The 121896-nt window shown below is 45.3% G+C and overlaps 17 protein-coding genes across 23 annotated transcripts; 9 read left to right on the top strand and 8 right to left on the bottom strand.

Annotated features, from left to right (window-relative positions):
- Positions 1-1841: 1841 nt before the first annotated feature.
- Positions 1842-8188, bottom strand: LOC6597451. Of its 2 annotated transcripts, none has more exons than XM_026990718.1 (5): positions 7939-8188; positions 4473-4939; positions 4266-4392; positions 2328-3686; positions 1842-2259 (listed from the first exon to the last, which is right to left on the bottom strand). In XM_026990718.1, exons 2-5 carry the CDS (start codon positions 4794-4796, stop codon positions 2111-2113), a joined length of 1959 nt encoding a protein of 652 aa, XP_026846519.1. In that variant the 5' UTR covers positions 4797-4939; positions 7939-8188; the 3' UTR covers positions 1842-2110. The 2 variants fall into 2 exon arrangements, with proteins under 2 accessions (XP_026846519.1, XP_026846517.1); XM_026990716.1 differs by lacking the exon at positions 7939-8188 and adding an exon at positions 5759-6147 and having other exon boundaries at positions 2111-2259.
- Positions 8189-18610: 10422 nt separating this feature from the next.
- LOC6597450 lies at positions 18611-39219 on the top strand. Of its 2 annotated transcripts, XM_026990602.1 has the most exons (5): positions 18611-18806; positions 19496-19864; positions 36797-38267; positions 38343-38534; positions 38596-39219. In XM_026990602.1, the coding sequence occupies exons 2-5, from the start codon at positions 19784-19786 to the stop codon at positions 38802-38804; spliced, it is 1953 nt and encodes a 650-aa protein (XP_026846403.1). In that variant the 5' UTR covers positions 18611-18806; positions 19496-19783; the 3' UTR covers positions 38805-39219. The 2 variants fall into 2 exon arrangements, with proteins under 2 accessions (XP_026846403.1, XP_026846402.1); XM_026990601.1 differs by lacking the exon at positions 18611-18806 and having other exon boundaries at positions 19448-19864.
- Positions 39220-41369: 2150 nt separating this feature from the next.
- LOC6597449 (monocarboxylate transporter 7) lies at positions 41370-47084 on the top strand. The gene is made up of 5 exons (XM_026990651.1): positions 41370-41510; positions 41581-42597; positions 46277-46421; positions 46506-46626; positions 46688-47084. Exons 1-5 carry the CDS (start codon positions 41427-41429, stop codon positions 46947-46949), a joined length of 1629 nt encoding a protein of 542 aa, XP_026846452.1. The 5' UTR covers positions 41370-41426; the 3' UTR covers positions 46950-47084.
- A 1522-nt stretch (positions 47085-48606) lies between these two features.
- On the top strand, positions 48607-49601 carry LOC6597448 (receptor-binding cancer antigen expressed on SiSo cells). The gene is made up of 3 exons (XM_002022354.2): positions 48607-48959; positions 49032-49160; positions 49227-49601. The coding sequence occupies exons 1-3, from the start codon at positions 48615-48617 to the stop codon at positions 49407-49409; spliced, it is 657 nt and encodes a 218-aa protein (XP_002022390.2). The 5' UTR covers positions 48607-48614; the 3' UTR covers positions 49410-49601.
- Positions 49602-49665: 64 nt separating this feature from the next.
- LOC6597447 lies at positions 49666-50934 on the top strand. Its single transcript, XM_026990689.1, has one exon. The coding sequence runs from the start codon at positions 49762-49764 to the stop codon at positions 50818-50820; it is 1059 nt and encodes a 352-aa protein (XP_026846490.1). The 5' UTR covers positions 49666-49761; the 3' UTR covers positions 50821-50934.
- A 1976-nt stretch (positions 50935-52910) lies between these two features.
- Positions 52911-61594, bottom strand: LOC6597445 (protein vav). 2 transcript variants are annotated; one of them, XM_026990642.1, is made up of 10 exons: positions 60917-61594; positions 60664-60845; positions 60412-60486; positions 59322-59994; positions 54817-54984; positions 53930-54753; positions 53489-53866; positions 53281-53433; positions 53042-53213; positions 52911-52967 (listed from the first exon to the last, which is right to left on the bottom strand). In XM_026990642.1, exons 1-10 carry the CDS (start codon positions 61184-61186, stop codon positions 52911-52913), a joined length of 2952 nt encoding a protein of 983 aa, XP_026846443.1. In that variant the 5' UTR covers positions 61187-61594. The 2 variants fall into 2 exon arrangements, with proteins under 2 accessions (XP_026846443.1, XP_026846444.1); XM_026990643.1 differs by lacking the exon at positions 59322-59994 and adding an exon at positions 55091-55199 and having other exon boundaries at positions 60917-61587.
- Positions 55650-58489, top strand: LOC6597446. The gene is made up of 4 exons (XM_026990641.1): positions 55650-55767; positions 55866-55959; positions 56137-56883; positions 56968-58489. Exons 1-3 carry the CDS (start codon positions 55728-55730, stop codon positions 56522-56524), a joined length of 522 nt encoding a protein of 173 aa, XP_026846442.1. The 5' UTR covers positions 55650-55727; the 3' UTR covers positions 56525-56883; positions 56968-58489.
- Positions 61595-62673: 1079 nt separating the features above from the next.
- Positions 62674-72018, top strand: LOC6597444 (rapamycin-insensitive companion of mTOR). Its single transcript, XM_002022350.2, has 11 exons — positions 62674-63044; positions 64464-64674; positions 64732-65277; positions 65339-65492; positions 65560-66426; positions 66498-66674; positions 66757-66965; positions 67264-68055; positions 68284-68408; positions 68480-70119; positions 70187-72018. Exons 1-11 carry the CDS (start codon positions 62981-62983, stop codon positions 71285-71287), a joined length of 5886 nt encoding a protein of 1961 aa, XP_002022386.2. The 5' UTR covers positions 62674-62980; the 3' UTR covers positions 71288-72018.
- Positions 72019-72761: 743 nt separating this feature from the next.
- LOC6597442 (heparan sulfate glucosamine 3-O-sulfotransferase 6) lies at positions 72762-75050 on the bottom strand. Its single transcript, XM_002022348.2, has 3 exons — positions 74519-75050; positions 73970-74460; positions 72762-73906 (listed from the first exon to the last, which is right to left on the bottom strand). Exons 1-3 carry the CDS (start codon positions 74663-74665, stop codon positions 73399-73401), a joined length of 1146 nt encoding a protein of 381 aa, XP_002022384.1. The 5' UTR covers positions 74666-75050; the 3' UTR covers positions 72762-73398.
- Positions 75051-76378: 1328 nt separating this feature from the next.
- LOC6597441 lies at positions 76379-78498 on the top strand. Of its 2 annotated transcripts, XM_026990713.1 has the most exons (4): positions 76380-76566; positions 76645-76902; positions 76961-78119; positions 78197-78498. In XM_026990713.1, exons 1-3 carry the CDS (start codon positions 76506-76508, stop codon positions 78082-78084), a joined length of 1443 nt encoding a protein of 480 aa, XP_026846514.1. In that variant the 5' UTR covers positions 76380-76505; the 3' UTR covers positions 78085-78119; positions 78197-78498. The 2 variants fall into 2 exon arrangements, with proteins under 2 accessions (XP_002022383.1, XP_026846514.1); XM_002022347.2 differs by having other exon boundaries at positions 76379-76566; positions 76961-78498.
- Positions 78499-78544: 46 nt separating this feature from the next.
- LOC6597440 (protein-lysine N-methyltransferase EFM3) lies at positions 78545-79767 on the bottom strand. Its single transcript, XM_002022346.2, has 3 exons — positions 79643-79767; positions 78785-79556; positions 78545-78728 (listed from the first exon to the last, which is right to left on the bottom strand). The coding sequence occupies exons 1-3, from the start codon at positions 79712-79714 to the stop codon at positions 78622-78624; spliced, it is 951 nt and encodes a 316-aa protein (XP_002022382.1). The 5' UTR covers positions 79715-79767; the 3' UTR covers positions 78545-78621.
- A 2226-nt stretch (positions 79768-81993) lies between these two features.
- On the top strand, positions 81994-101429 carry LOC6597308 (pre-mRNA-splicing factor ATP-dependent RNA helicase PRP16). Its single transcript, XM_002022344.2, has 5 exons — positions 81994-83858; positions 83935-84128; positions 99615-100527; positions 100597-100738; positions 100812-101429. The coding sequence occupies exons 1-5, from the start codon at positions 82049-82051 to the stop codon at positions 101407-101409; spliced, it is 3657 nt and encodes a 1218-aa protein (XP_002022380.1). The 5' UTR covers positions 81994-82048; the 3' UTR covers positions 101410-101429.
- Positions 85280-90191, bottom strand: LOC6597309. The gene is made up of 4 exons (XM_026990787.1): positions 89213-90191; positions 86531-86709; positions 86198-86302; positions 85280-85431 (listed from the first exon to the last, which is right to left on the bottom strand). The coding sequence occupies exons 1-4, from the start codon at positions 89763-89765 to the stop codon at positions 85336-85338; spliced, it is 933 nt and encodes a 310-aa protein (XP_026846588.1). The 5' UTR covers positions 89766-90191; the 3' UTR covers positions 85280-85335.
- Positions 101430-101447: 18 nt separating the features above from the next.
- Positions 101448-102585, bottom strand: LOC6597307 (tenascin). The gene is made up of 2 exons (XM_002022343.2): positions 102115-102585; positions 101448-102048 (listed from the first exon to the last, which is right to left on the bottom strand). Exons 1-2 carry the CDS (start codon positions 102581-102583, stop codon positions 101498-101500), a joined length of 1020 nt encoding a protein of 339 aa, XP_002022379.2. The 5' UTR covers positions 102584-102585; the 3' UTR covers positions 101448-101497.
- A 7133-nt stretch (positions 102586-109718) lies between these two features.
- Positions 109719-111323, top strand: LOC6597306 (39S ribosomal protein L38, mitochondrial). Its single transcript, XM_002022342.2, has 5 exons — positions 109719-109869; positions 109933-110088; positions 110162-110522; positions 110585-110883; positions 110946-111323. Exons 1-5 carry the CDS (start codon positions 109719-109721, stop codon positions 111230-111232), a joined length of 1254 nt encoding a protein of 417 aa, XP_002022378.1. The 3' UTR covers positions 111233-111323.
- LOC6597251 (type I inositol 3,4-bisphosphate 4-phosphatase) lies at positions 111263-117008 on the bottom strand. 3 transcript variants are annotated; one of them, XM_026990798.1, is made up of 9 exons: positions 116827-117005; positions 116422-116546; positions 116027-116185; positions 115688-115963; positions 114586-115107; positions 113969-114518; positions 112584-113901; positions 111782-112515; positions 111263-111721 (listed from the first exon to the last, which is right to left on the bottom strand). In XM_026990798.1, the coding sequence occupies exons 2-9, from the start codon at positions 116537-116539 to the stop codon at positions 111589-111591; spliced, it is 3810 nt and encodes a 1269-aa protein (XP_026846599.1). In that variant the 5' UTR covers positions 116540-116546; positions 116827-117005; the 3' UTR covers positions 111263-111588. The 3 variants fall into 3 exon arrangements, with proteins under 3 accessions (XP_026846599.1, XP_026846600.1, XP_002022377.2); XM_026990799.1 differs by lacking the exon at positions 116827-117005 and adding an exon at positions 116697-116762; XM_002022341.2 differs by lacking the exons at positions 115688-115963; positions 116027-116185 and having other exon boundaries at positions 116827-117008.
- Positions 117009-117599: 591 nt separating this feature from the next.
- Positions 117600-120843, bottom strand: LOC6597249 (F-box/LRR-repeat protein 4). Its single transcript, XM_002022339.2, has 9 exons — positions 120047-120843; positions 119876-119969; positions 119593-119800; positions 118875-119510; positions 118705-118814; positions 118313-118643; positions 118062-118253; positions 117929-117998; positions 117600-117858 (listed from the first exon to the last, which is right to left on the bottom strand). Exons 1-9 carry the CDS (start codon positions 120368-120370, stop codon positions 117784-117786), a joined length of 2040 nt encoding a protein of 679 aa, XP_002022375.1. The 5' UTR covers positions 120371-120843; the 3' UTR covers positions 117600-117783.
- Positions 120844-121896: the final 1053 nt, after the last annotated feature.

Here is a 121896-nt window from a genome sequence, read left to right as displayed (position 1 = left end):
ATAGTCGCCACTCATCGTGATAGTGGATCGTACTGATACTCGGGAAACACACTCACAATTTGAATGGCAAAAATTCTTATAAATTATAACACACCCATGCTGGCAATGCAAATCGATTGAGATCTCAATGGAATTATTATGCACAACACAACAAATTCGACAACAAGTGCCCAAGAAAAATGATCCAGCAAGAACGACAAGTGGAACCGGCTCTGAAGATTTCTTCTTGAAGAAAGGGGTACAATCCTTAACAGATTCTCCACAAGCATTGATCCTTCTTCATTTGAATTGAGTTGAATTGAATTGAATGACTTATCCAGTGCTGAACAGTGTAGTGTTTCGATGTGTTTTGATTATCCTTGCCAAGGGATTGGATATCACCCCAAAACCTCATCGGTGGAATTCTGCACAACAATTATGTGTCCGAGCACCGCCTGCCCCTCGAAAGAATGCCCGCTTAATGAAATTCCCTTTCAGCATGGTATCGACGACCACATCCACATCCACTCTGGTCGGGTCGAGTCGAGTCGAGTCGGGCATATCTCAATGTACAGAACCGAGAACAGAACGGGGCAAGACAATCCAATTTGGCCAAGCATTTATGCAAATATCTTGAACTGCAACAACATGTTTGTGGTGTCCAAACATCGCCAGGGCCTGTTGCTGTCTTTAGCTTATGGCATGGACATATTTGCGGTTAGTTTATTGACCGACTTCAGGCCCAGCACAGCCGGCACATAGCCAGGGAGGGAGGGCATTTACTGGTTAACTGGTAACCGGTTCCCACCCAGCACCACTCTGTCTCTCTCTCACTCTCAGAGATATTTCTTCAGCCCATTCGATCTGGGGACTGACTGCGGCCGACGCTGACACTAGAGGTGGAGGTGGAGGGTGGAGGGTGGAGGTGGAGGGTGGAGGGTGGAGGTGGAGTGTGGCCAGGCCACAGGGCGCTGGAGCTGGAGCTGGAGCTGTGCCTCTCTCAAGCTAATTTCGCCACATTGTCACATACTTTGCTCAACCGCCAACTGAAGAAGGGGTCTCCAGCTGCACGCCCCACGACCGGCCCCATGCTATCCAATTACCAGCGATGGCATGACACATCATCGCCTTGGAGCCAACGGGGGACAGTCCATATCAAAGCGATTATCAATCGCAAAATATATGTACACCAAAATTTGGATCTCTTCAAAGCTCACTCCACAAAATGGCACACCACTGATTCATTAGAGATTGCTTGGAGCACCCCAACTGGTGAAATTCGAAGAAAATTGTATCTCGCTTTTAGCAGCAGATAAGTCTCAATCAATGAACTTCTTGTTCATTCAGAGAACACTACCAGAGGGCGCTACGCTACCATTTCTAGAAGAATTTTGTTCAGCATTTCATGCCTCAAGTTTGCCTGTACAATTTCTTATACGATAGTTAGGAAATTATTTGATTGATGGTGGAAAAATAATTACGATGATGATATACGTGAAGAAACATGTGCAAATACCCTGGTATAAGGTGTCTTTGTTCCTTGAATCTGGACGAAGATGTGCATCTGAAATATAAGTAGGAATGTTGAAATTTAAGGATGTTGTTCATCTTTCGAGGCAGTACTCACCCAAGCGGAGTCCGATGAGCATAGGAGATGGTCTTTTGGTGATGCAGAATAAAATGTAATACCTGAAAGGCTGTACAATATGTAGATGTTGATTGCATATTCCCATTATTTGGGTTATAAGAATGACGAGCAATCGGATCTTAGATCTTTTCCAGTATACCCCTTGAGTGAAGAGCTTTCCCACCAACATTCTTCTGTTTCAAATTTGCAGAAGCAGTTAAAAGGCGCTTGGATTATTTGTTGGCTTTTTGCTGGCTTTTTGCTGGCAGCTTATGCATATTTATAACAATTATCAATAGTTAATACAAATAATTAGCTACACTCAATTATTATATACACAATGTACACGCTGACTATAATTTACATTAAAACATATAATAATAAGCATAATAAAAAAAAAAAAACATCTTTTTGGGGGGGAGGGTGGAAACATTTCGCTAGCTAGACTTATGGCTGAATGGATTTGGGGATGGGGGGGAGTCCCCTCGATGCTGTTGTTGACCGTCAGTTGACCGATTTGATGGGCGGCGATTTGCGGGAGCTGGCGCGGGCGCGGATGAAGTCCTCCAGATACCAGCCCGCGATGGCCATCACACAGAGGGCATTCAGGCAGTTGAGGGTAAAGGCATAGCTGGTGTGGTCCCTCACCAGACCTGGAACGAAGGAGAAAACACTCAGATTGTTGGGTATGGCACTTGTGGCAAAGACCTATCTGTCTCACCTATGAGTGGGCCAAAGGCCATGGAGAAGGTGCCGGACATCAGCAGCTGGAGTCCTGCGGCGGCTGGCAGACGCTTCAGTGGCACATATCCCGGTATGATCAGCGACCAGAAGACCGTGCGGAAGGCCTTGTTGAGGCCCAGAAACAGAAAGATCCCGACCATCGCATAGAAGTTGGAGGTCATCGACAGGAACACCCGGCCCAGGCACATGCCCAGGATGCCCACCACAAAGAAGGTGCGATTGCTCAGATTGATCTTGGCGGTGATCAGTGGAATGAGGAAGCGGACGACCAGATCGAAGAAGCCCAGCGTGGACATGGCCAGGGCTATCTGGTCGCCCTGGAAGCCCAGATCGTTCAGAATGAATGGCGTGAGGATGGCAAAGTTGATCTCCACAAAGTTGATCAGCGTGATGCCCACGGCTAGGTTCACGTAGGTGAAGTCCCGCAGCAGATCCAGGTCGAAGAATATGACCACCTTCATGTAGAAGGGCAGCTTCTTGCGCCGCTCACGCTCTATCTCGTCCTCCAGCTCCTGCTTGTCCCTGTCTGTCAGTTTGAGGGAGACCACTTCCGCCTCGGATTCCGAGTCGTAGCCTGGCCTCTTTCCCGCCCCCGCCCCCGCCCCCGCCAGCGCCACCGCCACCGCCTCCTCCTCCTCCTCCTTGATGCTGTGGCTCACGGAGATGCTGCGCTGCTGGCGGGACGGCAGGTCCTTCCCTTCGCCCCGGCTATTCAGACGCTTCAGCTCCACGTGACCGCTGTGCTCGGACTTCTCCCAGGTGTTGAGGCGGTTCCGGGTGCCGCTGCTGTTCAGCGAGGCCCTGGACCCATACCAGCCATCGTTGGCCCGCGGCAGGACAGGTGTCTCCGGCTCCACCACATGCTTGATGATGTCCTCATCCTGGTCCTCGCGCTCGGCCAGCCCCTGCGGCTGCTGCAGCGCCTCGGCATCCGTGTCCCGCTTCACCACATGCCACTTCACCGGCTGATAGATCAGCGAACAGGCGATCGTGTGCAGCGAGGCGCCGGCGAACAGCAGCGTCGTGCCCTGCACCCCGAACACCTGCAGCATGTAGGTGGCAAAGTAGGGGCACACGATGGGCCCCAGGCCTGCCACCCCGAACTGGTACGCGGTGGCCGTGCGGCGCTTCACCTTGAAGTACGTGTTCACCGCCAGCGAGGAGGCGGACACCGTCAGGCCACGCCCGAACCCATAGATGATCGAGAAGCTCAGCAGGTAGACGGTGAAGGTGTCGGCGAACACCATCCAGAAGAGCCCCAAGAAGGTCAGCACTGACCCGACCAGGGCCACCACGCGGTATGTGTAGCGCCGGAACAGCGGCCCATTCAAGAGGCCTGCAAGAGAAGGATTACATGATTATAATAGTGGTTCCATTGGATATTCGGACTTATAAGGCAATCAGGAAGTCATTTGAATCTAATGAAGATAATCCAAAGATTTATCTTTAATTTCAATCAAATTGTTTTCAACGTTCGGGAACGTTGTGGGTCGCGGCAAGAGCCGCGGCTGCACTTTTACAACCACTACTCAGCCAGTATCTACATTTGTATGTAATCGTATAATTTACAATACAATATATGATTTGTATATATATAAAATCAGTAAATCAGTTCGTCCCGAAAGACATAGAGAGTGAGAGACGGAGAATACGGCAGTCATCGGCTCTGATACCAATTTGTGGGCATATATATTTCACATATGTAGAAGTTCTAGAAGATAGCTACGTCAAACGACCAACGAAGTTTGAACGTCTCTCTGCGTGAGAGTATTAATCGTTGGATGGTTTACAAAGGGGTCAGAGCTTTTTGTGTCCTCTTCAGACTTTTTCAGTAGGCATAATCATTCCAATTCGATATGTGATTCAAATTGTTCAGAAAATATCCATCAAGCATCAAAGCACGCCCCCCACTCACCCGTAAATGCAGACACAGCAATCTGTGTATTGATGATGGTGGTTAGCTCCGAGTTGCTGATCCCCAGATTGCTCATACGAGTGCGGAACAGGATGCCGAACTGCTGGGCCAGGGCGAATGTCACCAGCTAGAGGATCGAACAGGAAATGGATCAGTATCAGTATGGGTGCAAGGACCAAGGAGCATGGAAGAACGGCGAGCACTCACGATATTGAGGCCACTGGCGATGGCCACCAGCCAGCCCCAGCCGCCATCGGGCGCCACAAAATCATCGCCCAGATCGCTCTTGTCGCGACGCTTCTTTTTTGTTTTTGCTGGCACTATCTTGGCCTGGCCGGAACCATTCTGTTGCCGCTTCTGCTGCTGCTGCTGCTGCTGCTGCTGCTGCTGCTGCTGCTGCTGCTGCTGCGGGTGGAGCAGCTGTTGCTCTGCTGTCGGCTGGTCCTCGGGCAATCGTAGTCTGGATGCCTCATTGTTGTTATTGTTGTTGCTGTTGTTGTTGTTGTGCTGATGATTCCCATTATCAGTCATCTTGAAAATGCTGTCTGTTGTGGGATCGGGTTAGGACTGGGACTGGCACTGGGACTGTGACTGGCACTGGGACTGGGAGTGGCACTGGCTGTAGTCTGATTGTTGCATCACTGGATGGGTACTACTGCTACAATACGCCTCGCCTATCGGGTAGAAAACCAAATCGAAATGAGTCATTGGATATTCAAGAAGAGTCTTTCGAGAGCTATTCGTCCACACATTCAGCCCTCCAGCAAATTCAACATACAATCAAATCAAAGCAAAGACCTTCTTAATTGAACAGTTTCATTTTGAGATAAGCACGAAATCAATGTTATAAAAATTTATACACTTTTCCATTACTATATATGTATATAAAATTGATAAGACAGTTCAAAGAAATAATTATATAAGCACCGATTAGAGCGGAAACAAAGATCAATGAGAACTGTTTTTGTTTTTATACGAATTCTATGGAGGGATCATAGAATTGAAAAGAACTTTGGATGGTGGGTATGTTACTTGAACTTCTCGTTCTATTTTTCATTCACTTTAACTTCGGGAACCCACATACTACTTTAAAGCTTCACTTGAAACGATTTCGAACTCTTTATCAGTACTATCATTGAAGTCCCATAGATCCCCCCTTTGGATATGCACAAGCTCACTCTTCGATCGACAATGCAAAACTATATGAAAGGCCCTTTACTCAATCGAATCGAAAGCCACTATATCTAACTAAGCTCTGGAAATATTCGTTATGATCCGATAACCGTTTATGGATCAGACTGAGCGTTTTTGTTGGTTTATCACAGCCACTCGCGATCTACCGCCCTTCCGTACCCAAAAGGTGACTCTCACTCTTTTTGCTCCGATTAAGGTAGATATTTTTGACCTGGAAACGTGACGGCCACCAAAAAGTCAAAAACTAAATAAATAATACATATTTAACACCCATTATATAAAGAAAGAAAATAACTAACGTCAATGGATTTCTATTGTGAGCGCGCCACGGTCTGTCGCGCGTTTTTTGAGTGATAAACGGCGTTGGGCGATACGAGCTCCGCTCCGAGAGTTACGAGAGTTACGAGAGTTACGATTATTAGTATTCTTTTCTTTTCGGAATGAATCCCGTAACCGAGAGTTTTGCTGACCAGCAACCCAGCAAGCAAGATCTGAACTGAAATTAACTCAAATGAGCTCTCGGCTGAAAATGCCGATCGAAAGGCGGCGGCAGGGCAAAGAAAGATATCAGCCTTGAGTTTTATGAGATCATTGGAGTGATTTGGAGGGAAGTGTGTGTCGGAGGGGGGGGGGTAGTCTACACTTGATAAGGATAGCGTTTTATATCCAACACGAGGTGAGAGTGAAGCGGATGTCGATTGCTTCCTTACTTGCTTCCATTATCGGAGCGGAGCGGACTGACCATATGAGGCGTCTACATACATGTCTGTATGTCGGTATGTATGTGGCAGAAAATGATAAGATTCGCGGTGCGGAACGGCAAAGTTCGCTTCTATTTGCACTCCGAGAGGGGGTACAGGGGGCTGGCTAATTGTGTGTGTACTAAAGGTCGGTCTGGGGAGGACTGGGACTGGGGACTGGGGACTGGGGACTGCCATTAAACTGCTGCTCAAATATCAATTTTACAGCCTCTTAATTGTCCGGCAATCAATAAACGACTGAAAAGCCATCCAATACTATATATGCATATGTATGCTAAATACTCGTGGGTACAGTGGGTGCGGGAAGACTTCTCACTCGCTTATCAGTTCTGGTGGGCTTGGGTTTCGTTCTGGGCTCCAGCTCGATAGGAAAAGTGCCATATAATTGGGGCTAATTAACCTTAAGCCTCTTGTTTTGTTATCACAATGTGACAAGCGAAAATGTGAATGTGAACATATGTACATACGCATGGATATGGCTATGGAATATTTCAGTGCCATTCACCGATCCATCGATCCATCGATCGATCAGTGAAGCACATGTCTCCTTACAACACATGTGATGATTTTGACCAACTTTTGATGGTTAATATTGTTATTGGAAGCATATAAAAAATATCTTTTACATAGAAATTGAGTTGAAACTTTGATGAACAGCCGTTTCCTGATCTTTCAGTTCGCTCACAAGGAAGTTTGATAAGCAGGGACATATATTAAATATAAAGAATCATTCAAGATAAGATTTGACTTCTTTTAGAAATACCTCCACAGCAAAGGATCGACAGCAAAACTTTTATGTGACGGCTTGAAGTGCTTGATTAACGGCCATCGTCAGGCGCTATTAAATCTTTGTTGAAGACGTCTAAAGCTAAAAACAAACATTTTTATAATTAGAGCTATCCGCAGTATATGACGTCTGCCCCTCTCTGCCGGCTACCATCTTTCGCACTCCATAAAGAGGTATTTGCACCGCAAACAACAAAAAGCGAACGATACGATACGAGGCGAGGCGAGGCGAGGCGAGAGCTGATGATCATGAGGAGGTGGTTGTGGTTGTGGATGTGGATATTGTGGGCAAACAACTTGTGGCAGCCACTGTGCCACGGCACCTCTGACTGGGGAGTTCTGTAAACTGTAATCTCTATGTCTCGGTCTCTGCCCTCCTGTGGAGGAGACTTTGATTGATTGAATGCCAGTCGAACGGTTGAAGGTGAGCATAACGTATGCACTGACACTGCTATTACTATTACTATTACTATTACTCCTAGACACATTTAGATATTGAGTTGTTGACTACAGTGGTAGTCCTCGTAGCAGTTCTTTGCAATACATATATTCCCTACACTTATCTTCGTTAAATAGGTTTAATATCTTAAAGACCGTGAGAGAGGACCCATAGAACTTCTTTCTCAACAAAACACTTCCCTCGGTGCACCCCTAAGTGTTGTTCGCTCGAGCGAGCTTTCACTGTAGTATGTGCATCTGTATTAAGTGAAGATTATCTATAGATCTCATTCGAATGTTTCGAATGTTTCGCTTGTTTCAGCACGTGTCGCCCGAGGAAAGCGCGCGCTTATTTAGTTGTTTTTGTGTTAATTGCTACTAAATTAAAATACAAATTTTAACACACACACACACGCAGGCACACATTTAAATTAAATATATATATATATATATATATATATATGCTATATGTATATGTATAGCTAAGGCCGTACGATTTTAGTTTTGTAAAACGATTCTTTCTGTTTTGTCTCTTGACTTTTCCACTGCTGCTGTTTTTTATTTGTTACTCGCTCTCTCTGACGTTTAGAATATTGTAAAATGTTGAAGAAACAAAAACAAGAGCAAAAACAATAACAAAAACAAAAACAAACAAGAAGAGAGTGTGTTAAGAGAGAAGTAAATAGAATTTTAGCATTCAACAGGCGACGACGACTTCGACTTGACTCGACTTTTCCGTTACGTTCACCAGCGCCAACTGAACTGAATGATTTTGTGAATTATAGTATTAAACACCAGAATACAAACGAAACTCTCTCAAACACACACTAACACACACACACACACACACACACACACACACACACATGGACGGGACGGCCCCTTTGGGTGACAGTGTGGTACACAAAAATACACTTACATGCGCCTGCCGCCTGCCGCCGGGTGCCGGGTGCCGGGTGCGATATTTATTTTTCATACACGGAGACTGAAGCTCCCTCTCGTTGTCCAAGTGTGCGTGTTATTTTGGGCCTTTTGGATTCTTCGCCTCAGTCGCCTCAGTCGTTCTTTTGGATACGCCTGGATACCCTTTTTGCTGCCGAGTGTATGGCGACTATGGGAGCATCCACAGCCACAGCGAGGGTAGCTCCATATGTGTATGTGTTTTGCTATATAGTCCGTATGTGTGGATGTAGCTGTCAAAAGAACAATCTGTCAAAATCGCTACTACTCAGAAGCCAATCAAAACATTGGATCGATGCAATACAGCGTTCGGAAAACTACAAAAATCGAATCATTATACAGAACGTATGTATCTGAAAACTGTAGCTGTATCTTTTATACAAAAGATATTCCAAATTCAAGCACAAGAAATTAGGGTTTAAAGTTTAACAACTGAACAAAATATGGCATAGGGTATCAATTGTTCTGCCCTCCTCTCTGGTAACTCTTCTACTCTTGTGTGTGTGTTTTGGCCTGGCTGGCTCCCGTCCTTTTGATAAGGAAATATATGTATGTGAAATATATTGTTCCATTGTATTTGCCTTGGTGTTGTTGTAATTAGTTTTGCCGTCGCAGGTGCGATTATCAGAGCAAACATTCATGAATACGAATACGAATACGAATACATATGATACACATAACCGCATTCGTACATACTCGTACATATATGTACATGCCTTTGTCTGTGCACACACACACACAGACACTCATAAATACCTTATGATAGCAACGATGATTAGAATTTGATTTTGTCATCGACTAGCACAGTGGTACGCGACTCATTTGCATTCCCTCCCCTCCCGAGTGTAGATCTAAGAAGAGGCAGAGAGATACAGATACATTTGTACAGACATAACATAAAATCGAACTTGTATGTTCTGTTCTGTCTTATAGATGATTGGATCTGCCTGTAAATATACTTGTGGCGCGTCATGCGGCAGCGCCCCTCAGTCGGTTTACCCGCCCTTGTAGCACGGTGCGTCTCAGAGCTCCCTCCCATTGGGTGTCTGGCATACAGGAAAACTAGTGGGTTACGGTGGCCGGCCAGCCCCTGGTTAGGCCGTTCGCCTAGTGGAACGATGACAGGCCAGACCCAAGTACAGGTGTCAAAACTGTATCGAAAGTTTGCACTGCATTACATTTCAAGGCTGTCTGTTGTCCGCCAGGCCATGACGCAGCTTACGTCATGGGGATTACGCGGTATCTGTGGTCTGCCAACTGGTTGGCGGCGGCGCTGGGGAACTTCCATTTGAATGTCATGGATGGGAAGTGAAAGGCACCAGAAAGGCACCACATCGCACCACACCAGACCACTGTGGATTATGCTCCTCTTTCCCTTAGCTTTATCTCAACTCCGACGATGACTCGCAGCAGCATTATCAGTGCTAAAAATAAGTTTGTATTAATTAATTTATATTTTGAGAACACTTCTTTACCGGATTCTTCCGACCAAAAACAAATAATATGCACGTATGTAATATCCAATTGGAGAGACCTTTAGTCATGTGCCCCGTTCTCCAAGGAACAAGAATTCTCGTTGCTTTTGCGTTTTACAATCTGCTGATAAGTTTGCATTTTATTTGCCATTTGGCGGTTTTCGGTTCGGGCTTTACGACTCGGCCCCAGGTCCAAAGCCCAAGGAGGGTGTGTCCGACATGCCCCGCCCGGGGCCCCACAATAAAAATTCTGCGGGGCCACAGAACTACATCCACGAATACATAGTATACGCGGAAAAGAGACTCAATGACGGGGGTTCTTATAAGCATATAGTAGGTATACTACACTATACTAAGCCCGTGGACACAAAGAGACCGGCCTCCACGGCTATCGCATCGATAAGAAGTGGCTGGCAGACTTCGATCATCGAGTGGACTTGTCAGACCTCAAAAACAGCCGATACGCCTTTATGATGATCATAGTAGCTCTGTTCAGAGCAGAATCCGTTGCTCTGCTGGTTCCGTTCCTCTGACGCGTTGCACGGCACAGTCTCACCTACACGGCGATGCTCAGAAACGCACACTGTAAAACGTTATTCAACGCATTGGAGTTTAAACACACATCAGTGCGAAGAAAAACGTATTGCACTGCCAGTTCTTCTCTAGAAAACATAACCGATCGTCGACGGTTCGTGCTCGATCGTTGCCAAGTGGATCGCAGCAGCTAAAGGACAAGCGACTATTTTGGATTTTCAGAACAATATAGAAGGTTGTCCGTTAGCTACATAAATCGTTTATGATTCTGGAATGCGATGCTTTTTTTGATTGCAGAACTAATCGAAAGGGCGTTGCTATTGGAAGTCGAATTCTCCAGTAGCGAGCGTCTCGATCAGTACTACGATCCGTACCCAACAGTATGGGCACTCGCGGGATATTGGGATGATATGTGGATTGCGGTATCGAATGCTAGGCCAAATTATTGGACTTCGAATCTATCAATGAAATTTGGCCTAATCACCTCCTACCGTCAATCCTATAAAAAAAGAGCCTCACGATCGTACACGATAGATTGGGGTGAAACGGCACTCACAGGATATTAGTGTCTAATGAATGTTTCAATAACATATTCTTGAATCTGATCGATTCATTCCTTCAGTGTCGAGCAGTCGCGATCTTATTTTACAAGCCCTCACTCACAGAATATTGCGATACCATACTGGTTGATCGGAGTAATGAAAGAGGGGGCTTGCTGTTGGTTTTCGAATACACCAATCGAGAAGCATCCTCTATCAGTACTTCAATCGTATGAAACAGTGATCCTCGATAGATAGTGCACAGAACATAGGTCGATATGGAGGGTACCAATATTTTACGTTTCGAATATGACAATATATTAAACAGTGCTGATGATCCCCAAGGATCTCCCGAGAGTGCATAAACAGGGGTCGATGCGAATCGAAGTTGTAGGCAGAAAATCTAATTTATTCAATTGAAAATATACAAATATTTTAGTTCTTCCACCCACTACTTCAACCGCATAAAACAGTGTTCTCTTCACAGGATACTATGATAGTATTTAGACATTTAAGACATTCCGATATGAGATGCTCGTTGATGGCGGTAGTGACAGAGAATGCCTTGCTCTGGAATTTCGAATACACCAACAACAGGGCATTCCCGGAAATTACTTCGATCGTAGAAAACATAAGAGTCCCGAAACTCTCTGGGCACTCACCGCATGTCGACGAGGCATAAATCCAAAATCCATAAATCGATATGAACATCACTTATAATATTTTTCGGATACTTTTCGATAAATTTTGGAATACAATGTGGATCACAATAGCTTTTGCACCAGCTCCTTATTGGATTTGGAATATAACAATAATAAAACAGGACCAAAAGCTAATAGAATCATGCTCAAACAGAAACTTCCTTAAAATGGATCTTATTAATGGTTCTTATTACGATTTTTATGTTTTTGGTTTTTGTTTCACGCAGAAGACTGTTTAAGCAAAAAAATTGTATATGAACAAATAATTGAATCCGATAATACAATTAATTCTCTAAGGCATTGATTACTTTTTACAGGACTAGATGTATTAGTTTGAAAAATATTAGGAAACAAGGAAGGACACATCGTGTTAGATTCATTACTTGATGGAATTTTTGTGGCATACTTTTGGGCGCGTGCGTAAAATTGTTCTTTGCTTTTTGCTGCACACTTTTGGGCGGATCTCTGCTGCTATTATAATTATTTTTCACTTACCGAATTTTGATCTTTCCCTGGAAGTCTCGAAAGGTCTTCAGATGACCAGAAAAAAAGCTGCGAAGCCCAGAAACAACCCTGGGATTGAAGCCATCCGATGTCCAGCCTGCAGAAGTATTTGGTGTCCAGGCCGACATCCAGCCATCGCAGCCGTGCTACCACATGCAATTAGAACGTACGTTCACACTCTCAAAACTACGACTCCTTTGACCGTCAAAGGACGACCCTACCACAGAAACCAGAATCCTTAATCGTAGATGTTCGTACGTATGAGATATGCAGATGTGCATATTCATACGCCCACGAACAGGCTCACGCATTAGGGATTGAGGATGTTGGTCGTGGTCGTAGGTCGTAGGTCGTAGGTCGTGGGAGCTTCGTGTGGCGCCACCAAACGCGCAACAAGTTCCAGCAGAAAGCCGACAAGAGCCGAGCACAATCCCAGATATCGCAGGAGAAAAACATACAAATTAAATACAAAGGAAAACAAACGAAAGTAATCGAAAGTGAGGAGCAACCTCCGGCCAGGAGGAGGAATTAAAAAAAGTGCAACATGAAAACAAGGGGGAGAGCCCCTGCCACCCACACTGAAGCACCACTTGTAGCACTAGTACGGCAATCACTGTACTCGAATGAATACAGTCGAAATATGCGAAGGTTTGTTGATGAGCATTTGGTTTGCGGTCGCCCCTCTCCATGCGGAAACATTTATCGATTCATTGTCAGGTTCTTAGAGCTGGCAAAAACGAGAATTAGGGAGGGAGGTATTTCCAATTCCTTGCCTTCCTGCCTCTCCTGCATTCGTTGGCAGTCCATTGTGTCTCTGGCAATTAGTTGGGCCAGCCCCGTCAATCAGCTGGCCCGACCATATACCAGCTGAAAGCCCCAAAACACTTAACATCTCAGTGGGATGCTGGTTCCGCCAGATGGAGGGCTAACGAGCTGTAAGCTTTAATATAGCACCTCTTAGTCCTTTAATCGATAAGTTCTAATATAAGATAAGAATAAATACAATGAATGCACTTGCTTGAGTACTTACCGATACAGAAGTGAATGACTGACGCCGGAATGTTGCCCGCTTGTACACAAATACGTATGTTTATGATCTCATCTATTCCGATCCGAGGAGCAATAAAGTCCAATCAATATCGTTTGCCCAAACAACAACCGCCTCCAGAGTTCAAACTCCAACAAGAAGCGTGTGACAAAAGACAAATGCGGCAAGCAGCACGTGCTGCACATCACGAGCGGCATCATCATCAATTCAACGCGACGCTACGATCAATAACACTTTCAATAGAGGCGAAAAATAAGAATAAAGCAAAATTGTTGTCTTCCGTTGGCTTCAGATTAATTTCCTGGTATAAAAACCGATGAGGGCATACCCATGCCATGCAAATTTCTGTTTTTTTTTCTCGCTCACTCTCCATTTGATTTTCTGGTAGAGAGAATAATGGAAAGAAATAAACTAGATGTGAATCTATGTGGATTCTGTGGATTCATGCAGTGCTCTAGTACATATGTACATATGTTCCCGTAAAACCCATCCCAGAGTTCTTAATGTTGAATATACAAAATATATAAATTATATGTAGAAATGAGAAGCAGTCTTGACTTCGATTCTCTCTCTTCTGGATCTCCCTTACTGGAATGCCCATCCCTATACCATCACTCACCATCACACCCTGGATTATCATGTATGTATGTATCATCAACTCACAGGATATTGGGATAGAATACGATTAAAGTTCTGAACAGCCGCGTTACGGTATTGGATATGGGATAAACCAACGCAGAAACATGGCCATTCAATACCGTCAATCGGCTCAAAACAGAGTACACATTTCACTGCAGAAAACAGCCCGGAACACTCACTAAATATTGATTGTGGTACTGCCGAATAACATCGCTGCTTTTGGATTTCCAAAGACACCAATAGCAACGCGTTCTCCGCTAGTACTTCAATCGTATAAGATGGAGTAGTCCCGAAACTCTTTAGGCACTAACGGGATACTGGCATGCGAGGATATGGTGTTGCTGAATTTGTAACTGATATTATAGTAATTATTATAGTCTCCCTCCAGCGTTCGTCACAGAATATTGGGATACCAGACTGGTTGATCGGAGTATTGAAAGAGGTGGCTTGCTGTTGGTTTTCGAATACACCAATAGAGAAGCATCCTCTATCAGTACTTCAATCGTATGAAACAGGGATCCTCCATAGATCGTCGGTCGATCTGAAAAAAGTGCACAGAACAGTCTCGATTTGATGGACACTCGGAAACAATTTGAGGATGATACGTGGATCAACAGACCAGACATTTCGAATATGCTCACCCACCCTCATCAAACGTATGAAACAGATTAATGATCCTCAGGAAGGGGTCAGAAACGATCGCTCCCGAGAGTGCACAAACAGGGGTCGATGCGAATCGCAGAAGTTGGCAGAAAATCTAATTTATTCAATTGAAAATATAAAAATATTTTAGCCTTTCCACCCACTACTTCAACCGCATAAAACAGTGTTCTCTTCACAGTACAATATGATGATATTTGGATCATTTAGTATGCAAATATATAATTTTTCTGCTTCTACACTACGTTGATCATAGAAAACATTGATCAGGATCATATTGGTTGGACACTCACTCACTCACTTTAATATGTTGATCAAAGTTGTGAATAATCATGCGGCTGTATTGGATATCGAATACACCAATACAGAAACATGACCATTCACTACCGTCAATCAGTGGAAAACAGTGCACACTTTACCCAAAAAACATCACCGACACTCACTGGACACCCACAAGATATTGATTGTGGTACTGGCTAAGATACACCAAAGGCCAGTTCTTCAATCGTATAAAACAGAGCAGTGCAATCCCTAGGACTGCTTCCTAGGACGCTCTTTGCAGGACATTGGATTGAAACGTCTGCGTATCCTCAAATTTGTTCAATTTTGACTACAAGAACTCATTTTGTGCATAGGCAGCTACTTAAATCGTCTACAAAAATGTTCCTATTGGATTATTGATCCAATCTTTGATCAGAGCACGACACCGCACTCGAATGTGGAGTCGTTCACTGTGGCCAAGAAACAGAGGCACTCTGGATCATATGTCGTTACTTCAGATACAAAAAACTGAAGGTAAAAACATATAACCTAAAGTATCTCATTTCATTCTCATTTGAAGACCCCTGTAAAGGAAAGGATTTTGTTGTTATCTGTGGTAAATAATTCTTCAGATGACCGGTATAACATGGTTTTTAAATATAACATATAATACCTGGCGATCTAAGGAACTAAAAACATTTGAAATATACATGTATTTGGCCACTAATTGATTGGTTGAATTGACATATCTTTTGTAGCGAATTGTCTCGATTTACTGATGATCTTAGCAATACACATTTGTTTTAATCCAAATCTAAATCATGTAAAACTGCAAGATTATTAGCAAAAAGAGATAGTATTTAAAAAAAAAAAAATGTTCTCACATAATTTTTTTGATTTATATCACAGATTGTCGTCATGTGCACAAAACGTTTTATTCAGGGGCTTTTGGAGGAACATATTCTTACCAAATGTCCGAGCTTCAAGCAATGATAGCACTAAAAGTCTGGAACATTCGATAAAAGTACCTGCCCCAGCGATCCTCGTGACGTCTGAATAATTATCCAAGCCAACCGTACCTTATCGATTTAATAAAATATATTTAGTCACTAATGCGTAATTTGTGGCTAAGAATCAGATGAAAAATTAGCGAATAGGTGTACCAAGTGGTGGAGTACCCGATAGAAGCACCAGCTCCCACGATCCTCGTCGTAACTTTCGCGAATGGGTTTTGTGATAAATAAATTATTATTATCCGAGTCAGCAGTAGTACACCTGATGACCAGAAGAGAGATATGTACACGCTATAAACACAATATTTAATTTAATTTTTGTTCACTGTAGTCTCGTGGTTGGTCCTGAAACTGCAATTAGTGGGAATATGAGTTGGGATTTGGCCTGGCATCACATTTTGCTAGCACATTGTTAACTTTCTGACGAAACTTGGAGGTCTGCCACATTGGAGCGGAGACTTGGGTATGCAAGAGAGATACCTGGTGCAGGAGTACATTGCATGTATGTGTCTTACGGAGAACTGTTCAGTGTGGCAGTCATTTGATAGAGTCGCAAACTCATGCAGATTCCGACCTGCAGTCTGAGCGCATTTACATATTCGTACACCCCCCCCCCCCCAAACTGCGACTCATATGTTTGTGCGACAGGTACTTGTGCGTCAAAGTACGGACCCGACCCCGCCCCGCCCCGCCCACAACCCAGCCACAGAAACCACAATCCCTAATGGGAGATGCTCGTACGCAGATAGCAGATGTACTCGTACGCATACGCACAACGCAGTGCTATAGGGGGTGGGGGATGGGGATGGGGATTCGGATGCTAGTGGGAGTGGCAGTGGGGTTTGCCGAGTCGTAGGAGCCTTGTGTGGCGTCACCAAATGCGCAACAAGTACCAGAAGGAGTCCGACAAAAACAGAACGCCGGAGAGAACATGTCAAAAGAAAACAAAAACAAAAAAAACTCCACTCCACACCACGGAGCAGGAGCAGGAGCCACAACAGAAACAGGAGAGCATGAAAACAGGGAGAGCACCCTGCCACCCACTCCGAAGCCGTACGGGCGCCATGGGAGGGCACAAGTACATACGTCAAGTACGGCGCTCAGTGTACTCGAATGCATGCAAAATATGCGCGTGTGCCTCGTGCCTCCCCCCAGTCCCACGCGGAATCAGTCATTTATCGATTCCATTGTCACAGGGTCTCAAGAGTGGGGAGCAGAAGCAGAAGCAGAAGCAGAAGAAGAAGCCGAAGCCGAAGCCCCGCTCCAGTCAGCAAAAGAAAGTGAGTGAGAGAGAGGCCGAGACAATGTCACTTCCATTTTCAGCTACTCAATGTAAGCCACCGCCTCGTAAACACTCCATTGATTCCGTGCCAATTAGCTGGGCTTTCCCCGCCAATCATTTGTTTGGGTGCGGCGAGGGGGGAACAAGGGAAGCAAGAACTAACGTAGAAACTCCCCTCCATGCGCCCCAGACGTGTATGAAATCGAAGACACGAGAAATACGCTGGCAGCCAAGCGAAATGGATTGAAATCCATACACAGTCTATTATTTGCAGTCAGTAGGGTATTCCTGGGAGGTTGGTCCTGAATTCCGTCAAGTATCGCTTGGATCGGTCCCCATATGTGCATGTTTTCGCCATAATAAATAAATTCCACTCAATTAACAGCTTGGATCTGTTAAAATCGTCAGTATTGAGAGCAATCCACATCTGGCAACGCCAAGTGATTTACTACTTTTCCTCTCTCACTCTCTCTCACTCAATGTTTGGCTTCCGCACACCCATACACTGGCCAGTGAGTGAGCAGGGCAGCGCAACAAGTTAACAGACAAGGCTACGCAGCAGTGAGCGGAAAAGAGAATGGGAGAGAGTCGAGTGCATTTGCGCAACTGCAACGGACCAAGTGAACAATGTAGTGGTCGGCGAGGGGGGAGGTGAAGTATGGTGGCTAAATATAAAGAGTACTTTGGAGTATACTCATATAGAGAGTATAAAGAGTACTTTGGAGTATACTCATATAGAGAGAGTTGTGAACTAAATAGGCAACTGATGCCTTACCTTGTTTAAATACGCCTTGCTAGATTTTGGCAACTACGCTCCTCTCCTCCGCCGAGAAGTGCAAGCGAGAGAAGGAGCAGCAGCAGCTCACCCTCCCACTCTCTCACTCTCTTTGCTTATGCGATCTTGAAACAAAACAAACACAGACGAACACTTGTTTAACCAGACGTACTCTCTCTCTCTCTCTCTCTTTCTCACACACACACACACTCACACTTGCTACTTCCCACTCACTCGCTCTCTATTCGTTGCCTTTGGTGGGAGGTAAGCAGCGCAGTCAACGGGTTCGGCGCAGACGGCAGGGCAGTCTCACTCATGTTAAAAAAAAAACCCCCCCCCCGTAAGGAAACCAATTTCGTCGTGCCGAGGCTTTTATACCCTAGAATTTGGAGGAGCCATTTACCAATGTAAATGGTAAATGTGGACCCTACATGATATATGCAATTCCACCATATCCGGACAATTTCGACAAAGATTATCCATTAACAATGTCATTGATTCCGACCGACAGACAGAAGGACGGACATGACTATACCGAGTCGCCTTAACATACTTCATTCTGATCAAAAGTCCATTAACAGCGTTACAAACTTTTGCTAAATAGGAGAGTACCCTCTTCAAGGGTATACAAAATAATTAACATGAGTGAGTTGCTTGCTCGGAGATTGGCTACAAGCGAAGCAGCTCACTCATGTTAGCAAAAAGATACAGTGAATATTAGTGGTTTGTACATGGAGAGAGAGAGACATTCAATCGAACAGCGCGAGCGCGTAGCTCATCGAAATCGAAATCGAAGAAGGCAAAGACGAGTGTAAAGAGAGATAGAGAGAGAGAGAGAGAGTGCCACCCCCCTTTGGGCCCCACCGCTTCTTTTTGTTTTTTGTTTTGTAATAAATAGCGCTGTATAAAGCGACCACGCTACCAAACGGCAAGAACCCGCGCTGTGAGCTGTGAGCAGAGCAACAACGCAGGTCGGTACCCCCTGCACCCCCCTTCAATATACAACCGCCGCCAACGAAAGGGAGAATCGAATCGAATCGACTCAAACCGAACCCCCGAACCGTCGTCCGCAGGCTAGAACTAAAAGAAGAATCGGTTGAAACAGCTGGAATAAAACCAAACCAGCAGAGCAAAGCAAAACAAAAACAGAATTAGCGACAGGCCAAAAAAAAAAAAAAAAAACGAAAAAAAGAGAGAAAACATACGTTTCCCTCTCCACCGTAACGCCGCGATTTTCCCCCTGGAAAAATATGACACAGATATACTATATAAATTATAACAAGTATATTTAAATTTCATTGTGATAAGAAAAAAACTCTGAAAAATCAGCATTAAGCGCAGACTGATCGAAAATTTAACAACAAAATAAAGTATACATAAAAACCTCCTACAAAAAGGAGAGAATATCATGATATTGGATTAAAAAAAAATATATATATATAAAAAGAAAAGAGTTGCAAAAAATTATTTTCAAAATTTTTTTCAAGTGTGTTACAAATCAAAGACCGAACAAAAATGTCAAAAAAAAAAAGTAAAATAACAACAAATGGAAAAATATAATTAAAGCAGATGCCAACAAAAAGCGAAACAAGAACATTTAACAGCGTAAAAAGAAAATATCCATAAATCTATATATACCATAAATTATACATATATGTAGATAGACGGAGAGGAGAGCCCGGAGAACGGAACGGAACACGGACAGAACAACGCAGAACAGAACAGAACACCTTAAAGCCAAAAACCAAAGCAACAAAAGCGAACGAAGGAAGGAACAACAAAAGAACGAGCCAGAAGATACCAGCGGGAGAAAGACAGAGACAGAAGGCGAGAACACAACAAAGAACACAAGACAGAAACAGAAACCGAAACCGAAACGGCATAAAATAGAGCTGAAAAAGTTAGAGGAGGAGAAGGAGAAGGAGAAGGAGAAGAAGAAGGTGGAAAAATGACAACGAAACAACCAAGAAAAGTGGCCCCCGATGGCGGCTGGGGTTGGGTTGCCTGCTTTGGCGTTAGTTTGGTCAACGTAAGTCCCACCTTAATATATATGTACATACAAATATATATACATACTATGTATAACCACACATTCCACACATTCCAATTAATTAGCTGACAAGAGAAAGGAAAGAAAGCCAATCACTCTGCGGGCTTAAAACCCTTTCATCCTGCAGACTACTTTCTTCTCTCGTGTCCCCCCTTTTTCCTGGTGTATTAATGGTTTTGTACTTAGGATAGGTTAGTTACCAAGTTGCCCCTGCTCCCCGTCCCCCGTTCCCCGTCCCCCGTTCCCCGTCTCCTGTTCCCTGTCCTGTGTATGTGGTAGTTCTCATTTGATAAGCTTCAATTGAAATATGACCAAATTTAATATGTTTATATCTCAAATGCTTACATGGCGATTTATGGGCCATCTCTAATAAATATTATTATGGCCAATAAATACAGCAGATATGTACATATGTAGACATTTAATCAAATCATAAATACAAAAGCTAATCTATTGCATTAGAGGGATTCTACTGGGTTAATTGTTGACAATCCATCTGTTAAAAAGTGCAAAAAGGAAAACCAAGTTCTCAGTTCCATGCCATGTCTGACCGACCAGTCATCCATCTATGTATGTACCTGGTCTCTGTCCTATAGTGCAACTTGTCTTTCCTTTCCTTTGTGCTCCTGTGTGTGTGTACACCAAGGTGGATCTGTGTAGCTGTGTATCTGCACCCCCTGCTGCAGACAGCAGCCAAGAAACAGCTGCTTTTCCCAAAGAAGGAGAGAGAATGAGGAACAAAGAGCAGAGGCGGGAGGCAAAACGAACAAAATAAAAGGAGTCTACTCCGATCCGATCATGGCCATTGCGTCGTTCGTTTTGGGCTCGGCTCGGCACTGCTCTCCTCCGGGGAGATCGGCTCTACAATGCTCATGTACTGTTTCGGGGCACTGCTTTCGGTCGTCACGCACCAGACGCGTGATATCGAAAATGTGTCTCGAGTGTTGTATACCCTTTTTGCAGCGGGTATCTTCGTTTTTTATCACAAGAAATCACACCAAATTCAGCCTCTCATTTCAAATTATGTTACCATCAGAGGAAAGCCAAACGAAAGGGTACAAGAAATTCGGCTAGTTTTCGCTGATTCTCTATTTTGTGTTCGTTGTTGGAGCGCATAGGCCTACATACGTGTACATCTACATCTGAACAGAGCAAAGGCGAAGACATTTCAATGGGTGGTGGGGCGTGGCCACAAATATCGAATTGGTACAACATTTAAGACCACATTTCGAATATTAAGATACCAATAAAACTAATGGTTTATGCGATTATAAAGGCTACAGTATATTTGGAGCTATTTCCTATTCATCCCTGGGAGGTTCGACCTATGGAGACTATGGAGTTAAAATAGTAGGACTCAAAAGATATCGAAAATAGTAATCATTATTGATCACCCAGTAGACACACACCAAATGGAACAGTATTGATCCTTGACCGATGATGGAGAATGATCGTGTAGGTCTACCGAGTGTACTCGCTATAAGAAATGAAATCACTTAAGAGCTGGTACACTGGATAAAACTACCGGACTTCCAATGATTGTCCTCCGGGGTCTTTTCGCCCACGGCTGGTCTTGAGCTAATAATTGACCCGAGTCGCAGTACAATATGATATTTAATTCAACATACAGGTGCTGGGAACCGGGCCAACTATAAACTATATAACTCTCGATTGATTCCCTGTTCGGATTGGACTTAATGTCACGTATGAGGAGACTGAGCGCATAGGTGTATCTACTTGCCAAGCAGAAAGAAATCAAAAAACTTGCCTGCTCAGGAAGCGGATAAAAGTACCAGCTCCGGGGATACCCACGAGGATTACAGATCATTTTAGCGCACTTTCACCCGCGGAACGGAGAGCTCATGGTTGGTTTTGTGGCTAATAATTCTATTTATGCTGCAAACATTTATGACGTTCAAATTGTACATAAATGTCTGAGTACAAATAAAAATATAAGCCCATGAAATATATTCTCCCCTAACGAATCGGAATCACTCGATCCTAAAATTTCGGTTTTTTTTCTCGCTTACTCTTTGTCTGATTTTCTGGTAGGGAGAACAACGAAAAATATTCGTTAAGATAGAGAATCAAGTGGTTCTAGCTTTAAGATATAAACAAAACCTAAGAACTGGGACACTCTTTAAGGTCCAAAGTCGTCCTGAGGTGCATTAATCCGAAAAGAATATCCACGCTCGGAACGGATGTCTTATAGATGGTTTGGTGGTAAATAATTTACCTGTTTCTCAGTTCTAAATGGTATAAATAAACAAAGCATATAGGAGCCGAGAGCCAGGAAAGCTATAGACCAATTGATTGTTGATGGAGGAGTCAGTGAATGTCATATTTATCAATGCATAGATCTTAAATCTGTGCAGGGGAATCTGTAAAAACGATTGATATTATGAGAGTGGAATGAGAGTTCGTCAAATTAAGTCGATTCTCCCATTATCAGCATCATCATTAATTCCTGGGAAGGGTAGGTGCGAAATTGAAAACAAAACAAAGCTTGTAATCATAATCGGAAATGCTCCTCCACTCCACCTGCAGCTCCTTCGCGTTTGGTGAGGAATCGGATCGGGGTTAGATCGCTGCCTGATATCGCCTGATAGGCGGCCGATCAGTCGATTATGTGAGCACACGGTTAACGATGAACGGTGAACGGTTGACGGTTAACAGTTAGCAGCTCGAACTAATCGCAGCTCGGAACTTTTGTTTGTTTTCGCAGCGCGTTGACAACACATCCAGCAGCAATCCACTATCTTTGGGTCCGCCGGCCGCACGTTTAATCGCCTTTTAAATCATTTACGAGGCAAATTAGCACTTGAACCTTATACAACACGAAATCCGTCCAAAAGCGAACCCATTAAACATCAAGAACCAATCACCAAACAGTAAATCATCCTCCTCTGAGGCTGGAATGCTGCGAAAAACAACATGACTCTCAGGAACAAGAACCTTGTTGTCAGGGGGCGCGACGGCGACATACATGTGATGCGGTGGAACAGCCCCAGACCATGATCGAAGCGCCACCATGTTCAACGGTCTTCTTTGTGTATTTTGGATTTAATTGTTTGTTGAAAGGACGTCGTATATATAGTTTACCATCACTTTTAAGAACATTAAACTTGAATTTTTCGATCTAAACAATCATATTTCAAAAATTGTCACCTTTGTGCAACATTGTTCAACATTCATGATGGACAGCAATGGGCTTAGGTCCCCTGGTGTAGATTCAAGGCATTATGAACGCCGAAATGTAGAGACATTCTGTGTAACAATTTATCTGGAGAATATGCCGATAATTTGCCACTTGCCTGGATATTTCAACTGGACAACGTCCCGGTACGATAGTCAAGTCGTGGCTTAACCAAGAGGGAATCAATGTTTTGCAATGGCCACCGCAGAGTCCCGACCTAAACCGTATAGAGAACTTGTGGCAATTAAAAGGATTTGTGCCGAATTTTACAGGAAGAATAGAAGAAAAAAAAACCCACCTTAGCAGTGCGCACGTCTTGTAGATTAAATACCAAAGCGTTGCTCCACTGTTCTTAAGCAGAAAGGTAATCCCACTCAATATTAAAGTAAATTTATTAAAAATACGAGGAATACTGGTCAGCTTTTAACTTTTTTAAGTGGCTTAAGTATATGAGCGTGACATTTTAGAGATGGTTTCAGATTTTTTAAATATTTCGCTGAATATATATTTTCATAACTTGGTTATTGTTGAATTAGAACACTGTATTAGAACACACACTAGCTTAAGTCTATGAAGTGTCACATATTCTATTCTGGACACAAGTGCGCACTTATTTGTTCTCTGAAGCACTTGAAAATATATAACAACAACATATCGTAGGACACCTATGTAGATATACTCGTATGTATATTATTTTTGGATGAAAATGGCAGAATGGTACACACTCCTTTGTCTCATGTTGTACATAAAAAACACGCCAAGAAATTAAACAACTTTAAAGCATTACGCTCTGCAATAAAGCAACAATCACGCCCGAAATGGATATATTTCTCTTGTGCCAAAGAAATCTCCAGTTACGCAATAACCAATGATATGAAAAATTATACACTTGTTACCAGTGGCACTCGAAAACTATAAGCCATTTGCACAAACGATGGAGATGGCGATGAAGAAGGAGCATATACGTCCACCAGGCATCCCAGTTTTAAGACTTTAAGACTTGGAATACCCGACGAACGTACGAGCTTCAATGAACACGCATATATGGCTTGGGGTTGGGATGTATGTATATGTGGTGAAAAGTTTTCAAATCAATCAAATCCATATGAAATTCAAATAATACATATGGTATTTGAGGATCTGAAAGCTCTAGACCATTTGACCCGGCTATTCGTAATCGTTTATTCGCCCAACGAACTAGATATCCCACGGATAGTTGGCTTTGTGGCTAACGATTGCTACTATCCGCAGTAATGTATGACTTTCAGAAACCCGATTAAACCATTTTTGGGAGGGGAATAAATATCCTTCGATTAGATATCTATTGGAATAAAATGATGCCCAAAATTCAAATTAAATGCGAAGTATTTTTATACGATCTACAGACCTCCTCCGATGACGGAGAAATGAAATCACTTAAGAGTTTTAAGATGCTTTAAGATATAAACAAAACTTAAGAACTGGGACACTTTATAAGGTCCAAAGGTTTCCTGAGGTCCATTAATCCGAAAAGAATATCCACGGATATCTCATGGATGGTTGGTGGTAAATAATTTTCTTGTTTCTCAGTTCTATATGGTATAAATAAACAAAGCATATAGGAAACGGGAACCAAGAAAGCTATAGACCATTTGTATAGACCAATTGATTGTTGTTGAAGGAGTCAGGGTATTTCCCCAGTGGAATCTGTAAAAACGATTGGTATTATGAGAGTGGAATGACGCGACGACGACATATATGTATCTCTGAAGTGTCCGATTGGGGTTGGGATGTATATGTGGTGAAAAGTTTTCAAATCCATCAAATCAATATGAAATTCGAATAATACATATGGTATTTGAGGATTTGAAAACTCTAGACCATTTGACCCGGTTATTCGACCTCGTTTATTCGCCCAACGAACTAGATATCCCACGGATAGTTGGCTTTGTGGCTAATGATTGCTCCTATCCGCCGTTGCATATGACTTCCGAATTGTACATAAACCACAGCGCATAGGATAAACCAAAAGCCCTCTCTGGCAGGTTTGCAGACTCCCTAAAATCAGAAAGGGATATGGGATATATACGTATATATCCCATGGAAGAATGAAAAAAGGTTTCAGTTATCGCAAGAAATATTCATATTTTAGGAGTGGAAACGTAGATATGCCATATACTCGAGATATGGACAAAATGTCGGGTGTGGTGGGTTCGGGCGCGTTATCTATGGGAAACTATAAGACAAAGAAAGCCGCCCTTCGTCTGTCTGTCTGCAAGGCTCGTGGGGCAGAGATAAAGATACAGATACAGAGCAAACTGGCAACAAAATGCAGAACCTGAAACCTGGGACCCCCTCCCCCATTCACAAAAAAGCCCCGAAGCCATTAGCAGGCACGTGACCACATATCTAATAGCAAATATCGGATGGGAGAGACAATACTACCACACCTATAGATATGTAAATAAATACAATAGATATAGATACAGATACAATGTCGTTTAATTTGGTATTCGATTCGCTTAGAGGTCGTCGACACAGCAGAAAGCAGAGAGCATAGAGGAAACCCGATTAAACCATGATCAAACCATTGTCGGGAGGGAAATAAATATCCTTCGATTAGATATCTATTGGAATAAAATGATGGCCAAAATTCAAATTAAATGCGAATGTTATACGATCTACAGACCTCCTCCGATGACGGAGAAATGAAGTCACTTAAGAGTTTTAAGATGATTTAAGATATAAACAAAACTTAAGAACTGGGACACTTTATAAGGTCCAAAGGTTTCCTGAGGTCCATTAATCCGAAAAGAATATCCACGGATATCTTATGGATGGTTGGTGGTAAGTAATTTTCTTGTTTCTCAGTTCTATATGGTATAAATAAACAAAGCATATAGGAAACGGGAACCAAGAAAGCTATAGACCATTTGTATAGACCAATTGATTGTTGTTGAAGGAGTCAGGGTATTTCCCCAGTGGAATCTGTAAAAACGATTGGTATTATGAGAGTGGAATGACGCGACGACGACATATATGTATCTCTGAAGTGTCCGATTGGGGTTGGGATGTATATGTGGTGAAAAGTTTTCAAATCCATCAAATCAATATGAAATTCGAATAATACATATGGTATTTGAGGATTTGAAAACTCTAGACCATTTGACCCGGTTATTCGACCTCGTTTATTCGAAACTCGATTAAACCATTGTTGGGAGGGGAATAAATATCCTTCGATTAGATATCTTATCTATTGGAATAAAATGATGGCTAAAATTCAAATTAAATGCGAAATATTGTTATATGATCTACAGACCTCCTCCACAATCTGTCAGAGCTGTCGGATCTGTCAACAAAATCAATTTCCATTTGCAATACAAATTTCTTTTAATTGAATTCTTCGCTCCAGCGACTCGAACAGACTCTTTCCTGTCTGTCTCAGCCTGTCAGTCGTTGGATCAAAGCCAGAGACAGAGACAGAGGCAGAGGCAGAGACAGAGGCAGAGGCAAAAACAAAGCCAAAGACAACGAAAGAGTTGCATAAGAAATCATCAGAGAGCCCATTGGCAATGGGGCGTTATCGGTCGATGGCGAAACCAAAGAAGGTGCAAGTCCAAAAGTGACTCCTCGCTTTTTCTAAAAAAAAAAATTCTTTTCTTATTTACTGAATTTCCCGCTTTCATTTTCGGCAGCAGCTGCACAAATATACCCTCGTACCCTCGAAGAATCGCGCAAATATTGTTGAAAGTATGACTCAAAAAAGATTTGATACAAATTTCCGAAAACGCCAAATGAAATCCAAAGATTTCTTGCGTGGACTTTGCACGGAACGAGACTCTTGCCAGTATTTCAGTCTGTCAGTCTGTCTGTCTTGTCTGCTTTCGATATCTTTCTTTTTTTTTTGTGTAAAGCAAATTGAATGATATATAGTATATATACACGTATGTATGTATTCATGTAGGTATCTTGATTTTGCATTCAGTGTCAACGCAATAATGAAACTCAAGTAAATGGATCGGTTCGGTTCTCTGGTCATGCCACCGCTACTCTTTGGATATCTGGCCAGAAACGAATCGATATCAGAAATGTGCACACATGTTGATTACATTCGGAGTGTGCTTCGAGCCTATTCTCTCACACAGTGGCTTAGCAGTAGGAGCATTGAAGATTTCATGATTCCCAGAGTAAACCAGAGTACCAGGGTATTATATTCGGAATGTGTACATATGTGGCTGCTTTGATCACTCTCCCAGAGTGGCTTAGCATCTCTCTCCCCCTCTCTATCTCGCTCTCTAATTATCAGGGTAGGGTATCCCATTGTCCCGTTGTCTCGTGGTTTTCGTTTTTCTATTTGAAGATTTTCTGCCACCAATTCCACCTTCTCTTCTGCTTTTGACGCTGTGCCAATTTACTAAAAACACAAACAGAAGTAAATTATACAACGTACACACACACACACACACACACACACACAGCGTGTGTTTGAGCTAGTTTTGTTAGGTTTTTGTTATCATTATCAGCTCCACGATTAGCACTCTTTATTTTTCTGATTCGGGTCTAGACAATCGAAGCGATTGATACCCACTCACCGCCCGAATACCCTCCGACGACGACACGACAATGAACCAAAGACAAAAGCAGAGCAATTAAGCCTTAACATTTAGCACATTGTCTTATTTGATAATTAGAATACATGGATTTTGTGATTAGGAGAGCACTCAGAGACAGCCACAGAGAGCACTGGCCATGTAAGGCAGGCACCCAAGCGACAGAGTGAATGATCGAGTGAATGACTGGATCAATTGGCTGGAAAGCAGACGATTGAGTGACTGAACGAACGAACGACTGAATCACCGTCTGACTGACTGATCGACAGTCATTTAGCATTCATCAAACGCATGCTCGGACGACTGGACTTGGCTCGACTTGAATACGTCATACAGAATATCCGGCATGCTTTTGCAGCAATCGAGCAATCTATATATGGATGGATGGGGTGTGCACATACACATACACATACACACATATGTATACATACATATATTTGAAGTGGCATCGAAAGCCAATTAGAACATTTCCCAAAATGTCTGTATCTGTGCTGCTGGAAAATTGCCATTTAGTTTTGAGAGGTCAAGAAGTATGCCCCAAAAGGCATATTATGTATTCAAAAATGTTTCAATGAAGAAATTCCAATCGGCCAAATTTGGGAGTGCTGTGGCACATTTGTTCCTTGATTCAATTATGTGGCGAACTCCTCAAAATTCGCCCCCAAAAATCCGGTTTTCATTCCATTTCTTTCACGCAATAAATTTGTAAGAATTTCTTCATATTTTGTTTTCGTTAATTTTGTGACGTTTTGTTTCTTTCAACAATTGTCGTCGTCTGTTTTGCTCTGTATGTGGGTTGTGGCCTCTGTTTTGTTTGTGGTTTCTTTTTTTTTTTTTTTTTTTTTTGTTTTTTTTTTGCAAATGAGAGCTAATTTCTTTGACAAATTCCGAGTGCCAGGCGCGAGAAAAACAATAAATAGAATGAACTAGACCATGAAATAGTAACAGAAAGAGAAACAGGAACGTATAGAGAATTCAAAATACGAGCACCCGTTGGACGAGTGATGTGTGTGTGTGATAGCCAGATCGATCACACCGGATCGATCGATCGATCTCATGAAAGACTCATGCAAACAAGATCTTAAGCATGGAAGCAAACACACGCACACAATTCCCCCCACCCCCACCCCCCAAACGGCATTCGCAGGTGAATGCTAAAACCAAACGATCGGATCGATCGCGATCGCGATACCGATCCGATCTGATATGATCGGGCGAGGAAGTGTGCTGCGCGCTCTACGGATGCTAATGAAATTTTAACAACTGCTAAAATGGGATCAAAGTGCCAGCAAGATGGAAATGCTAATGCATATGCTGAGAGATCTATCCCAAAAGGAATGTTAAGTCCCGCACACGAGTATGTGCATATTTTGAATGCTAATTATTGGCAGAAATACGAAAATGGAGATGTGGCTACTTATTGTAGGGGCCTGGGAGCCATGGCGGGCTTCCTTTCATTCCCGCATCACGTGATCGAGGCCCACAAGCCAGATACAAGATGTAAAATACCAGATAAAAGATACGAAAAGGAAGGGGAAATTAATGGCAGCGTTGCAACAACGAGTTCCAATCAATGTCAATAGTCAAATGCACATGTGACGGCTCTTCCCTCTAGCTACATACATATGTATGTATGTCTTTCTCTATCTATTTGTATCTGGTATCTGGTATCTTGTATCTCGCTCTCTCTTTCTCTCCGAGTGCAGATCTGGTTTGTCAAGCAGCTGATGCAGCTTCGATCGCTGGCAATCACGTGACTCTGTGGCAAGTGGCAGGCAGACAGACAGACAGACAGACACAGTGGAGGGAGGGCAATGCTCAGGGGAAACCCGTTTGCAGCAAAATCGAAACAAAAAGAAAAACAGCTGTTTTTTGCTGCTGCATCTTTGATGGGGGGACATCTGTGGATGTATCTGTTGGCCTGAGCATCACTTTGCTGATGCATCTTTTTGGGATCTGTGTATCTTTTGCTGAATGCATCTCTGAGATCGTTGTCGTTGTTGTGTCTGCTGGATAAATCACATGATTGCTAACCCCAATCGTACCGCCACCATCCGCCCCTCGATATCCGCCGTATACAATATATACATATACCATTCGTATCGGTTCGGTTCGGTTCGGTTTGGTTTTCAGCTGAATTGAATTTCGAGTTCAGCTTTACAGCTTTTGTTTTTTGTAATTGTTTCTGTATATATAATTTATTTTTAATTGAAATTGAAATGTTTGGTGCGTTTCCCCCCTTCATTGCGTTTCAGTTGAGTCGCTTTTCGATACATTTACAGATACAGATACAGATACATTTACAGATACAGTTGCAGATTCGAGTATCGAGTCTTGAGTTGAGTTCACAGCGAGAGTACAGCAAATGTTGTGGCGGTAGTGAAAATGTACTTGACAGTTTAATTGCTTCAATTGCCGCGAGACCCAGAGAGAGGGAGCGAGGGAGCGAGACAGAGAGACAGAGAAGGCAACAATTTAATTTCAATTTCGAACGAATTTATATATTGTATGTTTTTGCTCTTTAATGAACGCAAATTAATATTCAACAATTTAAGAACAATAACAACAATAGCAATAACCCCTTGACTCGACTTGAAGTTGAAGTTGAAGGCACTCCTGGGGCTCTTGCGGCTGTCGGGGACCCTCGTTAAATGTTTAACCAGCAGCTAAATTGTGTGCGCATGCAAATACTATTGGAAATTGTACATCTTAAATAATATTGAAGGTAGCTCTGCTGCTGGGTAATCCGATCCAAACAGACTACTGACCGGACCAGAGCCAGAGCCAGAGCCGGAGCCGGAGCTGGACCCAGAACAGCAGGTGAAATGCATTGAGATGACAATGAGGGGGGGAGTCTGCAAGTGGCACGGCGGCGCCTGGGAGCAGCCCCAGGGGGTTCAGCCCCCCCCCCCCCCCCCCCTCCATACACGCACAAAGAGAAGCCAACCACAGGCACCCATCTGTGTCTGTGGCTGTACGGATGTCCTTCCTCTCTCTCCCTCCCTTCCCCTTTGTCACTCGGTTTCAGCAGTAGTAAATATTCGAGTTTAGAGCCCCTTTTGGGGCAAGAATGCATTTCATGGAAGGCGTAATTGAACGTTATTTTTGGCCCAAAGCTGATTGAAACATGCACCGACACGGAGTTGCAGCAGCAGCAGCATTGGAAGGCCTTCAAAGACTGCCTTTTTGCCGTTACAGCCAGCATTAGGCAAAATGGCTTTCGGGGTTTTCAGTTTCAAATGAAATGCGCAAATATTGAATTTCTATTTGATGCTGATAAATTGTATTTCATAAGCAACAAAGAAATGACTTTCAAAAGCGGCAGAGAAACAGAGAGTAAAAACTACCTCAAATTTAAGAGGATTTCATGTATTTTTGGACGTGGGCTGCACCATCCAGTGGCATATGAAACACCCATCAATCCTTCCCTCCGTCCATACCCTTGAATTTAAAACCAGTCTCCAAACTATATTTAGCAGAAACTTCTTCCCAAATTACTGCAAATTTAATTGCTAAAAAGTATGTATTTAATTCTTAAATATGAGCAAATTTATTTTTAGAAAAGTGGATATTTTTGTTGTAAAATTTTTAAATATAACTCCTAGAAATAAGGTATATTATTGATAAAATTTGGGAATTAAATTCCTAAAAATGGGAACTAAATTAAAAAAAAAAAAACAATATAACTCTAGAACTAAAAAAAAAAACAAAATAACTCTAGAAACTAAAAAAAATGAGAATTTAATTCTTAAAATATTTAAAAAAAAAAAATAAATTCTATTACAAATTTGAATTTTATTGAAAACAAATTAGGAATTTTATTTTATTAAATTGCAAATTTTATTTTATTAAATTGCAAATTTAATTGTATTCCTCCAAATTTTATAGAATTTTATAGTTAAAAATTAAAAAGGAAAAATGAATCTTAAAAATTAAGAAATTTAATTCTTATCAATTCACAAATTTCCTACGAATAATTTCTCTTTCTATTTCTTTACATATTAAAAATTGTAAAAAAAAAAAACAAAAAAAAAGAATTGCTAGAAATATTCAATGTCCTTTATATTGTTGCTTGAAAAAAAAAAATCCAGAATTACTAAAATGTTTGCATGGACTTGGAATCCATTTCGTTTCATGGCAATATCTATTGCAGGCCAATTACCATTTAATATTCAATTACAAATCCGAGAGATTCACTTCTCTTGAAGATTGATTGCATTCACAATTTTACAAAACTTCTCGATTTGCGCGGGGGAGGTGGTTGGGTATGGGCCGGGATGATTACCCCCCACCAATTACTGAAGTTAATTCCGGACTTATAAATGAGCAGCAGGGCCAGGCAGGGCGGGGCAATAACAATCCGGAAACAAATGACTACCCACACTGCTAGTGGGGGGGGGGGGGAGGTGGGGGAGGTCTGGGCTTTTGCTCAATTATATATTTCTTGGAGAACACAACACACGAAAACGCAATGAAAATTAGAGCACCCGCCCCATGCACCCATCCATCCGTCCATCCGACCATTCAAATGTTAAGTTCAAGTTTTTGAAGGACAAAAGATGGCCAGATACCGGAAAGGACAGGACAGGACACACACGGACACATGGACACTGGAAAATGATGAAATATCAGGTTGAAGGCATAATAAATGCCACGCAAAACGTAATGGGAAATCGATAGGACAGATGGACTTGATTTACGACGAACGATGGTCAGTCAGCCCCGAAAGCAAAAAATACCCAACGACGGACAGTTGTCGTGGCAGCCGCCACCCACGAGGTGGAGGCAGGGGGCAGCAGCAACAGCAGGGGTAGTTGTGACGTCCATTGACATCGTCACGATGGTCAGTAGTCATCATCACAGCCGTTTTGACCACACCGGCCCCGCACTGCGTGCCACTTTGCCACTGGCCCCCAACGACTGGCTGCCCGGCTTTGCCACATTTGCCACATTTGCCACATTTGCCACACAGAAATGGGGAAAGGAAAGAACGTCATAAGCTTTTGAAACTCATAAATGATAACACGCTAAAAGCACATTTCAAAAAAAAAAAAAAGAAACATCAACAGGCTTCAGTTTTAATATACATATGCAAAGAGATACACAGATACGCAGATACAGATACACAAAGCTGTGGAAACTTTTGCGGAATCATGCTCATTAAGGTCCCAAGGGCTATGCAAACTTTAACCTTTCACTGCGAGAAGTGGAGAGACAAATCGCAAACAGGGCCAAAATCGCATTTAAGCCAATATTCTGTATAGAAATTTCCTGCTAGAAAGTGCAACTGCTAGATAGATTCCATACAATTTTTGGCTAGAAATATCATCCATAGACTGATGGATGGATCAAATAATAATAAACGACGCAATTGCTCAAAATAAACAAAAATCGAATTGCAATTCAGTCCAAAAGAAAGTCCATTTTACGTACACGAATCGCACCGCAGCTGCAGGGCTTCTCAGGGGTGCCAGAAATAGGTCGGCAAGAACTCCTCTAATTAGAAACGATTTTGCAATTTTAATATTCGCAAAGGCCCCACGGGGTGACAAGGGTTTTTTGAAATGATTGAAATGTCAACAAGGTGCCACAAGGGGCAAAAAGTGCGGCCTCCAATTGCCAGGCTTCGATTAAATATTTAATTACAGACTAAGAATACATGCAATGGCGGAGGTAAACTATACAATTGCGTTTATTGGGGGGGGTGTACAATTGTACTAATTACGTAATTAAATGTGGTTCCAGTCCCTGTATAGAAAGCGAAAAGCTTTGATAGGATTTCCCAGATCTGTATCTAAAGATCTATATACAATCCTGTATCTTTTCGGCATCCAAATATATTTGATACAAAGACCTGTTTACGGCACGTTCCCTTTCTTGAAAAAAATAACCCAATACAGGCGTGATTTTAGCAAAGATTCTATAACCAGATCGGTGATGTCTTGGCCCGGAAATCGTTTAGCCACAGCCATAGCCATAAATCATCAAAGAGGCCGATCGTTGGCTTATTAATAGATTTGCGAAATAACGAATAACGAAAGTTGCTGGAAACCTACCTTTTTGTCACAAAACGGCGACAACGTGTGCTCGTGTTAAGTAATATTTTCCATATATATACATACGGGTACATATGTATCTGAAAATGTATCTGTATCTATGGCTATTACGTGGCGGGGAGCGTACATTCAAGTGTCACGTTAGTTTCACAGCAAACAACAGCCACCTGTAAATTGGATTCAAAAATATTGCACGAAAAATGTTTAAAAATAATTTAGCATCTAATTGTGCAAAGATCAGCCCTACCCCTGCCCCTGCCCCCCCCTATATATAACCGATTTGGAGCAATGGAGCATTAAAAAGGTGTTCTCCTACCAAAAAGCGAGTCACACGAGCTCTTTTGAGTCGGTCTCTGGTTGGGTATTTGTTTGCCTTTTGCTGTTTTTCGCTAAAACCCAACAAAAGGCTAGTGAAATAATACAAGTACGATATATACTATATACTATATACTATGGGGTGTGCGACTGAAAAGCTAATAAACAATTTCCACAAGCACACAAAATAGCAATAAGAAACCAAAAATATATGTACTAAAAGCAGACCCATATATAGTATATGTCTAATATATTTACAGATTACAGAAAGCCAGCAGCAAATTGAAATTTAAAATGAAAATGAAAACAAACGTGGCGGCATGAGTTTCAGTAAAATGGAAATACAATACACAGATTGATATTTCCTTTGTTCCAAAATAAATTCCTTCGCAAAATGCCCTTAATGGAAGATTCGTTGAAGAGATTAATGGACTGATATTTGCGTTAAGAGAGGATGACAGAAGGTTATGTGGATCATATGAAGGATTCAAGTAGATCTCATAATCTTTATAAATTCGACCACAGATGGTACAATATTCAATTGCTTAAGATAATACAAGAACTAGCGAGAAATACAGAAAAGAAGGAAAGAAAACAATTTACAAAATTTTCTAAATTCAGGTGATGGTAAATATTAAGTTCTATAATCTTAAGAGACAGTTCTGGGGATAAGGCATGGCAAAGGGATACATATATTTATAATTATGGAATACAACCCTAAAAGGTTCAGGCTGAGGGTAAGGGTAAGCCAAGACCCAAAAGAGATCCGAGATGGGACCCCATTACCTATACTGCAATGAAGGTAGGTCTATAAGATTTCGATACTACCAGAGTCGCAGTGTAAATTCAAAATTCGATAGCTAGGGGCTCCAATATCGGACGTTTAATGATCCTAAAATATTGAAAGTTATGCTTGTATGCGAAATGCTTCAAGAACAGATCCAAAAATCAAAGTCTAAAGATCCCTTAAACGAAATGATTGATAAATAAAGCATATACTCGTGATTGTGCCACAAAAACTAAAACCAAATATGGTATCGCAAACAATTTACCAATCTCGAAATCATAAAAATCATATAAACTCAATTAAAGAAAGCCTAGAGCCTCCCAGTCCCGGTCCCAGTCCCGGTCCCAGATACACAACCGATTGGATGGGGAACACTGAAAGGTATTCGAAGCACTTGTCGAGCGCGTGCTGGTGCCTGTTGTTTTCTGATAACTAAATTATCATGCAATTACCGAATGACAGAGCGACAGAGCTCCACATCTGTATGTATAGAGGAGGTAGCCCCGGATACGCTCTATAAAAAGTAGAGGACCCCCAGAACGAGCGCACAGCATAACATACTACAGCCCACACAATCAATATCAATATAATCTCAAAAGCAAATACAAAACACTCTCAAGAACACCCCCATCAAACCCAAAGAATAAAGAGCGACAACAATCTATGCATATCTCGGGGAGTCTCTTACTAGGAGTGGAGGAGGAGTGTAGGGGAGGGGAGGCCGCGTATTCGTTGTAATTTTCAATGTAAATTGTTCAAGGAAAAGCCGAAGACTGTCGGAGATAGTCCGCATTTACTTGGCAACCAATCATCATTATAATAATTTGAGCTAAAGGCTAAAGCGTACTTCTACTGGGAAGGGAGGAGGCCTAGAACGGGGCAAAATGCTTGGATAAATGGGCAGTAAATAATACAAAATAAATGAATAATTAATTAGGGTATAATATTGATGGTACAGTGTCCCAAGGGATGGCTTCAATTTAAATGGGAATTCATAAATGGAATAACCCTTCAAAGGCTTTACATTAGCAGGTATTTCTTTGTAGGTTCTGTAGTTTCTTTGAAAATGTTCTTAAAATAACTGTGGTATATAATGAGAAGGGAAGCTATCCGTTACCCTTGGGAAGCCCCCCATTATAATCGTGTACAAGGCAGTACGTACATAAAGTGACTAAAGCACACATTTTCTTATCAGTGATTATTCAAAAAAATTTATATAAATTTCAAAGGCAACCATTTCCAACAATTAGAGACTAGAAAAGTTGTTGGAAACGTTTCGAGCTTGATGTGAGAATTAGTAATAAGGAAATGGGTTTGCCAATCCGAGCCAAATGGCATTAATATTTTATGGCAAATACAACAATGTTTGCAAAGCGTTTGGCAATCGCAATCGGACATTGAAATGTAAGGAACGATCCATCAATCAATGCTGCTGATTGCTGGATCCATCAATAGAGATAGAGATAGAGACAGAGACAGATAGAGAAAGAGAGAGGGCCCTGTGTGCCCGTGCCCTGATAATGAGTGACTGCCCCATTCAGCTGATGGCCAAATGTCGCATTGCACAATCGATAAGGGTATACTCGAATAAGAGGGTATTCGGCATGGAGTGCATTCATGATAGGAAACGGGCCACTCACAGGGTCCCTCTGTCCCGCTCACTCTCTCTCTCTCTCTCTCTGGGGCTCACCCGCAGGGCGCTCAGGCCTTCCATTGATAAGGTTTTGCGATTATCCATTTAATGACGTTGGTCCTCTCTCTGTCCATGTATTTGTATTCTCTCTCTCGCTCGATTGGCTGATAAATCACGCGGTGCTGGCAGATTAGCCGACGAACGACAAATTGGCCTAAAAAAATATAAATAAAATTAAAAATTAAATTAGTAACAAAGTCTATTTGGCTGCCAAATGAGAAAAATAAAATAAAAGACCTGATTCTAATCCGCTTCTGATCCGCTTTTGCTTGCAGCTGGCCACACGCTCCATTGAGCCATCGTTCGGTCTACTCTTTGGCGACACCCTGAAGGATCTCAATGTGGGCACCACTGGGGCGGCGGTGATCATCAGTGCGCTGGACGTCTGCATGAATTTCTCGGGGCTGTTTGTCGGGCCACTGCTGAAGGAGTTCTCCTACAGAAAGGTGGCCATTGCCGGCTCCCTGCTCTGCGGCCTGGGCCTGGCCCTCACATCGCCGGCCACCAGCATGGCGCACATTCTGAGCACCTATTCGGTGATCAATGGCATCGGTGTGGGCCTGTCCACGTCGGCGGCATTTGTGGCATTGAATCACTACTTCAAGCACAAGCGCGGACAGGCGGTGGGCCTCTCGATGGCTGGCACGGCCATTGGCATGTTGATCATGCCGCAGCTGGTGAGGATCCTGCTGGAGGCATATGACTTTCAGGGCGCTGTCCTGCTGCTGGCGGGAGTCGCGCTGAACGCCACTGTCGGTTCGGTGCTGCTGCAGCCGGTGAAGTGGCACATGAAGGAGGAGTTCGATGATGAGGAGCTGATGTGTATATCGGCATTGCCGACACCCCAGCCCCAACTGCAGCTGGGTGGCGGCGGTGTGGCTGCGTCGGCGGCCTCGCCGCCCGACTTCAAAGTGATCAAAGAGGATGGCAACGAGGAGGATGCTCTGCCCGAGATGAACACCCTGCTGTTCCACAAGCATCACGCCCACCAGCACTCGATGCGCAAGAACTACTCGGAGATGGCCATGAACACCATGAATGGCTCTCGCCTGGGCATACCCAAGCGACCCACATTTCCGCGGATCATGTCCCTGGCGGGCGTACAGTCGGCGGCCCATGGGGCCGGTGCCGATGGCGCATATACCTCGCAGGCGGAGATCAATGCCACGCAGCTGCGCTGTCGCAAGGCCTCGGTTACCTCGAACCTCTCCTACATGGACTTCACCGGCTCCATTCTGCAAGTGCACCTCAACACCGGCGACGATGAGTTCGAGCAGAACGACCGCGAGCTGCGACGCGTTGGCACCGCCACCGGCAGTATTGTCCTTGGCGGACATCGCGACAGTTTCATCAAAATGAAGCCCACGGAGCTGGACAAGCAGACGGAGGCCGCTCTCGCCGCCGCTGCCGATGAGGAGGCCAAAAAGAATAAACCCAAAAAGCCGGGCTTTTGGCGCCGGTTTGCCGATCTCCTGGACATTGACATGCTCAAGGACAAGATGTTCCTCAATCTCCTGTTCGGTCTGTCCATCTTCTATGTGGCCGAGATGAACTTCAAGATGGTGACGCCGTTCTTTTTCGCCAATCTGGGATACCAAAAGACCGATGTGGCCTTTTGCCTGTCCATCACGGCCATCACGGATATCGCAGCACGGATTGTCTTGCCGCCGATCTTCGATAGGACCACAATCAGGAAGCGTACCATTTTTCTGGTTTCCATCATTTTTGTGGCTCTAACACGTTCAAGTAAGTGCCCAGCCCAGTGATCCGAGGTGGATCCTTTGACCTTTGGCATTAACATTGATTGTTTCGCTTCCGCAGTCATGGCAGAGCAGACCGATTGGACACAGCTGATGATTTGGCTATCGATTTGCGGATTCTTCCGTGGCTCGGCATTGAGCAACTTCACGCTCACCGTCTCCGAGTATTGTTCGCTGGAGAAGCTGCCATCGGCCTTTGGCTGGCATTTGGTGGGCAAGGCATTGTTTGTGATATCCTTTGGGCCACTGATTGGTAAGACCGACCACACACTACCCATCCTAGTCCTAATCCTAATCGTAACTGCTTGTTTTAGGCCTCATCCGTGATCTGACTGACAGCTATCCCATTTGCATACACACCCAGAGCTTCTGCATTATGCTGTGCGCCTTCGCCTGGGGCATTGAGTATTTGGTGGAGTTCCTAAATGCGCGCCGCCGCACTGCAGATGCCGCACAGGTTCCCACGCAGGATTCGGCCGCAGCAGGAGCGCCCACGCGGACCACGCACGATGTCAAGTTGTAAAATGGAAGCTGGGGAACAAAACGAAACAAAATGCAGAAGGATTAGATATGAGCTACTATATTTATAAGGAAGACAAGGCTCGCTCCCGCTGTAGTGAGGGGATTCGCACCCACACCCCCATCCCACACCCCTTCCACACACAAAATGTATTAAAAACTTAGTTAATTGTGTGCTTTGTTCTTTTTGTTTTCTAAATGATTTAATGATTAAGAAATTACCATTTATTTTGTATTGTATTTTCGCCCCGTTGAATGATTTTTTTTTTTTTCTTATTTGGTTTCGCTTTGATTTCTGAGTTCTCTCGCTCTTTTTGTCGTTTATTTAGTGAACTTGTATGTGATAGTTCAAAGATAGTTTCTAATTTAGATGATAAACTAATACATACACCATAAATACACACACACACACACACATATACGAGACTAGATACATCTATCGTATATATCGTAAGAAAATGAGAGTTGAAGTTGATAGAAATTAATGGGCTTTAAAATGTACCTTAAGGAATGAAAGAAGGCGGTATACAAGAAATAACCTACTTATACAAGGACCAATTTTTCTCCGTGTGTGTGTGGCTTTTTTTTCGCCAATTTGATATAAATATATAAATATATATATATATACTATACTATATATATATATATACTAAGGAATAAACATTAAAACAGATCAATATCGTTTCAATTCTGATGCCAATCCAAATGCCAGAATATTGTGTACGCCCCCCTCTAAGCATATAAAACAAAAATTACAAAACGATGGTTCCTTATGCTTGTAAGATCAATGAGAATATGAGAGAGCCTTATAAATGTGCCCAAAACCTAAATATTATATTATTTTATATTATATATTTGCATGCCCATTTAGATCTAAGCTAGTTTTATGTTGTTTGCTTCGATTTCAGAAGAACTAACTTTTTCGAGCCGACTTCTCACAATTTTACGAAAGACGTTTATTTCGTATCGACAAATTGGTCAAGCCACCCCCAGAACATATAGAATATATACAAATATAGTGCAGAAATGAATAATGATACTTTTTACAACCCCCCGCCACCCCGCCACACACACAAAAATATATACAAAATCCCAACGACACAACTGAAGAAGCCAGTGTGGCGACACCTGGCGACTCATGGGCCAACTAAATGTGGCCGTTGAGCAAGTGGCTCCGTCTGGTGGCTGGCTGTAAGAAACTTTTTTACATGAGCTTTTTTTTGCTGGGTGCATCTCGTATATCCCAGCAAAAATCAAATCAAATTTTCACCCACCTGGCCGGGAAAAAAAAGACGAAATTTGTACGGAAAGTGCCTAATTACCTGTAGGACATTTGTTGCATGCCCCCCACCTAACTGTAAGATATTTAAAATTATCCAAAACGATAAGCAATAAAAACAAAACTACTACCACAAGAACAACATTCAAAAATACTACTTAAAATAAATAGAATTTTAAGCATATTTTGTGTACTTAAAGGTTCTTTCGTTTTTCGGGACAGAGAGTGAAAAGAGAGAGAGAGAGGTCGAGGGAGAGAGAGGTTTTGATACGATGCAAACTTTTTGTGGTATTGATTTGGTGCCCAAGATATTGAATGATATACAAGCATATGCATATATGTATACAATTAGAACTATATGATTATTTAATGAAGAGAATAAAGTGATGAACAAGACGAGACGAAAAAAGTGTGTTCTTCGGTTCGGGTGGTTTCAATCGAAAAGGTTGAAGTTTCGAAAGATAATGAAAGAGTGGAGGGGGGGAAGGCGAATTCTGTAAAATTCCTAATCAAAGAACATTCCCTACTACTGTTTTATGAAGTGTGAAAAGAGTCATTACCACCAGCAGCTCCACTGAGTGGATGATCATCAACAGCAATGATAATGTTTTATCATCCAAAGGCAAACAAAGTTGGAAGATAGAATGTCATAGGATATCATGTCAAAGGCACACACATGCGTTCTGTAATGCGTGAAGAATAAATTTAAGTTTTTATAAATTATGAATGAGAATGAATTCTGAGAAGATGAAGTCTGGCAGGCCACGAGGACGACCACTGGGGACCCACTGTTGTATATCTGAAAGCATTAGTTCTGCGCTCTCTCTTATCATCGAGTGCGGGAGGCGGGGGTGAGGCATTTTAATTTTTTTTTAAGATATGAAGTGATGTTAGATAAATAGCGTAAAAACGATTCGCAATTGTAATAATAATAGAGAAGGTTCTCAGAGGAGAGAGGCCGCCACTTGGCAAATATCATTTGAAAGTGTATATTGCATCATTTGGCATCTCTTCTAATCTTATCGGGAAAAGCCAAATTACATTATGAGTGGGTGGAAGATGCGCTAACAAAACCCCCTAAGCTTTGGCCATAAAACCCATATACCGCGACACCGATAAGACAGCAGAAGCATCAGGTACTGGAAGAGGAAGCCACTGCCACTGCCACTGACTTATATGATGGATGGAGAATTGATTTATGTGTAACACAGAAGCACATAGCAGACGGAGCAGACGGAGCAGACAGAGGCACGATACGCACCCAAGGTGCCACTCGAAAAGTCATTTGGAAGATCACTCAACGTTCAGCGGTTCAGGAGCAGCAGTCGCCAGGCCTCTCAGTCATCAATGAAGAAGTCCAAGTCCTACAAACTGGAGGCCCCCGATGGTGGTTGGGGCATCCTTGTGTGCATTGGCATGGCCCTGCCGTTTGTAAGTGCTACTCACCTGCAACAAAAGATATCCATACTGGATTTTCCTGGCTTTTATTCTTCCTTTCCAGACTAGTGCTTTGGCCGCTCTGCCATCGTTCGGTCTTGTTTTCGGGGACTTCCTGAAGAGTATTGGCGCAGAGACCAGTGCCATGGCTATCATCACCAGCGCCTTCTTTTCGGCCATGAGTTTTGCTGGTCTATTTTCGGGCTCGCTGTTCCAGCGTTTCGGCATGCGAGCGGTTGGCGTCACGGGTGGAGTCCTGTATTTCCTGGGAACGGGAATGCAACTGTTTGCCACCTCGACGATGCATCTAATGCTGGCGTTCAGTTTGGTGCAGGGTTTGGCCTTTGGCCTGATGGTGCCCACCTGCTATACGACCTTCAATCATTATTTTGTGAAGAATCGTGTGATGTGGATGAGCTTTGCCCAGACGCTGATCGGCCTGGGATCGATGCTCTATCCGATTGTGATGCAGAAACTGATGCAATGGTACGGCTTCCGCGGGTGCCTGCTTATCCTCACTGGCCTCAATGCCCACGCCGTCCTGGGTATGCTCGTAATGCATCCCGTCGAGTGGCATATGCGTCGTGTGCCCCTCAGCGAGGAGGAGCTGCAGCTTCAGGAGAGAGAGAAAACCACCACAGTGGTGGTGCGCATCCAGCCAGAGACTCCGCTGAAAGCTACAGAAGAAGAGCCCAAGTTTCAGCGGCGACTCTCGCATGCCGACGAGCACATGCTGAAGGTCATCTCCAGTCGGGCCTCGAGCATCACCAGCCTAGGCAACTGGTCCGGCCCAGTGGTCGTCAGCGATGCCTCGCCACAAATGCTCCACAGCCTGCAGGCATCCAGGCGCCCCTCGACAGTCAGTGGATCACCGACACCGCATACAACGGCGGCTCCCGATGCCTCCACCTCCGTCCCCAAAAAAGGATGGACCCGCACAGTTGTGGACTTTCTAGATCTGACGCTCCTGAAGAAGCCCATCTACGTCAACATTGTGCTGGGCATCACCTTTGCCCTATACTCGGACATCACGTTCTTCACCATGCAGCCGGTCTATCTGTTTGAATTGGGATACAGCAGGGTGAGTATTACTGCACACATATATCAATTTACTAGCTTACCCGGAGAACCATTTGTCGCAGTATTGTGAACTATTGCTGTTCCGAACGATCCGTGCCGTGAGAAAGCCTGAGTTGCACTTTTCCTGAGGCGCAACACATTCCATCCCACTCATGTTTGAATTTTTCGAGATGAAGAACCAAAATGGATGAAAATTCATTTTCTTGATCCCGTCCCTCTTGTGATTGTATTTCACGCAATTGCGATAATCTCACATGCAAATTTTCGTTATTTTATTGGATACGTTGGTCTGTTCTGTATGCTCTAAAATTTGGCATGGTTTCTTTTTTGTTCCTACCAATCACGACAAGGAAAGTTAAAAAATAGTTAATACCTTTTAAAGATACAAAAAAATGCATCGGTCCACCGTTTGTGAGGAGTTCAAACACAAACACTGCGACACGAAATTTGTATATAAGGATATTATCTAACTTCGGTAAACCAAAGTTCAGAATTTTATTGGCTGGATTTAAAAAAAATTAACTAAAAATTAAATTATAAATTTAACATTTCTTTTAATCTTACCTTTTATCGAAAAATTCACACAAACACGCCTCGGCATATAAAAATGTCATTTCTATATCGCTAAAATGAAAAGAAATTAAATATTAAATTATAATTTTCTTCAAAAAATTTCATTAGCATTTCATTAGTTGTTTTTGGAGAAAAAAATATACGAGCGCTCGCAGGATTTTTGATTCATGTCTATAGAGTGGATATTCTTGAAGATATCGCTACCCAAATCATAAATTTATTTTTGTTTTTGTATTGCTATGTGTTATCTTCGAATCTAAAATTTGCACCAAAGTTCGGGAATGTTCGATAGAGAAAAAAACACTTAGAATAGAAACATGCGGAACGGATCTTTTTTCTCGCTCGCGCAACTTCCAAAATGCGCGAGAAGCGACGAGCAAAAGAGACTCGGTACAAAATCGGACTAATCGGCGAATGAAATGGGAGAGACGGAAAAAAGACGCGAAACCGACGTCGCCATTTTGACTTTATGCTCGCTATACACACAAGCACAAAACGCGAGTTAAAATTGCAAAATTTCATTCCGAATTGCATGAAATAAACACATAACCTTAAAAAAGACCTTAGCGAACCGAAGAAAACACTCAATATTAAACGAAAATTCGGTGTTCCGAATATATAACGTAAAAATATAACATATTATATTAAATATATCACATATATCATAATTAAAATTGAATAATATTTTAATTTTTCGAAGCTTTACCTCTTTATTTGCTCTTAAATACTTCTGGTTTATTTCTTTACATTTTTTTGCACTAAAATTCACTTATTTGTTCTGCGCGTACGTCCGTCTCGGTACAGTTCGGTTTGACTTCTACGCATGCGCTCGAACCGCTGCCTGGCATCCAGCCGCCGGGGAACATACAAAAAGCTACAACCGACGCTGCCGCCATTTTATTTTTCATCTCCGCTTCACACGCTCACACACATATGTATATAGAACACAAAAGAGCAAAAGAGACTCGGTACAAAATCAGACAAATCGGCGAATGAAATGGGAGAGACGGAAAAGAGACGCGAAACCGACGTCGCCATTTTGACTTTATGCTCGCTATACACACAAGCACAAAACGCGAGTTAAAATTGCAAAATTTCATTCCGAATTGCATGAAATAAACACATAACCTTAAAAAATACCTTAGCGAACCGAAGAAAACCCTTAATATTAAACGAAAATTCGGTTTTCCGAAAATATAACGTAAAAATATAACATATTATATTAAATATATCACATATATCATAATTAAAATTGAATAATATTTTAATTTTTCGAAGCTTTACCTCTTTAATTGCTCTTAAATACTGCTGGTTTATTTCTTTAAATTTTTTTGCACTAAAATTCACTTATTTGTTCTGCGCGTACGTCCGTCTTGGTACAGTTCGGTTTAACTTCTACGCATGCGCTCGAACCGCTGCCTGGCATCCAGCCGCCGGGGAACATACAAAAAGCTACATCCGACGCTGCCGCCAGTTTATTTTTCATCTCCGCTTCACACGCTCACACACATATGTATATAGAACACAAGAGAGCAAAAAGAGTCTCGGTACAAAATCAGACAAATCGGCGAATGAAATGGGAGAGACGGAAAAAAGACGCGAAACCGACGTCGCCATTTTGACTTTATGCTCGCTATACACACAAGCACAAAACGCGAGTTAAAATTGCAAAATTTCATTCCGAATTGCATGAAATAAACACATAACCTTAAAAAATACCTTAGCGAACCGAAGAAAACCCTTAATATTAAACGAAAATTCGGTTTTCCGAAAATATAACGTAAAAATATAACATATTATATGAAATATATCACATATATCATAATTAAAATTGAATAATATTTTAATTTTTCGAAGCTTTACCTCTTTAATTGCTCTTAAATACTGCTGGTTTATTTCTTTACATTTTTTTGCACTAAAATTCACTTATTTTTTCTGCGCGTACGTCCGTCTCGGTACAGTTCGGTTTAACTTCTACGCATGCGCTCGAACCGCTGCCTGGCATCCAGCCGCCGGGGAACATACAAAAAGCTACAACCGACGCTGCCGCCATTTTATTTTTCATCTCCGCTTCACACGCTCACACACATATGTATATAGAACACAAGAGCGCAGAAGAGACTCGGTACAAAATCAGACAAATCGGCGAATGAAATGGGAGAGACGGAAAAAAGACGCGAAACCGACGTCGCCATTTTGACTTTATGCTCGCTATACACACAAGCACAAAACGCGAGTTAAAATTGCAAAATTTCATTCCGAATTGCATGAAATAAACACATGACCTTAAAAAAGACCTTAGCGAACCGAAGAAAACACTCAATATTAAACGAAAATTCGGTGTTCCGAATATATAACGTAAAAATACAACATATTATATTAAATATATCACATATGTATATCATAATTAAAATTGAATAATATTTTAATTTTTCGAAGCTTTACCTCTTTAATTGCTCTTAAATACTGCTGGTTTATTTCTTTACATTTTTTTGCACTAAAATTCACTTATTTGTTCTGCGCGTACGTCCGTCTCGGTACAGTTCGGTTTAACTTCTACGCATGCGCCCGAACCGCTGCCTGGCATCCAGCCGCCGGGGAACATACAAAAAGCTACAACCGACGCTGCCGCCATTTTATTTTTCATCTCCGCTTCACACGCTCACACACATATGTATATAGAACACAAGAGAGCAAAAGAGACTCGGTACAAAATCGGACAAATCGGCGAATGAAATGGGAGAGACGGAAAAAAGGCGCCTTTGCACATGCGCGTAGCTACACGAATTCTTTGAGTTCTTTTTCTGCTCGGCTTTTACTAAGACCCAGCTACTGCGCTGTCGCCGCTGCCCGGCATCGAGTCGCCTGGAAACAGCGTTCAAACCGACAAAGCACACACACACACATAACTCAATGGTAGAGAGGGAAAAAGTTTCCTGCTCGGACGTGGTTCGGCTTTTACTGAATGAGAGGGGGGGGTGGTGGGGGGGGGGGGGGGGGAATTGCGCATTTGCTCTTGGAAATAGCTATGCATGTACATACATATTTGGCTATATATAAACTATATTTTAATAATATATTGGTTGTTGTTCCATCCGTACCCACAGCCCGACACTGCTACTATTATAGCAATTGGAGCAGCCGCCGATTTAATATCGCGAATTTTTCTGGCCGTCACCGCTGTTTGCATACAAGTGCCCTCTCGATATATTTACTTGGCCGGAGCTGTCTTCACGGTCTTTGCTAGATTTGGTACGCAACCTCCATTGGAGGAAGAGAAGCAGGGGGCCTAATAGAAACTTTTTTTTCATTCACTTTTTTTCATTCACTCACCAGTTTTTAATGGAATCACAGAGTTCGTGGGAATGGCCTGCATCACCGGAGTTATAGGATTTTTGCGCACGTGGCTGCATGTGCCGCTGCCTCTTGTTTTTGCCGACTATTTGCCCAAAGAGAGGTCAGTTCGCGATCTATTGAGCGTTGGATTAATAATCATTAATACTCTTGTTCCCGCACAGATTTGCCACCGGCTACGGACTGTTTATGTTCACGCAAGGAAACGCCATGTTTCTCATCGGACCGATCGTCGGCATTATCCGCGACAAGACACGCGACTACATATTAGTTTTTCACATTTTGAACGGGTTTATGATTCTTTGCGCCGTACCCTGGGTCATCGAGGTGCTCATTGTTAAATTTCGGAGACGCAACAAAATCGAACGCAATAACGTCGATCACGAGGATGTGCCCGACACGGGGCGCAGTACAGTTGTCCACTGAAAACCACTCACACTTGCTTGTATTCTCTGTCTGAAATAAAGATAAAAACTATAAAAAAATGTTTCAACTTATGGCGGCCAACGGAATTGGCAGTGCTGCAGTTCGACTACGTACGTACGAGCATCAATAGTAAAGTTGGCAATCAATCGATAGTACGAAAGGCAATTACGATTCTTCCTAAGTATTTTGAAAATAAATACAACTATTTTCAAAAAGATTCCTAATTAAAAAAATTAAACCATTAATTAAAACATTGGGATGTTTTGCCAATTCTTTGCTTGTTATAAACCATTCATTTTTTTATCGAACTATCAAAATTGAAATATATCGTACAAAATCGAACACTAGCTATTGCAAGTGATTATATGTTTACTATATAGTAAATATCAATAAATGATCAATTTTGAGCAATTTATTGTTATTATATCGAGAAAAATTACTTTTAAATATTGTATGCGCAATAATATAATAATATCAATATAATTATCCAAATTTTCTAAACGTTAGTTGCCATCGATATATAAATTTTGGTAATTACATAAAAATGTATTTAATATGTAGCAAATGTGTAGTTAACGTGTAGTTACCATGTAAGGAAATTAATTTAGTGGAAATTAAACCTTATTTTATAAGCAATACAATAAAGATGAAGATTTAAATTGAAGCAGTATTGTAGGAAATTAATTTAATAACAAGATAAGATTACAAGTTCAGCCCTGAGGGTCCTAGCTAACTAGTATTTTTCAACCGAACATAAAAGTCGAGGAATAAGATGGAACTTGAATAAAAATAATTTGTCAAAAATTGAACCGACGGTATATTTTGTCAATTTCATCAATCTATTAAATTTCATTTTCAACTTTATATAAAAAACCAATAAAAGCAAGTATTAAGAATTGGCCAGTCAAGTAGAATATTGAATCAGTAATTGGATAAAATTATGTGGGCATGGCTAAATGTTCTATATAGCTGGTAATATTCGATGGAAGATCAAAATGTTGCTAGTTCACGCAAAATGTTTCTGGTCATACCCTGGGGAAAAGGATACTATAGAGTTGAGTCCCAGGCTCCAAAAAAGGCAAAAACAACTTTGTCTCTGTTTTAAATATCACAACGATATTTTGCAGTTTATTGTGTTCTTACAGAGACCAAGAATGGGTATCAGGATCGAGAGATGCAAGATACCAATCATATTCATGAAAATGTCTAAAACATATCAATTTGAGAAAAGATCTTTATTAATTACGTTTTATCTTCATATCTTCATATTAAATCAACGAAATAGGGTATACAAAGGCCTATACATCATATCTTCAAATACCAGCAACATTGCGACTTTTTTTTGTTGAACTATTTTGTTTAAGCCTTATTTTAATAAAAATAAAATAAAAACAAGGACTAAAAACTAGCCAATCTTGAAGAAAATTTATTCATCAAAGGCCTACAATTATGTGGGCATTGCTGACGGTTCTATCCAGCTAGTAATATTCAACCGAAGATAAAACTGAGGAATATGTAAAATATATCTTCAATTCGTCAGTATATTTTAGGTATATTTTTAAAATGAGACGGTATATTTTGGTATATTTCTACATATAATGGTCAATCGCGAACAAAACAACAACACAGGGTCGAATTTTTTAAAATAGCTCGTTTTCGGCAATTATGTTGCAACAAATAAGGATGCTGCTGCTCAGCATCGTTACGCTTTGCCGGCGTGCCTTATGCTGCTTCTCGCGGCGCCGGAAATTGAGCCACAGCGGCGGTGGTATCACATCCAACGGGGACCAGCTCCAAGCCGTCAACGTAATTGTGGAGCGGGGGGACTTTGCGGCGGCTGCTGGATCAGCAGGTGGTGGTGGTGGCAGTCGGTCAATCGGAAGGGAGCGGGACTGGAACTCGTGGGACGACAGCCCCCGAACCGTGGAGGAGCACATAGAGCAATACCGTCAGCGCATGGCCCAGCCCCCAACGCCGCCCAAAGAAGAGCCCGAGCCGGATTTCTTTAGTGTGAGTGGTATTGGTATTTGGCACAGACGGTGATATGTCCCGAATAATCTATAATTGTGTTCGATTTTGCAGGAGCTGACGCCCACCATCAAGCCCCAGGTGAAATACTTTCTGGACGATCCCACAGCCACGGCTGCGTCGAACCAACAAACCGACTTTTCAAGACTGCAGGCCCAGGATGTGGTACCCATCAGCGATACTGTAAGATCATAGCCATTGTTCCCTCGAACAATTTATCTGACTTTCGCCTTATTTTACTGTCTGCAGGCCGATCTCGAGGACTGGGTGGATGACAATCCTGGCGGCTGGGAGGAGCTGGACACCTCAGGGACCAAGCAAATCATACGCGAGAAGCGGCGCGAGGCGCGGCAACAGCGTCAGCCGTTGACCAAAGCCGTCCAACCGACCATTGGAGCCCAGCGCCTGAGCGACATCCATCGCGTTGCGTAGCTGTCAATGTGCCACCTCCTCCCCCCCCACTACCCCACTCCCATCATTTAGCATTCCATGTCCATTTTCCCCGTACTGTTTTTCCCATTTGGCTGTTTCTTTATCGGCTGCCTTCCAGTACAGTTTCTAGTACAAGAGTGGCTTGGATTTAGTTGATTGGGCACACAAAATAAATCTTGCCTTTCATTTGCACTTCCCTACCGGTCCCAGGCCCAATCGTTGAGCCACCACTTCCTGATGGCTCTGCGGTTGCTTTGCCAATTGCCGCACGACACGCTTCATTGGCCCCAAAAGAGCTAGAGGAAGGCCTTAAAAGGGCCGTCCGTTGCTGAGACATTATGCTTTCATTACCATGCTGTTGCCGGAGCTGCTGCTGCTGCTTGGCCTAGCCGTGTCCATGTCGGAGTCGTACGACGGCAGTGTCAACTATTGGGAGGCGTTTTCACCAGGCAAGCTGCTGCAACGATTGGATGCACTCACCCTGACAGATGTGGACCAGAGCAAAATGGGAAAGCTTCCCGAAATGATCCAGGTCCTGGCAGGAACTCAGTCTCAAGCCAAGGCTCAGGCCGAACCCAAGGCGGATGACGATGTGGATGTGGCGGATGATGACGTGGAGAGCCTGAGTGGCGAGACCAGCCATGAAGCGCCGCATTCTGGTGAGGATTACGAGCGCAACTACGAAAAGTTTGTGAAGGAATACTTCGATCGGGCTTCCTCGGACGATGGGGATGCAGATGGGGATGAGGGCAGCAGCAGCCTGGAGCAGACACAAGCGGAGGCCAGCAACCGCAAAGATCAGCGCTGTCGTCGCGTGCAGCGTCAGGGCCAGCTCTGCGAGATTTGCCGCCAGGCCAAAAACAATGAAGTCTCGGAGACCTGCAGCTACTCGAATGCGGAACAGCCGCAGAAGTATGCCTATGACAGTGGCAGCCAGTACAAGCGCTATCGCGACAATCCGCAGGAGGATGACGACGGCAGTGAGCAGGAATCCGTTACCGTAGAGGCAAAGGAGGAGTCATCCGCCCCCAGCAGCCTTTGTGTGCGTCGGCAGAAGGGTAAACGCGTCTGCTATCAGTGCAAGGACAGCAAGGGCAAGCGACTGGAGCGCTGCTACGATGTCCAGGAAAAGCGAAGAAAGGAGAAGGCCATATCCGCAGTCGCATCCAAGACCAAGTCCAAGGCCTCCTCCTCCAAACGGAAGCCACGTGCCCAACAATCACAGCAATCGGAGCAAGAGCAGCGCATCTACAAGCGTACCATCAGCTACAGCTATGCCCAGGGCACCAATCCGGATGAGGAGCAGCCGCCGCCGGCGGAGATCACGACTGAAGCAGTAGCACTGCCAGCTAACCAACATCGTCGCCGTCGCTTGGTCAAAATACTGCGGCGACGGGGCCCCGTTCCGTGATCGCACATTTCATTCCCGTTCCCGCACCGCTCCCCCTGCTCCCAGTAGCTAAGATCTAATATTAAAAATTTTTTTGTTTGCAATAAAAGTTTTCATACAAAGAAGGGAGGACTACCCTATGAATTTAAGTTATATTATGTCTCGTGAAATATATATATCAGTTCTTTAGATATCCCATTAAACGATGGCTAAAATATTTTCTATCCTCGACATGAAGATACCCCACGGCATGGCATGGGAAGTTCCTCCCGATGAAACACACAGAATATACATATATATATTTTAAATTGAACAACAATACATTCACAAAAATTTCCTTTATTAGGCCGTCTCCAATAGAGGGTTTCGGGGGAATCAGAGTCTCCTCGACTGTTTTGAATTCTTAGACAAACAAAGCACAGACACAATTTGGTTACGTTTTACACATTGGCATAAGTAGAGAGAACATGGAAGCAATTACGATTTGCGAACAATATTTATGTTTTATCTTAACTCTAGTTTTTGTAGCTGCCAAAAGAGATATAGATATAGATCGATAGATGCGTTCGTTTCGAAAGGAAAGGGATAGAGGCTGGGGTTAAGTATTGGCACAGCAGTAGTGCAAGTCGTGCGCACAAGTCGGTTATTAAATGCATTATATGGAATTGTTAACATTTTGTGAAACCATACAAAATACATTATAATCATGGGACTTCAAGGCATCCAATACAAAGATAGATGTTTAGATATATAGCTATAGAGAGTCTTATCAACTATACGCTGTTTTCTTTATATTTTGGGGTGCCTTTGTGTGCCATTTGAACGGATAAAAACGCTAGTTGCTTGTGGTTTGACAATTACAATATATGGTGTATGTATGTTTGTGGTGGGTGGCGGAGGGGGGTCCTGCAATCAATTTTTATCAGACAGTAGACAACAGAATAGTATTTAAAAGAGACACCAAGATGCTCTCTACTGACTGTCTTATAGCCTAATGTTCGTATGTTCGTTCGTTATAATGCTCACAAAAATTTCGTTGAATTCGTTGAGTGGACCGCTTAGCCGTAGTATTTTGTGCAAAAATTGTTTACCATCGGCTAATATATGTATATGTATATGTATATAGGTGTAGTAGGTACATAATGAGTAAAATATAAATTGTATATAAGACATCTATATAAATTGGCTGGCCTAAACTTTTCTCTTTCTCTCTGTGTGTGTGTGTGTGTGTGTAGGGGGGATCAATCACAATGATCATAAATATATGACGTATATATTGTTATTGCTAAAGCTTTTACTTCCATCATCATTCAGCATTGTTCTGTTTGTAGCTCTTTTGGCGTACGTTTTGTGTGTGTGTGTTTAAAATCATTATATATCTATTATATATATATATATGATAGATAATGGATAGATTTATAAGGTGATGCACTTTTTTGTATATAGTATGAAATTATACCATATTTTTTAAAGCTTCTTTTTTGTTTTCCTTTTGTATTGTGCATAAATAAAACTTAGGCAATTAATTAGTTTTTTTAAGCTTAAAAATATACACACATGCACAAATACATATATACTTATATATATGTGCAATATACACACACATTTAAGAACATTTAATAAACATTATCTTTCTTTTTGGATGCTTTTCGTTTCATTTTGTTTCGCTTCGTTTCGTAATTTGTTCTGTGGTTTGGCACAAATGTTTCGTTTCGTACGTTATACAGAGAAAAAACAAAAGAACACAAAAAAAAAAAAAAATAAAATAAAATAAAATATTACAACTTTAAACATAAACATAAAAACAATTTGTATAATTAGAATATATATATATATATTTAACTAGGATGCAGTGGCTGCCGTATCTATCTGACGAACTGGTTGAGGCTGGTCCTGCTGTTGCTGTTGTTGCTGTTGCTGTTGCTGGTTGTTGTGCCGGTAGCGGCTGCGGTTGTGGTGGTCGTGAGGCTGGTGAGGCAGGGTATACCCTCCAGGAGTATGGCTGCCGGCACAACAACAGCAGCTGGCGCTACAATTTCGACTACATTAATGGCTGCCTCTTGGGGCGACATGGCCTTGGGTGTACCAAAGTAGATAAGCGAATTATAATATCAAAGCTCGTCGTTAGGCGAATGCTCCTGCACGTACTCCTTGGGAAAGTAGCCAACCTGTTGTCAAACAAAGCATTTATATATACATATATTTAAGGAAAACATAGCCACAAGGGCTTTGCTGCACGTACTGTATCACCAATCTTTCCACGCCACCAGCCCTTGCTGTCCCCATCTTTGCCAATAACCAATATCTGGCAATCAGTGCGCAGCTGCAATTGATTGCTCCCTGGCTTCGGTTCGTAATCGTACAGGGCAGTGGCTATTACTTCACGATATGGCCACTGCAATAATGTATTTAATCTGCGAAAATTTTAAATAATTCTGTAAATAATCTAGATCTTGTTACATTCATGTGGAGACCTCTTACCCGGCGAAATTCTCGCCTAGATCGTTTCTTTCATAGTAGGAAACCAGCTCGACAATGGTCTTGAAATGTCTACGTGCCGACAGGCAATAGAGCATGCCCTCTGTGCCAATCTCCTGATTGATTTTCATATGTTTAATCACATGATCATCGGTTCTGAAGAGAGGAATAAAAGATACATTAACAGAAAGACTTGGATCACCGTACTCACTTTAGGCTCAGGGCATACATCGTCTCATGGGCCGTCGATGGCCCCTGAGGGCGTACCCGCAGCAAATACGTGCCAATGCGTCGATTCTCCAGACGATTGGCCGCCGTCTCGCGGTCCATGTTGCCCACAAACCAATTGAACTCCGTTAGCTGGCGATCGCAGACGGGCGGCGGTTGGGTTATGGGATTCTGCTTGCAACGACCCGTCGACGAGATGCAGCCCTTGTGGACGGCTATGAGGCACACCTTGCAGCGGTAGCCCTGATGGATGCGACCCTTCAAGAACTTGGAGCAGTGCCGGCATGATGTTGGTGTATCGAACGTGAAGATTTCCATTTTGTGATCCGTATTGCGGCAGCCAGGAGGGTCAAGACTCTCCCTAAAAACGCAAAAAACATGATTGATATAGATCATAGATGCGGCGGGGGCATATACTACTCACATTGCCTCGGTAAGAGCCTTGCGCCACTTGTCCCGCTCATGCTCCGACTTGAGATACAGCGTAAAGGCCGTCTTGCCCGATTTGCGGGCCAACAAAAGCTGGTATTTGAAGCGCGTATCCCGGCCGAGGGTGCGTCGCGAGTGACTTTGCTCCACGCGGTAGTCGGCCAGGTTGTGCGAGTCGCGATATGTGTACTGCATGTCCCCCGTTTTGATGTGCAACGACTTGACCATGATGAGAATCTTGTCAAAGACAAAGGCATACCGGAGCTTGGTCTTTTGATCCTCGTGGGCCTTGATGTGCAGCTCCCCATCGAGGAGGAGGCGTCCGTACTGGAGAAGATCGTTGCCATTCTGGAGCAGGTGCAGATCGAATATGCTGTCCTTCACCTTCTGTATGATAACCAGATGGTCCGAGTCGCGCTTCACCTCATTAATGTACTGCGACACATCGATCATGGCCTCCTTGGCCCGCTCCAGCGAGCGGTAGTCCTCATGCTGTGGCGCCGTCTCCTTCACGAGCTTGTCCAGCAACAGATGGTACTTTAGGATGCGTTGCATGGGCACCGACAGTATGTCGCGCAACTGCAGCTTTCCCACATTGTACTCGCGCTCGCATTTCTGCACCAGCTGGTCGATGATCTGATTCTTCTTGCACACATCCGCCAGATAGTCGATGGCACCCAACAGGCAGCTGCAGTACTCGCCGTAGATGAGGAATGGCTCACGGAAATCCATGAATACCTGGGCCATCCTCAGCTTGTTGCTGGGCGATAGGGCTTCTCTCAGTCTATCCAGGAATCTCGTGTGAATGTCGGCCAGCTCCTGGACATGAACACAAATTAAAAAGGGATTCGAAAATGATAACGATCCCTGGGGGATACTCACCCTAATTCGGGGAAATATTAGCCGTAGCTCGTCCTGGTTGAGATGCCGTTCCAGCGGACCCATAAACTTCAACTTAAGGGCATTGAGAACATCCAGATAGTTGGACTCTGTGTCGATTAGCTCCCGTATCACGTAGTCGCGCTGCTCGAAGCTGGTCGATGAGGCTGTCTAAATGGGCGCAGAAAAGCAGATAAATTAGTTCGGCAAGGAGCTGGATGGAAACAGAACGGCGTCTCATGCACATGGAGTTGCTACAACAGCAACAGCGTTCTACCTGGCTTCTACTCGTCCTGTGCAGGGCGCACAAGTCTTGGTAGACCTCCTCTTCTTTTGTGTTGGTGTGATCGTAACCGGTTCCATTGCATGCAATATTGTCGGTGGTACTAAACGAAAATGACAAAATCAAACAATACCAAATTATAATATCATAGAAATCGAACAAAAGCATAAACATAGGCAAAACTTTTAACGAAAACATAAAGTAAAATCGATACTTGAAATGTTTGAGCTCGATTGGTTTTGACCGCGTTCATCGAGCACAAAGCATCGCATCGATATCCTACATTCGATATTTTACTATCGATTAGCACGCCAACTTGGCGACGCCTAGAGACCTAGAACAGTGCAGAATTTCATTTTGTCAATTTTCGCTGGTGGTGTAGACACTAACCATACAGTATATACTGTATTAGTGTTAGTGGTGTAGAGCTGTCAAACCATCCGTAGTGGCGACACTCGATAGTTTTGATTCCGACCGATAAGAACTCGATAGTATCACTACGAGTAGCAAAACCATCGATAGTAGTGCCATCGACGGTTTAACACCTCTATTTTTGTGTGAGTGAGCATTGTGCGCGGCTGAGAAGAATCGTAGAACCTCATCGGATTTTGTTTAATAAAAAATAAACGAAATGGAGCATCATACATACGCTAAAAGTGACGCGAAATCATGTAAGTTGGACGACGAGCACACGTGTTTCCCCCGCTATTCTGATGCAGGCAATTTTTTGTCTTTTTTTTTTGTTTGTTTGTTCCTACTGCATTTGTAGGGACCGTAGAGCAGACGCGCCGCCTGGTGACAAAGCGCATAAATGCGGATCATATGTTCAAGAAACCCTCGCTGCGGAACGAGCGGGAGTGGAAGTAAGTTTCTTGTTTCTTATTTTATTGCGTATTGCCACTGTACAGGCTTGCCTTTCAAACGGTGTACGAAATAAGCTGTGTAAAACGTATACAGGCATGGGGTGGTGTACGAAATAAGCTTTTTTCGGAACAAATGTATGTAGATCGAACACTATCGATGCATTTGCACTTCTGCAGGGCTTTTAAGGAAATGGCTAAGATTGATGATTTTGATTGGAAAGAATTGCGAAATCAATGGCAAGCCCTGCTGCAAGTCTATCGCATTAATAGAAATGGCATCAGTGCGCCAATCACCAATCAGATTATCGTAGCAATCAACAAGAAATGGGAGTTTTTCGGTGAAATCCATCAATATATGATCAAGAAGAATGACCATCATTCGTATGCACAGAATGCAACGAATGATCTGAATGCGCAGTCGAAAGTGACTAAGCAGGTAACCAAAAACGTAACCATCGAAGTGGCACCGGAAATCGTGCCCCCAAGTCCTAAAACTCCGAAAAATGTGGTGGAAGTAACCCAGTTGATGTTTATCCTAAGAAGGATATCGAGAAGGGTTCCCTAAACGCAGCAGAGATTAAGACGGAAAAAGGTGAAGAGGCGAACGACAATGGGGTGGAGGTCGTCGTCGCACCTGAACCATTTGTTTTTATTCCTGAGACAGCGAAAAACGTGCCACCAAATCAGCAGGACAACGCCAAGGAAGACGAGGGCAAGAAGGGTTTCATAGCCCCAACAAAGAATAAGACGGCAAATCGTTCTTTGACTCTGCCAATAGGGGAGAGAGGGCCACTCTCGCAATCTCTGCCCCCCCCCATAGTCCGAGAACAATGAAAACAAAAAAACCTCTGCTCAGCCCGAGGCTCGTAAGTCTCGCAAGCGTCCGGCTGAAGAGGAACTCAGCGAGAAGGATAAGGACTACAAGTGAGTTATCTATCGTATGCCTGCCTATCAACTGGTTAATGATAATCTTTCCCCTTCCCGCCGTCTTCCTATTCCATTCCACAGACATTGCAGTCGCTATTATCAGCTTATGGAGAAGCGTCTCAAATTATTGGGCCGGGCTTTGAGTAAAATGTTGATCCCTTTGGCCACATTTCTAGATGTTCAGATCGAGGTGTCGGATCTAGAGGAGTTATTTGCAGCCGACTCGGAGCCATCGCCGGTTGGCAGTGTCAGTAGCACTGATGAGGACTCCAATCAGTAATAAACAAAAGATCGAAACAGAGTACTGGGCGAGTAGTCTATAAGTAAGGAAGAAGAGGAGCCCAAGGCAGAGCCAAAGAAGCTACCACTGAAACAGGGTCCACGTTTTTGTTATCCCCCCATATTATTTGTAATTTTTTTTTTTTTGTGTTAGTTCCTAGCTGCTGCCCCGCAAATGAGTGCGTGAAAATCAGGAATAAACCAAAGGTCGAAACAGAGTACTGGGCGAGTAGTCTATAAGTAAGGAAGAAGAGGAGCCCAAGGCAGAGCTAAAGAAGCTACCACTGAAACAGGGTCCACGTTTTTGTTATCCCCCCATATTATTTGTAATTTTTTTTTTTTTGTGTTAGTTCCTAGCTGCTGCCCCGCAAAGGAGTGCGTGCAAAAGACTTTGTGTTAGTTCCTAGTTTCTGCCCCGCAAATGAGTACGTGAAAATCAGGAATAAACCAAAGGTCGAAACAGAGTACTGGGCGAGTAGTCTATAAGTAAGGAAGAAGAGGAGCCCAAGGCAGAGCTAAAGAAGCTACCACTGAAACAGGGTCCACGTTTTTGTTATCCCCCCATATTATTTGTAATTTTTTTTTTTGTGTTAGTTCCTAGCTGCTGCCCCGCAAAGGAGTGCGTGAAAATCAGGAATAAACCAAAGGTCGAAACAGAGTACTGGGCGAGTAGTCTATAAGTAAGGAAGAAGAGGAGCCCAAGGCAGAGCTAAAGAAGCTACCACTGAAACAGGGTCCACGTTTTTGTTATCCCCCCATATTATTTGTAATTTTTTTTTTGTGTTAGTTCCTAGCTGCTGCCCCGCAAAGGAGTGCGTGAAAATCAGGAATAAACCAAAGGTCGAAACAGAGTACTGGGCGAGTAGTCTATAAGTAAGGAAGAAGAGGAGCCCAAGGCAGAGCTAAAGAAGCTACCACTGAAACAGGGTCCACGTTTTTGTTAACCCCCCATATTATTTGTAATTTTTTTTTTTGTGTTAGTTCCTAGCTGCTGCCCCGCAAAGGAGTGCGTGCAAAAGACTTATAAATAAGAAACGAAAAGGAAAAGACTATTACTCGTATTAACTAAAAACGTTATCGAAATTTAAGAAAGACAAAAATACACACTGATAGATAGGTGCTGTTGAATCGTTAAGCAAAGACTAGATTTAATATTACAAGAAAGAAGGAAACAGAAAAGCTACACATTAAAAGTTGGAGAAGAAAGGAAACAAAAAAGAATACAGAAAGCTGAAGACAGAATAAACAACAACATCGAACATAATAGCAATAAATTTTACAACGAATTGTTAAACAAATCAAAATCAAGAAGAAGAGATCGCAACCGAACAAAACGTGAAATGGCATTTTCATTGAAATCAGCAATGGTTCAGGGGCATCAATGAGGCTCACGGCACGTGCATACGGATGTGTATTCTCCGAGCAACAATACTGGATTCTTGCGGAAAAGGGTAATCATTGCCGAACAAATGTTCTACACGGTTTCGATTTTTAGCAACGATATGGCAGGAACATTTGAAGCCTCTATTTATAGGATTGTTTTAATAAGAGTCAATAATTACCCACCCAATCAATTATACATATTGTAGTGCGATAATCTGTTTGGAGCTGGAGCAGCAGCCAATGCAAATCCAATAACAATCAGGCGGCGGCGGCTGCGGCGGCGGACACAGATGAATGATAGGGCGACAGCCTTATCGGCAAAAGGAATGACAGGCAGGTGTCCCCATAACCCAGTGTGTATTTCGGATCGATACACAATCCATAATCCACATTTGAACGATGGCTGGGCCCCACAAATTTTAGCAATATGCTGGATGGACGGGCCCTCAAACGGTGTCAAATATAGGTGGGGGTATCGTTTTGGGGATATTTTGCCTTATAAATGATAAATATGGTAACGGTATAGATATACAAACAGAAGCAAAATAAAGAAAAGGCTAACCTTTGGGTGCGGTGCATTGCATTTGGTGGGTGTGATGTGTTCGGTAGTAGTTTTCTTAAGACTAAACAGATATTCAGATTTCAGTACAGGTAGAGTAAAGCAGGGGAGGGGTAGAGCTGGTGGTCTGGGGAATGGGTTAAGAATGAGGATGAGGACTACGCAGAGACTACTACAGGGAGAGAGTAAGGTTAGTAATGGATAGACGGCACACCTCTGGTTTTGGCTTCGTTTGGAAGGTGACATAGCACAGATCCTCGTAGACCTTCTCGTCGTCCTCGCTGTAGATGTACGAGTACTCATGCTCCGAGGAGCTAGTCGACGGACATGACCGATAATTGTAGACTGCGGCAGCGGCCTTCTGCAGCCACTGGCTCTCGTTGATGAACAGCGACGAGTTGGAGGCATGCAACAGCGACAGTGTCGATGCACAAAACGATGCATTCGATGCAAATGCCTCGGCAGCAGCCTCCGAGGTGCTTGGCTTCGGTGCCTCCCGCAGGAGGGCAGCAGTGGTGCGTGTGGGCGCCAGGGTTTCCGGCGGTGAGGAGACTGTGGCTAGAGGCACGCCCTCAAGCGAGGCAGTGTCGTCCAGCGAGAGGTCAAAGGAGAGGGTTTTCATGGAACCATTGCCACCGCCATCGCCACTGCCGCTGCCGCCACTGCCCGAGTCATTGTCCATGGTCCCATCGCCGATGTCGTCCATATCATCAATATCGTTGTCCTCGGTGCCATTCTCAATGGTTATATCGCTATTCTCATCCTCAACCGACACGGACCCAGAGCCGCTCTTCAAAGTCCGTTCGTAGAATCCTTCCCTGGCGATGGTGGCGGCGGATGATGCAGGCACGACGGCGGCATCGATGCTGTTTGTTTTTCGCATTTCACTGCCCGTCGGGAATGCAGTTTTGTTTTTGAGGGTAAAAGCAATAAACGCACACACACACACACACACACACACATGTTACAACACGCACACAATGATTGGTTGTGTGTTAGAAGGAGAGAGAGAGAGAGAGAGAGAGTTACAGAAATGATAGAGATAGAGCGTGAGAGAGAGCGAGAGAGTGCGTGTTAGATAAAAGCAACGGGACAATGGGATTTTACTCAAATTTTTCTTTCGTTTTTGTTTTTGATAAGCACCCAGAGAGAGACGCAAGGGCTTAGGCGATCTGTACGTGGACGCATAATGGTAAAGAGATTGTGTGGGGAAGGGGGAGCGGAAATGCAAAATACATTGCATATCCGTTATGCTGCGAGAACCGCAGGAGGTGCATTTTTATGAAAGACACAACAAAACTTACGTGGAGTGCAGATCCTTGTAAATGGCCTCATCCGAATGGGAACGTTCGCTGGGCGATAGCAGAAGGTTGAAACCGCTGCAAAAGAAGATCCAGTAAGAATCACAATTGGGGGGAGCTGGTGTGATGCAAGCATAACCAGGGATGGGGTAACTGCTTCCAATAGCATTATGCAGAACAAGCAGTTTGATCCCGTCTCTGGTGGTATTGGTGGTGGTGCTGCTGCAACAACTGCACTGCTCTTCACACACTCACACTAGATCCGGATGGAGCTGCTGCACCTTGCGACACTGCGACAGCTTTGAGAGCGTGATCAGCACCCGATGGAAGTTGGTCAGATCGTAGAGCATGGTGGGCTCAAACAGATCCGCATCGCGTATACCAAAATTATTGTGACAGACATCCAGGAAGAGCTTGATGTTCTTGCTGCACAGAAACTGGAGAAAGGAAAACCGCAATGATGATGACGATGATGTAGGAGGATCGTAATGGTTGCATGGTGCCCCACCTGGGCCATTTGTGGCTTGCGATTGAATTCCCGCGGATCCATGCTGCTCGGATCCAGATGGATCACCAAATTGCACAACAGGACGCCATCCCGCAGCGTCATGGCCAGTATACGGATCTCGGCGTCGGGCAAGGCGGCCTTGTGGTCGGGCGGTATGATTTTGCATCTTGTTAGCCAGGCGACGCATTCGCGCCATAGATCTCCATTGACAGCGGCGATACCGCCTCCAAGAGAGCTGCCAAAGCTGCTGTTATTGTTGTTTGATGCCATTTGCAATATTGAGGGCGACCGATTTTGTGGGCGCAGGCAGGCGGAGATTGGGTGGGAGTTGACCTCGGACTTGGGCGTGTGTGTGGGTGCTGCTTGTGCTGCTGCTGGGGGGCCTCGACTGCGGGAGTCGCAATGGCAGGCGCGCGCATAAATTTCGTTGCGTTAAAGAAACCAATTGGGGCTCATCCGTGGCCCATCGTTTTTCCTGGACAGATTACTGATTACACAGATGCAGTAGAGATGCTGCATAAACTACATTAAAAACACAAGACGGACAGATAGATAGATAATAACGAAACGCGTACTCTATAGACTGGCACAGATTTTCCTTTACTGCATTTTTCTTTCGAGCTCTGGCGTTAATTTTTTTGTGTTTCTCTTTTGACTGTCGCTGAAAAAACGCCCGGAGGAGTGTGGGGGGTGTTGCAAGAAATGGGGGCCCAATTTGTTTGTGTACGATCAACATGGTGCTGTTAAACGCATTTTTGGGGCGCTGTTAATCATAAATAGTGCTGTTGACGCATCGGTTGATTGATCTGGCAGCCCTATATATATAATAATATATATATTTATACCCTCTCTAGGTAACACACCTTGTAACTATGCAGAAATACCACTTAGAGCCATGACCCAGGCCACATCGAATCCATTGGTATATTTCATCAACTACATTAATCAATTTAATTTAATTTTTAAGGAACATGGGGTATTTTCGCTCTCATATAACTCTGCTATATATAAAATATATTCGACAGGATTGGTTAGTATTCACGGTATATTTTAAAATGCGAGGGCGTATTTCGGTATTTTTCTGAAGATCACACGGTATATTTGTTCGATGAGTTGTGTGAATGCGGCTCCACAAAAAATTTAAATCGTACAGCGGGTAACCATTTGCGTTATATTATATACATTATGGTATATTTTGACGTCGAAATAGAGTTGAAGGCTTATTTACGGTATATCGGTATATAATGGTATATTTGATCAATTTCATCAATCTATTAAGTTGGCATTTATGTCTTTGCCAAAAATTCATTTACAAACAAAATCTCTTTGGCTCGTATTCAGTTGATAGCATCGATGGCCGTTTCTTCGGATTCGCTCTCTGGCTCTTTTTTTGAAGTAAAGACGAAAGCAAGGATGGGAGTACAAGAGTAATTAATATTATTAGTAGTTCTGTATTATAAATAAGGGGGCTTAAGTGGGCTAAGTTAATTTTTTCATCGGTATATTTCTGAGGGTTAGACGGTCACACTTGTGCTCTTTCCTGCAACGAAAAAAAGAGTTGTAATTTTGAGTGGGCTATAAAATAGGGTATGGTCTTCATGGTATATTAGACGAAAGGGGTGGATTTTACTTTGCATGCGTTTGCATTTTCTGGATCATTTTGGCTGTTGTCCATACCCTCTTTTTCCTCCCACTATGTAGCAAATGAGTAGTTACCGCGTAGTTAGCGTGTAGTTCTTGTCGAGAATTTTGGAAAATGAAGCCAAAACGCAGCTCGTTTATCTAAAGTTTATCAATATATTAGTCCAATAAATAGTAAAAATAACCAAAATTAGAAGATATTGACTGGCAATCGAATGACTCAGCACATTAACCGAGAACAGCAGCAGCGAGCGCGCAGGCTCCAATAAAAAATGTAAATTGTGCAGCCAAACAAGCCAAACCAAGTGAAACTAAGAAAGCAATATAGAGATAAAATTTGTGCCTCTTATTTATACCGGCTCTGTGCTATTCGGCGAGCGGGCGAAACCACCATTCCAGCCACAACATCCGCTGAGCCCTGCGATGGCCTCCCTACATTCCAGTTGGCGTTTTGGCAAAAGAAGCAAATTACAATTACGCATTAAAGGTAATGTAACTAATGTTAATTAACATTAAGCATAACCCAAACATAGGCACGGGCAATGGACATAACAAGCCATAGAATTTTGATATCAATTGCGATTGCTGTGCGTTAAATCTAAACCAAGCAGGCAGGCAGGTAGCAGCAGCAGCTGTTGCTATTGTTGTCCCCTTGGTGACTTGTTGTTGGTTGGGTTGTCGGCCAGTGCTTATTCAATAAATTGTGCATACCTGCCCGAGTGCAGCCAGTCCCTCAAACATTTGTTTGCATTGATGTTAAGTCAGCAACCTTTTGTCAATAACAGAGATAGTGGTCTGTGTACAACCTCCTAGCCCCCGCACACAGCCCGTTGACCCAGTCAATGTTAATGTTAAGTCAATTGCGCATAACGGTAACCATATTTCAACAGAACAGAGCACTGAATCAAAAGAACAGCATTCTTCTTATTAGCAGACGCAGCACAGCAGTCTCTTTCTTGCACATTCTTCCAGAAATGGTTACCCTTCTGCCATTTATTTGTGTATAGTGCACATCTATGTACATGTTTGCACACATACATAGTAGTATATTTATGTATTTTTATTTTGGTTATTGTTAATGTTGTTGTTGCTGCCATTTGACCAAATTCTTTTGCTACATGTTGGCCGTCTATTAATAGAGACAGTCGCCAGCAGCAGCATAGAGAGAGAGCCATACAAACGATGACGCAGCAGCAGCAGCGGAACGCATTAAATGCTCGGTTTCTTCCATTCATCAGCACCATGCCTGCCTGCCCCCCCAACCCTCTGTATGCCCGTGTCTCTCTTTCTCTCTCTCTCTCTCTCTCTCACCAGATCCATCATACAAGTACAGTTAGCTGTAACGACAACGTAGACTAGAGCTTCAGGAGTGCCGAAGCTTTGATACCCTAGCAAATCGCCCATTTTGGCATGGATAAGCAGTCTTTTTCTGTATTTTGTTAAGAAATTGTTTTGGTTCGGCTTTCCTATGATTCTCTAAGATTAACAGAATTCCCTTACAGCAGGATTTAACATTGGGAATGCCAATGCTGATCGGGATGATAAATACTTTGGGGGCTATTGCATACTGAACGTATGACTGCATACTCTCTGAATAAAGGGTAGGCACCAGCAGCGAAATGTGCTATGACGCTGCCTCGGCTGTCATTTCACGTGCACAGCGGCGCCGCAGCCAGCGTCGCTGTCGACGTCGAAACAGAGCCGATTAGTTTCGCTGGTGGATCAATTTCACTTGTCGATCTTCTTCGCTTTCCAATGCATTTCGTGTGTGAGTGCATCTGTGCTCGTTTCACACACTAACAAAGAGAGGCGGCTATGTGTGTGCGTGTGTCTGAAAGGGAAAAGAGGGAGAGGGAGGACAACAAATTAAACTTAAAAATAATTTTAACCATTTTTCTTGTTGCAGTTTCCCAAGATCCGGAGGATTTCTATCGACTGGATCCCACAAGATCGGCGGCGGAGAATGCCTTTGACATCTACTCGATGCTCTGTCGGGAGGAGACCCGTGACACCAAGCGCCTGTTCCTGCTCAATGCTTTGGCCTCGCTCTGCCTGGCCGCCCGCAAGGGATCGCATCACAGCAATCTGCGCTTCAGCACAGAGGAGCTGCTCTTCTGGTAATACAGTCGGTTTTCCCCAAGGAAATATAATCCTGATCCCTTTTCCTCCCATAGCCTGAGTGCATCGCTGGTGCACACGTTCACCCAAGTGAGGGCGGCGGCACTGCGCACCATCCGCTATGCTTTGAGCACGCCTAAGGACATTAAGGCCTTCAATTCCCTCCAGCTGCAGCATCTGTTGTGTCGCTCTATTGACCTAATGCTGAAGAATGACGATGAGCGGGTGCAGGCCCTCAAGCTGGTGCGAAAGATGCTGGCCATTGCCCCCGAGGACATCAGTCCGGTGGTGGTGCGATGCCTCGTCTCGTTGGCGGACAGTGGCATCGAGGAGAACGACAATCTGCTGCGTGCCTGTCTGGCCACGCTGGCCGAAATTGCTGTTCTCAATCCCGCCCTGCTCATTGTCTGCGGCGGCGTCACCTCCATCACCCGCAATGTACTCGAGTGCCACAATCCCCGCATTGCGGAGAGTCTCTGCGGCGTCCTGCTCTATCTGCTCGAGTGGCCACAAACGCGAAACATGTGCGGAGTGCGTCTGGATTGCCTGGCGGCCCCGTACTGTGACTTCACCTACAGACTGGGCATCATGGACAAGAACAAGTGAGTGAAAGCGTCTCTCCAGCGTTTTCGCATCATTCAAATTATGGCATTTTTCTTGCAGAGATGCACGCGAACTTCGCTACACGAGCTGCCGGCTGGCATTGCTCTCCGTTTTGCGCAGCTGGACGGGCACCCTCGAATTCTGTGATCCAAGCAAACCCTCAGGCCTGCAAGCAATAGTCGACGCTTTATATTTAAATCAAGTTGAAGTCAGAGTGAGTGTTCTTTTCCTTCTGCTGTTGGTGCCTCTCTCATGTTGAAATCTCCTCCTCCCATACACAGAAAGCAATATTGGATTTGCTGTACGAGCTGCTGTCGCTCCCGCAACCCGCCTGGACGGATGACTATGCTGTGGCTCTGCAGGCAGTGGATCCCTCGGACTTTCAGGACTCGTGGCTGCTAAGCAATGGCTTCGTTTCCGCCGAGGGACGTTCGATTCTGCCCAGTCTGGCTGCCCGGGCCCCGAATGTTGTCGAACAGCATTTGGCCCTGCTGCTGTACTGCTTCCTGGAGACGGGTCTGCTGAATGCCCTCGTAGAGGTGGCCGTTGCCAGCGATCAGTTCATTTCGGTGCGGGCCACCGTCCTCATTGGTAAGATCCTGCAGCTGATGCACACACACCTGCCGCCGGACATTTGTTGCACCAGCCCAGCCCTGCCCACGCTCATTGGCCATGCCACGCAGGGGAATCAACAGGCCAATGCCTCGGTGGCTGCGCTTCAGAACTACCAGAAGATGCTGCGCCAGAGGCCGGCATCGTGCAGTCTATTTCTAGACAGTATTATCCAAGGAGGAGCCCTCATTCAGACGCGACTCTTTCGACGCCACCTCAACGTGCAGGAGCAGCAGGGCCCCGCCCTGCAGCTACAGGATACGGCTGCGGCGGCGGGCTCCTCAGTGCCGCTATCGGGACAGTTTCATGCCACCTTGGATCGTCAGCGTCTCGATTCGGTATCCTCCAGCGATGAGTCACAATCGCAATCCTCCTCGAATTCCTTACGTTCCAGCTTTCGATTGAAACGGAAATTCATGCCGCAGGCTCTGTTTGATAATTTTCGAGCCCTAAATCGCCTGCTCACCGGCTCCCGCGTTCTAACCCAAACGGATGCGAATCTATGGGATTGGGATGTCATTACCACGATCCTCAGGGTAAATGAATAATTCGATTAATCTAATGATTTTTACACATTTAACAATCATTTTTTTGCTCTCTTTTCCAGTCAAATTGTACACGAAAGCTCGACTTTACGCTGGGAAAATTCCTGAAACGATTGGTGGACTTTTACAAGCCAAGCAATAATCGATTTTCGCATCAGGATCTGGTGCCAGGACACAGCATGCCAGCGTTTGTCAGTGCCGGGCTGGATTTGATAGATGTCCTGGTAGGCAGCAGACAGGTGAGTGTCCTCCCCTCAGCCCCCTGCCCCTCCTATTTGTGCGCTCCCACTATTTATGAGCTCTCTCTTTTATTTTTGGCAGCTGGAATGCATGCGTTATATCACGGACTACTTTTCGGACATTAGCCAGCATCTGCTGGCTGTGACCACATCGAATCGGGCACACGACTGTCTGTTTAGTCCCCAGCACATGAACAATACCATGTGCCAGCAGTATTTCCTTTACATTGGACGCATGTGCCGCACACGGAAGGGCATTGAAGTACTCAAGAATACAACTGTCTTTGAATAGTGAGTATATATGTACTTTGGAAGAAAATTCTCCACCAGGCAGCAGGTTAGGTTAGCTTAAAGCGTCGTAGCCAAAGGGCGTCGAGCGGCGTGATCACTAGGGATGCAGTAATCTGTCCTCATTGGTTCATTGGCGGGAGTTTCGTCGAGCGTATAATTTGTTTTCTGTCATTCTGCTGCCATCTTAGTAGCTGTATAAGAATAGAGTTTAGTAGTCTCTGCTGTTCCATCGTCCTTTATCGTTTCTTGTTGCTATCTGCAGTAAATACTCATTCTCTGGTATCCTTTGCTTTTCCAGCCTGATCACTTTGGTGCGTGTCACGGATCATGTGTGCTACGTGAAGCTGATTGTCTCTGGCCTCAATTACAGCTTCGAGAAGCTCCCCAGGCAGGTGCTGGAGAAGGCGCTGACCTCTGCCAAGACGCGCAGCGGGCGTTTGTATGCCACACAGTTTATGGCCGTACTACTGCGTGCCCGCCTGCCGCACTTTGAGGTGTGGGGCATACCACTGATCATACTCCAAACGAAGGATGCCGACCGCAGTGTGGTGCTGGCAGCCATGGAGGTGCTGGAGGAGGCCTGCCATGACAAGTACTATTTAGAGGAAATTGTCAGCCTGTGGCCGAATCTGACGCTGCGCGGGGACGTGGGTCGCCTGCTGATGTCCCGCTATTACTCGCTGTCGCGCGGCCTCAACAGCAGCCTGGCCCGCATCGAGGATGAGATCAAGTACTGGCGGAATGGCTACAACAAGCGATACGTGCTGCTCGTCGAGGCCGACACCCACTCCAGCCTCACGCTGCACATACGCAACGAGGATGGCTACTATTCGCGACGCAACTGTAACCAGCGGCCCCAGACAGTGCCCCCGAACATTGCCCCCCATCTGTACGGACAGATGGTGCAGACCAGCCAGGGCATGACGGCGCTGAGTAAATTCGGGGATCTTCCCCAGCTGCTGGACCTCCTGACACGGGCCAAATGCACAGACGATGCCGAATGTCTGGAACTGAAAGCGGCCGTCTGGGCTCTGTCCCATGCCTCCACCCATGCGAATGGAATTGAATATTTCGTGGAACAGAATGCCAGGTAAGGCGAATCTCTGTCTCCGTCTCTGCCCCCTGATTTGTGGCTAAAGCTCCTCGTAAAAGATGTCATAAAACGCTGGCAAATGAATATTCCACGAGCTATCGAAAATTAAACATGTTCTTATCGGTTTTCCTATCGTTTTCGATGGTCTTACGCTCCCATTGGTCCACTGCGTGTCTCTATTTGGCGAAGGATCTCCCAATTCTAAACCATTCGTTCATTTTACAGGCTCTATGAGAAGCTGATTGTTTTGGTGACCAAATGCGAGGTATATTCGGTGAGGGCCACCTGTTTCAGTGCCCTGGGCCTCATAGCAGGCACCCAAGCGGGCGCTAATATACTCTTTAAGCTGAGTAAGTATTGGAGCTTCTTTGGAAGTAGATTGTATCCGCGGTCTTTCATTGATTCATTGATTCTTTTGCAGATTGGCTGAGCGTGCGGCATGATAGGAACACCATGTGGCCTGTGCATCAGCCAGAGGATTGGATGTCCAATCAGTACACACCGGTGCGGCATTACTACGAGGATGCGCCGCCGTATAACATTACCGTGCTGGAGGATCAGATCGATGGATCTTATTACACGGGCTCCTACTACTGGAATCTGCTCATCGATCAGACAGAGCCCATGGGCGTCGGGACGGGAACGGGGACTGCTGTTGGAGGAGGAATTCAGGATCCAAATTCAACGGCCACGACCACCACAATGGATGATGGTCATGCTTTGGCCCTGCATGTGAATCGAACTCTGTCTGGGCCGGTGGCAGCCGCCAAATCGAAAACCCTGCCGGAGGGCAGCAACCTGCGTCAGGGTAAGCATCAGCGCTCGCTCTCCGAATCGAAGACTACAGATGTGATTAGCCTGCTGGGCGGCGGCGGCACTGGCGGGGGTCTCTATCCCATGCCCTACCAGCATCAGCACCAGCACCAGCAGCAGCAGCACCGCATACGGTACAACTCCTGCACAGACTCAAACACCTCGGGCGTGAGCAGCTGCGAATCGGTTACGGGACGAACGGCCGCTGCTGCAGCCGCTGCGGCGGCAAATATGAGCGAATTGCAGCAATTCCCGCTGAGTCCCATACCGAGCATGTCCAATCTGCTGGAGAGCGAAGAGCTTATACGGCTCCATTCGATAGCTACCAGCCATAGCGGGACGGCGAACACCACACTCAGTCCGATGGCCGTGAAGGGGTACGCCCAGCTAAGGGTTCTGCGCGCCCACAGCCGCCCAGTCCTGGAGTCGGCAGCGGAATTGCATGACTTTATACACAAGCAGGACTGGAGTTATCCAAAGCCCAGGTTGAGCAAGGTGCGACGACGCCTTTCTACAGGGGAACTGAACGTCCTGCTGCCCACGCTGAATGCTCCTAAATTTCTGCCGCAGAATGATATGCAGGGGCCGTGCTATGCAGGCATTTGTCTGCCCAAAAATGTGCTGGATCTGTTTCCCACGCGCAATCTCAGTCGAACGTATGTGTCGCGTGACATACAGGACCAGGACCTCATGGGCATCAATCTGTTGCTGAGCCAGCGGCTTCAGTTCCTCAACGATTCGCTGAACAACGAGGGCGGCGACGAGTCCTCGGTCATATCGTCGCTCTCGGACGTATCCTCGGCGAGCCGCCGCCAACCCCGTCAGTGGCAGCAGGGCGCCAAGCATGCGCGCAGCCAGTGCCTCCATTGTGCCCGGTCTCCGCGTCAGCAGCGTCAGGATAGTGTTGGCAGCCAGAGCAACGGTGCAGGTGGAGGTGGTGGTGCGACCCTAGCACCCTGTGAGCTGTACAGCAGTGCAGCAGCGGCCCTGGTGGCGGCTGGCATCCAAGCCGGCCCAGTTCTGGCCAAAAAGAGCAGCGGCAGCGGTGGCTCCGGCTCTGGCAGAGTGCCGCTGGGCACGGACATAAGCTTCCATTCGCCGGAGAGCATGCTGAGCGAGGATAGCCTGCCGGACAGGCTGACGGCCTCCATTCTATATAACGTACAGCGTCTGGCCAATCCGGTCAGTGCCAAACAATCGAAGATGGCCCTGCTGGAGCTCAAGCAGAAGCATCCGCATGCCTTTCAGGTAAGACTTTGGATAAACACCTACAACTTGTGAAACACATAAAACTCTTTCTTTTGATATATTTCAGGACATTTGCCTGTATTCAGAGTCCTGCAAGACGCTGGGCAGAAGCAGCTATCGGATGAGTGCCCGCCGTTTCCTGCAGGAGCTCTTTCTGGACCTCAACTTTGATGCCTTCTATGTGGAGCCGCAGCTGATAATTGGCACCCGCAAAATGCCCGCCGAGGAGAAGGCAGAGCCCACGCCACCATCGGCCATGCTGTTAGCCCACAAGACGCAAATGAAGCCCAAGCCGGCCGCCCAGCTGGCCAGCGTATACGAGACGAGCTGGGAGAATCTGCTGATGGATCAGTCGCCGCGTATGGTGGTCACCAAGTCTCCCAGTGCCAATGCCCAGCAGGCGTCCCAACAGCAGATGATGCCCCACAACCAGCTGCACATCGAGGACGACACTGAAGACACCCTGGAGGATAGCGAAGACGAAGAGGAGGGAGACGAGAACGAAGACGATGATCCTGGGGAGGATGTCTGCGATGGTAGTGGCGCTGGGACCCAAGCCAGCTCCGTGACGACCGCTCACACAGCCCTGCCCTGCCATGGGAACAGCAATCGAAGTAGTATCTGCACGATCAGCCAGCAGCCGGTACCGCAGCCGTCTGCAGTCCCTGGAGGTGGGGGTACAGGTACGGCTGGAACGAATCTAAAGAACGATAATCGCCAGTATACCCGCGGTCGCTTCTACACGCTGGAGCTGGACCTCAGCTGCACCAAGAACAAGTTTCCGATCAAGGATCGCAGCCAGACAACGCCCCCCAAGACTTCGCCAACGCCAGTGCCCCAGCTGAAGCGTCAGATGAGTGCAGATGCAGATGCCGATGCGGATGCCGATACGGATGCTGGCGTTGTGTCGTCCATTTCGGTGGCCCCCGGGTCCACCTCCTCCACGCTGGACTACTCCACGGTGACCAAGAGCCTGGCGGCATCCATGACAAAGCCCGTGGGCAGCCTGTACTGCGAGAAGCGGCTGCAGAGCTCCAAATCGGAGGCGGTGCTTGACGCCAGACCTGGAGCTGGACCTGCATCCGGAACGGGTGGGGGGGAGTCGGCGGTAGGCGGCAGCAGCAGGAATGGCAGCGTCAAATGGACATTGAAGCGGGTCACATCCTAGAGAGAGACAGCAGCCAGAATAAGAGACTCAAACGCAATCCCAGAAGACGCAATCCGGATGTTTGTAATATATCAAATCAAAGAGGAAATTGTAGGCATAGGAATAGGCAATAAGTAATAAGCATAAAGTATAGGGCACACTCCTAACGTAGCATCGTAAGTTATATTTTCTTGTAGTTTTAGTTACTTTCATAATTCAGATTTACAATCTACGATTTCCGATTACTACTTTTGCGTATAGGGTATGATATTTCTAATGAAATTCTATTCGACCTTAAGCAAATACACAGATAGACAGACACGGACAAAATCCCAAAAAATACCGTATAATTTTCTTAACAACAAACATTATATATAGTACATACGTAGGAATCACATAAAAAAAAAATGCAGATTGCTGAATGATGAAGATGAATACCTTAAAGCAACCGCAAAAACAAAACAAAAATACCAACCACAAACCACCGCAATTTAATTAATCAATTGTACTTAAAAAAACAAAACAAAAACAGGAGAGAACAAATATACAGAAAAGGAGGAAAGTCGAGCGCGGAGTGGATCGATATCGATCCGATCGCAGACCATAAACCAGAGGAACGCTTAAACCCCAAGAGAAACTATCATACAACAAAACGAACACGTGAATCGTTCACAAAACAATTAAAACCAAATTAAAAAATGATTACATTTAAAAAAAAAAAATACAAAAGCAATTGGTTTTTACACTCTTAATATGATGTATTTATATCGATGGATCTAGATCAGCGGTCGGCACGCACACATTCACATATCATGCAGTGCGTTTGTGTGCGAAGACAGCAAGCAAAATGGAACAAAAAGTGTTACTGTATTGGTGCCGATGCACAGGAGAAAGCTTTCAAAGAGAATGCCCGAGGATAGTGGAGTAGATAAACAACATGCATGCCGTGTGCTCGACTAGAGTTTCGCTATTAACGGTTTTTTTTGTTAGATTGCTAATTCAAACAGCCTGCCCCACGCCGATCTAGACGGATAAAGGAGCTTAGATAGACCGGTAGATAGATATAAAATACATAGATTGGTTATCTAGAATTTGGAGTGGATGGGATTCGGCCTCAGAGACGAACGTGACTGACAGAATGGGAAATTAGGTAGATTTGGCCCTTTTGAGGCTAGAATATAAAATAAATAGTAAGTATAGATACTCTTAAACATATACCTGCGTATATTGGAAAATATATCGGATGTTTAACTTGGATAATATCAAAGGTAATAATTATAGAACACATATCGCACCTCTCGCTCAACCAACGACCAACAACCAACCAAGTGTACGAGTACATACATTAAAATTAATTGACAAAAAATTTAATATACTTACGCATACCCAAAGGATACCCATAGAAACTGCTAGTTTTGTAATTGAATCGAGTTTCTGTTGTTGGAATGTTGATTTATTTAATGTGGTTTTTTATTTTGATTGAAATTAGCGAAGCTTTTGGTATTTGTATTTGGAGGAGAGGAGTCGGGCATGCAATGAAAGGAAATTCTTGAAATTCTATTATATATGCTATATGGTATATCAAATATGTATACATACATATATATATACTCGTATGGCCCATGTCCTGCGATTGATTTGGGATGCGTGAAGACGACTCTGTAGGAATTTCATAGTAAGCTCTATTTGTTCTCTATAGGTGTATATACCTAGTATAGTATGTTGTATATAGTATGTTATGGTATATACCAAAGGTTAGGTATATGTAGAATGTGCGAGTATATAGTGTGTGCATGGGTTTATTTGAGTTTGAGTTTGAAGAGAGGAACCATTATCGTTTAATTTGTCTTCTGATAAAGCTACCAATAATTGAGCAATAATCTCACGCCTCCTGCGAGATCCGGTTATACATATGTGAGTGTGTGTGTGTGTACAATATGTATATATATATATCATCTAAATAGCTATATCCATATATGGTACGTGTTTGTATACTAGATAAGTACAATTTATATGTATCAAAAAATGCAATCAACAATATCAGTCCGTTGCCACATTGGGCAACAACAAGGTGCCTTTTCCCACTGCCCTCCAATCCTTGAACTTCGAAGGTAGGGACCCTACTCCTACTCCTATGCCCAGGCAAAATTAATGCCCGTCAGTTGATAAAACTTATTGTTAAATGGCCTGTAGAATTCGCGCAGCCGCTCGATGGCACTAGGATCGATATGCGGATGATTGCGCCCCTTTGTCTTGCCCAGGCAGTGGGGCGTGGATCGTGCCTCGGACTTGAACAAGCACGGAAAACCCTTGGTGGCATTGAAGTAAAAATGCTTCTCGGTGACCACACGCTTCAAACCGAGAAAGTCCTGAACGCGTCCGATCTCGTAGGCGGGATCCATAATCAGACGCTCGCCGCTGATGAAGAGCAGCTGGGAGAGCGGAAAGTAAAGGAGCCAACGCTCCAGGTAGCGCGAGTACACTCCGATTTTCACGGGCCCCCAAGTGGTGTCCACCACCGAGTAGCTGCCATTGACAAAGGCCAGTTGCTCGAACCGCTTCATGTCCGCCTTCTTGCTGGCCGCCTGGGTATAGTCCGAAATGGCGCGCGTCACCGGATCCCGCACCACAATCAGCAACCTTTTGGCAGAGAGGCGGGGAGGATTAGAGAGCGCCATAGATGGCAGGAGCCAGAGAACTCACTTGGTGGCCGTGTTCATGTGGTAGACCCGCTGGGGCACCTCCTTCGTCACAAAATAGCTCGGCGTCTTCTCCATGGTGATCTGTCCCTCGATGGTGTACGGCATGTGGTGGCGGTACCAGCGCAACCCACGCTGATAGTGTCGATCGAAGAAATGCACTTCGGAGCCGGCAGCCCGCACATCCGGATGCAGTCGAATGAACTCCAGGAGGGCGCGCGTTCCGCTCTTCTTCACGCCAATGATGAGCGTGTCGGGCAGGTGTCGTGACGGACGCAGACCTGGCTGCCGCAGCAACTGATACTTGGGCGAGCCATCCGAGCTGTTCGCGATCCCCACAGCGGCTGGGACACTGCTGATGCTCCTGTTAGTGGTGTTGCTGCTGTTGTTCGATGGATTAGAAGCGGGTGTGGCAGAATCGTTGCTGCTGCTGCTGTTGCTGCTGCTTTCGTTGCGGGGGGTAGATGTCAGTGACAGCAGGTTGCGTAAGTTGCTCTGTGGGTGGGCGGGCAATGGCAGAAAAGGATATATGAGAAGAGGGGGGGACTCTCACCTGCTGGAGGCTGCGGCTGATGCTGGCCAGCAGGCAGGCATTGAAACTGTATGAGATGTACAACAGCGTAACGCAAAGTACCAAAGCAATGGCCAGGCTGCGGCTGCTCAGGCTCAGGCTGGTGCCCCAAATGCTCATCACAAACATCGCACCGGCCCGTCCCGTCTATAGTGGTTCTCTACCGCAGTCCGCAGTCTGCAGCTACCGTTCCATGGCCAGCGGGCGCCCAGCCAGGAGGGAGCCCTGTCTACAGCATCTCTCCTACCGATTTGCAGTGTCAGCGGGCGGCGGATGGCGGGGCAGGCAGTGATTATGTTCTCTCAGCGTCTCAGTTGCAAGTGCAGTGTGCCTGCCGCTCGCTTTGTCGGTTTGTTGTTGTCGTCGGCAGCAAAGTTCCGGAAGTGAAAGCCGGGGATAAGGCCGGGCCAAGACATTGGGGTGCTAGTCCCAAGGATAAGCAGAGCGTCGGCCAGCCGCAATGTAGGGCAGGACGGGTGGGCGGTCGTGCTCGGTCCCCGGGTAGAGAGCACAAGCGCAGAAACATAAACGAGGAGCAAAAGCTCACAGAGAGTGAGAGAGCAAGAAAGCGCTCTGAAATTGCGCCTTTGTCGCGCTCTGTAATAAAGCTTTTTGTGTTTACTCTTTTTAGTAGCTTTAATTTACAATTAAAAAATTATTATGGGATATATAAAATAAAGAAATATTAAAATAACAGCTCCATGAAGCCAGTTAGAAATATCTATAGGTTCCTTTAAATCTGCCATAGTCACACTCTGCAATAAAACGAGAGTAAAGAAAGGGATGATGGATGATGCGTTCGCATTGAGATACATATGTATGTATCAGAAATCAGTATGCCCCTCATGCCATCACAAAGATACGTATATCCATCTTTGATACTTGGTGCCGCCCGAGTGTGAAGAAAGCTACAAATACTCCGATTTATTGGACAATATGACCGTACAATTTCTTATACTTTATCCACCCTTCGAACGGAATGATCTTACGTACAACTTTTACATTGTAAACCAATAAACATACGGGCATTTTCAATAAAAATGTCCACCCTGCCAAAAAAAACAATACCTTTGACCTTCTACCGTGCTCTCACGACCTATCTCTCTCCCGCTGACTTGCACTCTGCTCCAAAGTAAACAAACTATTAACACCCACACTACACTTCTCCCTTGTACATATGTATATACATATGTATGTACATATGTGTATATACAATTCGATAGAAGAGAATCAATTTTCCAAAGCTTTATCGGCAGGCCTAATTGCCCGAATTCCCTATCAATATTAGCCATGCCAGATTAGTTTTAAGTCCTATCAGGTGAATGACTATCCTATACATTACACATACATATGCTTATATATGTACTTAAACAAATAAAGGATTTGTAGTAAGACCAACCGATTGCAAACCCGACACCTACCTCCATGCACCTTAAATTAAAGCCACACTTTTCCAACACTGCCTAGCACCGTTATGTGGTTGATTAAAAAGAAGCTGATCTGACTTAAATTTTATCCTTGGCTGTGCATTGTTGTACAAGAGTTGTGTTGTACATATGCAGGATTCACTGTATGTACATATGAATGAATAGCCGGAAATTGCTACTCACCATGCATAAAATGTTTGGCAAAGCGTACGGCCAAACTGAATGGACTATACCTACATATGTACATTATTTAGCGGCTTATCTGTTTATCTGGCCAAAAGGCTACTACTCCAATGCGGCATTAGTCACTGTATACTATAGTACGTACATAGGGTACGGTACACATATCAGACTGGCTGCACGCTCGACCAATTGGCTTATCTTATCATCGTCGTCGTCGTCGTCGCAGTTCACTTTGTAGCCTCTTTGGACTTGCGGAGTCTATTGGCCATATTTGTAAGCAACTCTCCAAACCAGACCAAAATGCTTTAAGCTCCTCTATCGCCTGGCTACTTTGGATTGGATTGGATTGTTCGTCAAACATGACGAACGTTTGGGGAAAACTGCTGCTCAAGTTCTTCAAATACGCGCCAAGCTGTGTTGGTGAGTCCCTCCGTCACAGGGAGGGAGGTACATAAATAGATCTGCCATCAAAGATTATAAGAAACTTGTTCCTTTCAGTTTGTTTGAGCTTCCTGCCGTGTGGCCTAATTTTCGGCTATACGATCTGCTCACTGGTCGCCGAGCGCAACCTGCAAACGGGCCTCATCTACTATGGACCCCTGATCTTGGGCGCCTGCTGGGCCCTGGTTACGGCCCTCACCATGCTAACCATCAAGTATGTGAAGAAATGCATTGTCTACTGGCAGGCGTGGCTGCTGCTGGCCGCAGGCGTTTTAAATCTGGTGGCTAGCTGCTTCTACTTTGCGGATGGCTTTGGTAAGTGAAATCCGAATGCTATCCTCATAAAAAATGTCTCTCGAAATGCCCAATGCAGACCATGTGGGCGCCTACATCTCGTACTTGGCGCACAGTATGACCTTCATAGCCGGCTACAGCTTCTTGCACACCATCAGCTCGAAGAGCAGCCGCTCCCTCATGATGTCCGCCTCTTGCAGTTGCTATCTGGTGGGCATTGCCACGGCCGTGAGCCTGATTGGATCAGCCTACAGCCGAAACCTAAAGGCGTTTGCAGGACAGACGGCCACCACGGAGCAGCTGATCGATGGCATTTATGTGAATTTTGCTGGAACATATCTGAGCATTGCCGCTGCAACGCTGGCCATACTGGTGGGGATCAAGGTGCTGCATTTTGTAGGCACCGTGGATCTGGTGAACAGCATGGACAATGATTTGAGGATAGCCAACGGGAATGGCAGCATCTTTGAGCCGCGCTCGGAGGTGATCAAGCGGCTGCAGTTCTTCTATGTGACCAAGAACCAGCAGTGGAACGTAATGCTGCTGCTGCTCTTCACCGAGGCCATACAGTTTGCCCTGTTTGTGTATTTCATCTACTGGTTTGCCCTGAATCCGGCCATTAGGTTGACCCAGCTGGCCGACATCGATGCCATGTTCTGGGTGATTTTTGGCGGCAGTTGCCTGACCCTCATCTGTCTGTTCTTCGTTTCGGTGAAGGTAAACTTTGTGGCCTCCCAAATGACGCTGGTTTTCTTCACGCTCTTGGCCATGATCATCTGCAGTTCCACAGATTCGAGATGGTCCCTCTGGGTGCTGCTCGTCCTGTTTGGGATGTCCTACTCCAGTCTACAGATCGCCCTGCTGGAGGTCACCAATCTGCGGTTTACAGAGTGCATCATCTGCATCTCGTATATCCTTAAATTGATCTGCACCAGCATCGTGTACTATTATTTTGTGGCCGATACAAAGAACTCGTACTTCTATGCCACCGACAAGAGCACTCTGATGGCCCAGGGATTTGTTTTTATGATCATCAGCTCCCTGCTGGCCCTAGTTGTGGGCATGAAGGTGCCACGCACACATCGCACCAAGCTGATGGATATCCAATATGAGGTGTATGGCATCATATTCATGAAACACCAAATCGAACAGTTGAACGTAAAATGGCTGAACGATGGCACCATTCCTACGATCAGTCAGTGATCATCATTCATACTAGAGCCCTGCATGAATCCAAGGTATTCATAAAATCACAGCTATACTGATTTAATGATCATTACGGCCTTTGATTATTACGAATCCTTTCTTCACTCAGATTCGGATCACTCCAATTCAATAAAAACTTGTTCTCTCTACCAGAAAATCAAAGGAAGAGTGAGCGAGAGAAAACCCAGAAATTTTCGGATCTGACACAGTAAAAATGACGATACCTGTTCGTTCAGTCCGTTTTGGGCGGGCGTTTTGATGGATTGAGAAAGCTGAGACGACGCTTCTAACTGACCGAACGAATTCCATCGAATCGATTCGGTTGCCTGTTCATGCAGGGCTCTAGTTCATACATCCATTTTGTATACTTAAATACTCAGTATTTAAAAAAAAAAGAATGTAAAAAACTAACCAATATTTCGTACTTTCTGAGGCAAACAGCAAGGAGACATTTAAGTGGATCTTAAACCATTGCTGTTGGTTATTCGTTTCAAGTGCTGTTTACATTATATTATATTATATTACTACCTAGAACTAGCGTTTAATGGAGATAATCTGTACGGCAGCGGTGTGATCGCGACAAAAATGACTCGCGCAGGCCGAGACATTCGCACAGGGTGTCACCTTGTACTCGTGAACGGCTGTAAAATTAAGGTACATATTAGCTATGGGATTTTTGGAGGGGCTAAAAACTCACTCAGCTGCTCCATGAACTTGTGCAGCGTGTCCACATTGCGCACTGTGCTGGCGAGCAGCATTTCCAGGCAATTGCCACGACTCGTATACAGATGATCGAGGGCACCGATAAGAGCATCGAACTGGGAGTCGTCGTAGATGACATCCGCTGCGAGTAGGAGGTCCGTTTTGGCATACTGGTGCCAGGGGAAATCTTTTACCTCGTCCCAGCGCAGCTGCTCACACTGGGGTTTGGCTTCCTTGGGCGCCGTTGGGAAGTTCAATGTCACATTCTCACGCATCAGTTGCACACAGGAGGCGCTACCATCGGTGAGTAGGATTTGGCCAGCATCTAGGCCCAGGGCTGGTAATTTGAGGAGAATCCCTATCAGACCCGTGCCAGCGCCGAGCTCCACGATATTCTTGCCCTTCACCACATCGCTGTGCTGTAGGAGATAGTCGGCCAGGGCCAGGGCAGCCTCCCAAGTGCAGAGGCCGGTGGTACCTTCGTTTACAAAGCTAATCGACTCGCGCAGCGTAATGTGGGCGTCTGGCTGCAGTAGTAGGTAGTGCTTGTAGGCGTAGTCTTTGCCATGATTGTTGTCTTTCTGTATACAGAGGCTGCTGAATAGGTCGTCGTGAAGCTCTTCGTGATCCTTAAGCAGCTGCATCAGACGTTTAATGAATGCCTCTTGGTAGCTGGTTCGCACTGGATAGCGCTCATTGAGCTGATGGCCGCAGGTGGCTGCAATGAGTGCCTTTTGCTCATCCCACTCCATTGGTAGTTTCACCGACTGCGAGTTTACAAATTGTTACAAAGTTGTTTACAAAAGTTAAAGATGCAACAGGTGGACAGGTGCAGTCACAGCCAAATACATACCGACCACGACATTTTATTGACTGGATAACAGCACAGGAATTGCTGCTGCATTTTGCTGAACCTGTCAGTCATTTTGGATCTCTTCTGCGTATCTTCTAAATTTCAAAAAGGTAAATACTCAATTTAAGACAACGTGAAACCGGCTGGATTTGCTGTTGTGCTATCGATGTCGTGATGACTTATCGATGCTTAGCCTAACATCGGATGAGTTTTGATTTAAGCCTACTTAAGTACAAGAATTCCCAAATCAAAGTTAAGCTAAGTTAAGATAGTCCATGAAAAAAGTGAATTCTTGTAAAATCTTTTATATATTAGTGGAAATAATAATAATAACTGAATTCAATCACTAACCATACAGTATATAGATGTGCCAGTTCATACAACGAAAGTGTCACACACCGACTTGCGCTATCCGTACCCCAGAGTGACGTCATCATGAGAGATAGAGCGCAGAGAGAACATCTTTGCATGTGTTAGTACACACGCAATATGTTTCGACAAAAATATGTGATTGTATGTTCTTTCAGATTTTTTGAACTCTCTCAGGTCTGATCTGTTTTGCCACCAGCATGTTTTAGTGTATGGGTGCACATGCATTCTCACGTACTTTGCGTGTGTGTGTTTACTATTGCTGGCCGCTAGAACTGAAATTTGAGTTTGGTTCTTGTTTCGGGTCTTTTGATGGACTGACCTACCGCCACAAAATAAATGAAGAATGGGCAGGGGGTGGGGGTATGGTACACTAGGGCGCGGGAAACAAAATAAAAGCTGTTATTTGTTTGATTTATACCACAAAATTACACATTTATTTCCTTATTTTAAACAGGTTGATTATAAATTATAAAAATTATGCAAACGCCGTCGGTTCTCGACGTTTTGTTTATATCAAAGACTATACAATACCAAAGACTATACAATACCAAGATGTTGCATGAGCGACCAAAAAGCTGTTCTATGGCGGGTCCTAACATTAGAACCCAAAAGGCACGAGGGAGCGCGCGGGGTTTCAATTCCCTTTTCGCCTGTACTTCGTCTCTACCGCGACCCCGCTGCCCATCGGTTTCGTCTGTTTGGCAATTCTATACTCTCGAGCCTCAGCACCGTCGAAGCGGTGGTCGCGGATCGCCGATGTCTTTGGAGCGGCACAGTGGGAAAATTCTATTGGAAAATTCTCTATTAGAATTTATCTAAAGCACTCATACAATTTTTTTACTATTTCGGCTGAGTCCCACTGTGCCGCGCCAAAGACATCAGCGACCACGCTGCCCTACGGTTTCGGCACGCAGACGATTCATATTTTGTTTTTGTATTCTTTCTCTCGAGACACACCGACTCGACGCTGACCGGGCAGCAGTAATTTTGAAAACCCTCATGCAATATACGAATGTAATAAACTTTAATATTTATGTGCATATGTATGTACATAAGATATTTTATAATTGAATTAGAAAATTTATGGGTATTGTCCATAAGAGTATTCAAGGTGCGACCCGCATCAAAATTTGTACTTTGCAGATTCCCGTCGGAAAGCGCGCGATTGACAATTGATTTGAAATATATGTAAAACCAATTCCATTTATATTTATGCATATTTATTTAAGTATATATATATATGTATTTTCTTATATTGTATATTTAGATACATCATTGTTTTAGTTATAATAAACAAAAACGTCGAGAACCGACGGCGTTTGCATAATTTGTATAATTTATAATCAACCTGCTTAAAATAAGGAAATAAATGTGCAATTATATTATTGTAATATTTTATATTTTGTGGTATAAATCAAACAAATAACAGCTTTTATTTTGTTTCCCGCGCCCTAGTGTACCATACCCCCACCCCCTGCCCATTCTTCATTTATTTTGTGGCGGTAGGTCAGTCCATCAAAAGACCCGAAACAAGAACCAAACTCAAATTTCAGTTCTAGCGGCCAGCAATAGTAAACACACACACGCAAAGTACGTGAGAATGCATGTGCACCCATACACTAAAACATGCTGGTGGCAAAACAGATCAGACCTGAGAGAGTTCAAAAAATCTGAAAGAACATACAATCACATATTTTTGTCGAAACATATTGCGTGTGTACTAACACATGCAAAGATGTTCTCTCTGCGCTCTATCTCTCATGATGACGTCACTCTGGGGTACGGATAGCGCAAGTCGGTGTGTGACACTTTCGTTGTATGAACTGGCACATCTATATACTGTATGGTTAGTGATTCAATTTTAATGCCGCCTCTGCCAACGTTGCCAGATTTTGGTTGACTACTATCGATAGTATGTTAATACGAAATTTAAACTCCGTGGCAGCACGCACCCATGTTGTCAGCTGTGAGTGAGCAACGCCAACGCAAATTGATAGTTTTGCGGAAAAAAGCAGGAAGCACATATAACTAGGCATGTCCGACGACGAAGCCGGCGTGCATCGACTGGAAGGCACTGCTGGTCAGGAGATACGTGGCGGGCTGGTACTGAAGAAGCCCAGAGATGGAGCTGACTCAACTGGCAGCTTCAAAGTCCCCCAAGGCTCGCTGCTGGGCCTGGACAAGCTGGCCGCCAAGCGACGTGCCGAAAAGGAGCGCGGCGACCGCCTGATCTCCTTCAAGGATAGCGAATACGACGACACTGGCTCCAGTACGCCCACTGGCTCGACGCCCGGAATCAGTGAGTTTGCCTTCAAGAAGCCGGACACCAAGAGCTTCGAGAAGTTGAGCCGGCAGCTGCGCGAACATAAGGATGACACGCCCTCGCACACGGGCGGTGTGTCGGAGAAGGCCCGCGAGCGGCTGCGGGAGCACATTCAACGCGACAAGGCGAGGGGCAGGCCGGCAAATGCATCAACGGCCTCATCCTCGTCCGAGGGTCGAGAGCGGGAAAGGAGGAGAGAGCGAGGAGACCACGATCGACGGCGCCATCGTGACAGAGATCGCGACAGAGACCGAGACCGGGACAGAGATAGAGATCGGCATCGCAGTCGCGATCGTGATCGCTCCATGTCCGAGCGGAGTGTCCACACGCCCAGGGAGCCTGGGACCCCAGGTGGCGGTGGGGTATTGAACAGTTCCTGGGACGATGACGACGGCGAGGGCGGCGGCGGTAGCGGGCACCGTAATTCGGATTGGGATTTGCCAACACCACGTCGCCATGGCGGAGGTGGCGGCGGCGATTGGTCGGTGCGGAGTGGCAGCAGCAACCGCAGTCGCAGAAATAATCGACAGGATGACTCGGCCCGCCCTACGCCAGCGCATCGCTACAATCAGTGGGCCAATGATCGGAAGCGCACCGGTGCCACACCCTGGTCCGATGATCCGGAGTCGCGCGACCACTGGGAGGAGGAGCAACGTCGCCTGGACCGCGAGTGGTATAACATTGACGAGGGCTACGACGACGAGAACAACCCCTTCGTGGGGCCCAACTCCGAGTACTTTCGGAAGCGCGAGGAGCAGCTGGAACAGAAGCGAACGAAACGCCTCAGCGCCCAGCAGCGGCAGAACAATCGGGACAATGAGCTGTGGGAGAGGAATCGAATGCTCACTTCCGGTGTGGTTACCAGCATCCATGTGAACGATGACTTTGACGAGGAGGCCCTGGAGCGGGTCCATTTGCTGGTGCATCACATAATTCCACCCTTTCTCGACGGCCGTATTGTGTTCACCAAGCAGCCGGAGCCGGTGGTGCCCGTCAAGGATCCCACCTCGGACATGGCGTTGCTCGCGCGCAAGGGCAGCGCTCTGGTGCGCACGTATCGGGAGCAGAAGGAGCGCCGCAAAGCTCAGAAAAAACACTGGGAGCTGGGCGGCACAAAGCTGGGAAACATTATGGGCGTGCAGCGGCCCCAGGACGATGAAGATTCACGCTACGACAAGGACAATGACACGGCCGATTATCGTAAGGATCAGAAGTTTGCCGACCATATGCGCGATCAGGACTCGGGCGGTAAAAGTGACTTCTCCCGCAAGAAAACCATCTCCGAGCAGCGCCGCTTTCTGCCCGTCTTTGCCTCACGCCAGGAGCTGCTCAATGTCATCCGGGAGAATTCGGTGATCATCATTGTGGGTGAAACGGGCAGCGGCAAGACCACACAGCTCACCCAATACCTGCACGAAGATGGCTACAGCCAGTTGGGCATGATTGGGTGCACACAGCCGCGTCGTGTGGCGGCCATGTCGGTGGCCAAGCGTGTCTCCGATGAGATGGACACACAGCTGGGTAAGTGCAATCCCTTTTATTGTCTTGTCTTGGCTTGGATATGCGTGTAATCATTTGTGTATTCATTCCATTGCAGGCGAGGATGTGGGCTATGCCATACGATTCGAGGACTGTACTTCGGAGCGAACGGTCATCAAGTACATGACGGATGGCATATTGTTGCGCGAGAGTCTGCGTGATCCGGATCTGGATAGCTATGCGGCCATCATAATGGACGAGGCTCACGAGAGATCCCTCTCAACGGATGTGCTCTTTGGCCTGTTGCGTGAGGTGAGTATTCCCTTGCCCCTTTTTTTGTTTGTCTTTCATTTGCATCGGTTGTGTGTTGTTGGTAAACATTTAATAGTAATATCAATATAAAGCATTTTACAAACGTTTCATATTCTCGAAATTGTTTCACATTGTCGAAATGTATACAAGACCTACTACATGGTGTATAAATATATATTATAAATTGCTTAAAAATGACACAACTTAAACGGAATAATTAATAATTATTATTAATTTATGTACCTATATACTACATATATATCTTAAAAACTAGTTTTCTTTTTTTCCACTCATTTACGTATTTTTTTTTTTGTATTCTTTGTGAGAGTTTCTTTTTAGTTTTGTCTCCTGTCGATTTCCGTTTCCGTATTTCCGAGTCGTCTGGGGGTGGGGGGAGGAGAAGGAGTTGGGTGTTCCCGTAATTAAATACATAACGAAACATTTCGAATGTCTTAATCTTTGATAATCCTACAATTTCTATTTAGAGATAGTTTTCTCTTTTTTTGTGGGATTTTTTTTCTTTCTTTTTTTTTATTAGACTTATTTTGAATATCCTTAAATAACAAAGAAAACACATATATATATGCTTGCCATTCACAATGTAGTATATAAATATAATATAATAATAATAATAATCACAAGAAAACAAAAAAAAAATTAATGACAAAAAAAAACAAATATTTAATAAGTCTTTTCGAATTTCACAGTGTGTGTGTGTCTCTCTCTCTCTTTCTGTGTGTGTGTGTGTGTGTGTTTGTGTGTGGGTGCGTAGTGTAGGTGTGGGTGTAGGTGTCCGATACAAAAGTATTTTGTTTGGATACGATTTTGTTTGGTGGCTCCTCGATCGGAGTTGCAACATTTTTGTTGGAGGGTTCTGTTTCTGTGTGTGTGTGCGTGTGTGTGTGTGTGTATGGGGTACAGTTGTGTCTCGTCTCTGTGTGTCTCTCTGGTATTTTGCATGGTATTTTAATACTGCCAAATGAACATACTACACTCTCTCTGTCTCTTTGTTGGGGATTTTACCCTGATCTGAATTGCACTTAAAAATTGTACACTACACATTTTTGCAATTTGTATTTGGTACTTTTTGGGGCCGTCGTCTCTTATCATCGGAATCATAACTTTGAATACTTATGGTTTTTTTCTTTCTCTTTTTGTTTTTGGTTTTCATTATGAGTGGAGTAGAAGAGGGGGCGCAAACGGGCGGTTACTTTGAGTGGGAATAGCATTTCTGTCTATTATTTAGCACCAGCAACATGCCCGCATTCATGCCAACGCTGCCCCATTTCACGCACTCCGACATCTGCAAGATACATATAGATTTGTTTTTCACGACGATGTGTATAGAATAAAAGACGTACAGCGGGGTACAGAGAGCAAGGCAGAAGCAAAAGAAGGTAGAAGGTGGAAGTGTGCGGAGTGTGGTGGAGTAGGAGTATAGTAAGCGGTAGACGCACACACAAGAGTTCCGTTCCTGCCACATTCAAACAAAATAAAAGCAGGCGGCAACCAACGAATGATGCGCTGCTAAATGAAGGACGGATGTTGGATGTGGTGGGGGGAATAGCGTGGAGCGTGTGTTAGAGCGATCGAGGAGGGTTCTCTACTGTGAAAGATATAGTACAATATTTCAGTAAAATTTGTGGCCCGATTCCAAAAGCATCAAATGAGTTAGCAGGGATGATTCTTAAGATTTTCGAGTTTTTTTTAACAGTTATCGGTTCTCTCTCTTCTGTCAGGCCGTGTGTTGTTTCTGTCCGTCCTGTTCTTGTGTGTGTGTCGTGTGTGTGTGTTTTTTTTTCCTCTGTTGCAACTACAATCAATGCATATGGGGGTGGGGGGCGGAGGGTGGTGGTAGGCAGGATTTTGGGTGGGTAAATGTTGTGTTTTGGTTTCTTTTTTTTCTTTGCTTTTGCGTGTGTGTATGTGTGTTTATGTGTGTTTTCCTTCTCTCTCTCTCTCTCTCTCTATGTGTGTGTGTGTGTGTGTGTGTGGGAGATGGCCTCCGCTGCTTGCTCCGTTTATCAGTTAATCAGATGGAGCAGCACGTGATTAGCACTCGTCGTTACCTGTCGCTTTCGGACATCCTGCTGGCGGCTACCGTACCGGCACCAGTACACAAAATGCTTGTTGTTGTTCCACAGACTCTGTTTGGCCTTGCGCGCCAGCGATATCTACAGGCGTGCAGGGGTGTGGAAAGGGAGTAATGCATTAGTTATCGATGGGAATACTATTTCGGGAGTTCCTAATTCGACTTTCTCACTGAATTCTCTCGAGCTCTTTTTTTTGGTAGCATTGTACTTCGGGGAGTCCCAATTCGATTGCGAAAGTGAAACTTGGAACTGTATGTTTGGTTATAGGCATAAAACGAACGTGAGTCTGTTCTCTTGTGTGCTGCTCACCTGATTGCGTATATCCTTCTCGATATGGGGCATCTTCTCCTTGTCGGCAAAGTTATTGATCCTCAACTCCCATCCATGATTCCAGATGTCGGCCAGTGACATCTTGATCAGTTTGTAGGTACCATTCTCACGTATTTTCACAGAAAATATCTCAATGGAATCGGGCTTCGGTTTATTATCTGGATTGTGGGTGGGTGGGTAAACAGTACACAGTAGACAGTATAGAAAGAAAGAAAATAGAGTGAGTTAGTGATCTGTGTGCGCTTTTCCATGAATATCAATTGAGAAAACAGGTGACCCGGCCGACCGTCGACCGCCAATACTGCAATTCAGTTATTATTTCAATTGATTTTGATTTAACATTTAAGTAAATTTGTTTACATATAAATAAAAAAAATAAAAAAATGGGGAAACAAAACGGAAACGAGAAAGTGCATTTGCTTTGGTTGCATTCGTTTGCATTTGTAATGCAATTTATTCACTTGATGGACTTGAAATGTTCAAAAAACAGCCGACTCATTTCATGGATGGTATTATCGGAGACTCGGCAGCTTTTCTGTTTAATCCTTTATTGTGCAACAATACCCTGTCTTTCAGTAGGTTTTTGTGTCATAATAATTACTGTGCTTTCTGTTGTGTCTTAACGGTAAGGCAATTACAAACAACCAGGATAGAGTGGTAACACTATATGATGCTGATTGTCATGTGTTGTGTTTATACCGTTGTATTGTTTCGACTGTTGCGCAATCTGTTATAGCATTCGCCACTTAATTTTATATAAAATAATTAGCACTGCTTAGTATTTTACACCCCAACTGCTGATTTTGCCTTCTCCTTGTGTTGCTGCTTCTTTCCCTCGAATGGTATTTTTTTTTTGTCGCTAATATTTATTTTTATTTTTTATCTGTAGTCTCTAGTATTTCTTTTATTATTTGTTTTTGTTTTTTGTGCCATGTCCAACCAATTTGCAGGCAATTAAAATTTTTGCGTGGGTGGCTGGAGTGAGAAATGCACTTGTTTTTACTCATGTGTCCATATAATAGTCCACATATAATCACACTAGTAATTTGCGCGTACATTCCATTAAGCGCAGTCAGTAATTGGGACTAACCTGGACGCTAAAAGTGAAATGTATTGCATTTGGAGTGAGCTCATCTCTCTCCTGAAACTAAAAAGCGATAAAACATACTCAACGAAATGTTCAATGCATTTCAATCTTGAATGTTCAAGTATATGCCTTTAATCCATCCCATCGATTGACGTGCAATGCGGGGCCGATATGAAGGGCCGCCGACAGAGCAGACAGAGGGTGGAGTGTTTGACGTACGTGACTACATGGGACTACATATTGTAAATATCATTTGATAAGCACGCATGCGCATTTCTTTGCTGGCAGGCATTGCTGGGTGTACATACAGCGCCGTTGTAATCTGTCACCAAGCACGAGTAATTTTTCCAGGAGAAGAGTGCGGTGCGGGCAGTGCAGGATAATCAGTGGGGTCTTAACAGGTGGAATGGAGAACAAGTAAAAAAAAAACACACACACACAACTCCAACGTTTTTATTGATTGTTGGGGGGCTATGGCTAGACACTGATAACTATGGTACAACCCATATTAATCAGGTTTCTTTTTGATTTTTGGGAACGGAAGAAGGCAATACAGCTTTTAAGCTTCTCAAAAAATGGATTTTAGTAGCGAAAAAACGAATATCGTTCTGCGGGTGCAGGGTATACGAAGTGCTACTCAAAATCCCCTTATCATTCCTACGCATGTATGCCCCTTCCATATACCCGCACGCACCCAACCACTCACACACACATGCACAGGCATGTGTGATTGCCGCACGTGGTGAGTTGGGTTATTGGCCGGGGCCGGCACGCACACGAGATGCAACACCGCCTGCTGCTGCCGCTGCTGCTGCTGTGTGGGTGCGTGGTGAAATGCAAAAAAGCTCACCACAACATCCACAGCACCCAGACGGCAAACAGTAGTCTCCGCTAAGGAACAACATGTTTTTTCTGAGTGGTATTTCTATACAAATTTCAGATTTCAGTCTGGGTTTATAGGAAAAATTACAACACAAAAAAAAACCAGAATCAATCTCGAATGGAAGACTCTAGCGAGGTCTTACTGTGCCCCATGGGTACAGAAAGAGACAGTAGACGTTAATGGTATGCGTGACATGGAGCACATGATGTGCTTGGGAGTTTTTGGAAAGACACAAGTCAGCAGCCTCCTGCTCACGCTTTGTTTGATTTTACTTTTTTTCTTTTGGTCTGCCTTTGCTTTTGTGTGCGTGCATATGCGCACGCAGAAAATTTTGGATTTTTCTGGCAGGCCAGGCTGTCAGCGCACTGTTGTGAATGGTCGCAAAGCTGACGTCTTGCTGCTGCTCTGCGACCGCGCACTTGCTGGATTTTCGATTAGATAAAAAGCCAGGCCCTACGCTTGTATGCTATGCAGACATGTACTGGCGTCTGTGCGCTTTTTCATGTGTGCGAGTGTGTGTGAGTTTCTGTGTTTCAGCGTTTGTTTGTTTATTGAATGACATTTTAGAATGGCAGAACCCCGCCAAATTCGCCTTTAAAAATCCAGCGATTAGCGTAATTGCCTTGAAGTCTACAGTTCTTTCTTAAAAATTTTCCTACAGATTGGGGGATTTGGGGGATGCAAAACTCACCTTTGGCCACTTTGCATAGGACTATGCCGTACCAGGACGCCACTGGCGTCTCGTTTTCGTCTTGTGTCTCCAGGAAACTGATGCTGCTGCTGCCATTGCGGGTTATCATTAGGCCTGGGGCCAGGCCCAAGCCAAGGGGCGGACAGTCCATGTCCAGGGAATCGATATCGCTGGCAGCTGCGGCCGCTGCGGCAGCGGCCGCCGCAGCCGCTGCCTCTGCAGCCGCGCTGCTGCGCACCTCTACAATGAAGCCACACTCGACGACGGCGCAGAAGATGCGCTGCTCCTCGGGCTTGAACCACTTGGATTCGCGCAGTTTTTGCACGGCAACGCTGCTGCCGAAGGTGGCGCTCACCACACCGCCACCGGCTTTCGGCTGCTGCTGCAGCGCCGGTGGCCAGTTAGAGATCGGGGAGCTGGGCGCCGACTGTGAGTAGCCACCGTTGCTGGTGGGTGGCGCTGATGCAGCTGCCGCTGCTGGTGTCGCCTGGCTGTTGTGGCCCTGCAGGGGCCACCACTTCAGGGAGCTGACAAAACTGTTGGAGCGGTTCATTCCAGGCGGGGCGGGGGGCGTGGCCGGTGTGCGCCCAACTTTCACTCGTGGAAAAATGTGTATATGTATGAATTTGTGTAAAGTGCACTTTTCCGCGCTTTTTTCCCCCTTCGATATTCTGGCTTCTTTTGCTTTTTGCTGCTTCTGCTGCTGCTATCGCTGTGCGGCCTTTGTCTTGCTTCTCCCCTCCCCCGGTTGCGCTGCTCCAATTCGCTTTACTTTTAATTATTATTCCGCTCTGCACCCCTCTCTTCTCTATCCCGCAGTCTGACTATCTGTATGTATTTGTGTGTGCAAATGTTTCTTCTTTTTGTTTTTTTGTTTTTGGTTCAGCTTCAGCTGCACGGCAATTTTCTGAACGTTTTTCGTGTTTTTTGACGCTGCGTTGTGTGTTGTGCTTCGTTGGGGCTTTGGGGCTTTCTTGACGGTTGTACTCGCTCTTCAGATACTATAGCTTCGGTTGGCGGCTACGTCACAAATTTCAATGGGAACAAATGTTGCCCAGTTCGACTTGCATGTTGCTGGTAGCGCGTACTCATGTTGCTTGAAAACCGGTTTCAGTGGTGGGTTTTGTTCAGTGTGGAAGTTTCTAGTGCCCTACCTGGGAGGTTTAATATAAGTATAGATATTCCCGGCTTGTTTTCAATAAATGACATTGACTAAGTGACTGAGAATACCATTAATAGAAAATTTCACTTAGACTATTCTGCATACATGTGTACTCTAGACTTAGTATATATGTATATATTTTTCCAAGGGTATTCAAATGTTGGTTATTTCACGTTTCTTGAAATCCTTACTCTCCCTTAAACTGTGTGGACAGGGTGTATTAGGACAACAGGGTAGCATACAGCAACAAATGGCATTCCGCTCGCATGTTGCTGGCATGTTGCCAAGCACCACCTCATTGTCTGAATACCCCTTGTTTAAGCAAGAATGTGCAACATGGGCTGGAAATGAGACAGCCGAGAGAGGAGAAACGAGCAAAACCGACAAAAGCCGAGAGAGCAAAACGCAAAAATCCACCACAACGGGAGAAAAACGTCGCTGCTGGCGTCACCTTGCATAAACCACTTCTCTCTTCCTTCCCCTCCACTGTCGTGCTCTTTCTTTGGATTCCGTTATGCTATTGCTGCTGTTGTTTATTATGCACATCACTCTGCCTCTCTCGCCGCTTATTAGCTGCTGTTTTTATCTTAATTCTTTTAATTCGATCCTGTTGGGAATCTCTTGCTGCACCGATAACAGGTACCCTCGTCTCTCTCTTTCATTCGCTCTCTCGCTCTCTGCGTGTGGTTCTCTTCTTTGGTGCTGCTCTACTTCCGCTCTGACCTTCTTATGTCTGTTCTTTATGAGAAATTTATACATATGCGTTGATTATTTTTGTCAACGTCGTAGTTATTTGTCACAAAATTCGGCTGCGGCCCGCTGCCCACAGCCACCTACACCCCTCTCGCGACACCTGATACGTCAGAGCACCGCACCGGTGAATATGATTGATGTGAATGACAATGTATCGATTACAAAGATCTGTTATCGTACAGATCATGTGATCGTGCGTACACGCCTCGTAAATGTGCACATACATATGTGTATATTGTGACCAAATAAGGCCAAAATAAACGAATCCCAGACGAAACTGCTTCTGGCTCTATTTTATGGAGCATGGCTAATATCCGTTTGCCGTTTAAATTGCGTTTGAATTCAATAAACGAAGATCAAAGCAAAAATACATTATTATGCATAAATACATATGAGTGTGCAATCCTAGTCCGGCCAGTAGTATAACGGCCATAACCACAGGGTAATCGCATTATCAGAAGATACCTGAAGCTCGCTACGACCCGCTGTAGAAAAAATCCCACCCCACCGCCACCACAGAGACCGACCCCCTACTAGTGCCTCCGCCCCCATGCAGAGCTGCATCCAATCTTCGGATCGATATTGTCAATGACTCAAGTGGCTCGTCGGTCCATCCAACGCCCGCTGTAATGATTGCTTGCGAGTCGAGTTAAAAAAAATGTTCATTGCCTTTTTTTTGTCGATTGCTTGCGTGAAACTTCTCGCGGTGACGTCCCAAAAGTTTGACATTTCCTTGCGTTGGTGGGAGTGTGCCCAGTCACGTACTACATATGTATGTACGAATCGGTCCAATTCGATTTGGGGGCACCAGAGAACATGCCAATTAATTTGACCCATTAAGCTCTGTGCCACACGCCTTTACAGTGGGCCAATCCCCCTACCTCCGACGACCCACAAGTACATGGCGTCGGGGTCACCACTAATAACCAGCGCTCCACAAGAGCAGGTCCTTGCCCAGGGGTGGTATTAAATATAATTAAAAGAATCGTGCTCAAAGAATTTTAATCTATAGAAATTTTGGTGGGACACCCAACCAAAATGATAGGGGAATATAGGATAAAAGCTCTTCAGGGAGAACACCCGCTGTTTTAATGATTATGTCTCTTAATGGGGGAGATGGTTGTAGTTGTACGGAAAAGAGCGATAGAAAAATAAAGGAATATGATTATAGAGTGAACAAAGTTCTGTTTCGATTGATTCTTAAGCTTTTTATAAGTGGCTGGGGCATATTTCTCAAAAGTCTTTCAGACCATGTTTGTGATAGAAAACATATGTAGGTATATATTTCCAAGGTAATCTCTGTGCAAATGTAACGAAGAATATTGCCTTGAGTATTTCGATTAATCAATATCGAAATTTTCCATATGATATTCTTCAACACCGGGCCCGAGAGAGCATTTCAACTTCGGCTTTCGCGTTTTGATTTTTTTTTTCTCTGTTTTGTTTTCAATTCAAGTTTTTCATTTACTTTTTCTGGTCGGGTCGCCATCGTCGTCGCTGCCGCTCTTGTCGTCTATAAATAGCATTTTGCAACTTGCTGCTGTTTCTGTTGATATTATTGTTGTTGTTGTTGTTGTTGATTTTTCTCCATAGCTATTTATAGTTTAACCTTGGTTGTTGCTGTTGTTGTTGTTGTTGTTGGAAAACGAGGGGGGACGAACGGCTCACCTAAAGGTGGGAACCAGCGGTCCCAACATGGGGGAAGAGAGCGCCGTATGAAGTAGTATGTACATACATACATATGTATGTATGTGTTTTGAACCGCGGCTAATTAGCGCTTAGCCGGTCCAATTACGCTAGGGTATACGTATGGCATACCTCTCGTCATGCACATCTGTGGATGTGTGGATCTGTGGATGCATGCCCTTTGAGTAAAACCCATCTGTTACATCTGTTTCTCTAATTGCCACATTCCACCTTCCACCTTCCATACCCTTCGATACATCTGCGATATACATGTACATACATACTGTAATAGGTTAGTTCATTGCAATCGGATTAACTATCCTCAATGTTGATCGTACCACTAAGCCAACGAATTTCCACAAAGAGAATGAGAGAGTAAGCGGAACAGTTGCCTTTTTTGTACATTTCTTCAATCTCGGAAACATCAGTCTCAAGTATTTCTATCCGTCTGTCTCAGTAAACTTGGAGACTTTTTTGGGGTACCCCCAAAATACCCTACACAATTGATCATTTCTGTTCTGATTAGCGGGTATACCCTAGTCGGAATACTTGTTGTTTTAGCTTTTATTGAAAATTGCGCAATCAATTTGAAGGCGCGTGTGTAGGTCAGTGCCCAAAAGGCGTCATCGTTCATCGTTTGTCTGAGGAGATAATAACAATGAATATTTGGCGAAAAAAAAAGGAAAACTACATTGAGATAATTGTGAATGCCCTTACCAGGACCAGCAGCCTAATGCATGCATACCTCTAAATGTTGTCTTCTATTTTTATCAAAAACCTAAAGGTCTTGAGACCTAATGAAGCAGTGAACGTTCCATACAAATTTCAAGTGAGGTAAGGGTATACCACCTTCGTTTACACGACTTGGACGACCCTTTTTCTTGATGTCCACATGCAAAAAATAAATGCAGAAACCACCTGTATTTGTTTATTTATACATATGTATGTATAGACTGGTGGTATCACATTTGCATGCGGCGGCTTGGCTTCTTTCTGCTTCCTCGGGGTTCGGGGTTGCATAAATAATCTATTTTGAATGAAAAATTTAATAAATAAAACTGTCATCAACGGTTTAGGCCAGTGCTTAGGCCTTTGACAAATTGGAATTTACATACATTATGTACGTACATACACAAATAAAAGTACGTGCCACAATCTATCTATCCATCTACCTATCTATCTATCTATCTATCCAACACAACACACTTGTTCCCCCTGTATATGGGTACAAATATGTGCATATATGGCGAGTGGAGTGTACCCGAAAGAAACTCGTTTTGTTTTTGGACTACTGTGGGGAGGGGACTACTTAAAGGCTTCGTTTTGCGCATTTTACCGGTAAAATGCTTTCGATATCTGGTAATAACCAGACTTTGTGCTTCTGTCAGACTTCATCGCTGTTTCCGTTTTGTTTCGTTTTGTTTTGTTTCATTTCGTTTTACCCTATTCTACACACATACATATGTGCATACATTCTGTTTTGTCTGGGGCTTTGCGGTGGTTGGGTGGAGTGGACGCACTCGTTCAGAGAGCGGCCTGCGGTTGACATTCCAAAGTTCAAGCTCCCAGAGTTGCAACACAAATAATCGAACCGAGAGACCAGCTGGAGCAAAAGAAAGGAAGTGGAGAGGTGAGGTGTGGGTGTGGGTGAGATGACAGAGCCTCAAGATGAGGCGGCACATTCCATTGGCGGCACATTATTGAGTCTGTCTAGTCTCCAAATGGCACACGACGAACAGTAGCAACAGCCCTGACAATGGCCCAGGTCAAAGCTTCTCAGAGCTCAGGCTGACACCGGGCTTCGAAGATGGGAACACCCTCGCTGGCACACTGGCTGGCTGTACCGTACCCTTCAATGATACTCTTGTACATAGGTTCGACATCAGATTTGAAATGTAAAATGTGGAACCCACGAGGATGTCCATTCAGCTCTTCCATGCAGCCTCCTCCAAGTCCACTCTGCTCTTCGCTCCGTCACGTAGCAGTAGCAGAACTGTCAGCCTCAACAGGGGCGTTCTCGGGGCTATTTTCAGACTCTTTATAATCATTCAGACGAGGCACGAGTACAAAAGCAAAAGCAACAAAATTAAACAAAAGACAATACAGTCTGGGGCGGCCAGACAATAAATAAATGTAAAATATGTTAAAAAAAAAAGTGTTGTGTGTGCCTCTACATAGGTGTACCCTTGCAGTGGAGGGTATGGCAGATTTAGGCAGAACCATGGAGAAAGCAGAGAACTAGAAAGCATTTTTTTTTACTCGAATCGAACTAGAACTATAATCCTGATTAATTTGATTAAGATATAACATCTATGCCATAGAAGTAGTGGATCGTTACAGGGTATCCACAGCAGTAGTACCCGAAGCTGTGTGCTTTCCTTGTGTCGGATAAGGAGGGGAGAGTGGTGTCAAGCGGCACTTTTGTGGACATCATATGGCGGAAGGACTTCTGCACAGCTGTCGGGTCGTACGCTGTGGGTGGGGGGGCAAGAGAGAGAGAGAGAGAAAATAATTTGCCGGGAGGGTCTCTCCCAATCTGCCACTGTCTCGTCTCTCTCTCTCTCTCTCTCTCTCTGGCTCTGGCTGTCGCATGGTGGTGCGGTGGTGCTTTTCTCTTTACAGTGTATTCACCTCGACCACATCTGCCTATGGAGAGGCAGGCACATAACTCGTTTGCGGCTTTATGTGGAGTCACGGGGAGACAAACCCGAAGCCACGAAGCCCCGAAGCCCCAAAGCATCGGAGCCGAGTCTTTTGTTGTTTTGTTGTTTTCGTTATTGGATCGGTTTTTATAGATACCCGTAGCATTTGCATACATATAGTATATGATATATAATCATACACATTCCGCATGTCTCTTCGTTCTTCGCCTTTTTTGTTGTTTCTTTTGGCACATTTCGGCTTCGGTTCTGTTTTCGTTCGACATTTCATTTCGTTGCGAATTTTTGTCGGTTTTGTTTACATCTTGCGCTTCGTTGGGGTCTTTTATGTTTTGATTTTTAGTTTTTGGCCAAAAGCAAAATAAAATCACACAGCACATACACATGCAAATGCGAACGGTGTATGTGTGCGTGCTTTGTTGATGCTGCACCTCCGAAAAGCCCACAAAAACAACCACTTGCTCTCGCTCTCTCTCTCTCTCTCTCTCTCGCTCTCTGTCTCTGTCTCTCTCATTCTCGTCTTGGTTGCTGCTGTTCCGCTCTCATTCGGTTCGGTTGGAGAGATGACGAGAGCATGCAATCGGCAAGCTTAATGGAGGACTCGACTGTGGTTCCTGCTTTCACGTTTCCATGGCCACAAGTGTCTACATCTTTCCAGCATCTCTGCTGCAGTCCTTCCTTTTATTGACTTGCATTTTCCTGTGTGCCTGTGCCTGTGCCTGTGTGGGTGTATCGGCGTATGGGCGTGTGTTTGTGTGGCAGTGTACATATTACAAAAGTTGATGCCAAACCTGCACATTTGACCCGACCCTACGGCTGGCAAAGCATTGAAAAAATGCATAAACAGCTGTTTGGCAAAGCATTTCAAAAGAAACAGCTGTTCAATTCATTTAGTGATAATAATTATCGGTGAAGAAATTTCTTCTGAACTCTGGATGCTGGCATATGTCGTCGACTTTTCTCTGGTTCACTCACTGGCTGGACTATGTAATTTTAGCCTTGTCGGGGATCAGTAGAATGCAGCAGGTTCATTAGACTCACATAATTCATTCCACACCCACCCAGATCCAGACCCAGACACACACCCCCACCCACACAGCCACAGCCAGCCCCTCATCCAAATCGACATCCAGCAACAACCTCGCAGAAAAGCGTTCTCGCCTCAATGCAAATGTACGGTAAATTGCATTTTCGGCATTTTTAATTGGCAACATACAAATTCATACATATTGAAATACATATGCACACACACATGCGTAGACCTTTAGCGTTATATTGCCACGCATAGACACAATATGTACTTTGTGCATGTGTACATAAATATTTTGATGTACTATTGGCGCCAGGAAAACACTTGATTTTCTGCCTGTTTTTCATCTACTAGACAAGGTTCTTGTTTTGGGGGTTAATGCAATATTTCTGTTTGAGCGAACATGGCGTGGGGGCCATAGCTAGACAGAAAGATGACTATTTTCGTTGATCAGGCGATTAATTGATAATTAATCGACAGCAGACGGATTACAAGGGTTGCTAGCATTAGGGTCGGGGGTGGTACCAAGTCGTACCAATAATGTGACTCAACGCATTCACTCCCGGGCTAGGGCATGTATCGACTAAATGATAAACAGATCTTATATCATGCCTGTGTACGGGTACCAGTACGAGTACGAGTACGAGTACGAGTGCAAGTGCAAGTGTCTTTCTGTTGATATATGTACGAGTATGCACATCGGTACAAATGTACTTTTGTTTTTATAGCATTGGATTATTGTCATATCTTGCATTTTGTTGACTGTGTGCTTAAAATAAATCAAATGAAATTCATTTCAATTGCATTTCTTTGGCATATTTGATGAGAAGATGCGCCTGCAGCGATTTCCTGCTCACAGAACCGTATTCAATCCGATATTGATGCATTATTTATTCACGAAAGTAATCTTTTTTCTTGGTTTTTATTTTTTCTGTTCTCATGCGTTGATTAATAAATATTTTAAGGGCATTATCTGTTCGAAATGTTCATAGTATATTTTTTTTTTTTTACTTGTTTTACTTGTTGGCTTCCTGTTTCTATAATAAGATCATGTATACATATATATAATATATACAAAAGTAGTACCATATAGATATGGACGTGCCTGCGTGTTGTTGTTTTGGATTATTTTTCGATGCATTCGAGTATTATATTTCCATAAAAACCTCACAGAACCCCATCTCGAGTGGTCTCTTATCGGAACCAATAATGGTGGTACATACATATACATATGTACTAGGTGGCGCTCGCTCTCTCATTTGCTGATATTATTTTACGACTTCAATTGAATTAGCAATCGAATTGGCAATATCAGTTGGCGCAGTGCCGTACTCAAACGCTCCCGTGATCCTATTCAGAATGCGTTACTCACAACCGATGTGTGGCTCGTTCTGATGAAATACAGCTGATGAATACGGCAACCCGTAATCCCCACATCTGATACTAAAACTAAACCAAACAAAATCTTCAGTTCACTCCCTCAGTGAGTAAGAAATGCCGAGATATCTCTTTGTGTACGCACGTAATAAGTACTCGTACTCCCCACAGGCATTATCAGTTGGTTGTCCCAAATCTGATCACATATAGTACACATACATATGTACATATCTATATATATATATATGTATTCGTAGTACCTACTCTTGATACCATTTACTTATAGACAAAGTAAAAGTTGGTCGAGTGCTTATACCCGGCACGGTACCCATGGTATGACGAAGGTATATCCGTTCCTTTTAAGTATATATGTACATATATGTATATTTATGTAGTCTTGATCAGATCTGGATATAGGAGAGAGGAACAAATTTTCTACACTTTAAATCTTTTTCTAAAACCTAATCGAATCTTAGTAGCGAGTAAAATTTAGTCGGAATGTCGGTCGAGGCGTATTTGAACTCTTTTTACAATGCTTTATATTTAAACTTGATTAGAGAGAAACTGTAGTCGACCTTGAGATAATGGTTTTGTGGGATGGGCGGGGGAGTGAGAGAAAGATAGTATAATCAGTATAATGGATTTAGTTTCCCGTTAGTTTTGGGTGTATCCATGGTGGATTCAACGAGTATGATCGGTTTATGATCGTGATTTATATCCATGCAATATCGATGCGAAAGGAATTTATTTCTTCTATCTGGCTTTCGATAAGCGATAAGCTATTTTCGTGCGCATCGCCTATCGAAATGGTCGTGACTATCGTAATTGCTGCGACCTGACGTCATCTGTCCAACGGGGTAGATAATGGTAAAATGAATGCGCGATTTGCGTTGCGTTACCTGCCAGGCTAGTGCTATCCATACCAGCATCATAAATAATTCCCACACACCACACAGATGCATGGACGCAGCCGCAGAGGCAGACACAGACACATGCATGGCTGAGTGAATGTGTTGCATATGCAAGTAGATAAGCTGCATAATAAAGCACACATTACGAGTAGGTTGAGTTGTGTTGTTGTTGGATTGCAAATTGCTGGCTGGTTTGGTGTGTGGATTGTGGATTGTAGATGACGGATTGTGGGCTGTGGACTGTGGCGAAAATTCTGTTAATGCGCAGTTTGCTCGGTTACGGGGAAGGGGATGGGATGGGATGTTGTTGCGTTGGGCGAAAACAAAAAGGAAACGAACCCCTCCTTTCATTCTTGTTCCTTCCCATACATACACACATACACACACACATACACACACACATACACACATACATACCTATGTAGATACATGGCGTACGTGTGCTTCAGCATGTTCGCCTGCTGCTTTTTCTGCTGCCCTCCTCCCTTAAAACCGACGAGGCTAAGCCGAAGCTGCAACGGTTCTCTCCCACTCTTTGTCTCTCTCTGTTCCTCTCTCCTTCTCTGCTTCTCTCTCGTTTCAAAGTTTTCTTTCACACAACTTGCCAAGGGAAAGAGGAAGCGAGAGAGAGAGAGAGGGTGACGGGGGGTGACCTGACCCCTTGTGGGCTATGAGAAATTCGTGGAATGATGTGGAATGCCTTGACCCACTGCAGCGCCCGGTCAACGACTGATTGGGTCAGACCATGGGCTCCCGCCCACGGACTCTCTTGCGATGAATGACCTAAACCATGTGTCCCTCTTCCCACGATTCCCATTCACAGATTGTGGCCCGGCGACACGATCTGAAGCTAATTGTGACCTCCGCCACGATGGACTCCACCAAGTTTGCAACATTCTTTGGGAACGTGCCGACATTCACCATACCGGGACGCACCTTTCCCGTCGACGTGATGTTCAGCAAGAACACCTGCGAGGACTATGTGGAGTCGGCGGTGAAGCAAGCGCTGCAGGTGCACCTGACGCCCAACGAGGGCGACATGCTCATCTTCATGCCCGGCCAGGAGGACATCGAGGTGACGTGTGAGGTGCTCGAGGAGCGTCTGGCCGAGATCGACAATGCCCCAGTGCTGAGCATTCTGCCCATCTACTCGCAGCTGCCCTCCGACCTGCAGGCGAAGATTTTCCAAAAGTCCGGCGACGGGGTGCGCAAATGTGTGGTGGCCACCAACATTGCGGAGACCTCGCTGACCGTGGATGGCATCATCTACGTGATCGACTCCGGCTACTGCAAGCTGAAGGTCTACAATCCGCGCATCGGCATGGACGCCCTGCAGATCTATCCCATCTCGCAGGCGAATGCCAACCAGCGTTCGGGTCGTGCCGGTCGTACCGGCCCCGGTCAGGCCTTCCGGCTGTACACCCAGCGCCAGTACAAGGACGAGCTGCTGGCCCTCACTGTACCGGAGATTCAGCGGACCAATCTGGCCAATACGGTGCTGCTGCTTAAGTCGCTGGGCGTGGTGGATCTGCTACAGTTCCACTTCATGGACCCGCCGCCCCAGGACAACATCCTCAATTCGCTCTACCAGCTGTGGATCCTGGGCGCCCTGGACCACACGGGTGCCCTCACCACCCTGGGCCGTCAGATGGCCGAATTTCCCCTAGATCCACCGCAGTGCCAAATGCTGATTGTCGCCTGCCGCATGGAGTGCAGCGCCGAGGTGCTTATCATAGGTGAGAGAAAAGACCCGAAAAAGGAGTAGCTCTCCTGATCCTTTTCATAACACTCTCTCCACTCTATAGTTTCCATGCTGTCGGTGCCCTCGATCTTCTATCGGCCCAAGGGACGCGAGGAGGAGGCGGACGGAGTGCGCGAAAAGTTCCAGGTGCCCGAATCAGATCATCTGACCTACCTCAATGTGTATCAGCAGTGGCGGCAAAACAGGTAAGTGTGAGCCCCCCAGCGGCAGGGGATCACAGACCAGATTTGACATTGCGTTGGTCCCCCTCTCCCACAGCTACGGATCGTCGTGGTGCAACGAGCACTTCATTCATATCAAGGCGATGCGGAAGGTGCGCGAGGTGCGTCAGCAGCTGAAGGACATCATGACCCAGCAGAAGATGAGCGTCAAGTCGTGCGGCACCGACTGGGATATTGTGCGAAAGTGCATCTGCTCGGCGTACTTCTACCAAGCGGCACGGCTCAAGGGCATCGGTGAGTACGTGAACCTGCGCACAGGCATGCCCTGCCATCTGCATCCCACCTCGGCCCTGTATGGGCTGGGCACCACCCCCGACTATGTTGTCTATCACGAGCTGATTATGACGGCCAAGGAGTATATGCAGTGTGCCACCGCTGTGGATGGCTACTGGCTGGCCGAGCTGGGGCCCATGTTCTTCTCCGTGAAGGAGTCGGGACGCAGCGGCCGCGAGAAGAAGAAACAGGCCGCCGAGCATCTCAAAGAGATGGAGGAGCAAATGTTGCAGGCCCAGCACGAGATGGAGGAGCGCAAACTAGAGGCGGCCCGCCAAGAGGAGCAGATGGCCGCCAAACAGGAGATAGCCACGCCAGGCACTACCACGCCCCGACGCACACCGGCCAGGATCGGCCTCTAAACGAGCGGCAGTGGATCAGCATCGATCAGGCAATGAGATCTGCATAAATCAATGTATTTGATAAGTTGAACAGCTTTTTTTCTATTTTCTAATAAAGAATCAATGAAATCGGAATCAAAAGTCCAATCCAGAGGTGGGTTGGGATGCTTCCGCCACTCTCCAGCACGCATTGGTTGTCCTGGACACTGTGGTAGGCACTGCAGCGGCACTCGCCCCACTTGCACTCCATGGAGGACGTTGGAGGCAGGGGTCGGGATTCACCTGCCATCAGAGGATGCATTTGGCAGTCGCTGTTGGTGCGACAGTAGGCACCAAACGGCACTATGGGCTCGCAGATAATCCGCTCCAGCTGGTTTGTATCCACTGCATTCTCCTCTTTCGGGATGGCGTTGGGGACCTTTCTGGGATAGTGGGTGGAGCGACAGGCGCAGCGATGATCCTGGCACTGGCCACCGGAACCAAGGCTAAGCTGGCAGGCCGTGCTGCTGTCGCAGCCATCGCCGTAGTCCGATCCAGTGATGCACTTGGTCATGTTGCGGTTGTGGACATAGTTGACGGCACAGCCGCACTTCTTGAGCTGCGGCAGGCAGAGCAAGGCACCGCAGCTGCCGCAATCGGTGTCGTTTACGCAGCTGGACTCTGTAGGTGATCATAGTAAGCAATAACTTAGTTTGTGATCGCGTTTCTTGGGAAGCAGCCACTCACCCAGGACGGCCAGACAGTGTCCCTGATGGGACTCAAAGTTTGATCGACACAGGCAGCGATTTTGCGATAGGTGGCAGGAACTGAATTTGTCCGCCAACTGGCACTGGCGATGGAATTCGCAGCGTTCGTCCAGTCGCACCACCTCCGCGAGGCAGCGTCGTTTGTCCTCGCTCGGAACGAATCCGGAGGAGCAGGAGCACTGCTCCAACTTCTTGTTGCACTCGGCATGGTCCTGATGGCAGGGACAGTGGCCGCCAATGATATTTGTGACCTTCTGTTCCATGGGCTTGCAGTCCACGCGCTGACCCGAGTCACGTGCTGTACAGGTGCAGGTCGCATTGAGGCATCGTCCGCGCTCAAACTGGAGGCACTGGGCATCGGTGGAGCAGCTTAGCTCCAGGATCTCCTCGGCCAGGCAGAAGCCAGCCAGAAATATAACCATTAATCCGTAATAATGCATTATTTGCATTAATTTTATGAAATAACCTGCGATTAAGTTGTATAGCTTTCACAGTTAGCATTAACCGTTAGAAAGCTCAGCTTAAGAGTTTCGGTAAAAGCTTTTTTCTTACTATCGATTCTATCAGGCAGTCTGGCAACGCTAAGTTCATCGATGCCTCTACCAGCACTGTCCATGGCATTTTACAACAGAGGTGGAAGAACATCGATGTTTTTAGAAAAATTAACTATCGACTGGATGGAACAACTGGAGCAGGGTGACCATTTACGTTATATAATATTATATACTATACACATTAAGTTGAAACACTAACCATACAGTAGTCCCGTTCATACACCTAACATGTCGCAAAAGAACTTTCTGGATAAGATCGCAGGGTCTTCGGCTCTGGCGTTCGTCTACCGCCGCGCAGAAGAAACCAGTATTTTAAAGATACGCAAATCCAAGTCTTCGGTAGGCTATATCTCAGACAAATGAGGCCAGTTCGGTGATCGGTCAACTCTCCCGGGATAGTGGGGGTCCTGACTGTCGAACGGCATCAAAATGTCGACTACGAAAATGAGGCCGATTTTTGGCAAATTTAATGATGTAACCATCATGATTTTTTGCGAAAATCGTGAAAAAATGGATGTCCCTTTTTCCGATCGCAATCGATTGGCAGGACTCGCCCGATCACGGAAAGACATGCCGCACCCCGATCGGCTGCCGTATTGCAGAGATATAGCGTACAGAAGAAACCAGTATTTCAAAGACATGCAAATCGTAGTTTTTGGAAGGCTATATCTCAGACAAATAGGGCCAGATCGGTGAAGAGCCAACTCTCCCAGGATCGTGAGAGCCCAGACTATCGAACTGCATCAAAATCTGGACTACGAAAATGAGGCCGATTTTTGACAAATTTAATGATGTAACCATCATGATTTTTTGCGAAAATCGTGAAAAAATGGATGTCCCTTTTTCCGATTGCAGTCAATTGGCAGGACTCGCCCGATCACGCAGAGACAAGCCACGCGCCGATCGGTCCATAAATAGCCGAGATAAAGCGTGCAGAAGAAACCAGTATTTTAAAGACACGCAAATCCAAGTCTTCGGTAGGCTGTATCTCAGACAAATGAGGCCAGATCGGTGATCGGTCAACTCTCCCGGGATAGTGGGGGTCCTGACTGTCGAACGGCATCAAAATGTCGACTACGAAAATGAGGCCGATTTTTGGCAAATTTAATGATGTAACCATCATGATTTTTTGCGAAAATCGTGAAAAAATGGATGTCCCTTTTTCCGATTGCAGTCGATTGGCAGGACTCGCCCGATCACGGAAAGACATGCCGCACCCCGATCGGCTGCCGTATTGCAGAGATATAGCGTGCAGAAGAAACCAGTATTTTTATGAATTACCATTCTTCGGAAGGCTATATCTCAGACAAATAGGGCCAGATCGGTGAAGGGCCAACTCTCCCAGGATCGTGAGAGCCCAGACTATCGAACTGCATCAAAATCTGGACTACAAAAATGAGGCCGATTTTTGGCAAATTTAATGATGTAACCATCATGATTTTTTGCGAAAATCGTGAAAAAATGGATGTCCCTTTTTCCGATTGCAGTCGATTGGCAGGACTCTCCTGATCACGAAAAGACATGCCGCACCCCGATCGGCTGCCGTATTGCAGAGATATAGAGTACAGAAGAAACCAGTATTTTTATGAATTACCATTCTTCGGAAGGCTATATCTCAGACAAATAGGGCCAGATCGGTGAAGGGCCAACTCTCCCAGGATCGTGAGAGCCCAGACTATCGAACTGCATCAAAATCTGGACTACGAAAATGAGGCCGATTTTTGACAAATTTAATGATGTAACCATCATGATTTTTTGCGAAAATCGTGAAAAAATGGATGTCCCTTTTTCTGATTGCAGTCAATTGGCAGGACTCGCCCGATCACGCAGAGACAAGCCACGCGCCGATCGGTCCATAAATAGCCGAGATATAGCGTGCAGAAGAAACCAGTATTTTAAAGACACGCAAATCCAAGTCTTCGGTAGGCTGTATCTCAGACAAATGAGGCCAGATCGGCGAACGGTCAGCTGTCCCAGGATCGTGAGGGTCCTGACTGTCGATCGGCATCAAAATCTCGACTACGAAAATGAGGCCGATTTTTGGCAAATTTAATGATGTAACCATCATGATTTTTTGCGAAAATCGTGAAAAAATGGATGTCCCTTTTTCCGATCGCAATCGATTGGCAGGACTCGCCCGATCACGGAAAGACATGCCGCACCCCGATCGGTCCATAAATAATCGAGATATAGCCAAATAAAATATGAAAAAATCGGCAATTTTTGTCGTAAGTTGAAGATTGTTGTTGCACCATAACAAAAATCGGTGGATTTTTGTTGTAGAACAATTAACAACAACAAGCGACTACAACAAGCCAGGTTTGTTTTATTGTTTTCTCCGCTATTTGTGGCCCGATCAGTGTGATGGCTTTCTGTGATCGACGAAATGCACCCGACTTAATGGAGCCCTTATCACGGATCCAGAATATTTGTCCCAATCAAACATCATAGTATTTTTTCGACAACGGAATCAGAATAATCCTTATCTAACTTATTTCTATCTTAAAAAATAACAAAAAATTACAAAATCATTTGCTGACGAAGAGCTCAACAGATTGGCCCATTATTGCCATAGTTGGTCTGGTGGAGATTATCCACAAAGGTTGGGTGGGCTTAGGTTCCAGGCAGGCGTACTCAAACCAATCCTACTAAGCAGGTCAGGGCAATCGATGTTAACCACTAGGAGGTTATAGATAAAGATCTGAGCAGCAATGGTCCTTCCATCTTAGAGGGAGGAGAGATGCACAACGCGAAATCTGCTAACTTTCTGGATTAGATCCCAGGCTCTTCGGCTCTAAGCCAGCTCTGACGCCCATTCATACGCCGCCGAATCAAACGATGGGCTACAGCTTCAAAACGGGTAAGTGAATCAGTGTACAATTGTGGACATATTTTAAAATATGTATATCTTGATTCACAGAGGACTTATGTACCATACGCTTTGCCACAAACCGAGTCGTATCCGACTTACTCCGCCAAAAGGAGTCCTATCCAAGCATTACCGAGGCGTATTCGAGATAGACCGAGTCCAATCCCAGCCAGACAGAATCGTGTCCCAGCAGGACAGATGCGCACCCCTGCAAGATCCGAACGTAAGAAGCCATCGTCATCCTTCGAACTAGCCATCGACAACAAGGGAGAGGGTACGCGAGCTACTAGATTTTAGATAGATATCGTTGTTGTTACGTTTAAGATAGATACAAATGTTTTCCACTTGCTTATTTATTTGTACTAAGCTAAGTTTTGATCAATAAAGTTATTGAAAAATCATCCTTGCTGTGTTCTGTATTGGGGAAACTATCCCGATTACAAAAAGGCGTGGCACGCCCAGATCGGTTCACAAACAGCGGAGAAAACAATATTTTTTTGATTGGGGAAAAGGTCCTTGATCCTTGATAAGGACTTTATTAAATCAGGGACATTTATTCAAGAACAGGAAGCCATCGCATGACCAGATCAACCCACAAACAGCCCAGAAAACTAAATATGTATAGTTGGCGTTGTTGAAGTCCTTGCCGAAGGATCAAGGAAATTTTTCTGATCACGGTGGGCCATGGCACCTTCCGCTCAGGACACAAATAAGGGAGAAAACAAGATATATATGTCTGGAGGAGACATCCTTGATCCTTGGTCCTTGATAGGTACTCCATCAAATCAAGGATGTTATTCCGAACACACGAAGCCGTCGCATGTCCCGATCGGGCCACAAATAACGGAGAAAATAGAACTGGCTCGTAACTGGCTTTGAAAATGTAGTTCAAGAAATCACAGATAGGGGCGCCACTGTACAAGAAAGAAAACTTGCGTCAAATGGCTGGGATACCAGGCGAACAGAAATCAGTAGAAGGTTACTGAATTTTTTAATTTGCGGGCCCCCAAAAGTATGCCACAATATTTTTTGCATTTGCTACAGTTACCTTCTGCTGATTTCTGTTCGCCTGGTATCCCAGCCATTTGACGCAAGTTTTCTTTCTTGTACAGTGGCGCCCCTATCTGTGATTTCTTGAACTACATTTTCAAAGCCAGTTACGAGCCAGTTCTATTTTCTCCGTTATTTGTGGCCCGATCGGGACATGCGACGGCTTCGTGTGTTCGGAATAACATCCTTGATTTGATGGAGTACCTATCAAGGACCAAGGATCAAGGATGTCTCCTCCAGACATATATATCTTGTTTTCTCCCTTATTTGTGTCCTGAGCGGAAGGTGCCATGGCCCACCGTGATCAGAAAAATTTCCTTGATCCTTCGGCAAGGACTTCAACAACGCCAACTATACATATTTAGTTTTCTGGGCTGTTTGTGGGTTGATCTGGTCATGCGATGGCTTCCTGTTCTTGAATAAATGTCCCTGATTTAATAAAGTCCTTATCAAGGATCAAGGACCTTTTCCCCAATCAAAAAAATATTGTTTTCTCCGCTGTTTGTGAACCGATCTGGGCGTGCCACGCCTTTTTGTAATCGGGATAGTTTCCCCAATACAGAACACAGCAAGGATGATTTTTCAATAACTTTATTGATCAAAACTTAGCTTAGTACAAATAAATAAGCAAGTGGAAAACATTTGTATCTATCTTAAACGTAACAACAACGATATCTATCTAAAATCTAGTAGCTCGCGTACCCTCTCCCTTGTTGTCGATGGCTAGTTCGAAGGATGACGATGGCTTCTTACGTTCGGATCTTGCAGGGGTGCGCATCTGTCCTGCTGGGACACGATTCTGTCTGGCTGGGATTGGACTCGGTCTATCTCGAATACGCCTCGGTAATGCTTGGATAGGACTCCTTTTGGCGGAGTAAGTCGGATACGACTCGGTTTGTGGCAAAGCGTATGGTACATAAGTCCTCTGTGAATCAAGATATACATATTTTAAAATATGTCCACAATTGTACACTGATTCACTTACCCGTTTTGAAGCTGTAGCCCATCGTTTGATTCGGCGTCGTATGAATGGGCGTCAGAGCTGGCTTAGAGCCGAAGAGCCTGGGATCTAATCCAGAAAGTTAGCAGATTTCGCGTTATGCGTCTCTCCTCCCTCTAAGATGGAAGGACCATTGCTGCTCAGATCTTTATCTATAACCTCCTAGTGGTTAACATCTATTGCCCTGACCTGCTTAGTAGGATTGGTTTGAGTACGCCTGCCTGGAACCTAAGCCCACCCAACCTTTGTGGATAATCTCCACCAGACCAACTATGGCAATAATGGGCCAATCTGTTGAGCTCTTCGTCAGCAAATGATTTTGTAATTTTTTGTTATTTTTTAAGATAGAAATAAGTTATATAAGGATTATTCTGATTCCGTTGTCGAAAAAATACTATGATGTTTGATTGGGACAAATATTCTGGATCCGTGATAAGGGCTCCATTAAGTCGGGTGCATTTCGTCGATCACAGAAAGCCATCACACTGATCGGGCCACAAATAGCGGAGAAAACAATAAAACAAACCTGGCTTGTTGTAGTCTCTTGTTGTTGTTAATTGTTCTACAACAAAAATCCACCGATTTTTGTTATGGTGCAACAACAATCTTCAACTTACGACAAAAATTGCCGATTTTTTCATATTTTATTTGGCTATATCTCGATTATTTATGGACCGATCGGGGCGTGGCATGTCTTTCCGTGATCGGGCGAGTCCTGCCAATCGACTGCAATCGGAAAAAGGGACATCCATTTTTTCACGATTTTCGCAAAAAATCGTGATGGTTACATCATTAAATTTGCCAAAAATCGGCCTCATTTTCGTAGTCGACATTTTGATGCCGTTCGACAGTCAGGACCCCCACTATCCCAGGAGAGTTGACCGATCACCGATCTGGCCATTTTTGTCTGAGATATAGCCTTCCAAAAACTACGATTTGCATGTCTTTGAAATACTGGTTTCTTCTGTACTCTATATCTCTGCAATACGGCAGCCGATCGGGGTGCGGCATGTCTTTTCGTGATCAGGAGAGTCCTGCCAATCGACTGCAATCGGAAAAAGGGACATCCATTTTTTCACGATTTTCGCAAAAAATCATGATGGTTACATCATTAAATTTGCCAAAAATCGGCCTCATTTTCGTAGTCGACATTTTGATGCCGTTCGACAGTCAGGACCCCCACTATCCCGGGAGAGTTGACCGATCACCGATCTGGCCTCATTTGTCTGAGATACAGCCTACCGAAGACTTGGATTTGCGTGTCTTTAAAATACTGGTTTCTTCTGCACGCTTTATCTCGGCTATTTATGGACCGATCGGCGCGTGGCTTGTCTCTGCGTGATCGGGCGAGTCCTGCCAATTGACTGCAATCGGAAAAAGGGACATCCATTTTTTCACGATTTTCGCAAAAAATCATGATGGTTACATCATTAAATTTGTCAAAAATCGGCCTCATTTTCGTAGTCCAGATTTTGATGCAGTTCGATAGTCTGGGCTCTCACGATCCTGGGAGAGTTGGCTCTTCACCGATCTGGCCCTATTTGTCTGAGATATAGCCTTCCAAAAACTACGATTTGCATGTCTTTGAAATACTGGTTTCTTCTGTACGCTATATCTCTGCAATACGGCAGCCGATCGGGGTGCGGCATGTCTTTCCGTGATCGGGCGAGTCCTGCCAATCGACTGCAATCGGAAAAAGGGACATCCATTTTTTCACGATTTTCGCAAAAAATCATGATGGTTACATCATTAAATTTGCCAAAAATCGGCCTCATTTTCGTAGTCGACATTTTGATGCCGTTCGACAGTCAGGACCCCCACTATCCCGGGACAGCTGACCGTTCGCCGATCTGGCCCCATTTGTCTGAGATATAGCCTTCAGAAGATTGGACTGAGAGATCTATGTATATAGCATAGCTAGTAATATTCGACGGAATATCAAAAACGAGGAATATGTAAAATAGAACTTGAATTCGTCAGTATATTTACGGTATATTTTGAAAATGAGGCGGTATGTTTCGGTATATTTCTGAGGGTCGGACGGTATATTTTACCGATAAATCCGCGGGGACACTGTACCTCTTCTTCTTACAAAACTTATAAAACACACAATGTCTTTTAGCAATTTGTTAATGAAAAGCGGTCTTAACCATGGATTGCGAGGAACACCCGCCACGGTTGTGCTCATTAGCACGCGCCAGGGCCATAGGCTGCGTGGCAAGCCGCCCGGCGTGGCCCGTACGCTGGAACAACGTTTGCGGGGTAAGCCCTTTTCCTGATTTGTTGATGTAATCGCGCTGAAAAACTCACTTTCCCCACCCACAGAGGAGACTGTGACTGATCCTGAGGTGGTGGCCCGCATCAACATTGGGTTTCCACAGCTCAAGGAATCGCGCTCGGCCCAGCTAAAGACCCGCCTGGAGCATCTAAAGATGCAGCGGGCCAACAAACAACTGGAGCAACTGGCACGCAGCCAAAAGCGTAAGTAGCATCCAGCACCACTAGATCCTTATGTGTACCTGTCATTTATGCCGTGCCGTATTGTCTCCTGCAGTGATCATCGATCTGGACAAAGTGCAGCAGACATATGTGCAGACGACCGGCCAGCACGATCTACGCCTGCTCGCAGATCATTATGGCATCTTTGAACATCTGTATGGCAGCGCCTACTTTGTGCCCCGCGTGCCACTCAGCATAAGCTATGAGCTGGGTGGCGACACCCTCACACCGGTCTACAATGGCAATGTGATCAAGCCCGCGGAGGCGGCCAAGACGCCACTCGTGAGCTTCGATGGTCAAAGGGATCCCATTACGGGGAAGTCGGCGGCGGGGCAGGATAGCTACTGGACGTTGTTGGCCACCAATCCAGATGCCCATTACACCAATCCTTCAGCGGAGTGTCTGCATTGGTTCATGTAGGTATCAGGAGCCTTATCTGACATGGTTTCCCAATTGATGGTCCTCTTCTGCCTTGCAGTGCCAATATACCCAATGGCAGGGTGAGCGCAGGCCAGGTTCTAGCTGAATATCTGCCACCGTTTCCGCCCAAAGGCGTGGGCTATCAGCGCATGGTCTTTGTGCTGTACAAGCAGCAGGCTGCCATGGATCTTAGCTCTTACCAGCTGGCCTCCTCGGACTATAGCAATTTGGAAAAGCGCACATTCAGCACGCTGGAGTTTTATCGCCAGCATCAGGAGCAGTTGACGCCGGCAGGGCTGGCCTTCTATCAAACCAACTGGGATGAGTCGCTGACGGAGTTCTATCACGATGTTTTGAGTGCGTTCTTACACAGAGATTCTACTCCTGCATTTGGTTTATACTGGATTCTTTTACTGCAGATCTAAAGGAGCCTGTCTATGAGTACGATTTCCCCAAACCGTATCTTGCTGATCAGAAATTCTTTCCACTGAAACAGCCCTTCAATCTGTACATGGACAAGCATCGCGACGAGAAGCAGCTGAACAAGGAATACCTGCAGCGCAAGCTGGCCAAGTCGCATCCCTTCGATGGGCCCGCCAAGCCGCTACGCTTTCCCAATGCCCATCCCATCAAGGATGTGCCCTCCTGGCTGAAGACAGAGATACGCAAACAGCGACTGGGCACTGGCCGCATACAGGATTACTAGAAGGAAGCTCCAATTTGCTTTTTTTAAGTGTTATATTTGTTAACAAGTTCGCTTTCTTTTATTTACTGGAAGTACATGAGTCGATAAAGTACACGGTTGCCTTCCCTTCTCTTCGCGTCTACCAACTACGTGGGGGATTGGGATTCTAGATTCTAAATAAATACGTCGACTGGGGGTATTGGTTAAGGGGTAAGGGGGGGAATCGTGTGATGCGTTTAACAATTGTCTGTCGAATGTGCTAATTTAATTAGTTTCCTTTTCAAGAATTGGTTTTGTTAATTGTCGGTTAAAATTTTTTTTTCGATTTTTTTGGCACAGTTTTTTCTATACGTTGGCGTCTGTCCAGTTCAAGTGGACTAGGTCTGCGCCTTGCCGTAGCTGCCAACTGGTGGCCTATACATGGCCGGCAGAAATGGTACCTGCGTCCAATGGAAGGCATACTTGCGTGTGCCAATATTCTTCAGGACGTTGTCCATTCGTGTGCCCTCGCTGGACCAAATAACAAACGGAATATAATTTAATTTAAGCCAGTTTTAGGGCAGGACTTACCTTCTCATGGTGCTCAGGGCGTAGGGCACGTGCTTGGCCGGCAGCTGAAATTCACGTACCAGCACTCGACACTGCTCCAGGGTGACGGCCATCCCGGTGCGATCCTTGGCACTCTTGCAGGAGGTGAAACGCAGGCCATCCATCAGACGGCAGGCATCCTCGGCCAAATGAAGAATCTTTACATTCTTGGAGAGATTTGCGCGGAGCTGCTGCTCCATGAAGCCCAGGAGTGACTGCAGCGACTCGCCAGCGTCCACAGAGCCTAGGCCCAGCTTGCGATACCGCCCGTAGTACTGGCTGAGCCTCAGATAGTTGTCCCAATTGGAGCGATGCTGCTCCCGGGTCTGGCCCACCGTCTCGGCATAGGTGGCCTTGCCATTGATGCCGATGTTGAAGAATACGGGCGTGATCTTGAACGAAATGGAGGTGCCGTTGCCGGGCAGTGAGTGCTCTGGCACTGGCAGCTGCACTTCCAGAGCCTGACGCGATCCTGTGATGCGTGGCATCGGCGCCAGCGTGGCCTCGCCCTGAGCGCGCACCAGCTGAAAGCTGACGGCCGACAGATCCTCAATGGCAATGCACATGTCGCTCCACATATCCGCCTCGTTGCCAAAGAGCGTCAACAGGCCCTCAAAGTAGGCCAGCGGCCCCAGATCCCTGAGCATCACCAGATAGGCCATGTCCAGCTCGCTGCCCCAAAGGCGCAGCATCAAAGAGCTAACCAGAGCCGTCAGCTGTGGGGGAGAAAGCAAGGATTACTTTACTATTACTATCCCATTTGGCGGTGGATCCCCATTCTTACCGCCTGAGAGAAGCAGACATCGCGGCGATACATGATGCTCGCCTGCAGACGATTGCAGCGCACATCCTGCTGCAGCCGTTGGACCGAGTGCATTAGGCGGGCCGTCTTCAGCAGCCTGTCCATGGCATGCCGTAGCTTGCGCATGCTGGGACGCAGTTCGGCGGCCCAGTCTGTGGTCAGCGATAGGTCCAATCCGTCTGTGAATTTGTTGCCCTTCTTGACGGCAGCCGAACCTGAGGATCCTGCTGCTGCTGCTGGCTGGGGCTTAAGGTCCAGTTCCAACTGCGTTGTGGGCTTTTCGGGTGCCGAAATCACATCGGGTGCCGGCGCCTGCTGCTGCTGTGGGGCCACGGCAAAGCCCTCGCGCTTCATCGGCGGCTTGGGATGACGCAGTCGGATGGCCGGGCTGTCGCGACGGCCACAGAAGAACTTCAGCTTGCACTCCAGGCACATCACACTCGCCTCGATGTTCAGCTGGGTGAGATCCAGGGGCTCGGGCTCCTCCGTGGGCCGGTAATAGTTGGCCGAGGGCGAGGAGCTCATCAGCTTGGTGTCGAGGAATCCTGCGGGCGGCTGCGGATTGTGGACTGTGCCCCTCATCTCATCCAGATCGATCAGCTGCAGTGCAGCGGGAATGGGAGTCGGTTCGGGCTGTAGATGGGGATGTGGATGTGGCTGTGGCTGGGCATGCCATGCCAGTGGCAGCGACTGATATGTGGCCTCCGCCTCAGCCAGGGCATTCTTTTCAGTACGCAGTCCATCCGCGCCCTGCTCTAGGCTACGCAGATGCTCGTTGTAGCACTTGACCACGTGCTGCAGCGAGTCAATGGCACGAATGTCCAGGGAGCTGGAGGGCGAGCTGTTGCTCGGATGCCAGCTATTGGAGCGCATCAGCGGCGGTTGGCCCCGGGGCCACAGATCAGGCGGGGCCACCACCGGCGTGGCAAAGTCCTCCAGCTCTGGGGACTTTAATTCCAGGGCCGTCAGCTGTTGGGTTATCTTTCGGAATGGGGACATTGGTTCCATCAGTACATTCTCCGGCTCCTCGATGATGCGATGCTGTTCGATAAAGTCCACCGCCTCCTTCACAATGCTCGGCTCCCAGATGTTCAGCAAAGTGCGGGTCTTGGACACCATCTGGTCGCACAGGGGCATCATGTCGGTGACACAGCGGCGGCTGGCCAGCTGCAGGAGCTGGGACATCAGTTCGACGATCTCCTTGCGCAGCTGCTTGGTGGCTTGGACGGCATCGTTGGCTGCCTGCACCTTGCAGGCATTGCTCTGCTCCAACTTCCACGACTTGCTCTCCTGCAGGAGTCTGCCAACAAAACAAAGGGATATGGTTAATGACTCCTTCGAGAATCCACTGCGATGCAATCTCTCACTTGATCAATCCGCCGCACTGTCGACCCTTGGCATCGTGTCGCGTGAAGGCGCCCACCGTCACTATGTCTAGGAACCCGCGCCGCTGCAGGGTGTCGTTCTGGGCCCACATTCGTTGCACGTGCAGATTGACGGGCAGAAACTCCAGCGACTCGTCCGTCTTTACCGACGACCGTTTGAAGAAGACCCCATCGCGGGCCAACTGCTGGATATTCTGCTTGGCCTGCGAGTAGTCCTTGAGCAGGCGCAAATGCTCTTCGAGCAGATTCATCTGGCGCCATCGCCACTCGCCGCTCAGCTCGCCCATGCCCGAGATCTCCTGCAGCAGCTCCTTCTCGCGCTGTATCCAAATGGAAAGCAGCTGCTGGGGCAGCACGCAGCACAGACGCGACTCCAGCAGCGTCTCCTGCACGCTGATGTCCGCTCCGAGCGAGGAATGCAATCGATATGTGTGCAAGCGAGGCTTGGCGCAGACCTTCTGCAGGCCGCATTGCTGCGGCACAAACAGGCGCACGCCAAGCTTCGGTGGCAGCGATTGAGTGCGACGATGGGCTGGTGGACCAGAGCGAAAAGTGCATAAGTCTCTGGCGACATGTCCGTCGGTTCGTTAAGCACTTACCTCGCCTGCCGCTCCCGCTGCCGCTGCTCCCTGCAGCCGTTTCGAAAAGTTGTGTGCTGGACCGGGGGGGCGGCGCCAAGCCGTTGCCTGCCGCTTGGCCCGGTTCCACGGCTGCCTCCGGTGACCAGGAAACAAGAGTAATGAAGCCGCATTCGCCACGCGGCGAACCCACGGGCAGACGCAGTCGCGTGGTGTCCTGTATGACGCCCAGGGCCACCTCGGCATGGCCCAGGGGCACCGATGTCAGCGTCATGCGCTCGCGCACATCGTGGACACTGAAACGCAGACGTGTGGAGGCAGTGAACCCGGCGCTGCGCTGGAAGCGCATCGTGGCCAGGAACTGCGGCGTGCGTGTACCCTCCTGGAGCTCCGTGCGGGCATGCTCGCGCCAGAGGCAATCCTCCCCTGGCTGCAGCACCGAGCAGACAACACGCGGATTGGGATCACGCCCGAAGGTGTCTACCGGCAGGCTATCACAGGACAAGGCCGTCTCGCAGATGGGCAGCTCCGAGAGGTCCAGTTCTGGAAGGAGAAGCAGATCAGAACAGATCAGAGCCGAGCAGACAGGAACGCTTGGAATAAGAAACGAAACGGAAAGAAACGAAAAACAAAAAAACAAACTCGTTTCCGTTTTAAATTCAAAAATAAAATTCAATTTTATTCCAAGAATAAAACCCATTTCCAGTGCGAGATCGATCTCCTTGCAACCCAACCCAAACCAATCGCCCGTTAAATTTACAAATACAGTTATACAAAGATATATACAATGGAAGCGACATGGTCTTGGAATGGAATGGAATGACGATGGGCTTTCTTTCGTGTGTGTTTGTGTTTGCGTAACGGAAATGCAAATGAGATTTATGTGTGCGACTGCGAGTGTGAGTGTGAGTGCGAGTGAGTAGGATACAGCTCTCTGTTTCAAAGAGAGAGGGATGGAGAGAGCGAGTGCGAGAGAGTGGGCCAGTGCGAGTGAGAGACACAGAGCGAATTTTGTTAACTAAAAAAACAAACTGAAACATAAACAATAACAACATCCACATCCACATTATTTGGTTTTTCTCTCTTCGTTTGTTTTGTTTTTGTTAGAACTGTATAAGATCACCTTCAAAGGGCGGTGCTACTTCCACGGGAGGAGAGTCCCCCGCTGTCTCCTGCTGCTGATGCTGCTGGATCGTTGCGGGTGGCACTGGCACACCCAAATCAATATTATTGCCCATGGCCAGAGGTAGCTGCCTGCTCTTGACCACAATCTGCTCCTTCAGCTGGTTGATCAGCAGATTCAGCGTCTCGTTGGACGCCTGCTCAATGCTGTATACCCAGGCTAGGCGCTCGGCCGACGAGTAGCTGATGAAGCGCTCCGTTGGACTGTCTTTAAAGTCTATAATACACAACAGATTAGCAAGAGAATTCACATAGGCCGCACGTAGCAAGCATCACTCACCTAAATCGAATATATAGCCCTCCAGGTCGCAGTCTTCATTCTGAATGCGGGCTCGACAGTTCTCCAGAACCAGGACACCCGATACTGGGGATTTGGGATCCTTGTCTTTTAGGCAAAACAGCAGATTGCCGCGCAGCTTGCACCAGCGTTCGACTCTGACTGTGGGAAGGGAGAATGGAATTGTGCATATAAGCAGAGTGCTTGGACAGGACTTGGACTTATCGGTCCAGCAGTGTGCATGGGTGTGTGTCTGTGTCAGTGTCAGTGTGTATGGCATGAGCATTTGCATTTGCATGTGCATGTGCATGGCATGTGATCAGGGCTAAAAATACGTGGGATACGTTTTGGGTGATTAACCGCTTATCTGCTACGCTACCTCTGGCATGTACACATACCTTCACTGCGCCACAGGAATCCCTCCTGGCGATCCGTAACGATGAGCAGGCCCTCCTTGTCGAACTTGGTTGCCGGACTGGTGGCCAAGGCGTTCAGCTCCGACTTGTTAAAGCGCATGGCGACACTGTAAAGGCAAATATGGGGAAACGATTGAACGGAAGCTCAAACGGCAAGCAAATTCCCGGCACGCCCCACTGTACGAGCGGCGTTGGGGCAAGGGCCCACGGTCGTACATATGTGGGGGGTAAGCGAATTAATAATTTAACCAAATTACACGCTCAAGAAAGTGTACGTGTGCCCACTGGAGTGAAGATGCGTGGTGGGGCGGGTCGGGGATGCGCGCAAGATGGGCGAGGACGTTGGGTGGGCGGTGGGCTAAAGCAGCAAATGGTACACATACACACCTCCTCTCCTCTCTCTGCCTTTTGTTGTTATTGCTGCCGTTGGCTGCACAGCTGGCGGCGTCGACGTCGGCTCCTGCTCTCGGTTAATGTGCTGAGTCATCCGATTGCCAGTCAATATCTTCTAATTTGGGTTATTTTTACTATTTATTGGACTAATATATTGATAAACTTTAGATAAACGAGCTGCGTTTTGGCTTCATTTTCCAAAATTCTCCACAAGAACTACACCCTTACTACACGGTAACTACTCATTTGATACATAATGGGAGGAAAAAGAGGGTATGTACAACAGCCAAAACGGTGCAGAAAATGCAAACGCATGCAAGAAGAAATCCACCCCATTTGCCCAATATACCTTGGAGACGAAAAGCCGATTCTGTCTTCAAGGTATGTTGTCCTAACTCGCGAGGTGAGGTTCGTACGAAGCTTGCAGTTTGCCTTGGCTGTTTTTGCCAGTTGTGCATACCCTCTTTTATGGCCCATTCAAAATACGACTCATTTTTTGCAAAAATATCGATGAAAAAATAACTTAGCGAGATAGTTTTAAAATTTTTGCTGCGAACAGTGTGTCTTATCTTCACGGTCTGACCCTCAGGAATATACCGATGGATATATTATTGTTGGTTTTACTGAAAAACATACTCCTAATATCGATAAAATCGATACCAATAAAACAGCAAAAGAAACCGTTATAGTTGCGCTCAACTTAATCGAACCTTAACTTATTGTTCCATGTTCTAATAAATATTAAATAGTCAGAGCACATTTTTGAATGCAGTTGAAGGATTTTATAAAATTTCCCACAGGTTTGTTTTGTTTTAAACAATATTAAAAGGTACAATTTTACTAGGAACGGAAAAGAGAGAGTGCCGCACACACATACAAATTGCACATCCATTATTTATAATAGCTACAAGATATGGCCATGGTGGCTTCACTCTCGTTTCCTGCGATCACCTATCTAGTATCGAAGATGCGGCTGCTCTTGATATCTACCTTAAACTGTCTCGACCATTCAGCCAGTACATCGAACTGCGAAAAAAATTAATTAATTAATTAACTAGTTTGGGAAGGATGGAAGTTCAGGTATTAAGCTCACTACCTCACGCTCCATAATGTTTTCGCAAAAACTCAGATCCAACAGCTGAAGCTTGGGGCAATGAACCAGAATGCTGAAAGAAATAAAGCTGCAGTTGGTATTTGTGCTCGTGGCGAATCGAGAGTATGAAACCCACTCGTAGATACGTTCGTGCGTTATATTCAGTATCCCCATGAGATCCAATTGCTCCAGGTTTTTGCCCAGCGTGGCAATGTGTATGAGATCCCGCTCAGTGGTGCCCCGCACTGCCGACAGAAATAGCTTCCTCAGCTTGGGACAGTTGGACAGCAACTGAAACAAGCCATCTCCCAGCGATGCCTCACGCAGGCTATAAGCAGAATACACATGAACAGATGCATAAGTAATGCCGAAAGCATTAGAACATACCACCAGCCCAGATCGAGCTCCTCCAACTGAGAACACCGAGATATGGCTAAAAGTCCTCGAGCCGACAGAAAGTGCGCCTTCCACAGATCCAGCGATACAAGCTGTGTGTTGTACGTGGCCAGGTGATCGGCCACATCGTCCATATTCACCGACACACCGCAGAAGGCTAGATTCAGATGCTTAAGCTTGCGATTGCCCTCGAGCATGCTGAGCAGCAGCTCTGTATCGAAGGCCGTTTGGAAGAGATCAAGACGCTCCAGGTTCTTAAGATTTGCCAGACAGGAGAAGTTCAATAGCGGCGGATCAGTGGCACAATTACGCAGGCTCAACTCTGACAAAAGAACATACAAAACCAATGAGACCAGACCCAAGAGAAAATCCAAGCGACATACCAATCAGATTATCACAGACTATGCCCACATTCTCAATGCAGCTGGCGTTTAGAAATTTACAAGAGTTTAGCCGCAGGTGGGTAAGATTATCGCCTCGCTGGGTCAGAAATCTGTAAAGAATTCCATAAGAAGAATAAGATTTTAATACATCTCCACAAGCAAGGACTCACTTTTTGAATTCGGTGGGTGAAATTTCGTTGGAGCCACCACACCAGGAGAGATCCAGTTTGCGCAGCATGGTGGCCCGGCGGGCCAGAGTGCACAGGAGCTCCGAGCTGGCCACCAGCCAATAGGGCTTCAGGTTGAGCTCGGCGTAGAGCAGCGGATGAGTAGAGATGTCGTAGAAGGTGCGCGACACGCCCCCCACGCGAAACAGTGACTTAAGGTCCAGGTAGCTGAGTATTTTCAAGATGATCTCAAACGGCAGATCCGTCACACACATGCCAGGCGGCACTGCCTCTGCGGCTGAGGCAGAGACTGAGGCAGAGACTGAGGCCAGAGGATCCTCGAGGCGGTTGTCCATCATAAATTTGCCAAGATCATTGCTGATGAATTCGTGCAGGCTGGTGTCACTTTTCTCCCTGAAGTTCGGCTTGAATTCCAGTGACCGCAGCTTGCAGGTGATGGATCCGGCCATCTGGCCACTGGCCATCTTCGAAAGCGGCGAGAGGGACTTGTTGGCGCGTGCCTGCTCCCCCAAAATGCTTTGAATAAGACGACCCGAGACTGTGCGTCCGCACAGCATGATGGCATCGATTTCCGTGTAGTAATTGAGCCGGCTGTGGTTGAAATCAATGCGTATCGTTCTGTTCGGGTCAAAGGAATCGAGAGTTAGTAAGGATGCCACAATTGCCAAGCTCACAATTGGGTACACGATTTAGGCCCTACTTTGTTATCATGGTGGTCTTTTTCAGCGTCGGCGCAAAGCGTCGTGAATTGCGTGGCGTTGGTGCGGTCAGATCGGTGTCCAAGGTCTCCCAGAGGCAGGTCCAGTGCTTGGTCAAACCATAAGCCCAGATGCGTATCACAGCCCCAGGATTGAATGTCTCAAAAATGGCCACCTCCGTGGGCACCACATAATCCTCAAAGTAGACCACTGCAGCAGGAAGAGAACCAAATATTGTACCTGCCACCAAGCCTTAAATGGAGGAGATAGGAGATCTGATCTTACCAATGTAATCGTGTGTAGCCAATTTGGGTAGATTCTGCGGCTGAATCTCTCGCGTGGCAGATGGTGCCAGTTGCCACCAGTCACCGTAGGTGCGCTGTGGAGAGAAGCATTTGCCGGTTAACACACTTGAGGGGTGTGGCACACAGCGGGTGGCACACGGGTGGCACTCACCATGGTGAAGGTCTCTGGGTAGTCGCCGTAGTTGGGGAATTTCGATGGCCTGCCAATCACATTGGCCGCCGTGTACGAGATGCTATACTCGATGCCATATTGCGAGCTAAAATCCAGCACGCCAAGGACAAACTGCTCGAGATAGTAGCCTTGATCCTCCACTTGGTCTGGCTGCATTTTGCTGCCGCAACCAAACCAGCCACTGAGCTCGCGCTGGCGCTGCATTAGCATGGTCGAGAAATCGATCTGGGCATCGAGTTCAGTGTCGCTGGAACTGGAGGTGGAGGTGGAAGCGGAGGCTTGGGCGAGGGCCAGCAGGGACATAGTAGCACTGGCCAGAAGGCCTTGGCCGAAGGTCAGTCTCAACGTATCGTTCGACAGCAGCGACAGCGACCGTCTTTCTCCCTCAACGTTCCAGGGCAGACGTTGGGCATAACCCAGCCAGAATCGTCGTAGCTCCTCCTGCTCCACAAGGTTGCGCCTCCAGCTGAATGGCCCAAGGGAAATTAGCGCCGCGGTCCTTGTAAATACGCTGTCCTTGCCCTTGAGACGGCTGCTGTGGCCAGTTTGTTCACGTTGCAGGGCCAGACCTTAATGTGATTGGAAAGACGTCGTTGTGTTCCTCTTTGTCGCTGTTCGCTGATAATCCAATTAGACATTCCAATTGCAAAGTCCTCTTTGAAATTTATTTCCTGTTGTTTTCGGGAGGCGGCAAAAGTCTTGTTTTTCCATATGCTTGCCGCTAATTATGCCACTTCCCTGGAAGTGTTTGTGCTTGTGAAGACTTTGGCTACAATAACAATTGGTAGGCTTTTATTTTTTAACAACTGTTTTTATTAGCAATTTTTTGACTATAAACAAAAAGGTCAAAGCATAAAACGTAATTTGCACGGAATGAAACGTAAGTGTGTACGGAATGAAACGTAAGTGGGTAACTACACATTTTGCTACATATCAACTACATATTAATGTAAAAAACGTTACGTAGTTGCAAAGTTCAACAGCAGTGCCCATAAGATACTAGAGCTATAGTCACACTATAGTCACTAGAGCTGCGAGCGAAGTTTGAAAGTGGTTCTATACCCTAATAAAACGAAACTCAAAAGATGGATTATATACACCATTACATACTAAAATACCGTAAATAAACCTTCAACTCAATAATATATCCTAAATGGGTATTTTCTTGTTTTTTCATTGATTTCAGTATTATTATCGGATCTATCGAAACCGGATACCTTATCATTTTCAAAATATACCGTAAATCCGCCCATGAAAAAAGGCATTCGATGTGTATTTCCGCCGCCTCCTCTGCTCTGACAGCACGCCCATACGATATCAAGCGATAGCCGAACAGCTTTCGAAGTAAAGCGAGCGGATCAGTTTTGGTTCTCCCACTGGTTCTAGAAGTTCGGAGTCACTAGTTTTACGGTGACGCCTGCACTGGTTCTAGAAGTTCCGCTTTGTGGCGCCGCTCATACTAGTTCCAGCGGTGGTTCCTCGTTAATTTTAAATAAAAATGCAATATTTTCGTAGTTTCTGTCGCCCATTAAATCCCGCCAAGAAATCCTTCCGCTCCCACCCACCACTCAGAGTTTCACAATCATTTTAGTATTTTTTTATTTTCAATGCTTCGTCTTTTGTTTTTTTTTCGGTTTTTGTTTTTTGTTCTCTTTTGTTTTGTTTTGTTTTCGTTTCTTTTCTCTTTTGTTGGGAAATTAATTAATTTATTACTTTTTTATGTTTTACTTATTGATTTAGTATCTTCCACATCCGCTCTCTCGTTCTCTCTCTCTCAGTTGCTCTCGTTTTCCGCCTCGACACACCATCCTTCCTTCGCGCTTTCTTTT

Source organism: Drosophila persimilis, unplaced genomic scaffold (genome assembly GCF_003286085.1).
Source record: "Drosophila persimilis strain 14011-0111.01,24,50 unplaced genomic scaffold, DperRS2 tig00000606-arrow-arrow-pilon, whole genome shotgun sequence".
Lineage (NCBI taxonomy): Eukaryota > Metazoa > Arthropoda > Insecta > Diptera > Drosophilidae > Drosophila > Drosophila persimilis.
This window is presented reverse-complemented; position numbering and strand designations above follow the sequence as displayed.

Excerpts from the sequence above, each read along its gene's own strand:
- LOC6597451 (XM_026990718.1), bottom strand. The coding sequence starts at position 4,796 with ATGACTGATAATGGGAATCATCAGCACAACAACAACAACAGCAACAAC. Across the intron at positions 4,393-4,472 it reads TCGCCAGTGGCCTCAATATC|CTGGTGACATTCGCCCTGGC; the intron begins GTGAGTGCTCGC and ends TCGATCCTCTAG. Across the intron at positions 3,687-4,265 it reads TGCTGTGTCTGCATTTACGG|GCCTCTTGAATGGGCCGCTG; the intron begins GTGAGTGGGGGG and ends CTTCTCTTGCAG.
- LOC6597450 (XM_026990602.1), top strand. The coding sequence starts at position 19,784 with ATGACAACGAAACAACCAAGAAAAGTGGCCCCCGATGGCGGCTGGGGT. Across the intron at positions 38,268-38,342 it reads TGTGGCTCTAACACGTTCAA|TCATGGCAGAGCAGACCGAT; the intron begins GTAAGTGCCCAG and ends TCGCTTCCGCAG. Across the intron at positions 38,535-38,595 it reads ATCCTTTGGGCCACTGATTG|GCCTCATCCGTGATCTGACT; the intron begins GTAAGACCGACC and ends TGCTTGTTTTAG.
- LOC6597449 (XM_026990651.1), top strand. The coding sequence starts at position 41,427 with ATGAAGAAGTCCAAGTCCTACAAACTGGAGGCCCCCGATGGTGGTTGG. Across the intron at positions 46,422-46,505 it reads CACGGTCTTTGCTAGATTTG|TTTTTAATGGAATCACAGAG; the intron begins GTACGCAACCTC and ends TTCACTCACCAG. Across the intron at positions 46,627-46,687 it reads GACTATTTGCCCAAAGAGAG|ATTTGCCACCGGCTACGGAC; the intron begins GTCAGTTCGCGA and ends GTTCCCGCACAG.
- LOC6597448 (XM_002022354.2), top strand. The coding sequence starts at position 48,615 with ATGTTGCAACAAATAAGGATGCTGCTGCTCAGCATCGTTACGCTTTGC. Across the intron at positions 48,960-49,031 it reads CCGAGCCGGATTTCTTTAGT|GAGCTGACGCCCACCATCAA; the intron begins GTGAGTGGTATT and ends TCGATTTTGCAG. Across the intron at positions 49,161-49,226 it reads TGGTACCCATCAGCGATACT|GCCGATCTCGAGGACTGGGT; the intron begins GTAAGATCATAG and ends TACTGTCTGCAG.
- LOC6597447 (XM_026990689.1), top strand. The coding sequence starts at position 49,762 with ATGCTGTTGCCGGAGCTGCTGCTGCTGCTTGGCCTAGCCGTGTCCATG.
- LOC6597446 (XM_026990641.1), top strand. The coding sequence starts at position 55,728 with ATGGAGCATCATACATACGCTAAAAGTGACGCGAAATCAT. Across the intron at positions 55,768-55,865 it reads TAAAAGTGACGCGAAATCAT|GGACCGTAGAGCAGACGCGC; the intron begins GTAAGTTGGACG and ends CTGCATTTGTAG. Across the intron at positions 55,960-56,136 it reads CGGAACGAGCGGGAGTGGAA|GGCTTTTAAGGAAATGGCTA; the intron begins GTAAGTTTCTTG and ends GCACTTCTGCAG.
- LOC6597445 (XM_026990642.1), bottom strand. The coding sequence starts at position 61,186 with ATGGCATCAAACAACAATAACAGCAGCTTTGGCAGCTCTCTTGGAGGC. Across the intron at positions 60,487-60,663 it reads CAGCTCCATCCGGATCTAGT|CGGTTTCAACCTTCTGCTAT; the intron begins GTGAGTGTGTGA and ends CTTCTTTTGCAG. Across the intron at positions 53,214-53,280 it reads CTAGGCGAGAATTTCGCCGG|ATTAAATACATTATTGCAGT; the intron begins GTAAGAGGTCTC and ends AAATTTTCGCAG.
- LOC6597444 (XM_002022350.2), top strand. The coding sequence starts at position 62,981 with ATGGCCTCCCTACATTCCAGTTGGCGTTTTGGCAAAAGAAGCAAATTA. Across the intron at positions 63,045-64,463 it reads ATTACAATTACGCATTAAAG|TTTCCCAAGATCCGGAGGAT; the intron begins GTAATGTAACTA and ends TTCTTGTTGCAG. Across the intron at positions 70,120-70,186 it reads AGCATCCGCATGCCTTTCAG|GACATTTGCCTGTATTCAGA; the intron begins GTAAGACTTTGG and ends GATATATTTCAG.
- LOC6597442 (XM_002022348.2), bottom strand. The coding sequence starts at position 74,665 with ATGTTTGTGATGAGCATTTGGGGCACCAGCCTGAGCCTGAGCAGCCGC. Across the intron at positions 74,461-74,518 it reads TCAGCCGCAGCCTCCAGCAG|AGCAACTTACGCAACCTGCT; the intron begins GTGAGAGTCCCC and ends GCCCACCCACAG. Across the intron at positions 73,907-73,969 it reads CACATGAACACGGCCACCAA|GTTGCTGATTGTGGTGCGGG; the intron begins GTGAGTTCTCTG and ends CTCTGCCAAAAG.
- LOC6597441 (XM_002022347.2), top strand. The coding sequence starts at position 76,506 with ATGACGAACGTTTGGGGAAAACTGCTGCTCAAGTTCTTCAAATACGCG. Across the intron at positions 76,567-76,644 it reads ATACGCGCCAAGCTGTGTTG|TTTGTTTGAGCTTCCTGCCG; the intron begins GTGAGTCCCTCC and ends TGTTCCTTTCAG. Across the intron at positions 76,903-76,960 it reads CTACTTTGCGGATGGCTTTG|ACCATGTGGGCGCCTACATC; the intron begins GTAAGTGAAATC and ends TGCCCAATGCAG.
- LOC6597440 (XM_002022346.2), bottom strand. The coding sequence starts at position 79,714 with ATGACTGACAGGTTCAGCAAAATGCAGCAGCAATTCCTGTGCTGTTAT. Across the intron at positions 79,557-79,642 it reads TCAATAAAATGTCGTGGTCG|TCGGTGAAACTACCAATGGA; the intron begins GTATGTATTTGG and ends GTAAACTCGCAG. Across the intron at positions 78,729-78,784 it reads CAAGTTCATGGAGCAGCTGA|CCGTTCACGAGTACAAGGTG; the intron begins GTGAGTTTTTAG and ends TTAATTTTACAG.
- LOC6597308 (XM_002022344.2), top strand. The coding sequence starts at position 82,049 with ATGTCCGACGACGAAGCCGGCGTGCATCGACTGGAAGGCACTGCTGGT. Across the intron at positions 100,528-100,596 it reads CGCCGAGGTGCTTATCATAG|TTTCCATGCTGTCGGTGCCC; the intron begins GTGAGAGAAAAG and ends TCCACTCTATAG. Across the intron at positions 100,739-100,811 it reads CAGCAGTGGCGGCAAAACAG|CTACGGATCGTCGTGGTGCA; the intron begins GTAAGTGTGAGC and ends CCTCTCCCACAG.
- LOC6597309 (XM_026990787.1), bottom strand. The coding sequence starts at position 89,765 with ATGAACCGCTCCAACAGTTTTGTCAGCTCCCTGAAGTGGTGGCCCCTG. Across the intron at positions 86,710-89,212 it reads CCTATGCAAAGTGGCCAAAG|ATAATAAACCGAAGCCCGAT; the intron begins GTGAGTTTTGCA and ends CCCACAATCCAG. Across the intron at positions 86,303-86,530 it reads AGAAGGATATACGCAATCAG|ATATCGCTGGCGCGCAAGGC; the intron begins GTGAGCAGCACA and ends GCACGCCTGTAG.
- LOC6597307 (XM_002022343.2), bottom strand. The coding sequence starts at position 102,583 with ATGCAAATAATGCATTATTACGGATTAATGGTTATATTTCTGGCTGGC. Across the intron at positions 102,049-102,114 it reads ACACTGTCTGGCCGTCCTGG|AGTCCAGCTGCGTAAACGAC; the intron begins GTGAGTGGCTGC and ends GATCACCTACAG.
- LOC6597306 (XM_002022342.2), top strand. The coding sequence starts at position 109,719 with ATGTCTTTTAGCAATTTGTTAATGAAAAGCGGTCTTAACCATGGATTG. Across the intron at positions 109,870-109,932 it reads GCTGGAACAACGTTTGCGGG|AGGAGACTGTGACTGATCCT; the intron begins GTAAGCCCTTTT and ends CCCCACCCACAG. Across the intron at positions 110,523-110,584 it reads GAGTGTCTGCATTGGTTCAT|TGCCAATATACCCAATGGCA; the intron begins GTAGGTATCAGG and ends TCTGCCTTGCAG.
- LOC6597251 (XM_026990798.1), bottom strand. The coding sequence starts at position 116,539 with ATGCGCTTTAACAAGTCGGAGCTGAACGCCTTGGCCACCAGTCCGGCA. Across the intron at positions 116,186-116,421 it reads ATTCCTGTGGCGCAGTGAAG|TCAGAGTCGAACGCTGGTGC; the intron begins GTATGTGTACAT and ends CCCTTCCCACAG. Across the intron at positions 113,902-113,968 it reads CAGTGCGGCGGATTGATCAA|ACTCCTGCAGGAGAGCAAGT; the intron begins GTGAGAGATTGC and ends TTTTGTTGGCAG.
- LOC6597249 (XM_002022339.2), bottom strand. The coding sequence starts at position 120,370 with ATGTCCCTGCTGGCCCTCGCCCAAGCCTCCGCTTCCACCTCCACCTCC. Across the intron at positions 119,511-119,592 it reads AAGACCACCATGATAACAAA|AACGATACGCATTGATTTCA; the intron begins GTAGGGCCTAAA and ends TGACCCGAACAG. Across the intron at positions 117,999-118,061 it reads ACGCACGAACGTATCTACGA|CATTCTGGTTCATTGCCCCA; the intron begins GTGGGTTTCATA and ends TATTTCTTTCAG.